This window comes from Bufo gargarizans, chromosome 4, assembly GCF_014858855.1.
Source record: "Bufo gargarizans isolate SCDJY-AF-19 chromosome 4, ASM1485885v1, whole genome shotgun sequence".
Classification (NCBI taxonomy): Eukaryota; Metazoa; Chordata; class Amphibia; order Anura; family Bufonidae; genus Bufo; species Bufo gargarizans.
In genome coordinates, this window is record NC_058083.1 from 47,730,547 (window position 1) to 47,874,725 (window position 144,179).

Sequence of the window (144,179 nt, forward strand, 5' to 3'; positions counted from 1 at the left end):
GTTAGGTCATGAGTAAAAAAAAAAACAAAAAAAAAAACCAATGACCTCCAAATGAAGGGTTTCTCTAGGACAACCTGGCCATTCACAGGGGCAGTCAATCACTTTACATGGCTATAATCCTGTTGGAGAGGAGTGCATTCTCCACCAGTCATGGTACTTCTCACTTGACTTTTTGGACAGGGCACAGGCACTAACACTTGTTAGGAAAACCACCAGAACTCCTACATACACAATGAACTGTATAACTATATAAAGCAACAGCATATAGTATGCAGCAATGGAGTAACTCTTTGTCATGACCTGTGGTGAGCTGGGCAAACATTACACACATTACTACTGGCTGCAAATGAACAAACAAGAACAGTCTTAGGCCTCATGCACACGACAGTATTTTTTCACGGTCCGCAAAACGGGGTTCCGTTGTTCCGTGATCCGTGTCCGTTTTTTCTTCCGTGTGTCTTCCTTGATTTTTGGAGGATCACCAGACCAGAAAAGTGAAAAAAAAATCTAAGTCAAGCTTGCCTTGAAAATGATAGGAAAAAAAGCCACTCACTTGTTCACCACCGTTCTAATGCTGAAGGTCCCATTGCTGCTGCTTTCAGTCCCCCGCCGTCCAGAAGTGCGACGTCCCACCTGCCGTCACGAGAGCTGCTGCAGACATTCACCGAACTCAGAATGTCGATCCTGATCTAGTGTTAAAAAGAACTCAACATTTTAAGGATGATCAGTCCTTGAAAACTAAATGAGCCTGAAAAAGCCTCAATTAGTAAAATATTTGTCAGTGACCACAACCAAGTGTGTCCTGTAACTTGCTTTCAGACCTCCACATCACTGATGAACAGAGGCGGCTCTTCCGTTAGGCCCCTTAGGCCGTCGTCTAAGGCCTCGCGCTGGTGGGAGCCTCGCTCTGGATTCCACCCTACACCGCCGCAAGTACAATCAGGGGCGTTGTTAGGTCAAAACATTCGGGGCTTGAGATTATATTCCCCACCCCCTTGTACTTGTTCCGCTAGGCTGCTGCGATGTCATGAATTCAGTCACTTCGGAGCGCAATCCCGTCCTGCGGCGCGTGATCCCGCAAGACCCGCCGTGGGGAGGTCACGGGTCTTGCGGGATTATGCGCCGCAGGACGGGGTTGCGCTCTGAAGTGACTGAACTCATGCCCACGCAGCAGCCTAGCAGATCAGCGGAACTAGTACAGGGGGGGGGGCAAATTAGCTAATGGGGCAGTGTGGGGGGCAAATTACATAATGTAGGGCAGTGTGGGGGCAAATTACTTAATGGGGCAGTGTGGGGGGCAAATTACATAATGTGGGGCAGTGTGGGGGGCAAATTACTTAATGGGGCAGTGTGGGGGGCAAATTACATAATGTGAGGCAGTGTGGAGGGCAAATTATATAATGTGAGGCAGTGTGGGGAGAAAATTACATAATGTGGGGCAGTGTGGGGGCAAATTACTTAATGGGCAGTGTGGGGGGCAAATTATGTAATGTCAGGCAGTGTGGGGAGAAAATTACATAATGTGGGGCAGTGTGGGGGCAAATTACATAATGTGGGGCAGTGTGGGGGGGGGCAAATTACATAATGTGGGGCAGTGTAAGGGGCAAATTACATAATGTGGGGCAGTGTGGGGGACAAATTACATAATGTGGGGCAGTGTAAGGGGCAAATTACTTAATGGGGCAAATTACATAATGTGAGGCAGTGTGGGGGAAAATTACGTAATGTGAAGCATTGTGGGGGGCAAATTACATAATGCGGTGTAGGTGGCAGTATTAATGAGGGCATTCTAGAAGGGAATTACTATTGGTGCGACTATGAGGAGCACTAGTACTATGGGGGCACTATTATTTCTTCAGGATAGTATTTGGGGGTATTGTGGGGCACAGCGAGCAGCAGGATAACACTGGGGGAGCTCCAGGTTGGGGGATGATGATAGAAATGTGAGGAAGCTGAGATGTCTGTGTGTCACACACTGCAGAGACGAGGCGGCTGAGAGAAGAGTCCGGACCGAATGGAGAAGATGATGACAGAGAAGATCTACATCGGAGGAGACGTCACCTGTAGGCCCTGGATGTGACAGGTACGTGCTGCTGTATAGCAAGTACAGCAAAATGTGTGTGTGGGGGGAGGGTCTATTTAGAGAACTGGGCCAGGGTTAATGCAAAGTGTTAATATGCACTGTGAATATAAGCCCTGTACTGTGTTGTCACTGTGCATATTAACCCTTTACTGTGATGTCAATGCATATTAAAGGTGTACTCCGGGATAGGAAAATAAATCCCCCATGATCTCCTGTATGGTACTCCGGATCTCCTTGTGCCCGGAGCGATGGTCAACACTCCCCCTCCATGTATCTATGAGAGAGCCGCAGATACAGCACTTGTGTATCTCTGAGTCTTCCATAGAGATACATGGAGGGGGAGTGTTGACCACTTATGCGGTGGTTGACACAGCTTATTTCTTGAGGACTAAGCCAGGGCACCGTGCGGGAGATCACGAGCATCCCAACGATCTTCGTGGGGGCCTCATGTTCGACTTTCGCCTAAGGCCTCACAAAGTCTAGAGCCGCCTCTGCTGAGGAAGAAAGTCAGTCCAGTATTCTTTGCACACTTGTGAATGGGGGTGTTCAGACTTTTCAACTGACGGCAGATGTCAGAGGAACGAAAGGTTGTACATGTTGGACTTCAACATGTCCGATGCTCTGATCCTTTTGTTCTCAAAGGAGATAAGGCTACTTTCACACCTCCGGCATGTCTGCTTGGCAAAAAATGCTATCTGCCTGGCCGATAGCCGGTATTTTTGCTGGATCACTGCTAGATCCCGTTTGTGGTGTCCTCCTTACATATTATTTCATCTTGGACCTTTACCCGATGGTAGACCCAGGTATGTAGACCTTTATAGGGTTGTTGTCACGGAATGTGTACAGGTAACAAGGCAAAGCAACATGTATAAACGACTCGCTGGATCCAAAAACTAAGGAACCAAGGGAGACCCCTGCAGAAGACCTGGCACTTTCCCTGGCTGCTCAGCCTATGCAAAGATCCTAATGGTGGAGGTTTGCATATCCACGAACCTTGACTATAAAGCCCTGAGCACCCTACTATAGTGAGGGGACACGACCACCGGCTCCCTACACAAGACACGGAGGGAGTCAGGGTCATCTGGGATCCAGCAAACAGATATAAACATATAAAAGTACACTTAGCTTTGAAGCAAACAGGAGGGCAGAACAGCGTGCACACACACTCCAGGAGGAAATATAAGCCGCCCAGAAAAGCATTCTGAGGAGGCATTTAAAGGGAAGCAATTAAGACATGACAGCTGAGAGAGGCTGACGAGAGGAGGAGCTGAATACCACAACACAGAAATTCAAGGAGGAGGTTCTAAAAGGCCTCTGTCAGAGCTTCTCAGCTGTCTGGTTGTGACAGTACCCCTCCCTCTACGAGTGGACTCCGGACACTCAGAGCCCACCTTCTCAGGATGGGACCTATGGAATGCCCTGATGAGACGAGAGGCCTTAATGTCCGTCACTGGGACCCACATCCTCTCCTCAGGACCATACCCCTCCCACTGAACAAGGTACTGAAGAGAACCGCGGACAAGACGAGAATCCACAATCCTAGAGACCTGGAATTCAAGATTCCCATCAACCATAATCGGAGGAGGAGGCAAAGGCGAGGGTACAATGGGTTGAACATAAGGTTTCAATAAGGACTTATGAAAAACATTATGGATCTTCCAAGTCTGAGGAAGATCAAGACGGTATGCAACAGGATTGATGACAGACAGGATTTTGTAAGGCCCAATAAACCTAGGACCCAACTTCCAGGAGGGAACCTTCAATTTGATATTCTTGGTAGACAACCACACCAGATCACCAACATTCAGGTCCGGACCAAGCACACGTCTCTTATCAGCCACACGCTTATATCTCTCAGTCATGCTCTTTAGATTATCTTGAATCTTTTGCCAAATAGATGACAAAGACGAGGAGAATCTGTCCTCATCAGGTAAACCAGAAGACCCCTCTCCCGAGAAAGTCCCAAACTGTGGATGAAACCCATATGCACCAAAAAATGGTGACTTATCAGAGGACTCCTGACGACGGTTATTTAAAGCAAACTCAGCAAGGGACAAAAAAGAACACCAATCCTCTTGATTCTCCGCCACAAAACAACGCAGATATGTCTCCAGATTCTGATTGACACGCTCTGTCTGGCCATTCGACTGCGGGTGGAAAGCAGAAGAGAATGACAACCGAACCCCCAAGCGAGAACAGAAAGCCTTCCAGAATCTGGAAACAAACTGCGTGCCCCTATCAGAGACTATGTCTGAAGGAATACCGTGCAACTTGACAATGTGATCAACAAATGCCTGCGCCAGCGTCTTAGCATTGGGCAAACCAGGAAAAGGGATGAAATGCACCATTTTGCTAAAACGGTCCACCACCACCAGAATCACAGTCTTCCCCGAGGAACGAGGCAGGTCCGTGATAAAGTCCATGGACAGATGTGTCCAAGGACGGGAAGGAATGGGTAAGGGAAGGAGAGGACCTGATGGCCGTGAATGAGGGACCTTGGCACGAGCGCAAGTCTCGCAGGCTGCCACAAAACCCTCAACCGACTTACGAAGCGCAGGCCACCAGAATCTCCGAGCGATGAGATCCAGTGTGGCTCTTACCCCCGGGTGCCCAGCAAGGACCGTATCGTGGTGTTCTTTAAAAATCTTGTGTCTTAAAGCGAGAGGCACAAACAACCTCCCAGGAGGACAAAGATCAGGAGCCTCTGACTGGGCTGCCTGCACCTCTGCCTCCAATTCAGGAAAAAGAGCAGAGACCACCACACCTTCAGCCAAAATGGGACCCGGGTCTTCAAAATTCCCGCCTCCCGGAAAACAACGTGACAGGGCATCTGCCTTCACATTCTTAACTCCAGGGCGGAACGTGACAACAAAATTAAACCTAGAAAAGAACAACGACCATCTGGCCTGTCTCGGGTTCAGACGCTTGGCTGACTCCAAGTAGGCCAGATTTTTATGGTCAGTAAATACGGTAATAGGGTGTCTGGCCCCCTCTAGCCAATGGCGCCATTCCTCAAAAGCCAACTTGATGGCCAACAATTCCCTATCTCCCACATCGTAATTTCTCTCTGCGGAGGAGAGTTTTCTTGAGAAAAAGGCACACGGTCGCCAATTGGCAGGAGAGGAACCCTGAGACAAGACCGCCCCCACACCCACCTCAGAAGCATCAACCTCAACTATGAAGGGTAATGAAACATCAGGTTGCACCAAGATGGGAGCGGAAGCAAAACTCTCCTTGATATCAGAAAAGGCCTTACGCGCCTCTACTGACCAAGAAGAAAAATCTACCCCCTTTCTGGTCATATCAGTGAGTGGTTTAACAATAGAAGAATAATTCAAAATGAACTTCCTGTAATAATTGGCAAAGCCCAAAAAACGCATCAGCGCCTTTTGATTCTCAGGAAGCTCCCACTCAAGCACAGCGCGGACCTTCTCGGGGTCCATGCGAAAACCAGAAGCGGAGAGAAGAAACCCCAGAAATTGAATTTCTGGAACCGCAAACACACATTTTTCCAGTTTCGCATATAGTTTATTCTCCCGCAGGATGAGCAAGACCTGACGTAAATGTTCCTTATGAGTTTTGAAATCGGGAGAAAAAATCAAAATGTCATCCAAATACACCAATACAAATTTTCCCATCAAATGATAAAAAATGCTGTTCACGAAATGCTGAAAAACGGCTGGGGCATTCATCAACCCAAAAGGCATAACCAAATTCTCAAAATGGCCCTCAGGGGTATTGAAGGCCGTCTTCCATTCGTCCCCTTCTCTGACCCTGACCAGGTTGTATGCCCCTCTTAAATCTAATTTGGAAAAGACTTTAGCCCCAACAACCTGGTTAAACAGGTCCGGGATCAGAGGAAGCGGATAAGGGTCACGAATTGTGATATTGTTCAGCTCCCTGAAATCCAGACAAGGTCTTAAAGAACCATCTTTTTTCTTAACAAAGAAAAAACCAGCGGCAACAGGTGACTTTGAGGGTCGTATGTGTCCCTTTCTCAGACTCTCAGAGATATAAGTACGCATAGCGATCCTCTCAGGTTGGGAAAGATTGTATAAACGAGATTTAGGCAGCTTGGCGTCTGGGATGAGATTAATAGGGCAATCGTACTCCCTGTGCGGGGGCAAATCCTGAACTCCACTCTCAGAGAAGACATCCGAAAATTCAGAGAGAAAAGATGGTACAGTCTTAGTAGCAACCTCAGAAACAGATGTCGTGAGGCAATTCTCTCTGCAAAAGTCACTCCAACCATTTATTTGCCTTGCTTGCCAATCAATGGTGGGGTTATGTTTAGTGAGCCAGGGTAGCCCCAACACTAGAGGAGTCGGCAAACCGCTAAGGACGAAACATGACACATCCTCAACATGAGCATCACTCACAATTAAACGGATATTGTGAACTATGCCCTTTAATGACTTCTGAGAAAGTGGAGCGGAATCGATAGAAAACACAGGAATATCCTTTCTCAAAGCGCACACCTGGAAACCATGAGTTATCGCAAAGTGATTATCAATGAGATTAACCGCTGCTCCACTATCCACAAAAATCTCACAAAAAATGTTCTTGCTCTCTAGCGCCACCCTAGCCGGCAGGACAAAACGGGAACTACAAGCAAACGGAAAATCTTCAATTTCCGCCTCAATCCTGCCAATAGTAACAGACGGAACATTTTTCAAAGATTTTTTCCTCTTTGTTTCTTTATTATACCCAGAGAACTGCCTGAATCTCCTAGAGGGACAAATATTTGCCAAATGATTAATACCTCCACAACAAAAACAAACCCTCTCATGCGGGCTGAATCTTCTATTGTCAGAAGCAATCAACCCCAGCTGCATGGGCTCCTGCTCAGAAGGGGCTGACAGCGACTGAGACCCATGCGCAGAGAATGGGACCGCTGCACAGTCCTGGGACCGAGTATGACAGGAAGGAGAGATCTCTCCTCTCTCTCTAAGACGCCTGTCAATACGAACGGCCTGAGACATAGCAGAGTCCAAAGAAATAGGCCTTTCATGAAAGGCAAATGCATCTTTCAATCCCTCTGAAAGACCATGGCAAAATTGACTTCGGAGTGCAGCATCATTCCAACCAGTATCAGCTGCCCAACTCCGAAATTCTGAGCAGTATATTTCTGCGGATTGTTTACCCTGGCATAGGAGACGTAGTCTAGACTCCGCCAGAGCAATACGATCCGGATCATCATATATCTGACCCAGGGCTAAAAAGAATTCATCCACTGAACGGAGGGGCCGTGCCCCCTCCGGCAGTGAAAAGGCCCAGGACTGAGCGTTACCCCTGAGCAGCGATATAATGATCCCCACCCTCCGTTCCTCATCACCAGAAGAATGGGGAAGAAGGCGAAAATGGAGTTTGCAAGCCTCTCTAAAACGCACAAAATTCTCACTACCCCCGGAGAACGTATCCGGGAGCGAGATCTTAGGCTCAGAACAAGCTCCATGAACGCAAGCTGAACCGGTCACTTGAAGCTGAGACAAAGTCTTACGGAGGTCAGCTACCTCCAATGAAAGACCCTGGAAGCGTTCAGCCAAAAGTGAAACCGGATCCATGCTTAAGACGGTTTCGGCGGCTTATAATGTCACGGAATGTGTACAGGTAACAAGGCAAAGCAACATGTATAAACGACTCGCTGGATCCAAAAACTAAGGAACCAAGGGAGACCCCTGCAGAAGACCTGGCACTTTCCCTGGCTGCTCAGCCTATGCAAAGATCCTAATGGTGGAGGTTTGCATATCCACGAACCTTGACTATAAAGCCCTGAGCACCCTACTATAGTGAGGGGACACGACCACCGGCTCCCTACACAAGACACGGAGGGAGTCAGGGTCATCTGGGATCCAGCAAACAGATATAAACATATAAAAGTACACTTAGCTTTGAAGCAAACAGGAGGGCAGAACAGCGTGCACACACACTCCAGGAGGAAATATAAGCCGCCCAGAAAAGCATTCTGAGGAGGCATTTAAAGGGAAGCAATTAAGACATGACAGCTGAGAGAGGCTGACGAGAGGAGGAGCTGAATACCACAACACAGAAATTCAAGGAGGAGGTTCTAAAAGGCCTCTGTCAGAGCTTCTCAGCTGTCTGGTTGTGACAGTTGTGTCACAAAACATATTCTACATTTTTCAAACCAGCACCAGGATCTGAATACTTTTATAATTGCAGGTAATGAAAAATGTAGTATAGCCACTGAGTTATTCAATAAAAATCTATCTGTATAGCGCCACCTGCAGTTTGTTCTTTTCCTTATTTTTTGTCCGTCTCACTGAGGTGGTCACACGTGCTCAGTTTAAACCTTCCACTGCCACCAGCCTTATGTTCTGTTAGAAGCTGTGGTAGTTACAGGGAGAGAGCTGAAGCAGAAAGGACATGCCCTCCGAGCTGCCAGGATGAAGATAATCTAGCGGAGCAATTGCAGCAATAAATGGGGAGATCCCTGGATCCATGTGAGGTACAGGGCTGGTTGTAGCTTTGTTAGACATTGTCATGTCCTATATGATGTCTGACTTTCATTTTTCACATCAATCATGGGATAACCCCTTTAAGTATCCCTGCTATAGATGGTGCAATCTCAGACAGGCTTTCTAGATTTATCACAGTGGCTCGGGCTGGGTGATAAATATAGTGCAGGGATACTTATCTCTGACTCTATTACAACTATTGCTGCCTGGTGGAGCAATTTAGGTGGCTATTAGGCCCCCCTTTTTCCCATGTAGCTCCATCCCCTTTAGAAATCATACATTTGGCAGTTGGTAATGTAGGCTATGGTGATCGCAGTCTGTATATATCCTACCTGATACAGGGGCACCTCTTATGTCCTGTACGACCTCTCAACAGTCCTAATGGCCCTATTAGTTTGAGCGATTTATGGGCCAGTTATCGAGATGAAGCGTTCATAGGAATACCCATTCATAATTGGCCCATATAATCCTACTGCTGATCAGCCAATAAATAAAACATGCGTGATCATCAGGAAGTATAATCATGCATGGATGTGTTGCCAATAGTCATTAGACTACCACAATCGGTCCTTCCCTATTCACTTTGCTTTCGTCTGTGTAAGGCTCCATTCAGACGTTCGAATGAATGGTCCGGATTCGTTCAGCAATTATGCGGAACGGGTGCGGACCCATTCATTTTTAATGGGGCCGGAAAATATGCAGACAGCACACAGTGTGCTGTCCGCATCCGCACTTCCGTTCCGTGGCCCCGAACTTCCGGTCTGCGGCTCTGAAAAAAAATAGAACATGTCCCATTCTTGTCTGCAATAGCGGACAAGTAAGGCATTTTCTATTATAGTGCCAGCCATGTGCACATGGCCGGTGTAAGTGTTTTTCGCAATTTGCAGATCCTCAAAACACTTACGGACGTGGGAATGGAACCTAATAGGTTGGTGCAAACGGCACGCTTATTATTGATCGCCAGTAGGGATCGACCGATATAGATTTTTTAGAGCCGATACCCGATCATTTATATCGATATTTTATATCTCATAATATATATTATATTAGTTGGTAGTCACTGAGGTGGTGGAAATTTGCATTCGGCACTAGTATAATATAAATGTAAGTTATACATTTATAAAACCCTTAGTCGGTAGTCAAGTTATAATTTACATTTATAATATACTAGTGCCAAATGCCAATTTCCACACCATCCTCACTGACTTTATTAACCCCTATCAGACCTCAGATCAGACCTTTATTAACCCCTATCAGACTTCAGATCAGATCTCTATTAACCCCTATTAGACCTTTATTAGCCCCATCAGACCTCAGATCAGACTTTTAATAACCCATATCAGACCTTTATTAACCCCTATCAGACCTCAGATCAGACTATTATTAACCCCTATCAGACCTTTATTAACCCCTATCAGACCTCATATGAGAACTTTATTAACCCCTATCAGACCTCAGATCAGACTTTTATTAACCCCAATGAGACCTTTATTAACCCTTATCAGACCTCAGATCAGACCTTTATTAACCCCTATCAGACCTCAGATCAGACCTTTATTAACCCCTATCAGACCTCAGATGAATAAAATAAAAAACTCTTCACCTCTCCAGCCCCGCGGCTCCTCTTCATCTCCGGGTCTGGCGTTTTGCTCCTGTCTTCTCCGGCCCGCGCTGCACTGTCACCTGACAGCATACAGAGTTAGGTCATAGTGCGCGCACTACGTTCTGATGCTGTACGGGGTCAGGACAATGCAGCACGGGCCCCATCAAAGAAGACCAGGGAGGGTGAGTATCGGAAGCGATTTCTGCGCTTATTCCCCGCTCCCGACACCCGATGCATACTAGTGCGCGGTTCCATAATGGAAGCGCTCACTAGTATTCGCTTTAAACGCATTATCGGTATATCAGCAAGGTTAGATGCCGATACCGATAATGTACAAAATCCTGAATATCGGCCGATAATATCGGTACTTTCGATAATCGGTCGATCCCTAATCGCCAGTCACCCTGCTTAAACATCGGGCTGTTTGATAAGGACTAGAGCTCTGGGTCCACAGATTAGGCCTGTTTCACACGATTAATATTGGGTCAGTATTTGAAAGCCAAAACCAAAAATGGAACCTACAGAGAAAAAGTATAATAGAAATATCTGTGCCTCTTCTGTTTTGGACCCATTCCTGGTTTTGGCTTACAAATACTGATGCAAAAATACTGAGCAAATACTGACCATGTGAAAGAGGCCAAAAGGCCATGTACACCTTGGGGAAGGGGGGCAATTTTTCAAATTATTGCATTGTACTCATTTTGAGCTAAAAAAGAAATTTTTCCTTAAAAATGTTGAACCACTGTCTTTGTACAGCCTTGTGTTTCTCTAGTAGCAGGATCTGAATATTTTTAATAAAGACCAATTGAAAAATATTTTTGTTAGCCCCAAATGAGTCATATAAAAAATTCCTCCCAAAGATCTACATAGCCTTTAAAAGGGTTTTCCGATGACCTGGATAGGTCATCAGTATCTGATCTGTGGAGGTCCTACACCCGGGACCCCCTCTGATCAGCTGTTCGAGAAGGCAGCGGCGCTCCTGTGAGCATTGCTGCCTTCTTGCAGCTTACCAAGCACAGGGCTGTACATTGTATAGCGGCTGCTTGAATGGGGCTGAGCTGCTCCTAGGCCATGTTACACATAAACGTGGTGTCACGGCCTAGGAAAAGCACAGAGAAGGCTGTGGTGCTCACAGGAGTGCCACTGCCTTCTCAAGCAGCTGATTGGCGGGGATCCAGGTGTCAGACCCCCACCGATCAGATACTGTTGACCTATCTAAAGGTTAGGTCATCAGTAAAAAAAAAACAAAAAAACCCAATGACCTCCAATGCGCTGAAGGGTTTCTCTAGGACAACCTGGCCATTCACAGGGGCAGTCAATCACTTTACATGGCTATAATCCTGTTGGAGAGAAGTGCATTCTCCACCAGTCATGGTACCATGGTCATACTTCTCACTTGATTTTTTTGGACAGGGCACAGGCACTAACACTTGTTAGGAAAACCACCAGAACTCCTACATACACAATGAACTGTATAACTATATAAAGCAACAGCATATAGTATGCAGCAGTGGAGTAACTCTTTGTCATGACCTGTGGTGAGCTGGGCAAACATTACACACATTACTACTGGCTGCAAATGAACAAACAAGAACAGTCTTAGGCCTCATGCACACAATAGTATTTTTTCACGGTCCGCAAAACGGGGTTCCGTTGTTCCGTGTCCGTTTTTTCTTCCGTGTGTCTTCCTTGATTTTTGGAGGATCACCAGACCAGAAAAGTGAAAAAAAAATCTAAGTCAAGTTTGCCTTAAAAATGATAGGAAAAAAAGCCACTCACTTGTTCACCACCGTTCTAATGCTGAAGGTCCCATTGCTGCTGCTTTCAGTCCCCCGCCGACCAGAAGTGCGACATCCCACCTGCCGTCACGAGAGCTGCTGCAGACATTCACCGACCTCAGAATGTCGATCCTGATCTAGTGTTAAAAAGAACTCAACATTTTAAGGATGATCAGTCCTTGAAAACTAAATGAGCCTGAAAAAGCCTTAATTAGTAAAATAGTTGTCAGTGACCACAACCAAGTGTGTCCTGTAACTTGCTTTCAGACCTCCACATCACTGATGAACAGAGGCGGCTCTTCCGTTAGGCCCCTTAGGCCATCGCCTAAGGCCTCGCGCTGGTGGGAGCCTCGCTCTGGATTCCACCCTACACCGCCGCAAGTACAATCAGGGGCGCTGTTAGGTCAAAACATTCGGGATGGAGACCCGGATGATATTCCCCACCCCCTTGTACTTGTTCCGCTAGGCTGCTGCGATGTCATGAATTCAGTCACTTCGGAGCGCAATCCCGTCCTGCGGCGCGTGATCCTGCAAGACCCGCCGTGGGGAGGTCACGGGTCTTGCGGGATTACGCGCCGCAGGATGGGGTTGCGCTCTGAAGTGACTGAATTCATGCCCACGCAGCAGCCTAGCAGATCAGCGGAACTAGTACAGGGGGGGGCAAATTAGCTAATGGGGCAGTGTGGGGGCAAATTACATAATGTAGGGCAGTGTGGGGGCAAATTACTTAATGGGGCGGTGTGGGGGGCAAATTACATAATGTGGGGCAGTGAGGGGGCAAATTACTTAATGGGGCAGTGTGGGGGGCAAATTACATAATGTCAGGCAGTGTGGGGGAAAATTACATAATGTGAAGCATTGTGGGGGGCAAATTACATAATGCGGGGCAGTGTAGGTGGCAGTATTAATGAGGGCATTCTAGAAGGGAATTACTATTGGTGCGACTATGAGGAGCACTAGTACTATGGGGGCACTATTATTTCTTCAGGATAGTATTTGGGGGTATTGTGGGGCACAGCGAGCAGCAGGATAACACTGTGGGGGCTCCAGGTTGGGGGATGATTATGGAAATGTGAGGACACTAAGATGTCCATGTGTCACACACTGCAGAGACGAGGCGGCTGAGAGAAGAGTCCGGACCGAATGGAGAAGATGATGACAGAGAAGATCTACATCAGAGAAGACGTCACCTGGAGGCCCTGGATGTGACAGGTACGTGCTGCTGTATAGCAAGTACAGCAAAATGCGGTGTGTGGGGGGAGGGTCTATTTAGAGAACTGGGCCAGGGTTAATGCAAAGTGTTAATATGCACTGTGAATATAAGCCCTGTACTGTGTTGTCACTGTATTAACCCTTTACTGTGATGTCAATGCATATTAAAGGTGTACTCCGGGATAGGAAAATAAATCTCCTATCCAAAGGATAGGAGATAAGTGTCTGATCGGGGGGTCCGGCAGATGGGATCCCCCATGATCTCCTGTATGGTACTCCGGATCTCCTTGTGCCCGGAGCGATGGTCAACACTCCCCCTCCATGTATCTATGAGAGAGCCGCAGATACAGCACTTGTGTATCTCTGAGTCTTCCATAGAGATACATGGAGGGGGAGTGTTGACCACTTATGCGGTGGTTGACACAGCTTATTTCTTGAGGACTGAGCCAGGGCACCGTGCGGGAGATCACGAGCATCCCAACGATCTTCGTGGGTGCATGTTCGAGTTTGGCCTAAGGCCTCACAAAGTCTAGAGCCGCCTCTGCTGAGGAAGAAAGTCAGTCCAGTCTTCTTTGCACACTTGTGAATGGGGGTGTTCAGACTTTTCAACTGACGGCAGATGTCAGAGGAACGAAAGGTTGTACATGTTGGACTTCAACATGTCCGATGCTCTGATCCTTTTGTTCTCAAGGGAGATAAGGCTACTTTCACACCTCCGGCATGTCTGCTTGCCAAAAAATGCTACCTGCCTGGCCAATAGCCGGTATTTATGCTGGATCACTGCTAGATCCCGTTTGTGAGATCCGTTCAGGGTTCTCACAAGTGGTCCAAAACAGATCAGTTTTGCCCTAATGCATTCTGAATGGAAAAGGATCCGCTCAGAATGCATCAGTTTGCCTCCGTTCAGTCATCATTCCGCTCTGGAGGCGGACACCAAACCGCTACCTGCAGCGGAGTCGAGCCAAACGGATACAATAGAAAACAGATCTGTCCCCCATTGACTTTCAATGGTGTTTTAATGACGGATCCGTCATGGCTATAGAAGACATAATACAACCGGATCCTTTCATGACGGATGCATGCGGTTGTATTATTGTGACGGATCTGCAAAAAACGCTAATGTAAAAGTAGCCTAAGCTGCTGCCATAGGTGTTGGGCAGGCTTACTCGCCTCTCCACCTTCAGAATGCAGCTGAGCCAAACATTAGTATGGGGGAGCTGAGAGTAACAGTTGTCGGCTACGACCCGTCTAAAATGTGCATTCTGTTTCTCCTGCCAGCATTGCTTTTGAGTTTTGGATCACTGTCCTGCTGCAGAACCCAATCATACTTCCATTCTCAGGTTCTGGGCAGATGAGCGGACTAATAATAAGAAGCTGTCCAGTCCTTCACAGCTCTTACCACTAATAATAAACATGATCCCCAATTCGGTGAACACAATATAAAACCTGTGCAAACCACAAGCAGATGTTACGCGTTAATCCAATCCATATCGACCGTTTACTGCTAACCCCCTGTTCGTTCCCTCCTGCAGCAGCTCACGGTTGCAGCTTTCATCTTTCTAGAGAAAACAAACCACTTGAAGATAATTCACAGCAGAGACTCGGAGGTGACTCACTGAGAGCGGCGGCGATCTGCCTCTCCTGCTCTTACAATAATGCAAAGTGCAATAATGGAACCCTCTTGCGGCTGAGAGCTACCAAAATAAATCATGACACACAGGGCTGCTTTTTAGAGATTTTTTTTTAAAGGGGTTATCCACGTTTTTTTTTAACTGACCCTTTCAGAGTGGGGGACCTGCGCGTGGGTGACCTTACCTGGTCACCTCCGCTGGGTTCCAGCTCCATCCCTCCACAACCATCTCTGCAGGTCCTGGATCTCTCGGAATCAACGGGTTGACAGGGGTGTATCCCCAATGGAGTCCATACTGGTCCCGCCGCTGGGTTCCAGCTCCATCTCTCCATGGCTGTCTCCGCAGGTCCCTGATCCCTTGGAATCAACAGGTTGACAAGGGGAGGGGGAGAAGTGCCCCCGGTGGGGTGCCTACTGGTTCCAGCTCCATCTCTCCATGGCTGCCTCTGCAGGTCCCTGATCTCTCGTAATCAACAGGTTGACAGGGGGGTTATGTGACCACTGCAGCTAATCACTGGTGGTAGTGGTGACCTGTCACCCATGCGGTACGTCAGGTGGACGAGTATGTGCATTTCTTTCCATTCACTTGACTTGTGCCACCTCCCCAGTTACAGCGGATGCTGTCCCCGTTCTCTAGAACAGGTTCTGGCAGCAGTGGGACCAGCAACTATCGGTTATTTTTGCCATATTCTGTATTCCCATTTAGGACCCTGATCTATTATGTTCTTTGAGTGGGGATTTCTCTTTAAAAATACAAGCTCCTGACAGAATCTCTACAAGCCGGTGGAACTGACCTAATTTATTACCGTCAATAAATCGTCCAGTTAGTTTATGAGTGGATAATGCAATTTTTGAAGTTAATTATTATCTGCTCATTCTTCTGGAAGGCTTTCTTCTGCATACTCCTAATTTACAGGAGCCTCATTAAGAGATTTTTTTAGAAAATCTAAAGTAACTGAAAGGAAATGTATTCCCGATCACTGTACAATACTGGGCAAGAATCTGGAGCAAGAATACCAAAGTGTCTATGATAGCCAACCTGGCTGATCTTTTTAAAGGAGTTGCCGGAAGCCAAAACGCAGTCCATGGCCCTTGGAAGTTGGGCAGTTTCTTTGATTGAATGTCAATATAGTTTTACAAGACTGAGGGCTGACCACCCCTACTTTTGGGTCGGCAAGCACGTGGCCACAAAACAAAGGGCTGGTACCCTGACTGTCCACTACCAAAGCCAGGACCCTCCTTGATCTTGTCTCTCTCAACCTAGGCCATAGTTACCAAAAACTAAATTGGGACTGGATAATACCTACAAACCACCTCTTTTTGTACACAAACCCGTCCTCTGCGCGTTTTCACCCGCCCCTTCGCCTGGACTCTTGGCAACTATGTGCATGCACAGGGGAACCATGAGGAGTGGGGAAAGAAAGGGATGCTGGGATTTGTAGTTTGTCAGTACACACTAAAAATTAGGAGACCTAGTCTGCCATGATATCAGGCCAGGAATAACCTAGAAACGAGTTTGAGCAGGTAAAATGATGCATAAATAATTGAAGGCCTGAATAACCTAAAGCAGGCAAGGCTAAAGGCTGAATTGGCAGTATACTAGAATTTACACCATCCACTTCAGAGGACATTATGCAAGGCTGGGAAAATGGCCTGATAGGTGCCGAGGACGGTGACGATAACGCAGCGGGTGTTACAATCCTCAGTGTAACATACACCTGAGGTGGAATACGGCACATGCTACTAAACAACGCCCAAAAATCAATGTAAACCTGTTATAGAAGCAATGATCAATGTAACGCAAGAGTTGTTTGAAGGCCATAGTCCACACAGTGACAATTGAATGGACAAGGACAGAGTCTCTATGTGTTTATCCCAGGTCTCTGTGTAAACCCTTTTCACAATCTTGTACTTTAAAACTTGCATTACAAAAGTGCTGAGTGGTTGCACATTAATCAGGTCGCTGATATTCTAGGTGAAAGGTGCCTGCAGAGCAGTAACCAGGCAGAGCTGTAAGGACACAGGTCACACCCGATGATAATTCATGGAAAGCTGCAATTCCCCTCCCTGAAGCACCAGGCAGCTGACCCTGTTAGGGCTCATGGACACTGCCGTAGCCGGTTTTGCTGTCCACAAATCGCGGAACACATATCAGCCGACAGCCATTTCAGAAATGTCCTATCCTTGTGGGCAAAACGGACAAGAGTAGGACATGTTTGATTTTTTTGTGGGGGCCACGGAATTGACTTACACTGTAAATCTTTTGCCGTCCCATTGATGAAAATGGGTCAACATCCGATCCACACAAAAGGCGGACCTGATGTGGGCTTAAACCATGGTCGTCTGCATGAGCCCTTAGGAATCGGGGAGTCAGCTCAGTGTGATCTTCTACTATGAATGGACAGCAAATGACTATAGAATTATCCAACTGTGCAGATTGAATTTTTGTGGATTTTAAAAAGTGGCAAGTCTGCCAGGTCACAGCCTGGGGAAGCAAAAAACATTGCACAGTGCAGAAAATATGTCCAGTGTGGCAATGCCTCTGAGTCCCCTCCAATGTCTGTACCCTTGATCCCAAATTATGGGATCGTAAACGTGACCTAATGGCCCCTATCAGAATATAGTTGTACATGGCAGATCCAGAGCATCACTTTCTGCAATGGAAAGCCATTCACTTGCCTCGTGGTGGGGTGTCCCTATGGAGAGCGAAGCTACTGAGACCAGTGGATGGCTGCAGTGGTGGACGTGATAATGGATGGGACACTTCTGGCTGACTGGAAGCAGCAGGAACTCCAGGCACTGCAACAGAGCGTATGTGAATAGGTAAGTGCCTTTTTTATTTTATGTTAAGCCATAATTCTCCTTTAAAGGGTTTGTCGAGTGGTTAAAACTGATGACTTCTGGATAGGTTATCAATATGTGATCGGTTGGGGTCTGATGCCCGCCCCCCTCCCACCGCAGATAAGTTGTTTTAAACAGGTTGTGGAGCTCCAGCACAGCACCGTCCACTGAACAGTGGCTGTGCTCGGTATTGAAGCTCAGGCACCTTCAACTGAAAGGGACTGAACTACGCCTAGGACACGAGACCGATGAATGTGACTTCACAAGCCTGCGAAGAAGATTCAGCGCTCACCAGAGCGTCGCAGTCTCTTCAAACTGCTGATTGGCAGGGGTTCCCGAAAGTCAGACCCACACCGATCACATACTGATGCCATATCCTGAAATAAGACATCAGTAAAAAAAAACTTGGGCAGCCCCTTTAAGGACATAATACAAATTGGCACAGATTTGAACAAAAATGGAGAGTGGATGTAAGGCGAGTCTTGGCACTGAAATCTATTCTGACATTAACCCAAGTTTGGCGTATCTTCCATCTCAGCTGGTTGTTGTCCATCGATTGTACCGAACCCCTAAACTGTGGGTTAGAATGAATTGAAAAAAGAGGCTCCAGCACCAAGCGTGGACGTAGAAAATTCCAATCTTTATTCAGCAATATTCCATATGTACAGCAATCAGTGGCACAGGCTCCCGCTTAATCCCAGGCAATCAACGCGTTTCGGACAGAAGTGTCCTTAGTCATGAAGTCTAGAAGTAACGATGACTGTCCAAAATTGTGAGCAAAAATGGGGGCTGGATTCACCTCCTTTGGAGATGTCTAAAACGCTACAGATTCTGGGTTCAGGTGTTGAATACATTAATTTTGTTTTTTAAATTGTTTTCCCAAAAAGTCCTTATTGTATTCTGGGTGTACCAGAAAGTACTTAAAGGGGTTGTCTCACTTCAGTAAGTGAAAAGACAAAGTTCTTGATCCGGCACTCAAAAACCCGGTAAAGACAGTCTTGAAAGTAGAAAGTTCTTCTTTATTTCATTAAAATGCGCATAAAGAGCAAGAATTATCCCCAATAGACCTGTTGTTAGCTCCATGGGTGAACCCGAATGATAGACCCCAGTTGGTGGACTGGCCTTTTCTGGTGCGCCACACCCTGACCCAATGGGACAACTGGGTCCCGAATTTTCAGATTTAACACAGACCAGGACTCCTGACTCCCATCATGGGTAATCCTGCCTTCTCACCTGTATATAACGCCGATAAATTTCTAATTTGGCATAAAACCTCCTGTCCCAGGGTCCGCGATGTGGTGCAACGCGCGGAAGTGAGTTCTTACAAATCCATCGTCCCAACGACCAGACGGAAAGGTTCAATGTGGTTTATGTACGCCCAACTAGGATCATTTATACGAAGTATACTTAATCGACTGTCATGTTCTCACGCGACGACTTTTGACAACCTATATATAAAATCTGACACACAACTAAGGGCACTGTCGCAAATATATAAGATCGTATTAGACCTCAGCAACCTAGATGTAGCCTCCAATTTTCATAAATGGGAAGCAGGCCTGCAGCTTACCTTTTCAGCAGAAGACATTCTTAGGATGAGTACGCTCTCTCATGGATTATCTATAGCAGCTCAGGTAAAGGAGAAGAATTTCAAGATCCTGTCTAGGTGGTATTACTGCCCGATAACCCTTCACAAAAAGTATTCTAACACCTCCAACCTTTGCTGGAGATAAGCGGAAATGAGGTAGGATCTATTCTACACATCTGGTGGTCTTGCCCTGCCATAAAAAAGATTCTGGGATCATGTGTTTCAGGTTTACAACAGATTCACAGGGAAATACATTTTTAGTTCACCTAAATTATCTCTCTTGTCGCTTATACCAGGATCCATAGCCAAACTGAAGAAGAATGCGCTAATATTCCTCCTCACATTCATGGGGTGGCTCTTTTTGACTCTCTCTTGGGTCAGGTTGTTTGTCGTAAGATTCTTCCTCACATCAGCACAGATGGTAATTTCAAGGCATTGGAAGCGCCCTCTCTCTGTGAACGGGCGGTGGAACTCCGACGGCTGCTAAGAATGGTAATCTCATGATCAGGGGGCTCGATTCTATACATGGTGGAATTCTCTTTCACTGTTTCTCTATTCCACAGAATTTTCAACACTGGCAAGCTCAGCACATGAGGCAGCAGTATATTAGGCAAGATATGTAATTGTTCTTCCCTCCCCCTTTTCCTTCTCTAGCCTTTCCCTCTTCCTACTTCTCAATTTCCCTTTAACTTCACAACCAACACTTTTGAGTACTCAATGTGCTAACTACACAATGTATTGATTAGACTTAACGTATGCACTATTACCAAATGTGTTAGATGCATTGTATATATGTCTTTATGTATGCTTTCAAAAACTTGGACTGCTTTGTAATTGCTGATATTACTCAATAAACATGAGTAAACCCTAAAATGCGCATAAAATAAAAACAAAGCGTTTCGGGGAGGCTTTGGTTCCCTTCATCAGGTTAGCATAAATGATAATACATGTAGTACAGATGGGGGTTTATATTATAAACACCATTTAGAACATACTACCCTATTGTGCACTTGTTTACTGTGCCCCAAATATCTAAGCACGTCCGTAATTCCAAAGAATCATTTCAGTAAGTGGCATTTATCACGTAGAGAAAGTTAATACAAGCGACTTACTAATGTATTGTTATTATCCATATTGCTTCTTTTGCTGGCTGGACTAATTTTTTCCATCACATTATACACTTCTCGTTTCCATGGTTACAGACCACCCTGCAATCAGTGGTGGTCGTGTTTGCACAATATAGGTAAAAGCAGCAGCCTATGTGCGCTCCCGTGGTCCCAGTGTCACAACCAGACAGCTGAGAAGCTCTGACAGAAGCCTTTCAGAACCTCCTCCTTGAGTTTTCTTTGTTGTGATGTTCAGTTCCTCATCTCGTTAGCCTCTCTCAGCTGTCATGTAGTTGGACTGATTGCATCCCTTTAAATTCCGCCCCATAATGCATTACTGGGCGGCTTATACTTCTTCCTGGAGTGTGTGTGCATGCTGATCCTGTTTCCCAGTCTGCTACAAAGTTAAGTGCTGTACATTTATCTGTTATTTTCTGTTTGCTGGATCCCAGGTGACCCTGACTCCCTCCGTGTCTGGTGTAGGGAGCCGGTGGTCGTGTCCCCTCACTATTGTAGGGTGTTCAGGGGTTATATAGTCGAGGTACGTGGATATGCAACCATCCACCTTTGGGATCTTTGCATAGGCTGAGCAGCCAGGGAAAGTGCTAGGTCTTGTGCAGGGGTCTCCCTTTTGGTTCCTTAGCTTTGGATCCAGTGAGTCATATATGCATGTTGCTTTGTCTTGTTTCCTGTACACCGTCCGTGACATTATAAGCCGCCAAAACCGTCTCAAGCATGGATCCGGTTTCACTTTTGGCTGAACGCCTTCAGGGTCTTTCATTGGAGGTAGCTGATCTCCGCAGGACTTTTTCTCAGCTTCAAGTGACCGGTTCAGCTGGCGTTCATGGAGTTTGTTCTGAGCCTAAGATCTCGCTCCCGGATACGTTTTCCGGGGGTAGTGAGAATTTTGTGCGTTTTAGAGAGGCTTGCAAACTCCATTTTCGCCTTCTTCCCCATTCCTCTGGTGATGAGGAACGGAGGGTGGGGATCATTATATCGCTGCTCAGGGGTAACGCTCAGTCCTGGGCCTTTTCGCTGCCGGAGGGGGCACGGCCCTCTCCGTTCAGTGGATGAATTCTTTTTAGCCCTGGGTCAGATATATGATGATCCGGATCGTATTGCTCTGGCTGAGTCTAGACTACGTCTATTATGCCAGGGTAAACAATCCGCAGAGATATACTGCTCAGAATTTCGGAGATGGGCAGCTGATACTGGTTGGAATGATGCTGCACTCCGAAGTCAATTTTGCCATGGTCTTTCAGAGGGATTGAAAGATGCATTTGCCTTTCATGAAAGGCCTATTTCCTTGGACTCTGCTATGTCTCAGGCCGTTCGTATTGACAGGCGTCTTAGAGAGAGAGGAGAGATCTCTCCTTCCTGTCATACTCAGTCCCAGGACAGTGCAGCGGTCCCATTCTGTGCGCAGGGGTCTCAGTCGCTGTCAGCCCCTTCTGAGCAGGAGCCCATGCAGCTGGGGTTGATTGCTTCTGACAATAGAAGATTCAGCCCGCATGGGAGGGTTTGTTTTTGTTGTGGAGGTATAAATCATTTGGCAAATGTTTGTCCCTCTAGGAGATTCAGGCAGTTCTCTGGGAGTAATAAAGAAACAAAGAGGAAAAAATCTTTTAAAAATGTTCCGTCTGTTACTATTGGCAGGGTTGAGGCGGAAATTGAAGGTTTTCCGTTTGCTTGTAGTTCCCGTTTTGTCCTGCCTGCTAGGGTGGCGCTAGAGAGCAAGAGCATTTTTTGTGAGATTTTTGTGGATAGTGGAGCAGCGGTCAATCTCATTGATAATCAATTTGCAATAACTCATGGTTTCCAGGTGCGCACTTTGGGAAAGGATATTCCTGTTTTTGCTATTGATTCCGCTCCACTTTCTCAGAAATCATTAAAGGGCATAGTTCACAATATCCGTTTAATTGTGAGTGATGCTCATGTTGAGGATGTGTCATGTTTCGTCCTTAGCGGTTTGCCTACTCCTCTAGTGTTGGGGCTACCCTGGCTCACTAAACATAATCCCACCATTGATTGGCAAGCGAGGCAAATAAATGGTTGGAGTGACTTTTGCAGAGAGAATTGCCTCACGACATCTGTTTCTGAGGTTGCTACTAAGACTGTACCATCTTTTCTCTCTGAATTTTCGGATGTCTTCTCTGAGAGTGGAGTTCAGGATTTGCCCCCGCACAGGGAGTACGATTGCCCTATTAATCTCATCCCAGGCGCCAAGCTGCCTAAATCTCGTTTATACAATCTTTCCCAACCTGAAAGGATCGCTATGCGTGCTTATATCTCTGAGAGTCTGAGAAAAGGACACATACGACCCTCGAAGTCACCTGTTGCCGCTGGTTTTTTCTTTGTTAAGAAAAAAGATGGTTCTTTAAGACCTTGTCTGGATTTCAGGGAGCTGAACAGTATCACTATTCGTGACCCTTATCCGCTTCCTCTGATCCCGGACCTGTTTAACCAGGTTGTTGGGGCTAAAGTATTTTCCAAATTAGATCTAAGAGGGGCATACAACCTGGTCAGGGTCAGAGAAGGAGACGAATGGAAGACGGCCTTCAATACCCCTGAGGGCCATTTTGAAAATTTGGTTATGCCTTTTGGTTTGATGAATGCTCCAGCCGTTTTTCAGCATTTCGTGAACAGCATTTTTTTATCATTTGATGGGAAAATTTGTATTAGTGTATTTGGATGACATTTTGATTTTTTCTCCTGATTTCAAAACTCATAAGGAACATTTACGTCAGGTCTTGCTCATTCTGCGGGAGAATAAATTATATGCGAAACTGGAAAAATGTGTGTTTGCGGTTCCAGAAATTCAATTTCTGGGGTTTCTTCTCTCCGCTTCTGGTTTTCGCATGGACCCCGAGAAGGTCCGCGCTGTGCTTGAGTGGGAGCTTCCTGAGAATCAGAAGGCGCTGATGCGTTTTTTGGGCTTTGCCAATTATTACAGGAAGTTTATTTTGAATTATTCCTCTATTGTTAAACCACTCACTGATATGACCAGAAAGGGGGTAGATTTTTCTTCTTGGTCGGTAGAGGCGCGTAAGGCTTTTTCTAATATCAAGGAGAGTTTTGCTTCCTGCTCCCATCTTGGTGCAACCTGATATTTCTTTACCCTTCATAGTTGAGGTTGATGCTTCTGAGGTGGGTGTGGGTGCGGTCTTGTCTCAGGGTTCCTCTCCTGCCAAATGGCGACCGTGTGCCTTTTTCTCGGAAAAACTCTCCTCCGCAGAGAGAAATTACGATGTGGGAGATAGGGAATTGTTGGCCATCAAGTTGGCTTTTGAGGAATGGCGCCATTGGCTGGAGGGAGCAAGACACCCTATTACCGTGTTTACTGACCATAAAAATCTGGCCTACTTGGAGTCAGCCAAGCGTCTGAACCCGAGACAGGCCAGATGGTCTTTGTTCTTTTCAAGATTTAATTTTGTTGTCACGTTCCGCCCTGGGGTTAAGAATGTGAAGGCAGATGCCCTGTCATGTTGTTTTCCGGGAGGCGGGAATTTTGAAGACCCGCGTCCCATTTTGGCCGAAGGTGTGGTGGTCTCTGCTCTTTTTTCTGAATTGGAGGCAGAGGTGCAGGCAGCCCAGTCAGAGGCTCCTGATCTTTGTCCTCCTGGGAGGTTGTTTGTGCCTCTCGCTTTAAGACACAAGATTTTTAAGGAACACCACGATACGGTCCTTGCTGGGCACCCGGGGGCAAGAGCCACACTGGATCTCACCGCTCGGAGATTCTGGTGGCCTGCGCTTCGTAAGTCGGTTGAGGGTTTTGTGGCAGCCTGCGAGACTTGCGCTCGTGCCAAAGTCCCTCATTCACGGCCAGTCAGGTCCTCTCCTTCCCTTACCCATTCCTTCCCGTCCTTGGACACATCTGTCCATGGACTTCATAACGGACCTGCCTCGTTCCTCGGGGAAGACTGTGATTCTGGTGGTGGTGGACCGTTTTAGCAAAATGGTGCATTTCATCCCTTTTCCTGGTTTGCCCAATGCTAAGACGCTGGCGCAGGCATTTATTGATCACATTGTCAAATTGCACGGTATTCCTTCAGACATAGTCTCTGATAGGGGCACGCAGTTTGTTTCCAGATTCTGGAAGGCTTTCTGTTCTCGCTTGGGGGTTCGGTTGTCATTCTCTTCTGCTTTCCACCCGCAGTCGAATGGCCAGACGGAGCGCGTCAATCAGAATCTGGAGACATATCTGCGCTGTTTTGTGGCGGAGAATCAGGAGGATTGGTGTTCTTTTTTGTCCCTTGCTGAGTTTGCTTTAAATAACCGTCGTCAGGAGTCCTCTGATAAGTCACCATTTTTTGGTGCATATAGGTTTCATCCGCAGTTTGGGACATTCTCGGGAGAGGGGTCTTCTGGTTTACCTGATGAGGACAGATTCTCCTCGTCTTTGTCATCTATTTGGCAAAAGATTCAGGATAATCTAAAGAGCATGAGTGAGAGATATAAGCGTGTGGCAGATAAGAGACGTGTGCTTGGTCAGGACCTGAATGTTGGTGATCTGGTGTGGTTGTCTACCAAGAATATCAAATTGAAGGTTCCCTCCTGGAAGTTGGGTCCTAGGTTTATTGGGCCTTACAAAATCCTGTCTGTCATCAATCCTGTTGCCTACCGTCTTGATCTTCCTCAGACTTGGAAGATCCATAATGTTTTTCATAAGTCCTTATTGAAACCTTATGTTCAACCCATTGTACCCTCGCCTTTGCCTCCTCCTCCGATTATGGTTGATGGGAATCTTGAATTTCAGGTCTCTAGGATTGTGGATTCTCGTCTTGTCCGCGGTTCTCTCCAGTACCTTGTTCATTGGGAGGGTTATGGTCCTGAGGAGAGAATGTGGGTCCCAGTGACGGACATTAAGGCCTCTCGTCTCATCAGGGCTTTCCATAGGTCCCATCCTGAGAAGGTGGGCTCTGAGTGTCCGGAGTCCACTCGTAGAGGGAGGGGTACTGTCACAACCAGACAGCTGAGAAGCTCTGACAGAAGCCTTTCAGAACCTCCTCCTTGAGTTTTCTTTGTTGTGATGTTCAGTTCCTCATCTCGTTAGCCTCTCTCAGCTGTCATGTAGTTGGACTGATTGCATCCCTTTAAATTCCGCCCCATAATGCATTACTGGGCGGCTTATACTTCTTCCTGGAGTGTGTGTGCATGCTGATCCTGTTTCCCAGTCTGCTACAAAGTTAAGTGCTGTACATTTATCTGTTATTTTCTGTTTGCTGGATCCCAGGTGACCCTGACTCCCTCCGTGTCTGGTGTAGGGAGCCGGTGGTCGTGTCCCCTCACTATTGTAGGGTGTTCAGGGGTTATATAGTCGAGGTACATGGATATGCAACCATCCACCTTTGGGATCTTTGCATAGGCTGAGCAGCCAGGGAAAGTGCTAGGTCTTGTGCAGGGGTCTCCCTTTTGGTTCCTTAGCTTTGGATCCAGTGAGTCATATATGCATGTTGCTTTGTCTTGTTTTCTGTACACCGTCCGTGACACCCAGCCACCAGAGAGGCTTTCTCTACATGATAAATGCAACTTACTGAAGTGAGACGACCCCTTTAATGTGTTCTGCGTGAATTGGATATTTGGGGCGTGTCAGAAAGTCCTTAATGTATTCTGGGCGTATCGGATATTTGGGGCGTGTCAGAAAGTCCTTAATGTATTCTGGGCGTATCGGATATTTGGGGCGTGTCAGAAAGTCCCATATTAAGGGTGTAACAGAAAGTCCTTAATGTATTCGGGGCGTATCAGAAAGAAGTTTATTTATTCGGGTTTGTATCAGATATTTTTCTTCTCATTACGATAGATAGAATTGTTAAGAGCTGAGCAGAGATGCATATGTATGTAGGAGCTGCACGGCCTGGAGTAATTTTCCGTCTTTACACTTTCACTGTGGCTTGTGTTTTTTGTACGTTTGCTATTATAATGTCAATGTTTGTGGTATAATAACCATAAAAAATGTAAATCTCTGAGGCTTCTGAGCGCTGCTTGACATACGGCACAACTGCAACACTGCAAGGGTCACCGCAGTCTGTGCTTATCGGGCCATGACAATGGTTCCTTACAGTGTCCACAGTTCTGGACCAGTGTTGTGCTGTCAGCGCTGTACATACCATAAGTCGTTCGATGGCACGTGGTCAGTCCGGGCTCGCGTCCACGTTTGCTTTGCTGCTGTTCCCATCTTCCTTGACCAGTGAACCTACAGCTGCAGCCACACTACTTATTTTTTTCCCGTATTATTGGGGGGAAAAAATGCATCCAAACATCAACATAGTGCAGCAGTTTTGTTGTGTTTTTAAAAACAGTGTGGCTTAGCCCATATGCTTTTTTTTTTGCAAGCCATGTGTTTTTACATGGAACTTCCTCTTTATAGCGGTATGAACAAAAAAGCCATTTGCAATGTAAAAATGCCATGTACACTGTCATGTGTTTTTGTAAGCAGGGCAAAAAAACCTGATGAAAGTACAAAAGAAAAGGAGGCAAAAAACATCTCACCCACAGCATACTGCGATTTAAAAGAAAACGCCATTGACTCAAAAATGCAACACAAGTGAAAAAAAAAAGACACAAAAAAATACTGCATTTAAAGTGGCATTTTTTGCATTAAAAAATAAAACTGTAAAAAAGGCAAGAAAAAAACTACAACACAAGAGTTCACAAAAAAGTTCTAAAAAGGCCAGGTATCAAACGACCCTATAGGGCAGGAATGGCCAACCTGTGGTTCTCCAGCTGTTGCAAAACTACAACTCCCAGCATTCCTAGACTGCTTACAGCTATCAGTCTACAGCAGGGCATGGTGGGAATTGTAGTTTTACAACAGCTGGAGAGCCACAGGTTGGCCAGCCCTGCTATAGGGGTATAAACCTATCCCCTATGCATTCATTTTCTATGGGACAGCACCATAGAGGATGAATGGAATGGTAGTGGACATGCTTGACCACCACTCCATCCATTCTGGGGCTGTGGACCCAAATGTGGGACCTGGAAAACTGCCTACCTTGTTGGCGGGAGCCATGGCTAGCCAGGCATTTACTTTGCAGCAGTGGTGGTGGTATTACACAGTGTCAGTGTGACACTAGGATGGCTCACGTCTGACAGAACGGGAATCACTCATACAAAGCGGCTTTCCTTTTGGTTTATGGAAGGACCTCTTAAGCATGGGACCCCCTCCTCCATAACATCCATATGCCCCAGAAGGGTTGTTCATGTTAATGGACTGAGCTGTGATATCAAGCACAGCCGCTATCAACCAGACGGAGCTAAAAGCAGTGGTCCCGGAAGTCGGACCCCTGCGAATCTCATAGTGATGACCTGATCCCAGAAAACCCTCTTTAATTGTGGCTTCTGACCTTTGCATTACTTTTAACCAAATCTCTTTTTATTAAGAGTGCAGATGGTCAAATAAAGGCAGATATCAGCAAATAGCCATATGCAAATGGCACCAAGTAAACAAGTACAAATACTCTTGCAGACCATTACAAAATAACTGAGATCGTGAGTACAAATTTGGACCGTGTGTGGGATTCCCAGTGGGCCAATTCCTCAAATCTGAACAATTGGTCTGTTTTCTCGGTCCACATCAACATTGAAGGAGGAGAGTCGTTCTTCCAAAAAGGGGTATCAACAATCGGGCTGCAGTGAGGAGCATGGTCGGGAGATTAGTCTTAGATGGTGTAAGGGAGTCATTGGGACACCAAAAGAGAACCAGTTTTGTGAGAGGAGCAAATCCGATTAATCGTGGTCTCTAATTGGGTCCAGAAAGGGCGGATTCTACTGCAGAACCACCATATATGCGACAAGGAGCCAACTTCTGTTCCACACCTCCAGCACTGCTCCGGGATTTCTGGGTTAAGTCTGTGCAGGAATTCTGGCGTTTTGTACCAAAGCATAAGCAGTTTGTACGAGTTCTCTTGAATTTTGATACATCGGTTGAAGTCATGAGAGTGAGATAAAGGCTTTTTCTGGTTCGGATAGATGGATTGAGAGCTCTTTTTCCCAGGCAGACAAAGTGCAGTGCTGGAGGAGTAGAAGAGAGCAACTCCCTGTAAAGCGTCGAGAGTTTTTTTTTTCGGGATTTTGGACAAAGCTTTTTTTCCAACTAAGTAGGCGTGTCAGAAATGGGGAGGCAAGTTAAGCACGTTGATATCTCGGTTAAATGCCAAGGTAGAGAGGAAGGAGAGGGCTTTGACTCCAGGTAGATTGTGGATCTTGTCCCATGCCAAGTCCCCAGGTGGAGATGTAATGTCTTGAAGGGTAAGGTCAGATAGCAGGTGCCAAACTCCAGCAGGCCTAAGAATATCGGGATAGATGTATTTCTGTAGTAGGTGTAGGGGGAGGTGAGGGCTCGGGAACCTTAGCTCTCAGGATTTATATAGTTTGGCCCATTCTACTAACATGCCTTTCCAGATGGGTGAAGCATACGAGTTGTTAGGGGAACATGTGCGGATTCCCCACAGGATAAGTACCTCCTTGTAGGGTACGCTGTAATTGTACGCATAGATTCGGGGGCTGACGCGAGAGAAGAGAGAAGCATCTACTTAAGAGTGAGGCTATGTAGTAAGTGTGAATGTCGGGCAAACCAAAGCCCCCAAATCTTTTTTTCTCTTGTCAATGTGGAGAAAGCTATCCTAGGGGATTTACCCGCCCAGAGGAAGAGGGAGAACATACGGCGTATCTCTACGAAGTAAGAATGGGGTAGCCAAATCTGTATTGTTTGTAGTAAATACAGGCGTTTGGGAACTATAAAGGCCTTGAGGTAATACTTCCTGCCTATCCACGAGATAAAAGGGAGTTTAAGGGACTGCAGGTGTGTTCTAATATCCTTGAGTTGGGGGGCATAGTTGAGACCAAATAAGTCATTGTGGTCGGCTGAGATGCGGATCCCCAGAAACGTTATATTGTGGGAGGCCCAAGTAAAGGAGGTGGTGCGTTTGAGGTTCTTGACTACAGAGGATTTGCAAGATACATTCAGAGCAAGAGACTTACTATAATTGATCTTGAAGTTAGAGACCCATCCAAACTCTTCAAATAGTGAATGGAGCCGTGGGAATGAAATCATAGGGTTAGTGGTCATAATGAGCAGATCATCCGCATGCTGCGGTGAGATAGGTATAAGAAGCTATTTTGATGCATTCGATATCTGGGTCTTGTCTGATCTTACATAGTAGGGTCTCCATAACGATGACAAAGAGGGACAGGTATGGCAAAGGCAGGTGAAAGAGTGGCGTTGACGTTGCCTCTGGCAGAGGGGGACGAGTACAAGGAAAAAATAGCCGACATAAACTGGTCAGGGAAGCCAAATTTTGACAGAGCAGCAGACATACAGTCATGTGAAAAAATTAGGACACCCTTTGAAAGCATGTGGTTTTTTGTAACATTTTTAATAAAAGGTTATTTCATCTCCGTTTCAACAATACAGAGAGATTAAAGTAATCCGACTAAACAAAGAAAACTGAAGAAAAGTCTTTTCAAGATCTTCTGTAAATGTCATTCTACAAAAATGCCTATTCTAACTGAGGAAAAAGATAGGACACCCTTGCCCCTAATAGCGAGTGTTACCTCCTTTGGCTGAAATAACTGCAGTGAGACGGTTCTTGTAGCCATCTACCAGTCTTCGACATCGGTCTGAGGAAATTTTACCCCACTCCTCAATGCAGAACTTTTTCAGCTGTGAGATGTTTGAGGGGTTTCTTGCACGTACAGCCCTTTTCAAGTCACCCCACAGCATCTCAATGGGATTCAAATCTGGACTTTGACTTGGCCATTCCAGGACTCTCCATTTCTTCTTTTTCAGCCAATCTTTGGTTGATTTACTAGTATGTTTTGGGTCATTGTCATGTTGCATGGTCCAGTTCCGCTTCAGCTTTAATTTTCTAACTGATGGTCTCACATGTTCTTCAAGCACCTTCTGATACACAGTAGAATTCATCGTGGATTCTATGATGGTGAGCTGACCAGGTCCTGCTGCAGCAAAGCAGCCCCAAACCATGACACTTCCACCTCCATGCTTCACAGTTGGTATGAGGTTCTTTTCTTGGAATGCTGTGTTTGGTTTACGCCAAACATGTCCTCTGCTGTTGTGTCCAAATAATTCAATTTTGGACTCATCTGTCCAAAGAACATTATTCCAGAAGTCCTGGTCTTTGTCAACTTTATCTCTGGCAAATGTCAGTCTGGCCTCGATGTTTCTCTTGGAAAGCAAAGGTTTCCTCCTTGCACACCTCCCATGCAAGTTAAACTTGTACAGTCTCTTTCTGATTGTAGAGGCATGTACTTCTACATCAACAGTAGCCAGAGCCTGCTGTAGTTCTCGAGATGACACTTTAGGGTTTTTGGAGACCTCTTTTAGCATCTTGCGGTCTGCTCTTGGGGTGAACTTGCTGGGGCGACCAGTCCTGGGCATGTTGGCAGTTGTTTTGAAAGCCCTCCACTTGTAGACTATCTTCCGGACAGTGGAATGGCTGATTTCAAAATCTTTTGAGATCTTTTTAAATCCCTTCCCAGACTCATAGGCTGCTACAATCTTTTTTCTGAAGTCCTCTGACAGCTCTTTTGCTCTCACCATGGTGCTCACTCTCACTTCAACAGTCAGGAGCACACCAAACTAAATGTCTGAGGTTTAAATAGGGCAAGCCTCATTCAACATGCAGAATAACGATCTACTAATTATGTGCACCTGGTGTGATATACCTGTGTGAGATCTGAGCCAATTTAAGAGGGAATACATGTGAGGGTGTCCTATCTTTTTCCTCAGTTAGAATAGGCATTTTTGTAGAATGACATTTACAGAAGATCTGGAAAAAACTTTTCTTCAGTTTTCTTTGTTTAGTTGGATTACTTTAATCTCTCTGTATTGTTGAAACGGAGATGAAATAACCTTTTATTAAAAATGTTACAAAAAACCACATGCTTTCAAAGGGTGTCCTAATTTTTTCACATGACTGTATAATGCAGCTGACCCTGTCGAAGGCCTTCTCCGCATCAGTGCTGAGCAAAGCTAGCAGAGTAGATGTGCTCCGTGCCCAATTCATAAGATGAAGGAGGCGGACGGTATTTTCGTTCCCCTGTCTGCCAGAGACAAACCCAACCTGCTCCCCATGAATGATGTCAGGGAGAATCCGCTGAGCTAGGATCTTAGCCCACCATTTTACATCCGTATTTAATAGGGATATTGGGCGGTAGCTGCCGCAATTTAGGTGGTCTTTGTTCTCTTTATGAATGATAGTAATATGGGCCGAGAGCGAGTTTCAGGTAGGCCTCGGATCCGAATATTCCGTCGGCGGCTACGATTTTCCTAATCTTCGAAGCGAAGAAGGTCGTCATTGAGCAGGTCGTTATGCTATTTGAGTGCTGCACATATTTTCCCTTTGTGACGAATGATCGCGTCTTGCGAATTTTCCAACGCCACCACTCGTTGACCTATGCTGCGAAGATCTACCTTTCTATCAGCCAGGTCTTGTCTCAGGGGAGCCAGAGCGGAGTCCAGGACTTCCCGAAGAGCCGTTTTTTAGAAGATTCCGCCTCGCTTGCGAGCTTTATAATTGGAGGAGTCAGATGCACTTCTCTCATCCGAATATTCCTCTGCCTCAGAATGCTGAGATGCCGTCGGCGCCATCTTGGGAGTCTCGGCCATTCGATTCTTGGGCTGCTTTCTCAGGAATTGCTCCATCTCTGGGTGTTTGGAGCGGACCGGGGTAGGTTCTGCAGGGTCCTTGGTGCCCATTTGTGCAGTGAAAGGGTGCTTTTGATGGGGTTAAACGCCAGTTAGGTGGAGGAGCTCAGTGACAGGCAGCCATTCAGCTAAGCGGCCAAGCTCCGCCCCCTTTGCATTATTTTTGTTGCATGGGGTCCAATTTTGCTCTGTACTAGCTTTTAGCCTTTTTTTAAGGTTAAAAACTTCTAAAAGGGCTATTATTGACCAGTACGCATACGGAACCCTACTTTACATCGCTTCGGACCTGAACTTCTGAAAAACTAATAAAATGCTGTATATTTTTCTCCTTGCAAAGCAATGAAGTCAATGGCATTTATGTAATAATGGGCAGTAAATGCCACCCGGTCAAGGGCTTGTGATAAAGCAGTGCAGCGTACAACAACCTGACTGCTTCCCCCCGCTGTATCAGAGTATCGCCCCTGTAAGGCCCCTTTCAGACGAGCAAGTTTTCCGCTTGGGTCAGGATTCAGTGCGGGTGCTATGCGTTCACGTCACGCATTGCACCAGCAAATGACTATAGAGTTATCCAACTGTGCAGACTGAATTTTGGGTCCTAATGGCCAATTCTCAGACCCCTATCAGAATATAGTTGTACATGGCAGATCCAGAGCATCACTTTCTGCAATGGAAAGCCATTCACTGGCCTTGGCAGTGGGGTGTCCCTATGGAGAGGGAACCTGCTGAGACCAGTGGATGGCTGCAGCGGTGGACGTGATAATGGAAGCAGCAGGAACTCCAGGCACTGCAACAGAGTATATGTGAATAGGTAAGTGCCTTTTTAATTTTATGTTAAGCCATAATTCTCCTTTAAAGGGTTTGTCGAGTGGTTAAAACTGATCCGGATAGGTCATCAATATGTGATCGGTTGGGGGTCTGATGCCCAGCCCCCCCCCGCAGATCAGCTGTTTTGAACAGGTTGTGGAGTTCCAGCACAGCGCGTCCACTGAATAGTGGCTGCGCTTGGTATTCAACTGAAAGGGACTGAACTACGCCTAGGACACAGGACCGATGAATGTGACGTCACAAGCCTGCAAAGAGGATTCAGCGCTTACCAGAGCGTCGCAGTCTCTTCAAACTGCTGATTGGCAGGGGTTCCCGAAAGTCTGACCCACACAGATCACATACTGATGTCCTCTCCTGAAATAGGACATTAGTATAAAAAACTTGGACGGCCCCTTTAAGGACATCATACAAATTGGCACAGATTTGAACAAAAATGGAGAGTGGATGTAAGGCGGTTCTTGGCACTGAAATCTATTCTGACATTAGCCCCCAGTTTGCCGTATCTTCCATCTCAGCTGGTTGTTGTCCATCGATTGTACCGAACCCCTAAGGCTACTTTCACACTCGCGTTTGGTGTGGATCCGTCATGTATCTGCACAAACGCATCCGTTCAGATAATACAACCGTTTGCATCTTTTCAGAACGAATCCGTTTGTGTTATCTTTAACATAGCCAAAACGGATCCGTCATGAACCCCAATGAAAGTCAATGGAGGACGGATCCGTTTTCTATTGTGTCAGATTGTGTCATAGAAAACGGATCCGCCCCATTGACTTACATTGTGTGCCAGGACGGATCCGTTTGGCTCAGTTTCATCAGACGGACACCAAAACGCTGCAGGCAGAATGGAGACTGAACGGAGGCAAAGTGATGCATTCTGAGTGGATCCTTATCTATTTAGAATGCATTAGGGCAAAAACTGATCCTTTTTGGACCGTTTGTGAGAGCCCTGAACGGATCTCACAAACGGAAAGCCAAAACGCCAGTGTGAACGTAAACTAAACTGTGGGTTACAATGAAGTCTAGAAGTATCGATGACTGTCCAAAATTGTGAGCGAAAATGTTGGCTGGATTCACCTCCTTTTGGAGATGTCTAAAACGCTACAGATTCTAGGATCAGGTATTGAATATATTAATTTTGTTTTATAAATTGTTTTCCCAAAAAGTCCTTAATGTATTCCGGGCGTATCGGATATTTGGGGCGTATCAGAAAGTCTTTTATTAAGGGCGTAACAGAAAGTCCTTAATGTATTCCGGGCGTATCAGATATTTGGGGCGTATCAGAAAGTCCTTTATTAAGGGTGTAACAGAAAGTCCTTAATGTATTCGGGGCGTATCAGAAAGAAGTTTATGTATTTGGGTTTGTATCAGGTATTTTTCTTCTCGTTACCATAGATAGAATTGTTAAGAGCTGAGCAGAGATGCATATGTATGTAGGTGCTGCACGGCCTGGAGTGATTTTCCTTCTTTACACCACTTTTAGCCTTTTTGTAAGGTTGTTAAAAACTTCTAAAAGGGCTATTATTGACCAGTACGCATGTGGAACCCTACTTTACATCGCTTCGGACCTGAACTTCTGAAAAAGTAATAAAATGCTAGATATTTTGCGCGAAAAACAGCACTCATGTACACAGCCCTTTTGAAATTAATGGGTCCGGATTCAGTGCGGGTGCTATGCGTTCAAGTCACGCATTTCACCCGCGCGGAAAACTCGCTCGTGTGAAAGGGGCCTAACTCGGCTTTTGATAATGCCAGATAAGGATGGTATAATGGTCGGATATGCCATCACTTTTCAATGGAAAACACACTAAACAAGCACAACCACCTCTCCACCCACCGCTCTGGGACTGCTGGATACGGCTGAGCCAGCATACGCAGCCTCTCTGTGTTCACTTTGAGGGTCCCATTCTGCAACCCGCACCTATCTGACACTGATTGCAGATCCCAGCGATCAGTGTCGGACTGGAGTACCTAGGGCCCACCAGTAAAATTTATTTTGGGGGCCCACCGTACCGTACAGTGGAATATAATAAATAATTTAACAAGTTTTTTATACGAACATAGGCTAGTTGAGGTGCTGTACATTGAATATATGTATGTAGTACAGTAAATCTAATGTGTTATGTGCCACTTGTGCAGGGGGTGGGAGACTAGGGGCCCACCTTGGTCAGGGGCCCACCGGGGGATTCCCCTGTACTCCTGTGGGCCAGTCCGAGCCTGCCAGCGATACGCCGTCAATGTACCAGATGTGCAAACCTCTATTTCCTAGGTAACAGACTACTAAACTACCTAAAGGGCTTTTCTGAGACCCTCAAACACTGGGTAGACGGCTGGAAGTGTTATAAAGTAGCAATACCCAGCCATGGAAAACCACTGATTGACATTAAAGTCCATGCGTACGTGTGCTTTTCATGGAGATTACAGACGGCTCACGTCGGAGATTCACTGACGTGTCAAAGAGGCATTAGGGCGCCTCTTGCTTTGGCAGATATGGCGGCATCCATGCATTACATGGACATCCATTTTTTTCCAGCATCTATAGACTACTGTACTGTGCACAAAGACGTTTTCTCACAAGAAAGAAATATTGTTGGGCCCCACTGCAGGATACGGCTATGTTCACACTGCGTTCAGTTTCTTCTTTGGCACGTAAGCAGGGAAAGAACCCTGGCGCACTTATATGTAAAGTGTAGTTGTCTTCCATCAAGGTCCTCCAGTGCAGTACACTGACGGCGGAGTAAACACCAGAGAAAAATACTGGCAGTACACTAAAGGCAGAGTGAATACCAGAGAAAAATACTGGCAGTACACTGACGGCGGAGTGAATACCAGAGAAAAATACTGGCAGTACTCTGACCGCAGAGTGAACACTAGAGGAGAATACTGGCTGTACACTGACGGCGGAGTGAACACTAGAGGAGAATAGTGGCAGTACACTGACGGCGGAGTGAATACCAGAGAAAAATACTGGCAGTACACAGATGGCAGAGTGAACACTAGAGGAGAATACTGGCAGTACACAGACGGCGGAGTGAACACTGGCAGTACACTGACGGCGGAGTGAACACTAGAGGAGAATACTGGCAGTACACTGACGGCAGAGTGAATACCAGAGAAAAATACTGGCTGTACACTGACGGCGGAGTGAATACCAGAGAAAAATACTGGCAGTACTCTGACCGCAGAGTGAACACTAGAGGAGAATACTGGCTGTACACTGACGGCGGAGTGAACACTAGAGGAGAATAGTGGCAGTACACTGACGGCGGAGTGAATACCAGAGAAAAATACTGGCAGTACACAGATGGCAGAGTGAACACTAGAGGAGAATACTGGCAGTACACAGACGGCGGAGTGAACACTGGCAGTACACTGACGGCGGAGTGAACACTAGAGGAGAATACTGGCAGTACACTGACGGCAGAGTGAATACCAGAGAAAAATACTGGCTGTACACTGACGGCAGAGTGAACACTAGAGAATACTGGCAGTACACTGACGGCGGAGTGAACACTAGAGAATACTGGCAGTACACTGACGGCAGAGTGAACACTAGAGAATACTGGCAGTACACTGACGGCGGAGTGAACACTAGAGAATACTGGCAGTACACTGACGGCGGAGTGAACACCAGAGTGGCGGCACACTGAATGCCTACATGCCGCATCGGTATTACTGTCGTACATGCCGCATCGGTATTATTACCGTACATGCCGCATCGGTATTACTATCGTACATGCCGCATCGGTATTATTGTCGTACCTGCCGCATCGGTATTACTGTCGTACATGGCGCATCGGTATTATTGTCGTACCTGCCGCATCGGTATTATTACCGTACCTGCCGCATCGGTATTACTGTCGTACATGGCGCATCGGTATTATTGTCGTACCTGCCGCATCGGTATTACTGTCGGACATGCCGCATCGGTATTATTGTCGTACCTGCCGCATCGGTATTATTATTATTATAGTGTTAGCACAGACCCGGCAGGCTGCTCACCCGCCGGACCCTGCTGTCGCAAGTTTGAAAGTAGCCTATTTAGACTGGTGTAACCGCCGGAGACCTAAGGCTACTTTCACATCTGCGTTTTTGCAGGATCCGTCATGGCATCTGTTCTGAACGGATCCTGTTGTATTAGCTCTAAAATAGCCAAGACGGATGCGTCCTGACACACAATGTAAGGCAATGGGCGCCAGATCCGTTTTCTATTGTGTCAGAGAAAACGGATCCGTCCCAATTGACTTACATTGTGTGTCAGGACGGATCCGTCTTACTCTGCATCCCAAGCCGGACAGAAAAACTTTGCTTGCAGCGGTTTTCTGTTTGCGATGGGAGCGCAACCAAATGGAACAGAACGCATTCCGGTGTATTCCATTCCGACTGACAATGAATGGGGATATATCATTCACCTACCATTGAGTTCAATGGGTAAGCCGCCTGGTAATTTACACGGGGTGGATTATTTTTCACTTTAAAAAACTGCGAGACAGACGTGGCGTCTTCATCCTTCACGCGGGTTCCACGTCTAAATTTCCATTGAAACGGGCGCGATCAAGAACCAAGCTGAGGATTCTGCGTCGGTTTCCTCCAGCGCACGCTCTGTGTGAACACAACCTTAGATCTGCGTTTACTCCACCGCGGAGACGCACGAGGAGTCACCCCCATTGTCGTTCCTCGCTTTTCACGCCTACGTTAACTTACAAGCCGCTTATTTCTGCTGGATTTTATTTTCACAGCGCAGGCGTAAATCTGTGCAGAAATATCACATAATCTCCAGATTTCAGGTAGATTTGGAAGGTGGGGATTGGGGGGCACATTATAGGAATTCCTGTATACACTTCCCACCCCCACTACAGGTAGCACTGGGTGGACCCGTTATGTATATAGGACTCACACTGACGGGAGGGGGCGGGGCACACGGCAGCCTTAAGTGTCAGCAGCTCTGAGCGGGGAGCAGAGGGCACAGACATGGCTGCCAAGCGCTTCGTGCTCTTCGACTTGGGCGGGGTGCTGCTCACCCCCGGCCCGCAGGCCGCCTTCCAGAAGCTGGAGAAGACCCTCAAACTACCGGGGTGAGTGACCGCAGCGCTGCAGCTGTGGGGGGAGTGCGGGACGTCACGTGACACGGCGCGCCAGTCTCCAGGATAGTGAGGGACGTCACGCGGTGGTCATGTGACACGATTAGGCGGGAAGGTTGAGGTGGTCTTGTAGTAGTGTGGGTGGATAATGACGGCGGCTAATTTATCAGTGTGGAACATGTAACAGGACGGTGTGTATGAGAAGTGACTGGACCCTGTATATGAGAGGTGACAGGACCCTGTGTATGAGATGTGACAGGACCCTGTATATGAGATGTGACAGGACCCTGTATATGAGATGTGACAGGACCCTGTATATGAGAGGTGACAGGACCCTGTATATGAGAGGTGACAGGACCCTGTGTATGGGATGTGACAGGACCCTGTGTATGGGATGTGACAGGACCCTGTATATGAGAGGTGACAGGACCCTGTGTATGGGATGTGACAGGACCCTGTGTATGGGATGTGACAGGACCCTGTATATGAGAAGTGACAGGACCCTGTGTATGAGATGTGACAGGACCCTGTGTATGAGAGGTGACAGGACCCTGTGTATGGGATGTGACAGGACCCTGTGTATGGGATGTGACAGGACCCTGTGTATGGGATGTGACAGGACCCTGTGTATGGGATGTGACAGGACCCTGTGTATGGGATGTGACAGGACCCTGTGTATGGGATGTGACAGGACCCTGTGTATGGGATGTGACAGGACCCTGTATATGAGATGTGACAGGACCCTGTATATGAGATGTGACAGGACCCTGTATATGAGAGGTGACAGGACCCTGTATATGAGAGGTGACAGGACCCTGTATATGAGAGGTGACAGGACCCTGTGTATGAGATGTGACAGGACCCTGTGTATGGGATGTGACAGGACCCTGTGTATGGGATGTGACAGGACCCTGTGTATGGGATGTGACAGGACCCTGTGTATGGGATGTGACAGGACCCTGTGTATGGGATGTGACAGGACCCTGTGTATGAGATGTGACAGGACCCTGTGTATGAGAAGTGACAGGACCCTGTGTATGAGAAGTGACAGGACCCTGTGTATGAGATGTGACAGGACCCTGTGTATGGGATGTGACAGGACCCTGTGTATGGGATGTGACAGGACCCTGTGTATGGGATGTGACAGGACCCTGTGTATGGGATGTGACAGGACCCTGTGTATGGGATGTGACAGGACCCTGTGTATGGGATGTGACAGGACCCTGTGTATGGGATGTGACAGGACCCTGTGTATGGGATGTGACAGGACCCTGTGTATGGGATGTGACAGGACCCTGTGTATGGGAGGTGACTGGACCCTGTGTATGGGAGGTGACTGGACCCTGTGTATGGGAGGTGACTGGACCCTGTGTATGGGAGGTGACTGGACCCTGTATACGAGAGGTGACGGGACCCTGTATATGAGGGGGAGAGGTGACGATGAGACCCTGTATATGAGGGAGAGATGTGATAAGGCATAGGGGACATTTGACCAGAGTAGGTTAAGCCAAACAGGTTGCCCGTTTTGGGAGAAAAGTTGGTGTCTTTTTTGTAAAGATTTTTTTTACCCTTTCTAATTCAGAAGTAAAAGTTAAGGTGGGTTCACACTAACATTAGGGATCCAGTTACGCCTTTCCGTTATAACAGAATCCATAAGACAGAAGGACGGATCCGTTCTTCTGCCCATAGACTTGTATTATGACGGAACCCTTTCCCGACCAGCGCCGTAATAGTACGGCGCAGTGGGACGTGACTTGCCGCCCAGCGCTGTACTATTACGGCCCCACTGATTAGCAGGGGACCGTCTGTTCCTGTTAGCAGGACCCCTGCTGTAAGCGCCGACATCAGTAAAAACTTAGATGCTGGCGCATTAACCCCTTCTATGCTGCGGTCAGCGCTGACCGCGACATAGAAGGGGATTTTCTGCAGGTGAGGAAGCCCACCGGGTCCCTGCGCTGCTGTGGCGGAGACCCGATGGGTGAGAAGGCAGCCCGATGCCTTGCACGGCATCGGGACCTGCCTTCTACGGGGGCCGAGGAGATCCAGCCTCAGGTCCGGTCTCCTAGGCAACCTGTTAGTGTATTATTCTGTGTCATACACTAAAAGGCAATGCATTACAATACAGATGTATTGTAAAGCATTGCAGAGGGGATCAGACCCCCAAAAGTGAACATCAGAAATAAAGTAAAAGACAGTGTTTTTAATAAAAATAAAAAAATAAAAGTTTCAAGTAAAAAAGAGAAACGCCCCTTTTCCCCTGATTTTATAATAATAAAAAAAAAAAATATACACATAAGGTATCGCCGCGTCCATAACGTCCGGCTCTCTAAATATATCATGATGTACCCCATCCGATAAACACCATGAAAAAATAAAGTAAAAACTGTCAAAAAAAGCTATTTTTGTCACTTTGCATCACAAAAAGTGCAATACCAAGCAATCAAAAAGGTGTATGTCCCACAAAATCATACCAATAAAACTGTCACCTCATCATGCAAAAAATTAGCATCTACATAAGAAATTGCTCAAAAAGTAAAACTATGGCTCTCCGAAAGAGACACAAAATATATATTTTTTTTGTTTCAAATATGCTATTATTGTGTTAAAGTGAAATAAATATAAAAAAGTATACATATTATGTATCGCCGCATCCGTAACAACCAGCTCTATAAAAATATCACATGACCTAACCCCTCAGGTGAACGCTGGAAAAATAAATAAATAAACTGTGCCAAAATTACCAATTTTTTGGTCACCTTGCCCCATAAAGTGTAATAATGAATGATCAAAAAATTCATATGTACTCAAAAATGGTACCAATAAAAACATCAACTCTTCCTGCAAAAAACGAGCCCCTACACGTCTTGTGCAGGGGCTCGTTTTTTGCAGGAGGAGTTGGAGACCCAAGAGTTGGCGTTGGGGACCCAAAAACATACTTTTCTTTAAAAAAAATGCTTTATGTAAAACTCAAACAAACAAAGAAAGTAGACATATTTGGTATTGTCGCGTCCGTAACAACCTGCTCTATACAAATAGCACATGATCTAACCTGTCAGATGAATGTTGTAAAAAATAATAATGGTGCCAAAACAGCCATTTTTTGGGGGTTACCTTGCCTCACAAAAAACATAATATAGAGCGATTAAAAATCATATGTACCCCAAAATAGTACCAATAAAACTGGCACCTTATCCCCTAGTTTCCAAAATGGGGTCACTTTTTGGGAGTTTCTACTGTAAGGTGCATCAGGGGGGCTTTAAATGGGACATGGCATCTAAAACCAGTACAGCAAAATCTGCCTTCAAAAAACCTTATGGTGCTCCTTTTCTTCTGCGCCCTACCGTGTGCCCTTACATCAGTTTACGATCACATATGGGGTGTTTCTGTAAACTACAGAATCAGGGCAATAAATATTGAGTTTTGTTTGGATGTTAACCCTCGATGCGTTAAAGAAAAAAATGGATTAAAATGGAAAATCTGCCAAAAAAAGTAAAATTTTTAAATGTCATCTCTATTTTCCTTTAATTCTTGTAGAACACCTAAAGCGTTAACAAAGACTGTAAAATCAGTTTTGAATAACTTGAAGGGTATAGTTTCTACAATGGGGTCATTTATGGGTGGTTTCTATTATGTAAGCCCCACAAAGTGACTTCAGACCTGGACTGGTCCTTAAAAAGTGGGTTTTGGAAATTTTCTTTAAAACTTTAAGGCTGAGTTCACACGGGCGTTACGGGACAAGGTGCGGGTGCGTTGCGGGAACATACCCGATTTTTTTTTTATTTTTTTTTTCCACGCAAGTGCAAAACATTGTAATGCGCTTTGCACTCGCGTGAGAAAAATCGGCATGTTTGGTACCCAAACCCGAACTTCTTCACAGAAGTTCGGGTTTGGGTTAGGTGCTGGGTAGATTGTATTATTTTCCCTTATAACCATGTTATAAGGGAAAATAATACATTCTGAATACAGAATGCATAGTACAATAGCGCTGGAGGGGTTAAAAAATAAATAAATAATCATTTAACTCACCTTAATCCACTTGTTCGCGCAGCCCGGCTTCTCTTCTGTGCTGTGTGCAGGAAAAGGACCTGTGGTGATGTCACTCCGGTCATCACATGGTCCATCACATGATCCATCACCATGGTAAAAGATCATGTGATGGACCATGTAATGACCGGAGTGACGTCACCACAGGTCCTTTTCCTGCACACAGCACAGAAGAGATGGCGGCTGCGCGAGCAAGTGGATTAAGATGAGTTTAATAAAAAAAAAAAAATATTTACCCCTTCAGCGCTATTGTACTATGCATTCTGTATTCAGAATGCTATTATTTTCCCTTATAACCATGTTATAAGGGAAAATAATACAATCTACCTAGCACCTAACCCAAACCCGAACTTCTGTGTGTGAAAAACTTCAACCGTGTGTGAAAATCGCACCGCATCCGCACTTGCTTGCGGATGTTTGCGATTTTCACGCAGCGCCATTCACTTCTATGGGGCCTGCGTTGCGTGATAAACACACAATATAGAGCATGCTGCGATTTTCACGCAACGCACAAGTGATGCATGAAAATCACAGCTAATGTGCACAGCCCCATAGAAATTAATGGGTCCGGATTCGGTGCGGGTGCAATGCGTTCACCTCCCGCATTGCACCCGCGCGGAATACTTGCCCGTGTGAACTCAGCCTAAGACCCCTTTCACATGGGCGAGATTTCCATGCGGGTGCAATGCGTGAAGTGAACGCATTGCACCCGCACTGAATCTGAACCCATTCATTTCTATGGGGCTGTGCACATGAGCGGTGATTTTCACGTATCACTCGTTGCGTGAAAATCGCAGCATGCTTTATATTGTGCGAGCAAGTGGATTAAGGTGAGTTAAATAATTTTTTCGTTTTTTAACCCCTTCAGCGCTATTGTACTATGCATTCTGTATTCAGAATGCTATTATTTTCCCTTATAACCATGTTATAAGGGAAAAAATTACAATCTACACAACACCGATCCCAAGCCTGAACTTCTGTGAAGAAGTTCGGGTTTGGGTACCAAACATGCCGATTCTTCTCACGCGCATGCAAAACGCATTACAATGTTTTGCACTCGCGCGGAAAAATCGCGCATGTTCCCGCAACACACCTGCACCTTTTCCCGTAACGCCCATCTGAAAGAGGCGTAACAATTGCTTCTAAAACTCTGAGCCTTCTAACCTCCCCAAAAAATAAAATGACATTTACAAAATGATCCAAACATAACGTAGACATATGGGGAATGTTAAGGAATACTGGTAAATATTTTATGAGGTATAACTTTCTGTTTTAAAAGCAGAGAAATTGAAATTTTGAAAACTGCGAATCTTTAAAATTTTTGGTAAATTTGGATTTTTTCATAGATAAAGGTGAAATATATTGACTCAAATTTATGACTATCATGAAGTACAATGTGTCATGAGAAAACAATCTCAGAATGGCTTGGATAAGTAAAAACGTTCTAAAGTTATTACCACATAGTGACATATGTCCGATTTGCAAAAAAATGGCCTGGGGAGGAAGGTGAAAAATGGCCCGGGGTAGAAAAGGGTTAAAAGACAGGACTTTGATTTTATTTATTTTTTCTTTCTAAAAGATATTGCACTGTTCATTTAATTTTCAGCCACCCACCCTGGGGTCCCTTAGTGACCGCCATAAAAAGGCATATTGGTGATCATTAAGGGGTTAATGACTTAGGCTAGTTTCACACTAGCGGTAGGGGACTCCAGCAGGCTGTTCTGACGGGTGAACAGCCTGTCGGATCAGTCCTGCCACTAGTTCACGTGTGCTCCCGGACTGCCGCTCCGTCCTCATGGACTATAATGGGGCGGAGTTCCGGTGGCAGATGGACTAAAAGTACTGCCTGCTGTACTTTTAGTCCGGCCGCCTCTCGGCATGTGCTACCACCGGGACTCTGCACCCACCCCCATTATAGTCAAAGGGGACGGAGCTGCAGTCCAGGGGCACACATGAACAGACTGTTCCGGTAGGTGGATGGCCGCTCTCTCCCCATTGACTATAATGGGGGTGGGTGCGGAGTATCAGCGGCAGCACACGCCGAGAGGCGTCCGGACTAAAAGTACTGCATGCAGTACTTTTAGTCCGACTGCCTCTCGGCGTGCGCTGCCGTGCTGCCACCGGAACTCCGCCCCGCCCCCATTATAGTCAATAGGGACGGAGCGGCAGTCCGGGAGCACAAGTGAACTAGTGGCATCCGACAGGCTGTTCACCCACCGGAACAACCTGCTGGAGTCCTCTGCCGCTAGTGTGAAACTAACCTGTATGACAGGAGGGCGAGTCTCACAGGCAGTCCTATAGCCATCAACTTGGTTTATCACCTGCTTGTTTGACTTTGAACGTGTGGTTACCTCCTCCTCCATGTACTACCAGATTTCACACATCAGAAAGCCAGAGATCACCTTGACGCCGGCTCATGGGCCCAAATAATTTTGTACAAAATGTATTTGCCAAAAATGTAAAATGTATAAAATAAGCGTAGCATTGGCACTAGAATATTTTCTATGACTGTGGCAATATTATACTTTTATTTGTGTTTGCAGAGTGCTGTTGCCTTGTGTGTATTTCATTTGTATTTCATAATTTTTTTTTTTCCACTCTATAGGGATGAGCGAACTCGAACTGTATAGTTCGGGTTCGTACCGAATTTTGGGGTGTCCGTGACACGGACCCGAACCCGGACATTTTCGTAAAAGTCCGGGTTCGGGTTCGGTGTTCGTCGCTTTCTTCGCGCTTTTGTGACGCTTTCTTGGCGCTTTTTGAAAGGCTGCAAAGCAGCCAATCAACAAGCGTCATACTACTTGCCCCAAGAGGCCATCACAGCCATGCCTACTATTGGCATGGCTGTGATTGGCCAGAGCACCATGTGACCCAGCCTCTATTTAAGCTGGAGTCACATAGCGCCGCCCGTCACTCTGCTCTGATTAGCGTAGGGAGAGGTTGCGGCTGCGACAGTAGGGCGAGATTAGGCAGATTAACTCCTCCAAAGGACTTGATTAACTGATCGATCTGCAGCTGTGGATCATTGAGCTGCTGATCCTCAATTGCTCACTGTTTTTAGGCTGCACAGACCGTTTGTCAGTCTCATTTTTCTGGGGTGATCGGCGGCCATTTTGTGTCTTGTGGTGCGCCAGCACAAGCTGCGACCAAGTGCATTTAACCCTCAATGGTGTGGTTGTTTTTTGGCTAAAGCCTACATCAGGGTGAAGCTGTCACACCAAGTGCATTTAACCAGCAATAGTCTGTTCATTTTTTGGCCATATACAAAATCAGGGGCAAGCTGCGCCTGTCACCAAGTGCATTTAACCCTCAATGGTGTGGTTGTTTTTTGGCTAAAGCCTACATCAGGGTGAAGCTGTCACACCAAGTGCATTTAACCAGCAATAGTCTGTTCATTTTTTGGCCATATACAAAATCAGGGGCAAGCTGCGCCTGTCACCAAGTGCATTTAACCCTCAATGGTGTGGTTGTTTTTTGGCTAAAGCCTACATCAGGGTGAAGCTGTCACACCAAGTGCATTTAACCAGCAATAGTCTGTTCATTTTTTGGCCATATCCCAGTCTAATTCTGTCACTAAATCCATACCGGTCACCCAGCGCCTAAATACTAGGCCTCAAATTTATATCCAGCTAAATCTGTCCCTAGTGCTGTAGCTGGGCGAGTTATTTAGTGTCCGTTCAAGCACATTTCTTGTTCTGGGTTGAAATACAATTCCCAATTTAGCAATTTCATAATTTAGTGGTTCCTGCTATATCAGAGCTATTTGAAATCTATCCCAAAAAGGGTATATAATATTGAAGGTGCACATTGGGTCATTCAGAATAACTTCACACACACCCGCTACTGTGTATTTCCAAGTCTAATTCTGTCACTAAACCCATACCTGTCACCCAGCGCCTAAATACTAGGCCTCAAATTTAAATCCCTCTAAATCTCTCGTTACCCACCGCTGTACTGTTGTTGCTGGGCAAGATATTTAGTGTCCGTCAAAGCACATTTTTTGTTCTGGGTTGAAGTACAATTCCCAATTTAGCAATTTCATAATTTAGTGGTTTCTGCTATATCAGAGCTATTTGAAATCTATCCCTAAAAGGGTATATAATATTGAAGGTGCACATAGGGTCATTCAGAATAACTTCACACACACGCTTCTGTGCATTTCCAAGTCTAATTCTGTCACTAAATCCATACCGGTGACCCAGCGCCTAAATACTAGGCCTCAAATTTAAATCCCTCTAAATCTCTCGTTACCCACCGCTGTACTGTTGTTGCTGGGCAAGATATTTAGTGTCCGTCAAAGCACATTTTTTGTTCTGGGTTGAAGTACAATTCCCAATTTAGCAATTTCATAATTTAGTGGTTTCTGCTATATCAGAGCTATTTGAAATCTATCCCTAAAAGGGTATATAATATTGAAGGTGCACATTGGGTCATTCAGAATAACTTCACACACACCCGCTACTGTGTATTTCCAAGTCTAATTCTGTCACTAAACCCATACCTGTCACCCAGCGCCTAAATACTAGGCCTCAAATTTAAATCCCTCTAAATCTCTCGTTACCCACCGCTGTACTGTTGTTGCTGGGCAAGATATTTAGTGTCCGTCAAAGCACATTTTTTGTTCTGGGTTGAAGTACAATTCCCAATTTAGCAATTTCATAATTTAGTGGTTTCTGCTATATCAGAGCTATTTGAAATCTATCCCTAAAAGGGTATATAATATTGAAGGTGCACATAGGGTCATTCAGAATAACTTCACACACACGCTTCTGTGCATTTCCAAGTCTAATTCTGTCACTAAATCCATACCGGTGACCCAGCGCCTAAATACTAGGCCTCAAATTTATATCCCTCTAAATCTCTCGTTACCCACCGCTGTACTGTTGTTGCTGGGCAAGATATTTAGTGTCCGTCAAAGCACATTTTTTGTTCTGGGTTGAAGTACAATTCCCAATTTAGCAATTTCATAATTTAGTGGTTTCTGCTATATCAGAGCTATTTGAAATCTATCCCTAAAAGGGTATATAATATTGAAGGTGCACATAGGGTCATTCAGAATAACTTCACACACACGCTTCTGTGCATTTCCAAGTCTAATTCTGTCACTAAATCCATACCGGTGACCCAGCGCCTAAATACTAGGCCTCAAATTTAAATCCCTCTAAATCTCTCGTTACCCACCGCTGTACTGTTGTTGCTGGGCAAGATATTTAGTGTCCGTCAAAGCACATTTTTTGTTCTGGGTTGAAGTACAATTCCCAATTTAGCAATTTCATAATTTAGTGGTTTCTGCTATATCAGAGCTATTTGAAATCTATCCCAAAAAGGGTATATAATATTGAAGGTGCACATTGGGTCATTCAGAATAACTTCACACACACCCGCTACTGTGTATTTCCAAGTCTAATTCTGTCACTAAACCCATACCTGTCACCCAGCGCCTAAATACTAGGCCTCAAATTTAAATCCCTCTAAATCTCTCGTTACCGCTGTACTGTTGTAGCTGGGAAAGTTATTTAGTGCCCGTCAAAGCACATTTTTTGTTCTGGGTTGAAGTACAATTCCCAATTTAGCAATTTCATAATTTAGTGGTTCCTGCTATATCAGAGCTATTTGAAATCTATCCCAAAAAGGGTATATAATATTCAAGGTGCACATTGGGTCATTCAGAATAACTTCACACACACGCTTCTGTGCATTTCCAAGTCTAATTCTGTCACTAAATCCATACCGGTCACCCAGCGCCTAAATACTAGGCCTCAAATTTATATCCCGCTGAATTTGAATACAATACATTGGGCCAAATAATATATTTGTTGTTGTGGTGAACGATAACAATGAGAAAAACATCTAGTAAGGGACGCGGACGTGGACATGGTCGTGGTGGTGTTAGTGGACCCTCTGGTGCTGGGAGAGGACGTGGCCGTTCTGCCACATCCACACGTCCTAGTGTACCAACTACCTCAGGTCCCAGTAGCCGCCAGAATTTACAGCGATATATGGTGGGGCCCAATGCCGTTCTAAGGATGGTAAGGCCTGAGCAGGTACAGGCATTAGTCAATTGGGTGGCCGACAGTGGATCCAGCACGTTCACATTATCTCCCACCCAGTCTTCTGCAGAAAGCGCACAGATGGCGCCTGAAAACCAACCCCATCAGTCTGTCACATCACCCCCATGCATACCAGGGAAACTGTCTCAGCCTCAAGTTATGCAGCAGTCTCTTATGCTGTTTGAAGACTCCGCTGGCAGGGTTTCCCAAGGGCATCCACCTAGCCCTTCCCCAGCGGTGAAAGACATAGAATGCACTGACGCACAACCACTTATGTTTCCTGATGATGAGGACATGGGAATACCACCTCAGCATGTCTCTGATGATGACGAAACACAGGTGCCAACTGCTGCGTCTTTCTGCAGTGTGCAGACTGAACAGGAGGTCAGGGATCAAGACTGGGTGGAAGACGATGCAGGGGACGATGAGGTCCTAGACCCCACATGGAATGAAGGTCGTGCCACTGACTTTCACAGTTCGGAGGAAGAGGCAGTGGTGAGACCGAGCCAACAGCGTAGCAAAAGAGGGAGCAGTGGGCAAAAGCAGAACACCCGCCGCCAAGAGACTCCGCCTGCTACTGACCGCCGCCATCTGGGACCGAGCACCCCAAAGGCAGCTTCAAGGAGTTCCCTGGCATGGCACTTCTTCAAACAATGTGCTGACGACAAGACCCGAGTGGTTTGCACGCTGTGCCATCAGAGCCTGAAGCGAGGCATTAACGTTCTGAACCTGAGCACAACCTGCATGACCAGGCACCTGCATGCAAAGCATGAACTGCAGTGGAGTAAACACCTTAAAACCAAGGAAGTCACTCAGGCTCCCCCTGCTACCTCTTCTGCTGCTGCCGCCTCGGCCTATTCTGCTGCTGCCGCCTCGGCCTCTTCCTCCGCCTCTGGAGGAACGTTGGCACCTGCCGCCCAGCAAACAGGGGATGTACCACCAACACCACCACCACCACCTCCGTCACCAAGCGTCTCAACCATGTCACACGCCAGCGTTCAGCTCTCCATCTCACAAACATTTGATAGAAAGCGTAAATTCCCACCTAGCCACCCTCGATCCCTGGCCCTGAATGCCAGCATTTCTAAACTACTGGCCTATGAAATGCTGTCATTTAGGCTGGTGGACACAGACAGCTTCAAACAGCTCATGTCGCTTGCTGTCCCACAGTATGTTGTTCCCAGCCGGCACTACTTCTCCAAGAGAGCCGTGCCTTCCCTGCACAACCAAGTATCCGATAAAATCAAGTGTGCACTGCGCAACGCCATCTGTAGCAAGGTCCACCTAACCACAGATACGTGGACCAGTAAGCACGGCCAGGGACGCTATATCTCCCTAACTGCACACTGGGTAAATGTAGTGGCAGCTGGGCCCCAGGCGGAGAGCTGTTTGGCGCACGTCCTGCCGCCGCCAAGGATCGCAGGGCAACATTCTTTGCCTCCTGTTGCCACCTCCTCCTTCTCGGCTTCCTCCTCCTCTTCTTCCACCTGCTCATCCAGTCAGCCACACACCTTCACCACCAACTTCAGCACAGCCCGGGGTAAACGTCAGCAGGCCATTCTGAAACTCATATGTTTGGGGGACAGGCCCCACACCGCACAGGAGTTGTGGCGGGGTATTGAACAACAGACCGACGAGTGGTTGCTGCCGGTGAGCCTCAAGCCCGGCCTGGTGGTGTGTGATAATGGGCGAAATCTCGTTGCAGCTCTGGGACTAGCCAATTTGACGCACATCCCTTGCTTGGCGCATGTGCTGAATTTGGTGGTGCAGAAGTTCATTCACAACTACCCCGACATGTCAGAGCTGCTGCATAAAGTGCGGGCCGTCTGTTCGCGCTTCCGGCGTTCACATCCTGCCGCTGCTCGCCTGTCTGCGCTACAGCGTAACTTCGGCCTTCCCGCTCACCGCCTCATATGCGACGTGCCCACCAGGTGGAACTCCACCTTGCACATGCTGGACAGACTGTGCGAGCAGCAGCAGGCCATAGTGGAGTTTCAGCTGCAGCACGCACGGGTCAGTCGCACTACAGAACAGCACCACTTCACCACCAATGACTGGGCCTCCATGCGAGACCTGTGTGCCCTGTTGCGCTGTTTCGAGTACTCCACCAACATGGCCAGTGGCGATGACGCCGTTATCAGCGTTACAATACCACTTCTATGTCTCCTTGAGAAAACACTTAGGGCGATGATGGAAGAGGAGGTGGCCCAGGAGGAGGAGGAGGAGGATGAGGAAGAGGGGTCATTTTTAGCACTTTCAGGCCAGTCTCTTCGAAGTGACTCAGAGGGAGGTTTTTTGCAACAGCAGAGGCCAGGTACAAATGTGGCCAGCCAGGGCCCACTACTGGAGGACGAGGAGGACGAGGATGAGGGGGAGGTGGAGGAGGATGAGGATGAAGCATGGTCACAGCGGGGTGGCACCCAACGCAGCTCGGGTCCATCACTGGTGCGTGGCTGGGGGGAAAGGCAGGACGATGACGATACGCCTCCCACAGAGGACAGCTTGTCCTTACCCCTGGGCAGCCTGGCACACATGAGCGACTACATGCTGCAGTGCCTGCGCAACGACAGCAGAGTTGCCCACATTTTAACCTGTGCGGACTACTGGGTTGCCACCCTGCTGGATCCACGCTACAAAGACAATGTGCCCACCTTACTTCCTGCACTGGAGCGTGATAGGAAGATGCGCGAGTACAAGCGCACGTTGGTAGACGCGCTACTGAGAGCATTCCCAAATGTCACAGGGGAACAAGTGGAAGCCCAAGGCCAAGGCAGAGGAGGAGCAAGAGGTCGCCAAGGCAGCTGTGTCACGGCCAGCTCCTCTGAGGGCAGGGTTAGCATGGCAGAGATGTGGAAAACTTTTGTCAACACGCCACAGCTAACTGCACCACCACCTGATACGCAACGTGTTAGCAGGAGGCAACATTTCACTAACATGGTGGAACAGTACGTGTGCACACCCCTCCACGTACTGACTGATGGTTCGGCCCCATTCAACTTCTGGGTCTCTAAATTGTCCACGTGGCCAGAGCTAGCCTTTTATGCCTTGGAGGTGCTGGCCTGCCCGGCAGCCAGCGTTTTGTCTGAACGTGTATTCAGCACGGCAGGGGGCGTCATTACAGACAAACGCAGCCGCCTGTCTACAGCCAATGTGGACAAGCTGACGTTCATAAAAATGAACCAGGCATGGATCCCACAGGACCTGTCCGTCCCTTGTCCAGATTAGACATTAACTACCTCCCCATAACCATATATTATTGGACTCCAGGGCACTTCCTCATTCAATCCTATTTTTATTTTCATTTTACCATTATATTGCGATGCTACCCAAAGTTGAATGAACCTCTCCTCTGCCTGTGTGCTAGGCCTAAATATATGCCAATGGACTGTTGCAGTGGTGGCTGACATGAAGCCTGATTCTCTGCTATGACATGCAGACTAATTCTCTGCTGACATGAAGCCAGATTGTCTGTTACGGGACCTCTCTCCTCTGCCTGGGTGCTGGGCCTAAATTTATGACAATGGACTGTTGCAGTGGTGGCTGACGTGAAGCCTGATTCTCTGCTATGACATGCAGACTGATTCTCTGCTGACATGAAGCCAGATCGTCTGTTACGGGACCTCTCTGCTCTGCCTGTGTGCTAGGCCTAAATATATGCCAATGGACTGTTGCAGTGGTGGGTGACGTGAAGCCTCATTCTCTGCTATGACATGCAGACTGATTCTCTGCTGACATGAAGCCAGATTGTCTGTTACGGGACCTCTCTGCTCTGCCTGTGTGCTAGGCCTAAATATATGCCAATGGACTGTTGCAGTGGTGGGTGACGTGAAGCCTCATTCTCTGCTATGACATGCAGACTGATTCTCTGCTTTCATGAAGCCAGATTGTCTGTTACGGGACCTCTCTGCTCTGCCTGTGTGCTAGGCCTAAATATATGCCAATGGACTGTTGCAGTGGTGGGTGACGTGAAGCCTCATTCTCTGCTATGACATGCAGACTGATTCTCTGCTGACATGAAGCCAGATTGTCTGTTACGGGACCTCTCTGCTCTGCCTGTGTGCTAGGCCTAAATATATGCCAATGGACTGTTGCAGTGGTGGGTGACGTGAAGCCTCATTCTCTGCTATGACATGCAGACTAATTCTCTGCTGACATGAAGACAGATTCTCTGTTACGGGACCTCTCTCCTCTGCCTGTGTGTGTGCTGGGCCTAAATATATGCCAATGGACTGTTGCAGTGGTGGCTGACGTGAAGCCTCATTCTCTGCTATGACATGCAGACTGATTCTCTGCTGACATGAAGCCAGATTCTCTGTTACGGGACCTCTCTCCTCTGCCTGTGTGTGTGCTGGGCCTAAATATATGCCAATGGACTGTTGCAGTGGTGGCTGACGTGAAGCCTCATTCTCTGCTATGACATGCAGACTGATTCTCTGCTGACATGAAGCCAGATTCTCTGTTACGGGACCTCTCTCCTCTGCCTGTGTGTGTGCTGGGCCTAAATATATGCCAATGGACTGTTGCAGTGGTGGCTGACGTGAAGCCTCATTCTCTGCTATGACATGCAGACTGATTCTCTGCTGACATGAAGCCAGATTCTCTGTTACGGGACCTCTCTCCTCTGCCTGTGTGTGTGCTGGGCCTAAATATATGCCAATGGACTGTTGCAGTGGTGGCTGACGTGAAGCCTCATTCTCTGCTATGACATGCAGACTAATTCTCTGCTGACATGAAGACAGATTCTCTGTTACGGGACCTCCCTCCTCTGCCTGGGTGCTGGGCCTAAATATATGCCAATGGACTGTTGCAGTGGTGGCTGACGTGAAGCCTCATTCTCTGCTATGACATGCAGACTGATTCTCTGCTGACATGAAGCCAGATTCTCTGTTACGGGACCTCTCTCCTCTGCCTGTGTGTGTGCTGGGCCTAAATATATGCCAATGGACTGTTGCAGTGGTGGCTGACGTGAAGCCTCATTCTCTGCTATGACATGCAGACTGATTCTCTGCTGACATGAAGCCAGATTCTCTGTTACGGGACCTCTCTCCTCTGCCTGTGTGTGTGCTGGGCCTAAATATATGCCAATGGACTGTTGCAGTGGTGGCTGACGTGAAGCCTCATTCTCTGCTATGACATGCAGACTAATTCTCTGCTGACATGAAGACAGATTCTCTGTTACGGGACCTCTCTCCTCTGCCTGTGTGTGTGCTGGGCCTAAATATATGCCAATGGACTGTTGCAGTGGTGGCTGACGTGAAGCCTCATTCTCTGCTATGACATGCAGACTGATTCTCTGCTGACATGAAGCCAGATTCTCTGTTACGGGACCTCTCTCCTCTGCCTGTGTGCTAGGCCTAAATATATGCCAATGGACTGTTGCAGTGGTGGCTGACGTGAAGCCTCATTCTCTGCTATGACATGCAGACTAATTCTCTGCTGACATGAAGACAGATTCTCTGTTACGGGACCTCTCTCCTCTGCCTGGGTGCCGGGGCCTAAATATCTGAGAATGGACTGTTCCAGTGGTGGGTGACGGGAAGCCAGATTCTCTGCTATGGAACCTCTCTCCAATTGATTTTGGTTAATTTTTATTTATTTAATTTTTATTTTAATTAATTTCCCTATCCACATTTGTTTGCAGGGGATTTACCTACATGTTGCTGCCTTTTGCAGCCCTCTAGCCCTTTCCTGGGCTGTTTTACAGCCGTTTTAGTGCCGAAAAGTTCGGGTCCCCATTGACTTCAATGGGGTTCGGGTTCGGGACGAAGTTCGGATCGGGTTCGGATCCCGAACCCGAACATTTCCGGGATGTTCGGCCGAACTTCTCGAACCCGAACATCCAGGTGTTCGCTCAACTCTACCACTCTATCCAGAGGATAGGTCATCGGTAAAACAAAATTTCGGAAACCACTTTTAACTCGCTAGAAATCTATTGCCCATGGTAAAATGTACAGTAGGGCTCCATAGAGTTATCCATCCTGTGCTCATTTCATATTTAGCATTGAGACTTTTTCTTTCCAGGGGATTCGTGTCGAATGTGTTTGTGAAGAGCGGCTCAGATGGACCGTTCGCCCAGGCGGAGAGGGGACAGATCCCGTTCTCTCAGGTAAGGTTGAAGAACCTGATGCAGAAGCTCAAGACCTTGTGGTCCATAAGCTATAATGTTCATGAGCTGTGTGTACAGGACTAAACATACAGATGTTACAGGGGGATCCACATCTCCGGATGCAGACCCCAGAAATGCACATAAAGTTATTATACCCCCCTGCCCTGTAAGGACAAATGTAAAGGACACATATAACCCTAGTGGACCAGACGAGACTGTAGATGCCCATCTTCTCCAGTAGGTGCCATGCGATATGTCATTTTACAGTCCCAGGGTCTCTAAGTAACCACCGTGGACAAACCCATACATTCTACCCCAAGTCCTACCAGATGCTGTTTACAGCGTAGATACGTTTTTTTTCATTGCAGTGTTCCCTGAGAAGAGTTAACTCGTAGTTCGTTTAAACAGCGTCCTCGTGTATTAATCTGCATAAAATATTGAGTAACTCTGCAAATATTTGCTTTATTTGGGCTGCACTGTGGTTGAGTTTTATCACCTCTTATACTCTAGTCACATCAAAAGCTTAGGCTACTTTCACACTCGCGTTTGGTGCGGATCCGTCATGGATCTGCAAAAAGGCATCCGTTCAGATAATACAACCGCATGCATCCGTTCAGAACGGATCAGTTTGTATTATCTTTAACATAACCAAGACATCTTGATCCGTCTTGATCACCATTGAAAGTCAATGGAGGACAGATCCGTTTTCTATTGTGTCAGTGAAAACGGATCTGTCCCCATTGACTTACATTGTGTGTCAGAACAGATCCGTTTGGCTCAGTTTCATCAGACAGAAGCAGCATTTTGGTGTCCGCCTCCAAAGCGGAACGGAGGCAAACTGATGAGCGGATCCTTATCCATTCAGAATGCATTAAGAGCAAAACTGATCCGTTCAGGGCTCTCACAAGCTGTCCAAAACGGATCTCACAAACAGAAACCAAAATGCCAGTGTGAAAGTAGCCTTAGATTTCTACTGGATTTTAGCTGCACAAGTCTGCATTAGCTTACGCTTCACCCTCTTTCTTCTATCTCTGTTTCTACAATTGTGTTTGTCAGATAGTAATTCCTATATTGCTAAGATATACCTTTTCTTTATGATTGGTGGGGTCTGATGTCGGGGACCTCCATGATCCTGGGGCAGGGGTAATAGCCTCTTGACTGTATGGAACACTTGAATGGAGCTGGCTGTAGTTCCCTGCACAGCTGGGGGCGCCACAGTGCAGAGGAAAACAAGTGTAGGCGATGCAGCGGTACTGCAGTGTTGCATCCCCTTTATTCTCTGGATCGGTATGGGCCCAGAGGTCAGATCATTACGGGATGGCATATACTTTATGAGGTGAGAATACCCCTTTATTCAAAGGCTTAAAGTGTAACTATCATAATTTTTTATTTTTTTTTGCTAGTTCATTTGAGCTAGGCATGTATACCCAAGTTAGTCTCTCATAATTGCCTTATAATAACAGCTTTCATTAATGTCTCCTGTGCCTTTCCACTGCTCCCTTAAAAGACTGTTGCTATGGCTTATCTGTCTCTGGCTAGGAAGACAGAGGGGCGGTCCTTCACACTGCATGCCTGCATTAGGCTTCAGAGTGAGGAGGCGTGTCTCTCAGTAATCCAATCTGATTGGCTGGCAGGAAGCTGCTGGCTGCAGCAAGTGTGTATGGGAAGTGAGGGAAAGCAGTTTTGGCCTCAGAGAACTGGCAGAGGAGCCATCTTGAGAAGGTCCTCATATTGTAGATGTTTAAACAGCCGTAACTAAGGGAAATACTCAAGGAAAACCGTGGTATGTGAAGAAACTAAAGATTGCTTTATGCATAATGCTGCTGCAGCAGTAACATATGCAAAATCATTATTATTTAAAAAAAAATGAAAACATGACGGTTACCCTTTAATAATTGTGCCGCATATCAGGCCGTCCATGCGCCAGAACTGAAATCAACCTCAGCGAGTAGCTTGGGTAGATTTTAGGTATAATTTACACTGTACCACCCAGGCCCTTCTTCACACCACCAACTTTTTTTGAAAAGTGACGAGCCTGGTGCAAAAACCCCAAAGGTACAGATTAGGGTGGGTCCACATCACGTTTTATGCCTTCGATTAACATATATGATACAAAAAATAAGGATACAAAAACGCAGCACATCACGTTCTGGTATCCTGCACAGTCTGGTAAAGAAAAAAGTATACAGTTTTTTATTGTTTTGCAATGGAACTCTATGGTGAATGGATGCCACTCTATGACACCAGTCTGAAGCATCCATTTAACGTATACGTTTTTTGCGTATGTTAAAAGGATGGGGAAAAACGTGATGTGAACCCAGTCTAAGGGTCCATTCACACGTCCGTAAGTGTTTTACGGATCCGCGGATTCACAAAACACAGACACAGCATTTTGCAGACCGCACATCGCCGGCACTTAATAGAAAATGCCTAATCTTGTCTGCAATTGCGGACAAAAATAGAACATGTTCTATTTTTTTCGAGAACGAAATTGCGGACCTGGAAGTGCGGATCCGCAATTCCAGACCCGGGCAGCACATAGTGCGGCCCCATAGAAATGAATGGTTCCGCAAAATGCGGAACAGAATTGCGGACGTGTGAATGGAGCCTAAGTGTGGCTTGTGCAAAAAATGTGCAACTTTTTGACACCAGAAAACTTCCACAAGGTATAAAATGTAATTCCTTCTCGGAGGTTTCTTTTAAAATCTATAAAAGGAGAGGTTTTTGGATCCAGTATGGTACCTTTCATGATTCCCGACACCTTATGTGATTCACTTAGGCCGGTGCTCTGATAGTTTGTTACAGAAATCAACAAGGAATGTAAGGTGTTTGCTGAAGAATCTGGGGTCACCCTTCCCGAGACCTTCTCTGTGGAATCGGCCTTCCACAGCATGTTTGAGACTGATGCAGTCAACAAGCCATTACTGAACGCCGCCACATTGCTGAGAAGCCACGGTAAGAAAGACGATTGTTATAATGTATGGGGTAGAAAATGGATAGAACTCTGTAATTATTGCTGGGGAAGTTGGTCGGCATTCCTTGTCGAATAACGGTGGTTCTCAGTGGTAAGTTATTTACAAGATCTAGTTTGATGAAACCACGGCTCTCAGAAAGTTGTCATGCAGATAATTTAATCCATTCAAACAAGGTATAAAAAGTGACTGTCCAACATTTCGGTCTAAGCTAGACCTTGTTCACGGCCTTTGTTGTAGCCTTGGAGTGCTCCAATGTTAGACCGAAATGTTGGCCAGTCACTTTTTGTACCTTGTTTGGATGGATTAAATTATCTGCATGACAACTTTCTGAGTGCCGTGGTTTCATCAAACTAGAACTCTGTAATTGGACCCAGGATTGTGACCATACGCAGCTGATGCTTGTGTCAGCCTCCCAACCCCAGGGGACATAAGTCCAGCAGAAATTGCAATCCCTTAGAAATGTCATGGGCCTTTTTAAGTTTATTGTCCATCATTCAGGTCCTGATAGGCATACGTTTCCATGTGTTGGCATTTCAGACATTAACATCATTGGTATTTCAGAATGAAAGGGATATGTAACCTGGGCATCCCCAGGAGGGAGTTGCACAGTTTTATATTAGACGATGACTATTATGTCTTGTCTCATCATTGTACCCCGTTACAGGATTTAAAACCTGCGTGCTCACCAACAACTGGGTGGATGACAGCCCGAACCGGCAGAGTACCGCTGAAATGTTCATTTTTTTGAAGCACCACTTTGACCTGGTCATTGAATCCTGCCGCATCGGAATGAGGAAACCAGAGACCCAGATATATGAGTACGCCCTGAAGGCGCTGAAAGCCGAGCCTCAAGAGGTAAGCTGTTGTCTTACGGTATTAGAATACTACACAGGAAAGTGAACAATGATGTTAGTTTCTGACTTGGCTGTTAGAACATCGTTATTTAAAGGCTGAGCCGCCTTCAGTCTCCTTCCATTTACACTCTTAATCTACATAAAAGGCTGAATCACTGTGTACACCCTGTACAGAGATATATCCTGAATTATATTTTTGACCACCATTTCCATCCTGCATGGAGCAAAACTCTCGGTCACTTGAAAACCTCAGCAGCCCGCACTCGCCACTATCTGAATCTCCTATAGCGAGATTACAGAGATTACGCTTCGGGAACTGGATCCCTTCCCAAAAGTTCCTCTTGCAACAGACGCTGGACTGTAACTGGCCAACGATATTGCGTATTTCCTAGATCGACCCTGGCCGCTAACGGTCTCCATCTCTTAGGAGCCACTATTACATTGGCAAAACAAGTGACACTATTCCCTAGCTTGATTTGAATTAGCTGCATGTGGTTAACATAGGCAGATCGGTCTGGAAAAATGAAAGCTGGATTGTGATTGCTTGCTGTGGTCAATTTTTATGGTAATCTGTTTGACTGGGGCCATTTTAGGACTTCATGACTAGGGTTGTCACAATACCAGAATTTGGACTTTGGTATTAATACCAAGTGTAATGTCTCCGTTCTCAATGAAAAACAATACTTTCACCTACAAATCAATGTGTTGATTAAAAATCTGGCTCTATAGGAGATGGCATTCTTACAGCTGGATGTGTCATTACTACTACCACCTCCATCATGATGGTAACAGTTGTTTTTTTTTACTTTCATTTAGTCAGAAGGAATTCCTTTAGTGGAACCTATGGCTCACTAATGGCTTCTTCCTCCCATACAGCAGGTCCCGGGTTCAAGACCCAGCAGAGACGATCTGAAAGAAGAGACAGAAGAAAAGTTAAAGGCTATGCACACCTTTATTATTGCATTATACAAATTTTGAGCTAAAAATCTTTTTTTCAGTTGGTCATATTAAAAATATGGAATCCTTTTTTCTGTACAGAGCTGAGATGCTGTAGTAGCAGCAGCCTCTGGATTTTCTGTCTTTTCCGTCACTGGGGAGCTGACGGGCTCCTTATCTCTGACCTCATAAACACTCATTGTAGCTCAGTCCTTATCTTACTGATAAGAATGTGGCTTAAATAAGTGTTTATGACCTCTCAGTAGTTTAGAAATAAGGGTTATTAGATGGTCTGCACAAAGTGAAATACCAGTCACATAGACAGACAAACCGTTAACCCTTTGTGATAGAACAGCTTAATATTTTTTTTATTTAGGCCAATTGCAAATCTGATTTCTAGCCAAAAAGGAGTAAAATGCAAACATAAACAAACAAAAAAAAACAGCATACATAAGTGTACATATCCTTTAGCTATACAGGGGTATCAATATCACTGAGATTTTAAGATATCTAGGAGGGGATTGTATATGTTTTTTGGTGCCAGCAGATGAATGGCTTGCAGCACGATATAGCAGCAAGTGTCGGGTTTAACCCCTTAGGGACACAGCCTTTTTACACCTTAGGACCAGGCCATTTTTTGCAAATCTGACCAGTGTCACTTTAAGTGATGATAACTTTAAAACGCTTTGACTTATCCAGGCCATTCTGAGATTGTTTTTTCGTCACATATTGTACTTCATGACACTGGTAAAATAAAGTTAAAAAAAATATTTTTTTTTGCATAAAAAAATGTCAAATTTACCAAAAATTTGGAAAAATTAGCAAATTTCAAAGTTTCAGTTTCTCTACTTCTGTAATACATAGTAATACCCCTAAAAATTGTGATGACTTTACATTCCCCATATGTCTACTTCATGTTTGAATTATTTTGGGAATGATATTTTATTTTTTGGGGATGTTACAAGGCTTAGAAGTTTAGAAGCAAATCTTGAAATTTTTCAGAAATTTACAAAAACCAAATTTTTAGGGACCACTACAGCTCTGAAGTCACTTTGCGAGGCTTACATAATAGAAACCACCCAAAAATGACCCCATTCTATAAACTACACCCCTCAAGGTATTCAAAACTGATTTTACAAACTTTGTTAACCCTTTAGGTGTTGCACAAGAGTTATTGGCAAATTGGGATGAAATTTGAGAATCTCATTTTTTTGCCTAATTTTCCATTTTAACCCATTTTTCCCACTAACAAAGCAAGGGTTAACAGCCAAACAAGACTGTATCTTTATTGCCCTGACTCTGCCGTTTACAGAAACACCCCAAATGTGGCCGTAAACTACTGTACGGCCACACAGCGGGGCGTAGAGTGAAAGGTGCGCCGTTTGGTTTTTGGAAGGCATGTTTTGCTGGACTGGTTTTTTGACACCATGTCCCATTTGAAGCCCCCCTGATGCACCCCTAGAGTAGAAACTCCATAAAAGTGACCCCATCTAAGAAACTACACCCCGCAAGGTATACAAAACTGATTTTACAAACTTTGTTAACCCTTTAGGTGTTGCACAAGATTTAATGGAAAATAGAGATACAATTTCAAAATTTCACTTTTTTGGCAGATTTTCCATTTTAATATTTTTTCTCCAGTTACAAAGCAAGGGTTAACAGCCAAACAAAACTCATTATTTATGGCCCTGATTCTGTAGTTTACAGAAACACCTCATATGTGGTCGTAAACCGCTGTACGGTCACACGGCAGGGCGCAGAAGGAAAGGAATGCCATACGGTTTTTGGAAGGCAGATTTTGCTGGACTGGTTTTTTTGACACCATGTCCCATTTGAAGCCCCCTGATGCACCCCTAGAGTAGAAACTCCCAAAAAGTGACCCCGTTTTAGAAACTACGGGATAGGGTGGCAGTTTTGTTGGTACAAGTTTAGGGTACATATGATTTTTGGTTGCTCTATATTACACTTTTTGTGCGGCAAGGTAATAAGAAATTGCTTTTTTGGCATTGTTTTTTTTTTTGTTATTTACACCATTCATCTGACAGGTTAGATCATGTGGTAATTTTATAGAGCAGGTTGTCACGGACGCGGCGATACCTAATATGTATACAATTTTTTTTATTTATGTATGTTTTACACAATAATTTTATTTTTAAAACAAAAAAATGTTTTAGTGTCTCCATAGTCTAAGAGCCATAGTTTTTTCAATTTTTGGGCGATTATCTTAAGTAGGGTCTCATTTTTTGTGGGATGAGATGACTGTTTGATTGGCACTATTTTGGGGTGCACATGACTTCTTGATTGCTTGCTATTACACTTTTTGTGACGGAAGATGACAAAAAATAGCTTTTTTACACCGTTTTTATTTTTATTTTTTTACGGTGGTCATCTGAGGGGTTAGGTCATGTGATATTTTTATAGAGTCGTTCAATACGGACGCGGCGATACCTAATATGTATACTTTTTTTTTATTTATGTAAGTTTTACACAATGATTTCATTTTTGAAACAAAAGAAATCATGTTTTAGTGTTTCCATAGTCTAAGAGCCATAACTTTTTCAGTTTTTGGGCGATTATCTTGGGTAGGGTATGATTTTTGCGGGATGAGATAACGGTTTGATTTTTACAATTTTGGCGTAGATGCGACTTTTTTGATCACTTTTATTACCTTTTTTGGGAAGTAAGGTGGGCAAAATTCCAATTTCATCATAGTTTTTATTTTTTTATTTTTATGGCGTTCACCGTTCGGGTAAAGTAACATTACCGTTTTATAGATCAGGTCGTTACGGACGCGGCGATACCAAACATGTGTAGGGAATTTTATTTTTTTCATTTTTAATCAGTGATAAATGTGTTTTTTGATTTTTACTTTATTTTCACTTTTTTCACTTTTTTTTTGACCCAGACCCACTTGGTTCTTGAAGATCCAGTGGGTCTGATGTCTGCATAATACAGTACAGTACAATATATATAGTACTGTACTGTATTTTACTTACACTTTGTCTGAACAGATCTCTGCTTTCAGCACAGATCTGTTCAGAACCATGGACAGCAGGACGCCTGAGAAGGCGTCCTGTTGCCATGGGAACCTTCCCCGTCTGCTCAGTAGTGGCCAGAACTGCGCAGACGGGGAAGGGTAAGGACGGGGCTTGGGGGGCTGCCTGGAAGCTCTCTCCCTCTCCATTCGGGGGACTGCAAAGGCACAGCAGCCCCCCGATGGGAGAGGGAGGGAGCTCCCTGAGCTGTTAACCTTTCGGACCGCTGTATGGAAACGGCTGACATCGCATCACCGATGTCAGCCGTTTATACCAGGGTGCCAGCAATGTGCTGGCACCCTGGTATACCCACTAGACGCCAACGATTACGCAATGGGAGGCGGGCGGGGGATCGCGATCCCGCCTCCCGCACCGCCCGCAACCCTCCCCCTGCACCTCCCACCGTGCTCAAATAACTCAGGGGTGCAGGGGGGAGGGATACTGGAAACCATTTTTAATCCTAAAGTTTCTGATCCCCGCGGTCAGGGACCGCGGGGATCAGAAACTGCAGAAATCGCAGCAAACCGCAGGTCTGAATTGACCTGCGGTTTGCCGCGATCGCCGACATGGGGGGGTCACGGGACCCCCCCGCGCATTTAGCCTAGGTGCCTGCTCAATGATTTGAGCAGGCACCGGGTTCCGATCACTGCCAGCCGCACGGCAGTGATCGAAAATGCACAGGGCGTACATGTACGCCCTGTGTCCTTAAGTACCAGGGCACAAGGGCGTACCTGTACGCCCTGTGTCCTTAAGGGGTTAAATATCCCCCCTTACCTCAATGCACCTATCAGGTTGGCATCTTCTATAGGCCATTGCGCATGCGCCGGTGTCTTGCATTCAGGACACCGTGGCGTGTGACGTAACGGCACCTAGCGCGCATTGCACAGGCGCCGATTACCTCAGTCATTTGAGTGCAAAAGGATTCAGCTTGCCCAGTGCGCCTGCGCATACAAACAGGCGTCCTGTTGCCATGGGAACCTTCCCCGTCTGCTCAGTAGTGGCCAGAACTGCGCAGACGGGGAAGGGTAAGGACGGGGCTTGGGGGGCTGCCTGGAAGCTCTCTCCCTCTCCATTCGGGGGACTGCAAAGGCACAGCAGCCCCCCGATGGGAGAGGGAGGGAGCTCCCTGAGCTGTTAACCTTTCGGACCGCTGTATGGAAACGGCTGACATCGCATCACCGCTGTCAGCCGTTTATACCAGGGTGCCAGCAATGTGCTGGCACCCTGGTATACCCACTAGACGCCAACGATTACGCAATGGGAGGCGGGCGGGGGATCGCGATCCCGCCTCCCGCACCGCCCGCAACCCTCCCCCTGCACCTCCCACCGTGCTCAAATAACTCAGGGGTGCAGGGGGGAGGGATACTGGAAACCATTTTTAATCCTAAAGTTTCTGATCCCCGCGGTCAGGGACCGCGGGGATCAGAAACTGCAGAAATCGCAGCAAACCGCAGGTCTGAATTGACCTGCGGTTTGCCGCGATCGCCGACATGGGGGGGGTCACGGGACCCCCCCGCGCATTTAGCCTAGGTGCCTGCTCAATGATTTGAGCAGGCACCGGGTTCCGATCACTGCCAGCCGCACGGCAGTGATCGAAAATGCACAGGGCGTACATGTACGCCCTGTGTCCTTAAGTACCAGGGCACAAGGGCGTACCTGTACGCCCTGTGTCCTTAAGGGGTTAAATATCCCCCCTTACCTCAATGCACCTATCAGGTTGGCATCTTCTATAGGCCATTGCGCATGCGCCGGTGTCTTGCATTCAGGACACCGTGGCGTGTGACGTAACGGCGCCTAGCGCGCATTGCACAGGCGCCGATTACCTCAGTCATTTGAGTGCAAAAGGATTCAGCTTGCCCAGTGCGCCTGCGCATACAAACAGCGCTCTGGTCAATGCGCCCTGAGAAAGCCAAAGGAATTCTCCTAGATGTCAGTGGATCTTAGATTAAATAGATAACAACATTACAATGCAGTCCCCTATATTTTAATGACTCCTTTTGTGTATATACAGTATATTGACCAATGATTGGTCAGATTACAAGAACACCTGAATTACAGGAGGAGGATGACTCCAAACATGTTGTGTAACATATAGCTTGATTTTATTTTTGCAATGATTAGAGAGGTAAGTATGGAAAATTCTGTATTTATACTGGGCTGAATTAGACACTTACAGGGGTATCCCCAAGCGCTGTCAGACTTCTAGGACCCCTCCCACCCAGAGCATCTCCTAGTCGGGCATTCCATAGAGCGGAGACTCCTATCGGACAGCACCGCTTAGTTTTGAAATACTGACCCGTACGGACCCATCCTGCAACCCTATTAATGACCAGAGCAAAAGTTCACTTTTTAGAACGCTGCATTGTGAAGGCGATTTGGCTTTTTTTTTTTTTTTTTTTTTTTTTCAGGACACAAGGTATTTTATTATATAACATTGGAATGGATATCAGTACATTTTGTAAGGAAAAAGGGTCCGAAGCAGGAAAAAGACATTCTGTTCCCATTTTCTCATGCTAGGTTTTCAGTTAGCTTCTTCTTCAATAAATGTAGTAATATTTAGAGGATACGGTCGGCACTGCTGTAGATGTGGGATTTAATTTGGTGCTGCACTGATCGAATGGTGGTGCTTGGCATGAAAGACAAGTAGTATTTGCAACAAAGGAGAGAAAAGAAAAAAGAATGCGGCACAACACAGCTAGGAGGCAACAGCTGTTTTGTGCTTGTTGCGCTTTTTCAAGCCATGGTGAAAAAGCGCAACAAGCGCAAAACGGCTGTTGCCTTCTAGCTGTGTTTTGCCCACATGACGCTGATCTTTTCATGTGAATAAAGCTGCAAACCATATTTCTGGTGAGTGCCGGATTCTTTTTTTCTTTTCTCTACTTTGTTGCAAATACTTCTTCTTCTTCTTCTTCAATAAATGATTTTTGACCTCAGAAAATGAATCCTGCATAATCCTGTCCTATATGCAGGGCCGTTTGAAGGAATTTGGGGGCCCCAAGCAAAATAGACATGGAGGCCCCCCCCCTCCACGCCCTTCCCACCTTACGCACGCAAAGCCTACAGGAACCACAGTATAGCCATACAGTTTAAGTTCACCCACACTTTATATAAATAAAAAAGGAGGTTTACAGTGCAAATACTGCTGTTGCATTTAATGTGCATGAAATTTGAACATTTTCAATAAATGAACATTTGCAAAAAACACCACTGTACCATACAATCCAATATACATTAAAAAAGTGCACAATAACTAAATCCAACATATATAAAACACACACATTAACATTTTTCAGTTCTTACAAACCTGTGTCCTTCTCTACCTCCTCTACCGAGCTCTCCTCCTCTACCTCCTGGCTGTCACTCAGTCCGGCCGGGAACCGCGTAGTACAGGTCAGGAGATTCAGTTTCCTGTTCCCGGCCGCGGCCGGACTAAAAGGACCTTATCAGATGATCTGCCCATATCATGTTCCACCCCTTTCTCAGCTTTTAAATTAAAAGAACTGCTATGTTTCCCTTAGGGTTAATCCAGCTTCTTGTAGCTGTCTCTTTTTGCGGAACGGAATTGCGGACCCATACATTTCTATGGGGCCGCACAGCGTGCGGCCCCGATCCGGAATTGCAGACCCGGATCCGCAATTCCAATCCTGAAAAAAATAGAACATGTCCTATTCTTGTCTGCAATAGTGGACAAGAATAGGCATATTCTTAGTGCCAGCAATGTGCGGTCCGCAAAATGCGGAACGCACATTGCTGCTGTCCGTGTTTTGTGGATCCGCAAAACACACACGGATATGTGAATGGACCCTAAAAATTCGTTTCCAATGTAGTATTAATAACTAAACAATTACATAATAAACACATTGCATTGTCTACTTACCACCAGGACAATAAGATGATCTGGTCTCTGGCTCTGGGGACTCCCTTGTCACTCTCTTCTCCCCCCCCCTTGTCACTCTGTTCTCCCCCTCTCTCCCTTGTCACTCATTATTTCCCCCCTCCCTTGTCACTCTCATTATTTCCCTCCTCCCTTGTCACTCTCATTATCCCCCCCTCCCTTGTCACTCTCATTATTCCACCCCCCCCCCCCCCCGTCACTCTCATTCTACCCCCACCTCTAGTGTAGCGTGGCCGAGCTCTGTTCGGTCCGCAGTACAGGAGCATTTGTTTCCTGTACCCGGCCGGACTGACAGGAAGTGCACACTAAGTGAGCACTTCCTGTCAGTGCTGCCGGGTACAGGAAACAAAAGCTCCTGTACCGCGGACCGAACAGAGCTCGGCCACGCTACATTAACAACAGCATAGAGCGAACACAGCAGGCAGGATTCTTTAGAGCGACAAGCGCCGGCTCTGCTTGGGGCCCCGGGCCAGCTCGGGGCCCCAAGCAATTGCTTGTTTTGCCTGTCTGTTAGCCTATATGTGCCCATTTGTGTACCGTATAACATCGCTAAAGTACCAACTTATTTTATCTTTACATGAATCTCCCTCCCTTGGCTTTAACCTCTGGACATGAATGATAGTCATCCAAGTGCAGATCATTTTTTGGTCAATGAGGAAAAATTGATGGCCGAGGTTAATCATTATGATTGACATGGCATAAATTCTGCCTAACAGAAAAGTATTAATGCCTGAGCACCTGACACACGTGAAAAACATTTGGGGCATGCAGAATGACTAAAATTGATGGGCGTAGGTTGGGAGTTGTGCACTTTTTGGAAAAGAGGGCAGGATGGGGCAAGGCTTTAAAAAAAAATTTTTTAATTTTTTATTCTTTACTGTATTTATAAAATTATTTTAATGTGGGGATATATTAAAATATTATATAAAAATAGATACAATAAACACTATGGCGGTCATTTATTAAGCACAGCCTGAGGAAGCGCATGTAGCGCGAAACGGCCGCCGCTGTTTGATGCGTGCTCTTGAATTATCCGCCCCCTGCCACATTTGATCTTGAATAAAGCTGCTGTTATTTTTATTTTTTTATGGGTGAGTGCCGCTGTCTATCTTCTCTTCCCCACTGAGGTCATTTATTAAGACCGCCATTTTAGATGCTGGTCTTAATAACCCCTATAGCCGGCGGTGGATCCAGAGTTATGTAGAGGCGCCGGCTTCTACATAACTTCACGGATCCACCGCCGCTTCTAAATGTAAGATGGCTTCCTTGCGGTCTTACATTTCACGCCCACGCCACGTCCACTGTTTTAGACCTGGTGTGAGCGGGGAAAAGTTGCAGTAAATGTGCCGCAATGTGTTTCCTGCGATAACGGTAATATAATGGTAGCCAGTGATCTGTACAGGACAGACATCTTCTCAGCGTGCTTCCAAGCCCTCTCTGCACAAGGAGTCCCTCTGATGTGATGGCTGACATCACAGGGGTCCCTGCCAACGGCCTAAATGCAGAAGCTCCGTTTTCATTGCTTCCTGTGTTAGGAAACTGATTATTTCCATTCTCTGTCACAGTGTAGGAATGGCATTGCTAGTGTGACGAGGCCCTGTTATCAGCCTGTCCATTAACATGCTGTGGTCATGGAGGGGTTAAACAATTTAAAAAAGTCATTTTCTGATTATGGATTACATTTAGGATGAAGTAATGGGGGGAGATCTATTAGCGGAAATTTCTGCAATCTGAATGGAGCTTGCAAATATTTAGATGAACGGAACAGATTTTCAGTCGCAACAAATCTGCCATGTGTAAATATCCTCGCTTTAGAGCCTTTCATCCCTTATTACAGGGAGCACTTAGAGTACGTTTTCTATTGCAGACCATTTTCCTTGATGACATTGGTGCCAACCTGAAACCCGCTCGTGATATGGGAATATCTACAGTGTTGGTCAGAGACACAGAAAAAGCTTTAAAGGAACTGCAGGACTTGTCTGGTGTGAAGGTAACTGTTACAAATACTCAGGTCTAATCACCTGGAATACAAGATTTCTGCTGTCGTTCCTGGGACCTGGTGTAGAGGGCATTTTGAGGGAAAAAGCCTAAAGAGCGTTGGGCAAAGCTGTAGGAAAATTGCTTTCCCTCTTGTGTTATTCCAGCTACTGGATGAAGACGATGTCCTGCCTCCTGCTGCAGACCCTGATGCCGTCCCCCATGGATACGTTACAATTAAGGTATGATTTGGTTGTTGAAAGGGTGTAATCCTTAAAGGGGTTGTCCAGGAATACATAATGTCTTAACAGGTGCTAGTAGCCTGCCTCCGGTACTGAAAGCATTATACCCGCTCGCCGCTGTACTCCGGCTGGCTCGCGCGCCGCCGTCTTCCATGACATAGGTGATTTGTCTACAAAGAGACATGTCACCGCTGAAGAGGATCAGGTGACCATGCGGGGAGGAAGGAAACAAATGCTGGACCGGAAGATGGAGACGCCAGTGCCAGTAGGGGAGGCAGGCTGCCAGCACCTATTAGAAATAATGTATTATCAACCAACCCCTATAAAATGGCACAACACCCAAGTCAATCTAAATACGAAGCTGTGCTTTCCTTGCTGGTCTCTTATTCCTTGTTCCTCTTGACACACAGCCAGTCACTGCCTGTGGTGGATCATCACTGCGGTCAGTGATTGTCCGAGCAGTTACAGTATTCTGACACCCCGCACTTCTGCTGATCAGCTCTTTCAGAATAGCCTGTGCCATAACTACACAGCCCCATACAACGTACTGTGTAGTTCCGAGCCGACTCCAAGCACTGGACCCCATGCTCCACTTTCTCACATACTGCTCCCCATGGTGACGCCCTCTCTGAAAGTATGTTCCCTATGGTTCTGGTGACCTCCTCCGCCTTCTTCCTGTGTCCTCCTCCTAGACCTTTTGGCCCTGTGTCCTACTTATTTCAGGTTGTACTCTCTTCCTCCATCTTCTTATGGACTGTGTCATCTCCCTCTGTGGTGTTGGTGCAGGACTTTTGTCTTATGACTGTGATGCCATGAGTGGTTCTGCACTCATTTTGGTTGTGTAGTTTCTACAATTTTAACAAAACCACCATGATTATACAGCAATTTGTGCAAAACTGCATTTTTTTTCTAATGTGGTTTTGTGCAAAATATGGTAAAATTGTGGCGGCTTTGCTGCAATTTTGCCCAAAACGGAGAGAGTCCATCAGTATCTGATCGGTGTTGGTCCAACACACAGGACCTTCTTCCAATCAGCTGTTTGAGAAGGCCCAGGCATTGACAGGAGCGCCGCGGCCTTCTCACAGGTTAGCCTAGTCTAGTGGCGTCACGTTCAGTAGTGACATGGCCTAGGTGCTACTCAGTCCCTTTCAAGTGATTGGGTCTTCGCTTCAATACCAAGCAAGTCTGCTATGCAATGTGTGATGCTGTGCTTGGTAACCTGTCAGATGGCTGCAGCACTCACCAGAGCACAGCAGCTTCCTCGAACAGCTGTTAGACCCCCACCTATCAGATACCGATGACCTATCATGAGAATAGGTTATCTGTTAAAAAAAAAAAAAAAAGTTGGAAAACCCCTTTGAACAGGTTTCTTGAGAGTTCAGTGATGATAACCTATCCTCAGGTTAGGTCTTCAGTATCTAATCGGTGGGGGTCTGATTCCCTGTACCCCTTCCAAACAGCTGTTTGAGGCTGCAGTGTTTCACTGCCTCTTTCTAGGCCTGTAACGAATTTGCAGATCATAAAAAAAAAAATGGGGCATGGGCTCCATACCAAGCGCCACCACTATACAATGTGCGGCACTGTGCCTGGGATGCTCTGAGGAGCGCTGCAGCCACCTCAGACCTCTGATTGGCTGGGGTGCTGGGGTCTGACCTCGACTACCCAGATATTGATGACCTATCCTGAGGATATGCCATCCCCAGAAAAACCCTTTAAAGTCATGTTTGAAGGCTTTTTAATGGGTTGGACATTGACTTTCAGAGTAAGTACCTTTTCCAACTGGATCTTCATAAGGAGAGCCAGTACTTACCAGTACTTTGCATACCTTACTTTTGTTGCCATCTCCAGATCATTTTTATGCCATAAAGTATACATATGTCACCTCTGTACAATAGCATGGCATCCATATCATACACATCTATCATTTCCATACTGTTGTAGACAAATTAATGGTTGCAATCAGCTCGCATCAAAGTTTGTGTTGGGAAAAAGGCAAATGCATTCTTCCATCAGCTGCAGCAAGAGCCAGACCCACGCGCTACCATCTTGATTCAATTCTGAGCATCTCCCCCCGCCCTGCTCAGTGTGTACACTTTTATTAACTAAACAAAAGGTGTAAAAGGGGCTGGCCCAAGACAAGGATACAGGAAGTGATGACATAGGAAGACAAGCATTTAGAACAACATAGCTAGCTAACACACACATGTATACAATACCACTGGAGCGAACTTTATCCAGCCTTGCTCAGTGATCAATGCCAGATAAAGTTACTATGATCCACATGCAGGTTTATTTACAGTACAGCGTCATTATCTCCAGCGGCTGATCAGGCGAACTAGAGACAACAAACGCACGTTCCTTTACAGGACATACACAGGAAGATATCCACTCCAATGGTTTACCCTGACACTGAGAGACATGATGACAATACACAATATATTAAATACACATCCTAAAGTAAAATGTCCACATAATAAAATTTCCACAACAATACCACATATAATTTTGATTCAGTGCTGTACTCGGGCATGGGATTCAGCCAGTTCTCCAGATCCGGTTGTTAAAATTACCGTCTGAGTCCCGATCCGGTGCTCTGGCGGCGGCAGGGCAGCTGGAGGTGTTCACTTCCATTGCTTCGCGCACCGTTGATAGTTTAGCTCCTTAGTTGGGTGGTGTGTGTGTGTGTGTGTATATATATATATATATATATATATATATATAGTGTATTTATGTATGTGTAATATATATATATATATATATATATATATATATATATATATATATATACACGTGTTGTGACGCCGCTTGTCCGCTGTTGAGTCGAGGACCTGTTAAAAATTAGAATCCCACCCCTGGTTGTACTGCATACAGATACTATATACATATACCAACTGCAGACCATCCGGTCCGTTTCTTCTTTGTCTATACCACCTACACATGATACAATTTTGGCCGTCTCTATGAAGGAGGAATTAGATAGACTGCCACCCTCGTGCTCTGTCATATTCAGCAGAGCAAGTTGTTTCTGCATATTCTATTAATGATGAGATATTATTAGTGCTATCAGAAGAGTGGAGCAGATTCCTGGTGGCAGCTCCTGTGTTCATCTCATCGAGAAGTGACAGGCTGCATTTCTCATCATAGACCACACGTGTGTATTATGTCACAGCTCATTTTAGAAGTTAATGAAAGTGTTACGCTGATTTCGCTTTTGATGATGATGGGAAGAAGTCATTGTGTACTTTCTAATGGGAGTCTGCCGGTAGAAATATCCCTTCAAAATTAGATCTGTATCTATAAATAAATCATGACCATCCACCAAACATCAGCAGTCTTCTAGATGTGTTAGCCCCCTCGTGAAGTTTGACTTGCTGGGAGAGTTCATTAGAAAAACATAACTACTAAAATACTGTCCCATGTACAAAATATAACTACTATAATACTGCTCCTATGTACAAGAATATAACTACTATAATACTGCCTCCTATGTACAAGAATATAACTACTATAATACTGCCTCCTATGTACAGGAATATAACTACTATAATACTGCTCCTATGTACAAGAATATAACTACTATAATACTGCTCCTATGTACAAGAATATAACTGCTATAATACTGCCTCCTATGTACAAGAATATAACTACTATAATACTGCCTCCTATGTACAAGAATATAACTACTATAATACTGCCTCCTATGTACAAGAATATAACTAATATAATACTGCCTCCTATGTACAAGAATATAACTAATATAATACTGCCTCCTATGTACAAGAATATATCTACTATAATACTGCTCCTATGTACAAGAATATAACTACTATAATACTGCTCCTATGTACAAGAATATAACTACTATAATACTGCCTCCTATGTACAAGAATATAACTACTATAATACTGCTCCTATGTACAAGAATATAACTACTATAATACTGCCTCCTATGTACAAGAATATAACTACCATAATACTGCCTCCTATGTACAAGAATATAACTACTATAATATATCATACTTCTCTAATGGACAAGAAAAAACTGATCGGATCCTACTGGGGTTGCTGTGTCTCCCCAGAAATGAACTGTATAATGAGGCATATTATTTTGCATCTCCTGTATGTTAAAGAGCATCACTCAACATGATCAACTCTATGAAACCTTTTTTATCTCTTCAATCAGTATCGGTTATTCCTGCACCGAGATCTTCATTGCATATTTATTAGTATAGTATGCCTATAGTATTGTCTCAGGCGCATGCTTGAGATTTCAGGGTCAAGCTTTAAAGAAGTGAGGATGCCTGGCCCTGTTAATCTTGATTGGAGAGACAGTGGGGAGATAAGGTGGTAAAGCGGTGCTCCCAGGGGGTAGGCCTGCCCCTCGGTGCTACAAGCACCAAATTTGCATACAACTAAAAACAGTAAAACCAATTGCAGATGGAAAGGTATAGTTTTAGTCACCATGATTAATCTGGTTGATTGTGGTTATACATACTCTTCAAAGAAGCACTCCAGTAGTTTTTTATCCTAGCTCAATTGCATCCATGAATTTTGAGCTCTTTCATTGTCGATAACTGTGTCATGTGATCCCCAATCTGACCACCAGTTCAGACCTTGCTCCTGTGTAGACAAGAGATCAGTCCCTCCTGTGTGACTGACTTCCTGTAAAATACAGGATTGCATTATTATTTATCAGATCCCTCAGGTAAATCTCAGACACTCCCCCATATCCACCCTCCTTTTTTTTTTTTTTTTTGGGCTCCTTTCCCTCTATTTACAGAGTGCAACTGAAGACATAAATTCTGTCCATTTAAGGGACTAAGAAAACAGTGATATAAAAATTAGGCAATACATGCCTTTGCTGCAGTCCCCTCCCTACCTGTCAGTTCTGTGTGCGGAATCTCCTGTGTATCCTATGAGATGCAGCTTCACACCTGCCTTTACAAGCAGGAGGCAGGGGAGACGGGGTGAAGCTGCATCCCACAGGATCTGTGACCGCTGCCCTTAGTGTGATGAAACCCCATCCCCTCTGGCTCTAAAACCCCAGAGGCATGATGGGAAATGAAGGCTTATTTGGGGAACTGTATGTAAGGGGGGGGGGGGAGGAAATCAAGATGGCAGACAACCTATAAACGGCACATGAACTGAAACGGGTATACACAATTGTACACAAGATCCTAATCTATCTTTCAGTAATTAGAAAAAAATGTTGCTGGGGTGCTTCTTTAAATACAAGATTTGATCCATTTTCTTGTAACGTTCTATAAGATTTTTACCGCTCCCCTCTTCTATATCAATATGCGCCATGTAGTTACTAGTTTGGGTTTTCTGCTGTCGTGTAATTTGTACAGAGCTGATAAGAAGGCGCTCCTCTCTAGAACATCCTGTACCGCGGGGAGCTGCTGTCTGATAAGTGCCTGTCACCAGTCGTGATGCTGGCATTTGCCTTGTGTGGGGGAATCTGGTTCGGAGTTTGCATTCACTCAGAGATTGATAAGGTTTCCAGTTATGTGGCAAAACTGCTATAAGCCATTGATTGGCTCTAGGACAGGGCTGGAATAGACCTTGGTCAGGAATTTACACAGTGATTTTATGTATGCTCTAACGCACTTCAGTCCTATACACATGAATAGACACACAAATCTTACTCCAGAGTTGGCTGCAGTTGTGGGTAGACATGGGTCAGAGCTCCAGTGCAAAGAAACATGAAATGTACTGTTTTCTGCTATTAGACTGAGCCTTATGTCCTCACATCACGCATTTCTAGCTAAAGGATTTTTTTTGCACTTAGGCCTCATGCACACGTTTCACTGTCAGTGATTTGGCTTCAGTGGTCTGTGTCCGATTTTTGCTTCAGTTGTGTTTCTTTGCGTCTTCCTTTTTTTTTTTTGCCTGACGGGAAAAAAAAGGAAGGTTAATGAAAAGTGTAATTTTATTGCACCAAGGTTTTGTAGAAAAAAAAAACGGACACGGATGACATACCAGTTGTGCATCCGTTTTTTTTTTTTTTACGGACTTGAATGTGTTTTCCACTGACATGAATAGGACAGGTTATATTTTTTTGACGGACTGGAATCGCGGATCACGGACGCGGAGAAAAAAACGTCTCAGTGGTTAGCACTGGTGGTTATTAGTAGGGGCAGCACAGTGGCACATTAGTTAGTACTGGTGCCTGTTAGTAGGAGCAGCGCAGTGGTTAGTACTGGTGCCTGTTAGGGGCAGTGCAGTGGCTCAGTGGTTAGTACTGGTGCCTGTTAGTGGCAGCGCAGTGGCTCAGTGGTTAGCACTGGTGCCTTTTTAATAGGGGCAGCTCAGTGGTTAGTACTGGTGCCTTGCAGCGCTGGGGTCCTGAGTTCAGATCCGATCAGGGACGACACTTGCATGGAGTTTGTATGTTCTCCCTGTGTTTCTGTGGGTTTCCTCCCATAGGCACATTGGCTTCCTATGATATGGCCCGAGTGTGTTGGGGTTGACCTCTATGAAATGTCAGTCTGTGTCCTGTGCAAACCAATCAAATCAGCTTTATTGGCAGGACTAAATACATTTTAGCATTGCCAAAGCAAGTGGGAAATAATTTGGTAGGGTTGGGGGATGGGGACATATACAGGGTGGGGGTATAGGAGTCCATGGTATATCAGGCTCCTCTCAGTCTATGGCAGGCAGTAATATATTGTGCTGCTGTGGCCGCTGTGTTCTCCTCCCCCCCCCCCCCCCCCCCCAGCAGTATGGAGAGTCTCTCCTCCTCCATGGAGGTGAAGTCTGGGCAGAGATCAGACAGTCTCCTGAAGTGAGTCTCCCTCACTGCTGAGTATTTGGGGCACCGCATCAGGAAATGAGCCTCATCCTCCACGGCCTTCTGGTCGCACTGCTGGCACAGTCTGCTCTCCCTGGGCATCTACCTCTATCAGTGACGCCCGGATTCAATGAGCAGGCTGTGGGCGCTCAGTCTGTACCGGCTCAGGATCTGTCAGTCTCCTGGAGTTTCTCCAGATATGGGGCCAGTTTGTACTCCCTCTGCAGGCTCTGGTATACTGTCAGCTTCTGGGATGTTCTTATGTTGTTCCTCCAGACGCTAATATACTCCTCTTTGTTCTTGTGTATCGTCCTCTGGATTTTGCCCTTTGTCAGGCTGTACTGGTTGGTGGCTCGAGCAGGCTGGGTTTGGGTGACTTGTTGCTTTGTTTTTCTAAGGCTTCTTGGTGTAGCTAGGCTTTGTGATGGTGGAGCTGGGACTGCTGCTATGAAGATGGGTGCTGAATGATAGCGCCCTCTTCTGGGCAGCAAAGTAGAGTGGGAATCTGCCCAGTTCTGTGGACCTGGAGAAAGTGTTTGCAGACTTCTAGGTGGAATAGTTCTGTTGGCCCAGAGTCCCACTTTGCCCGGTCTGGGTATGTGTCTGGGCCCCAGACTTCGCTGCCATACAGGAGGATTGGGGCGATGATGGTGTCAAGGATTTTAAGCCAGATGGTCACTGGTGCTTTAAGGTGATACATACGCCTTCTGATGGCATAGAAGAAGGTTTTGTTCGCCTTGTCTTTCAGTGTTTCCATGGCTTACTTAAAACTCCCTGATTAGCTGATTTCTAGGCCCAGGTCGGTGTAGCTGTCGGTTTCTGAAAGTGGACAGTTGTTTAGCAGGAAGGGAGGACGCCCGGCTGCTTTCTGGTTCCTTTTCTGGAACACCATGATGTTGGTTTTCTTTGGATTGATGGGCAGTGCCCACGTGTTACAGAACTTCTCCAGGATTTTCAGGTTATCTTGGAGACCTTTCTCAGTTGGCGATAGTAGCAGAAGATCATCTGCATAAAGGAGACATTTCACCCCAGTGTTATGGAGGGTGAGACCAGGTGCTGTGGAGGACTCCAGAGCCGCCGCCAGCTCATCGATGTAGATGTTACAGGGTTGGACGGAGGCTGCAGCCCTGTCTGACTATCATTCTTAGACTTTTTGTAAAGTGAGGACACTCTCTGACATTTGTGAATTTGGATGGTGTTTGACCTTTGACACTGAGTGATGTATAGGGGGTCAGTAATATACAGCCTCTTCCATTCACTGACTACTGCAGGGGAAGATAAATAGCAGACTATTATTCTGTGTTCACTGGGCAGTGCATTGATCAGGAGCACGTGAAAGGAGCGGGTAGTTCTGTGCTGCCGAGGTCAGGGGTGCAGGCCATTCTCAGTAATGCTATGAGCAACTGTCCCTCATAAATCCCATTTATGTGACTCTCTGGAGCTGTGCGGAGAACAACACATATTATTTCTTCTTTTATGTATCACAGATTGAATGTTCCAGAGCCAAATATAAGAAAGCATATCAGATCTACAAATCGATCTATCATCCGGTCTATCTTTATCTGTCTTATCTATCTGTGTAAGGGAGAGTTCACATCACTGCTATATTTCCGTTTTTCTGCATGCAGGACTTGATGGGGGAATTTTTTTTATCTTAGACGGAAATGGCTCAAATGGATGCAAAATTTGCATAACTGATGCAGTGGATCCGTTTTTAACCGACAGATCAGAAGAACAGAAATATAACGGTGATGTGAACTCTGCCAAACTCATATCATATTGCGGTCTGGCAGTGGCCTCTGCATGCAGAATACCCCATAAGAAAAAAAAATTTTTTATTAGATATTCGATCAGACCTCAGATGAGCCCCCTATGTCTCATTTATTCAGCCCCCAGCCTCAGATAAAATAAAAAATCCACTTACCTCTCCTGCCCCGGACGTTGTCGCTTCTCACCTCCAGTGCTCTTCCTGCCCTCGGCTTTGGTGTGATCCGACGCGCATAGCATGAGGGTAACAGAGCGCCCTCACGTTATGCGCAGCCACAGTACAGCCGAGGACCAGGAAGTGGTGAGTACAGAGCCTTCCTCCGGAGTAACAGTGTGAGGTGTGGAACAAAGATCAATAGATTTTTTTATTTTTTTTATCATTTAGAATTTTATGAAAGGCCTTGGTGATTCTAGAACAAAATTTCAAATGTTGTTATAGTATCATTGTATTTTCCTTCCTTACAGCCCGGCATCAAGCTGCATTATGTTGAGATGGGAAACGGGCCGGCTATCTGCCTTTGTCATGGCTTTCCAGAGAGCTGGTATTCGTGGAGGTACCAGGTAAGCACCATATGGCTCTACTGATCAATGTATGGCCTGTCTTTTGTCTTCCTATAGACTTGTAAGATTAGAGCAAAACTTATACATGTGTATACTTGGTTTGTAGTTACCGGCCTTGGCTGCTGCTGGTTACAGAGTTATAGCACTGGACATGAAAGGTTATGGGGAATCATCCTCTCCACCTGGTAAGTGTGAAATTCAAGTGTATAGACCAAAAGTGCCATTTTTTACTTATTTTCTGGCTATGATTACGTACTTGCACTGAAGGAGATGTGTGTCCGATCCAGAGATTGCATCACTCTCCTGTATCGGATTATTTCAGTTACAGTACCCCTAACCCAGCAACAGGAAGTTGCCAAGAAATGATTCAGTAAACGGCAATAGAACTTCACAATTGTGGTTTATTTATGGGTGACTCAATGAATATAGTGATATAGCCCTAAAATAAATCATGTGTTTATATTTTATTCCAGAGATAGAAGAATATTCCCAGCAACAACTCTGCCAGGTACGACAAGATCTCTGTAGTCCAAAGAAGCCAGATAGAGAAGTCATTAATCCAATGCAACCTACAGTAATCTGACAATACAGACAGCAGAGCAGTGTAACATGAGAAGTCTTCTTGATTTATATAGCACCAATATATTTTGAAGTCGCGCTTTGCAGAATTAACACACGGATATATGGGCCCTGTGCCCTTATACTGCCCCCTATGTACAAAAATATAATTACAATTATACTGCTCCTATATTCTTGTACACTGCCTGATGTGTACAAGAATATAAATACTATAATACTGCTCCTATGTACAAGAATATAACTACTATAATACTGCTCCTATGTACAGAAATATAACTACTATAATACTGCCTCCTATGTACAAGAATATAACTACTATAATACTGCTCCTATGTACAAGAATATAACTACTATAATACTGCTCCTATGTACAGAAATATAACTACTATAATACTGCTCCTGTGTACAAGAATATAACTACTATAATACTGCTCCTATGTACATGGATATAACTACTATAATACTGCTCCTATGTACAGAAATATAACTACTATAATACACTTGTGTTTTCTCTTGGTCTTACATACTGTTATATATTTTTCAGGACATGGTTTCTTTCTTGGATGAGCTGGTGAGTTATGTAGGATTGATGGTATCCATTATTTCTTCAATATAAGTTTTCTTTATTTTGTATTGTGTGACTTGATCTCTGCCATTTAAATCTCAGCTGTGTATTTTTTGCACATTTGATATTTTTCACTTTATTGCTGTTCTGTCCATGTTTTATTACTGCACTGCCTCTTAACAGTATTGCAGAGAAGCGGGGGCACCGATCCGACCTCATCTCATAGTGCTGCCTTTTATTGTATGCCGTTACGGAGCTCTTGTTTAGACCTTCTGTCCTTTTTGTGTGTAAAGCAGCTATAAAGTTCTGGTCACTGATGTTCCCTGCCAGGGATGGCATGGGACGCACTGAGATAGAGGTGGCGATCAGTGCAGGGAGAATAGGAAAACATAATGTTTGCATGCAGTTTTGCCCTGTAAGTATTTTAAACATTGGCAGGGATTACAGGGCACAAGCTCCTCACAATCAGTTATTTGTACTGAGGTTTAAGCTCTATATTTTTCTTGTAAAATTAAAAAAACACAAAATATAGATCCTTGAGATTTATATTTTATTAAAGCTCTTTGTCTGAGCTGTAGAGGTGGCCAAATTTGTGGTCAGAGGGTGTCACTGACTGGCAGATGTACTTAGTGATGTTATACACCTACAAATGGCTGCACATGTCTATGCAAAATTGTACTTCTCTATAGGATACGACAGTAACCTACAGCATTTGAATGATTAAATTTCGCATATGACCCCGTTAAACATCCAAAATACACAAAGCACCTTAGACCCACCTAAAAAAGATATAGTCCACACACCAGAACCCCCCCCCCCCCCCCGACCATTTACAGCCCCAAAATCAGACCTCTCCTGTTTACAGACTGGCTAAAAGTTCCAGTCCCTAGACCATACTCCCCTCTGCTTAGAGACCCCCTAAGAAAACAGACCCCAGACCAGACTCCTGTTTTACAGATCTAATTGAAAAGGCAGACCTTGTACCAGCCTCCCCTTGTTTACTGATTCATGATCAGAATCCCCCTGTTTAAAGAGCCCCTAAAATTACAGACCCCAGGCCCTCCTGTTTACAGACTGGCTATAAAAATATAGACCCTAGACCAGACACTCATTTGCAGAGCCCCTAAAAGTACAGACCCCACCCTAAACTAGAACCCTCCTGTTTACAGACCTCAAACCACCTAAAACATACACATCCCTATTGTGCAAACATCCTTAAGATTGCCCTTGTGGGACCTTCTTTTTAACAGCATCTTAGCCGCCATAACAAGTATGTAACAGTTGGGGGGGGGGGGGGGCAATAACAAAAATCTAGTCATAGGGAACATTTTTTTTTAAAGGCCATGGACGCCTTTGGGAGCATTTTGAGGGGGGGGGGTTCATTATAGGGGTTGGATAACCTCTTTAATGGATGATTAAGGGACTTTACTCTTAATATCGCTTTTAAAAGGTTAGGTCATCAGTAAAAAAAATTCTCGGAAAACCCTTTAACACTCCCAGGTAAATTTTTACCCTAGCCTGTGTATTTGTATACTGATCATCTATGTGCTGGTTTAATTATATTGAACAAGTCCCACAAATTTACATTTCTCCATTTTGGAAACTGAATAAATGTAAACGAAAAATTGAAGCTTGACGCTGATGTTCTCATTAACGCTCACAGGCAGATTACTGCCCTACCCTGTGTTTTGTAGTAATCATTTGGTTTAACTAAATTTAATGATTCCCCCAAAAAAATAAATTCCAACAGTGTGGAAATGGAATACATGGAAATGGACGATTGAGGCCTGACGCTTAATTTCTCGTTATCACTCACAGGTAGATTGCTGCCTTACCCTGTGTCTTCTTGTAATATATATATATATATATATATATATATATACTGGTTTAATTAAAAAGTACCAATAGAATATATATATTATAATATTCCTTCCCAACTATGTGGAAAATGAATATACGGAAAGGAACAATTGAGGCCTGACCCTTAAAGAAGAACTTCTGCCAAAAATCTTATTTTCTGACCCGCTAGGAAGGTACATGAAATAATCTGTAGTGAATGTAATTTTCTTACCAGTGACTGTATTTGTGAGTTATACCTTATGCTTCTCACCTCTGTCATGTCACCAGCAATCGGACTCCAACTGACACAGCATCTTATGTGTGGACAGGAAGTCTGTTTCTTTATGTATTCCTATAGGAGCCTCAATGCCAGTCTCATAGGAATGAATAGAGTAACTGACTTCCTGTGTCAGTTGGAGATCAGAGAGTTGGGCACATGATATCATTTTCTAGCAGGTCATAGAATAAACATTTTGCTGGGAGTTCTACTTTAATTTTGCCTTAACAATCCCAGTTAAATTGTTACCCTAGTCTGTGTATTAATGTACAGATTACCTATTTTAATTAAATTGAACAAGTCCCCCAAAAAATTCATAAAAAACCCATAAAAGGCTTGATGCTCAGTTTCACGTTAACACTCACAGGTAGATTGCTGCCCTAACTTGTGTATTACTGCAGTATCACGTATATGTGACTGTTAATTAAATTGAACCTCTCGAGAAAAAAAAAAAAGGATTTCTATAAAAATGGCGGCAAAAATTAAAGTATTTCCTTGCAGGTAGCTGCTTTTGACAGCAGCCACAGCTTCTTTCTTCTGGTTCCCTGTCTCTCAGCTGCTCTACTTGTTCCTGTTGTACACAACACACACAATTCTTCTTTGGAAACCTAGCCTTTCCCTTTACTCTCTCTGGCAATAAGCTGGATTGATTTCTGACTCTTCCTAACTCCTTAAAGGGATTCTGTCACCAGGATTAACGATATAGCGATATTTATATGTGCCCATTAGTCTCCATGCAGTGTTTAAAATGATCCTACTGTTTATGCTCTGTGTGTGTGTTAGATTCTTACAAAAATCTTATTCATATGTAAATTACCTCTGTCAGGAGCCCAAGGGGTGTCCCACGATATGTTGGAGCCCAGCACCGCCTACCACTTAATTTATTCACTCCACTATCCCTGACGTCAGTTCTTCTCAGTGCCGTAATCTCGCGCAGGCGCAGTCACCGGCTTCGACGAGGGAGCTGGCGCATGTGCAGTTGACTCGTCAAAGCCGGTGCCAGTAGTCCGCATGGGCGCAGACTACAGTGTCGCCTGCGTGAGATTACGGCACTGAGAACAACTGACGTCAGGGATAGTGGAGTGAATAAATTAAGTGGTAGGCGGTGCTGCGTTCCGGATCGATGGGCGTGGCTGGGCTCCAACATATCGTGGGACAACCCCTTGGGCTCCTGACAGAGGTAATTTACATATCAATAAGAACACACACAGAGCATAAACAGTAGGATCATTTTAAACACTGCATGGAGACTAATGGGCACATATAGCGATATTTATATCGTTAATCTTGGTGACAGAATCCCTTTAAGATCATCTTGGCAGACACTGTCACACCCAACCACAGCCCAGCACAGAATGACATTCTGCTTGTTCTGCTAGGGTACCTCCCTGCCTGCTGCAGCACTGATTGGCTCATCCAGGCTGTCTGTCAGCCTAGGAACCAATTGGAGAAAGCCCTCCCCTCATTTAGTCATAGGGTCATGTGAGAACCCTTCTTCTTCTTTCTCCCTAGCGCATTTCTCCCACCAACATGTGCACTAAAATGGCGTGTAGTGGAGTCGTCCGAAATGAGCCCAGAAAGATTATGGTTCGTCTGCCGTCCGAAAAATAGCAAAGTTCGGACCAAATTGGTTTGTTCATCCTTAGATGGAATATTTTAGAAAATTGCACCCTTCTTGAGTCAATTGAGATGTAGCAGAGCTGAATTTATCACTTAATTCCCTTTAATAACTAAGATTTCTCTGGTTGATTCTTCTCTGTTGGTTTTTCCAGGGTATTTCACAGGCAACATTGATCGGACATGACTGGGGTGGGGCTTTCGTTTGGAACATGGCGCTCTTCTATCCAGAAAGAGTCAAGTAAGTAGATACACCTAGGTGCATGTCTGAAAAAGCATTGTCACGATGTTAGGAGAACAGTGGAGACAGCGGGAGGTCAAAGATCAAAAGTTATATAGTTGGAAGTGCGGAAGCACTAGCAGCACAGAGTATTTCAGGGGAAGGGGTTGTCTTAACTGAAATGAAAACTGCATGAGAAGGACGCCCACTGGTAACAAACATACTCCCTACAACCAACTACCTATAAACCTCCTAAGGGGGCTCATAACACAATTACAGACGTGGACAAAATTGTTGGTACCCTTTGGTCAATGAAAGAAAAAGTCACAATGGTCACAGAAATAACTTTAATCTGACAAAAGTAATAATAAATTAAAATTCTATAAATGTTAACCAATGAAAGTCAGACATTGTTTTTCAACCATGCTTCAACAGAATTATGTAAAAAAATAAACTCATGAAACAGGCATGGACAAAAATGATGGTACCCCTAGAAAACACAGAACATAATGTGACCAAAGGGACATGTTAATTCAAGGTGTGTCCACTAATTAGCATCACAGGTGTCTACAACCTTGTAATCAGCCATTGGGCCTATATATATGGCTCCAGGTAATCACTGTGTTGTTTGGTGATATGGTGTGTACCACACTCGACATGGACCAGAGGAAGCAAAGGAAAGAGCTGTCTCAAGAGATCAGAAAGAAAATTATAGACAAGCATGTTAAAGGTAAAGGCTATAAGACCATCTCCAAGCAACTAGATGTTCCTGTGAGTACAGTTGCACATATTATTCATAAGTTTAAGATCCATGGGACTGTAGCCAACCTCCCTGGACGTGGCCGCAGGAGGAAAATTGATGACAAATCTAAGAGACGGATAATCCGAATGGTAACAAAAGAGCCTAGAAAGACTTCTAAAGAGATTCAAGGTGAACTTCATGCTCAAGGAACATCAGTGTCAGATCGCACCATCCGTCGTTGTTTGAGCCAAAGTGGACTACATGGGAGACGACCAAGGAGGACACCATTGTTGAAAACGAATCATAAAAAAGCAAGACTGGAATATGCCAAACTACATGTTGACAAGCCACAAAGCTTCTGGGAGAATGTCCTGTGGACAGATGAGACAAAAATCGAAGTTTTTGCCAAGGCACATCAGCTGTATGTTCACAGACGAAAAAATGAAGCATATCAAGAAAAGAACACTGTCCCTACTGTGAAACATGGAGGAGGCTCTGTTATGTTCTGGGGCTGCTTTGCTGCGTCTGGCACAGGGTGTCTTGAATCTGTGCAGGGTACAATGAAATCTCAAGACTATCAAGGAATTCTAGAGAGAAATGTACTAGCCAGTGTCAGAAAGCTTGGTCTCAGTCGCAGGTCATGGGTCTTGCAACAGGACAATGACCCAAAACACACCGCTAAAAACACCCAAGAATGGCTAAGAGGAAAAAATTGGACTATTCTAAAGTGGCCTTCTATGAGCCCTGACCTCAATCCTATTGAGCATCTTTGGAAGGAGCTGAAACATGCAGTCTGGAAAAGGCACCCTTCAAACCGGACACAACTGGAGCAGTTTGCTCATGAGGAGTGGGCCAAAATACCTGCTGAGAGGTGCAGATGTCTCATTGACAGTTACAGGAAGCGTTTGATTGCAGTGATTGCCTCAAAAGGTTGCGCAACAAAATATTAAGTTAGGGGTACCATCATTTTTGTCCATGCCTGTTTCATGAGTTTATTTTTTTACATAATTCTGTTGAAGCATGGTTGAAAAACAATGTCTGACTTTCATTGGTTAACATTTATAGAATTTTAATTTATTATTACTTTTGTCAGATTAAAGTTATTTCTGTGACCATTGTGACTTTTTCTTTCATTGACCAAAGGGTACCAACAATTTTGTCCACGTCTGTATATGAGAACATAAATTCCTATACAGTATTAACCACTTCCTGCTAAACAACGTAACTGTACATCGAGATTGCAAGTGATTTAGCACAATCTGATGTAAGTTATGACAAGTGGATGGCGCAGGCACAGCTCCTCCATACACCTTGCTGCAACTGATTGGAGCTAGTGATGCTCCCCTGCAGTTTAACCCTTTAGATGCCAGTCAATAGGGACTGTGACATCTGAAGTGGTGGACAGAGGTAGGGGTACTAATAGTTGCTATGGCGACCGGAGACCAAACAATGTCCTCTTGATCTGCCAGTTACAGAAGCTAATTAGCGACAGGGGCTGATAGTCTTGCTGTCAGTGTAAAACAAACGGGTACAATACACTGCAGCAGGTCACTATTGCAGTGTACTGTCGCAGCAATCTGCACCAAGTTCATAGTCCCCAAGTGGGACTTAATAAAAAAAAAAAAAAAAAGTAAAACAAAAATTATTTACAAAAAAAAGTTTCAAGTGAAAAAATTTCCTTTTACTACTTTCCACTCTTTTACTATTGGAGAAAAAACAATATACTAACATAGTTAGAATTGCTGCGCCCACTGCATTCGTTACTAATCCTACATGGTAAAATTTTTTATAAAAAACAATGGCAGAATTGCTGTTTTTGGTCAGCTCATTATAAGTCTTATTTTTCCCCAAATGGTACAAGTAAAAACAACAGCTTATCCTGCAAAGAAACCAGCCCTCACACAGCTGCCTTGGCAGAAAAGATGGAAATGTAGAATATAAATGTTTTAATTAAAATTATACAAAAGTAGTAAAATATTAAAATATATACCATGTACTCCCAGACGCACCAATAAAAACTGCAGCTTGCATTGCAATGAATGAGCTGTCACACGGCTCACTCAAATTTTTTTAAATAAAATGACAGGGCATCTGTCAGCACATCTGTACTTATGAAACTAGCTGACCTGTTGTATCTGTGTTGGTCCCATGTTCATATGTGCCTGCATTGCTGAGAAAAATTGTTTTAATATATTGCAGAGAGAGCTGAGCCTCTAGGTGTAATGGTAACGCCCCCATTGCTCCTTGTGATGCATTTGCATATACAGTGATCCTTCAAGATACAATGGCCTAAGGATACAATATTTTCAACATACAATTGTCTTTTCTGACCCATCGTAAGTTGAAACTAGACTTAACATACAATGTCTCAGACTCAGATGCCTTCAGCTGCCAAGTGCACATGTAACTGGTCAGCCAGCGTCATAGGTACAAAACTGCTGACAGATGCCCTTTAATAATTTATTTCCGCAAAATCCATGTTCCAAAATCTGAATGGTGCTCCTTCCCTTTTGAGCCTTGCCATGTCCCCAAACAGCTGTTTACGACAAAAAATTGGGGATTGTTGTAATTGGGAGAAGTAGCTTAACACATTGTGGGGTAGTTATTTTCGGATTAACCCTTGTCAAAATGAAATTCAGGATCTTGATATTGGTATCCCCAGGATAGATCATCAGCATCTGATCGGCGGGGGTCCGACAACCGGGACCCCTGCCAATCAGCTGTTTGAGAAAGCAGCGGCGCTGGCAGTAGCGCCGCGGCCTTCTCGCTGTTTACCGCAGGCCCAGTGACGTCACGACTAGAATCAAGTGAACAGAGCTCAGCCCCGCCCAGGCCATTGATGCTAGTCGTGACGTCACTCGGCCTGCAGTAAACAGCGAGAAGGCCACGGCGCTACTGCCAGCGCCGCTGCTTTCTCAAACAGCTGATCGGCAGGGGTCCCGGGTGTCGGACCCCCGCTGATCAGATGCTGATGATGTATCCTGGGGGTAGATCATCAGTTTAAAAAAACTGCAGAACCCCTTTAAGTTCAGATCCATAAATGACAAATGTGCGTTAGGACGGTCACTGTCGGTGATTTTTTTGTAACGCTTTGCCGTGCATACAGTATCTTTGTTGCACACATGTATATTGTTCTTGTAAAATTCAGCTGAACGGCACGTTATAAGTGTGTCACTGTATACTGCTCTATCATTGTATTCATTGTGGTCCTATTGAGTATACGTTGTAGTTAAATACCGTATAGTAAGAGATACACGTGACAGTTACAGTAATATTGTAATCTGCATGGTTCCTCTTTTTTTTATTTTTTTATTGTAAAGTCTTTTGTGATATGACTTTTACATTGCTGTGGAGTCATTAGTAAAGGACTTTTATACATAATTGTTTTATGAGTCTTTTCTAGGAGGTTTATAGCTTTTTGGTCTTCAGCAGTCCAAAGTATTTCATAACCGCGGCGTGCTGAACCTGGGGGAGGTCAGAGGCTAAGTGTTACATAGGGGGCGAAAGGAGGTCCCCAGCAGCACAGAGTATTTCAGAAGATGAATGTGACTGAGCAGGCCATGTCTAAAATGTAAAACCTTTTTGTTTTCCAGAGCAGTTGCATCACTTAATACCCCATTCTTTGCTGCTAGACCAGAAATGAAAGCAAGTGAGGGAATAAAACAGAACCCGATCTTTGATTACCAGATTTATTTCCAGGAGCCGGTGAGTTTATTTATTTGCACACGCTGGGATCTTCTGTGTAGATGATTGTAGAACTACAAGTTTCAGCATGGTCCACTGCTCTCATCTCTATGGAGGAGTTTTCAGCATTATCTGTAATGGAGTGGACTCGGCCGGGACCTCTGCATGCACTGACCGGCCTGTGACTCTTTTCTGCTCCTGTGTTGTAATGCCCGAAGCAGACAGCAGACTTACTTTAATTAATAGCGGAGAACATCTGTTTAATTCTATATCCGACCGCACCGCTAATTATGTTTCCATTTCCTAGGGTGTCGCTGAAGCAGAACTAGAGAAAAATGTGGAAAGAACATTAAAAATATTTTTCCGTGGTCCAGGTGAAAAGGTAAATTCTCCTCCATAGTAACATCTGTCCACCTCTGAACAATGTGTGCAATTATCTTATACTGATCCTGATTTACATCCATGATCCAGAGCTGCACTCTGGTGGATGACCTACTGTGTACATACATTACATTTCATATTTCTGTACTAATCCTCATTTACATCCTGTAGATCTTTTATTTATATGAATTATGAAACATTACAAAATTAACTGAATAACAATGTTAAAAGAACCAACATAACACATTATCTAATGAAAAGTTAGATGCTTAATGCATGAAATAAACAGCGGGTTCTATATACAGTATACAATATATAAAATCAACTGGTCCAGCCCCTTCCTTTCCCCTCCCTACATTTGCTCATTTACATCCTGTATTATACTCCAGAGCTGCACTCACTATTCTGCTGGTGGAGTCACTGTGTACATACATTACTTATCCTGTACTGTTCCTGAGTTACATCTTGTATTATACTCCAGAGCTGCACTCACTATTCTGCTGGTGCAGTCACCGTGTACATACATTACATTACTTATCCTGTACTGATCCTGAATTAATGCCTGTATTATACTGCAGAGCTGCACTTACTATTCTGCTGGTGGAGTCACTGTGTACATACATTACATTACTTATCCTGTACTGATCCTGAGTTACATCCTGCATTATACTCCAGAGCTGCACTCACTATTCTGCTGATGGAGTCACTGTGTACATACATTACATTACTTATCCTGTACTGATCCTGAGTTACATCCTGTATTTATACTCCAGAGCTGCACTCACTATTCTGCTGGTGCAGTCACTGTGTACATACATTACATTACTTATCCTGTACTGATCCTGAGTTACATCCTGTATTATACTCCAGAGCTGCACTCACTATTCTGCTGGTGGAGTCACTGTGTACATACATTACATTACTTATCCTGTACTGATCCTGAGTTACATCCTGTATTATACTGCAGAGCTGCACTCACTATTCTGCTGGTGCAGTCACTGTGTACATACATTACATTACTTATCCTGTACTGATCCTGAGTTACATCCTGTATTTATACTCCAGAGCTGCACTCACTATTCTGCTGGTGCAGTCACTGTGTACATACATTACATTACTTATCCTGTACTAATCCTGAGTTACATCCTGTATTATACTCCAGAGCTGCACTCACTATTCTGCTGGTGGAGTCACTTTGTATATAAGCTGTTTCAAAACAATGCCACTAAACATAATTAGTCGGTTCCAATAAACACCTGGTGATGACACACGGGGATCATCCTCTCCTCAGCCTTGTTTTACATGATGAAAAAGTGAAATAACCCTGGACTTATGTGTGAAATGTTCAGTGTGAAAATCTCCGATCTCTCCAATTCCCGACTTCCACCCTGGAAAATAGCGACACCAGATCCGGCCTCATCAATAGTTCATCTGTGTTACAGAATACGCTGGAAATGATACCGTCTCATTGTAGACACTGCTTATATATACCCTATACCGGGGTGGTCATACACTCAGAGGGGTCTTCTTATGTAATGTATGTGGCGGTCAGTACAATCCGGGGGCTGCTAAGTATTGTCAGTTCATAGGCTGATGCCATGATTGACAGCTGACAGACTTAATCTGGTGAGAGGAGCGGAGCAGCGGTGCGACATAAGCCCCCCCCCCCCCCCCCCCCCCCCCGCCCCCCCGTCACCTCATGTTTCCAGCGCCAAGCTCTGATATCTGAGGTGTTTCTGACACGGTCGGGTCAGACGGCAATTATGAGCAGGAGTTACATAGATTAGTATTAACCAGAGCGGGACTAAACTCTTTCCTTTCCCTCTGTAAATAATTGATGGATTTCTAAATTGGTTAGAGGTCAGGTTTACAGCAGGTCTGTGGTGTCTTCTTTTGTCAGATTATCTGTTTCCGGGAAAGCTGGGTGATCACTAAAGTAATGTTCATTACAGCTCTGGCATTTACCCAGACTCCAGAATGCAAAAAAAAACTCCTATTTGGACCTCAAAGCCAGAGTGTTACAGAGTGTTTTGGTTTTAGTCTTGGGTTAACTCTCTGTAAAGAGTTTAGGCCCCAGGCACGCGACCGTAATCGTTTTCTGGATCAGCAGAATACAAGTGCTGTCCGCATTTTATTTGAAGACGCGTCGTTTTCTCTTGGTCCGTGGTCTGCATTCTGTATTTTTGCAGAACGGACATACGCATGTGGGAAGCGCACAGATCATCAGCGTTTTTCAAAAGGATAGAACATATTCTATACTTGGGCACACAACGTCGACCACGGACTCTTTGAAGTCAATGGGTCAGTAAATAAATGCGGATGCAGCATGGACTGTATCTGTATTTTGCGGACCGCATGGTGTGCATTACGCCTATTCAGGATCTTGATATTGGTGAGCTGTCCTTAGGATGGATCTTAAGTATCAGATCAGTGAATGGGAGCTGGACTGCAGTAACCTGGCTCGGCCACTACTCGGTGTGTGGCGCTGTCGGATTTTGGCTTTCTACACTGTCTTACTTCTGGTGGCTGTGCCTCCTGCTAGCGGCTGATTGTTGGTGGAGTCATCCCCCACCGATCTAATATTAGGATAGCTCATCAATATGAAACCCTTGTGCAGGATTTTTTTAATGCCCCTTCCCCCTTCCCCAGCAGGACCTGTGAGGAGAGCCATACTTACCTGCTGTGTGGCAGTAAACTTCCTGCTCAGACAGGGTCACATGTACTGCTGCAGCCAACGACTGGCTTCACCAGGGACGTATTCTCAAGAGGCACATGGCCCAGCAATCACGTGTCACCCGAGGACTTGTCACCACTGAGGCCAGCATATGGTGCAGTTCACACTTAATTTTTTCATCCCAGCATTCTTGTACATTTTCCATCCAAGACTTCTAGATTGGAAAGAAAAGAATGCGTGCAGACGTCATATGGAAGTCCAGATACAGCCGTGTGTCACTGACATAAATCATGAGGTTTTAGAGGAGTCTGGCTGCAGCTTGTTCCAAACTCCCCATTGGAAACACATGAGGGATGTATTGGTTACCTTCCGTCTTGCCCCTCATCTGACCCCTTCCCCACTGATAAATTCCCCCACCCAGTGTTCGGTCTCCCTTTAACACCAGGTTGGAATGAATCGGCCACAGCAGCCGTTTTATTAACATAAAAACATCTAAACTATGAACACTTTTAAATAATAATTTCCTCCGAGGGGAGGTCCTTGAAGCCCCAAACAACTGAAATCACCCCACCAGGGAGACCCATCTTGCCTCCAGCCGTTGCTCACCAGCACGGAAGCACCACTGAATGGCCCCTTTTAATTCCGCCAGCCCTAACCATGGAGCCCTCCCATCATCCTCCCCTGTGAATATAACCAACTTCAAGGACCTCCCCCCCGCCCCAGCCGCCGTGACAAATGACACCTCCCTTATCCTCCCCCCATACTCTACCAACCCGCAACCCCCTTTTTAACCAGACCTCTTATAACCTACCAACAACTTAATCCTGCCAAAACAAAAAATGAGGGAAAGTGGGTGGGAGCTCTTTTCAAAGATACCTAAAATGGCCCCTTTCTCCTGGCCTTAACTATTTAACCCCTTACCCACTCCCCCTAAATTCAAAACGACCAATCCCTGCTTCCCAGAGTTTCCTTAAACCCACCCCTCTAACCACCTAGCCTATCCCTGAACCAAACCCCCCCCCCCCCTTCCCGTCATGGTGGCTTCCCCTAAAATCTCTGCCCCCCCAGTCCGGCCATAACTTGTGGGCTGCACTGTGCATGTATGGGGTGAGGGTGTGATCCATGAAGGATGAATGCTGCTGCAGGGTGACATTACACAATGATGGTTACATAAGTTGTGTCTAATACACAGACCGCTGTGACATACAGGGCCGGTGCAAGGATTTTTGCCAACACAAGAGAAGCTATATTTTGGCCCCCCCCATGTCAGCCATAATGCCCCCCCCCCCCCCATTTCAGCCAGTCAGCCATCATCCCCCCCCCATGTCGGCCATCATGCCCCCCCCCCATGTCGGCCATCATGCCCCCCCCCCATGTCGGCCATCATGCCCCCCCCATGTCGGCCCTCATGCCCCCCCCCCATGTCGGCCCTCATGCCCCCCCCCCATGTCGGCCATCATGCCCCCCCCCCATGTCGGCCATCATGCCCCCCCCCCCATGTCAGCCCTCATGCCCCCCCCCCCATGTCAGCCCTCATGCCCCCCCCCCCATGTCAGCCCTCATGCCCCCCCCCCCATGTCAGCCCTCATGCCCCCCCCCATGTCAGCCCTCATGCCCCCCCCCATGTCAGCCCTCATGCCCCCCCCCCCATGTCAGCCATCAGCGCAAATAAAATTACTTTGCTCCCCTGCTCCTGGACGCCGCCGCTCCTTACCACCAGCGCTCTCTCTCTTCTTCCTGGTTCTTGGCTATCAGCTGTCACATGGTGCGCAGCCCTTTACAGCAGACAGCCGAGTGGAGGACCAGGAAGCGGTGAGTACAGATCCTTCACCACTTCCCGGTCCTCCTGTACTATTGAAGCGCTTCATTAGTATTCACCCCATAAGACCCAGGGGCGAAAAATACAGGGTATTTAAAAATAAAATAAAAGTTTCATTTTTTCCGTCTCTGCGCCCTAAGGCAGCCGCTTGGTCTTCCTTATTATAGCAACGGCCCTGGTGACATATCCATTTGCCCAGCGTCACTCTAAGTGAGATCGTATAATATTCTCCATCATCCCTGTCCCTGCTGACCGCACCTGCTTTACACACCGTCAGTCCTTTATTTGGGCTTGAGTTTCTGCCTAGCCTATAAGATTTATGGACTCTGCTTCTTTCTTCTTCCAAAACATTGAACAGGGATAACCTTAATATATATATTTTTTTTTTTTGTCTTTTTATTTTTTATTATAGGACAAACTTCCATCTTTCGTTAGTACTGGCGGAGTATGTAAGAGAGGTAATTATCTCTTCTTCCATTATCTGAACCTATCTCCCAGAGTTTGTTCTCACGTACTGGATACTACAAATTGGAAAGCTTTTATACAATGGATGGAATTTTTTAGCCTGGACTACGACTTTAGACTCAGTCTAGTGGCGGTGGGTCAGGACTCACTTAGTAGACTAGATGGACTAATCAGTCTTTCCGTACTATTCTATATTTTAGCAGTGAAGATGTTATTTCCATGCTAAAATACGCTGATATTGGGTCTATTTCGGATGCAGATAGCAGCGCAACGATCTGCGACTTCACCCCTCTCACGCCAGGTCTAAAATTGTGGGTTGGACAGAGAAAGGGATAGGCCGGCAGGCCCGTCTCATTTACTATTTTCTACGCCTGTTTCAGCTGTAGAAAAAGATCTAAGGGCTCATGCACACAGCCTTTGTTCTGCTATGCCCGTATTGCGTTCTGCAAACAGTGGGTCCGCAGTATGCGGGCACCGGCCGCGTGCACACCACATCAACTTGAATGGGTCTGCAATTCGGAAAGGTCGGTGCGGAATGGTGGCATGAAACACTATGGAGTGCTTTTGTGGGGTTTCTGTCCGTGCCTCCGCACCGCTAAAAAATAGAACATGTTCTATTTTTTTGCGCTGCGGATGGATCACGGACCCATTCAAGTTGAATGTGTCTGGATCCTTTTGCGGAATCCGCACGGATAGTGCCCGTGCCTTTGGGAACGTGATTTGAACAATGGCCGTGTGAATGAGCCCTAAATGTAGGATGCGCCAAAGTTATGGACAGACCTTTGCCTCTTCATAACTTCGGCGGATCCTCTGCCAGCTTAGGGCTTTATTAAGACCGGTGTTTTAGACCATCAAATAGCGGCACAAGTGGATCATTAAGTGAGTGGCGTTGCATATAGAATGGAGGCAGCTGAGCGCGTAGTGGGATCCTTTCATCATGAGGGGCTGTTATTTAGAAGGCATTGCACACGTTAGGACTTATGGGCACTTTTGTCTATAACTAGAGATGAGCGAATTTCATATAAATTAGTTCACGCTTCGTTTGGTGGTGAAAGCAGAATTGCGTTATGGATTCAGTTACCTCGGACCATGACGCAATTCTATGACTGAATGCCTTTAGAGGCGATCCGTTATTCATTCCGTCATAATAGAAGTCTATGGGCTGCAGATCCGTCCCATTTCCGTTATGCAGGAGAGGACTTCCCTGCATAACGGAGACGGCACGGATCCGTTATGCAGCCCATAGACTTCTATTATGACGGAATGAATAATGGATCGCCTCTAAAGGCATTCAGTCATAGAATTGCGTCATGGTCTGTGGTAACTGAATCCATAACGCAATTCTGCCTTTACCAACAAACGAAGCGTGAACGAATTTATATGAAATTCGCTCACCTCTATCACATTAAGGCTATAATACTCCACCATGCTCGCTGAATTTTATTTCAGACTTTTTTTTTTTTTTTTTTTTTTTTTTTTTTTGCCCATCGCATGTCAAGCCTAATCAGAATTAGCTTCGATATCTAGAGACCTTCCTGTATCTGAATCCCAACATGTGAGCCAAGAAGTGTGGATACCAAGTGGAGAATATGTGCAATGACGTGAAATGTTTTAGCGACATATGCTGTGCTGGAGCTTGGATGCCAGTTTACCAACCCACCAATTATTTTGGTGCTTTACGCTCCCTTTTGCATCTCGTAAATGAGAAATCCCCATTGATGACCTCAGTTCTCATGACCTCCTCAAGATTTACAGATTTTGAGTGTTTTTTTTTAGTCTGTTTTGATCCAGTTTTGCCTAAAAGTACAATTAAGGGGGCATTCTCACCTGGGACATTGGATATGCCATCAAGATTAGGTGCGGGGCCTATGTCTGGGGCCTGCTCCTGTTTCCACAACAGGACCCTCAAAGTGAAGAAGGAGAGTGCACAGTGCATGTGTGGCCGCCCTCCGTTCATAGCTGTGGGAATGCCAAAAATAGCCAAGCATCAGTCCCATAGTAGTGAATGGAGAGGAGGCCGTGCTTGTGCTGTGTGCGTTCCATTCACCGCTGTGAGATTTCCGAAAATAGCTGAGAGTGCTTACTCTTTCCATCTGTCCTATAATGGTGAATGGAGAGGTGGCCACACAAGCATGGTGCACTCCTCTTCACGGTGCTCTCGCTTACCTGGCTAGCTTGGAACTCCTATGGCAATTGTGCGCTGTCCTTCACTTTGGGGGCCCCCATTCTCTAAATTCCGGAGATAGGACCCTCACCTTTCTGACATCCAAGTGATATACCATCAATGTCGCAGATGGGCCAACGCCTTTCAAACTGAGAAATATGTAAATAAATCTTCTCTGTGACACAGCCATGTTCGCCCTCCTCTTCCTCACTGTCCTGGGTCTGGCTGTAAAGCAGCTGACTGCAGCAGGAACCTCTCCCTTCTGCTTTGTCTGGACGTGTCTCTTCTCCCCCTCTGCCAATGCCCATTTGATAATGGAATGGATGAGCATGGCGTTTCTGGCAGAAAATGCTACAGACCAAGAAACAGTGAGGGCGAGATTACCCCCTATTAGCTTTTTGCTTATATAATTTATTTCTAAGTGTGTGTTCACACGAGTCTCATTTCTTTGGTGGTTTTTACACATGTGGCAGGTTTATTTGGGGAATGATCACAGGCGGCCTCCTGTTCACTCCATTCACTGGCCAACCGGTTGTACTGTTAGCCGCTCGTCAGTCCCAGTGCCCTGACATCGCTGTGTTTTACAGGTGGTCTGTTTGTCGGCCTGCCGGAAGAAATCCCTCAAAGCAAAATAATTAGTAAAGCTGAGCTGGAGTTTTACGTCTCGCAGTTTAAGAAGACTGGTTTCCGGTAGGTCTGCATCTTAGCATGTATGGTAAGGCTGCTTTTACCTGGGAACATAATTAGCCATGATGAGCGGCAATCAGGCATATGGCAAGTTGATTGGCACTCATTGAAAGGAGCTTTTAGACAGGTGATTGACAGCGGTGATTCACCAGCGTAAATGATTGTGCACAGCTTCCGTTCTGTTATTGTCGACAGCACGTCCTCTGTGTACATAAGATGTGCTGCTGACAAACTATCGTTTTTACTTTTGTTTAAAAGATATGATGGGTTAATAAGTCGGCGTTTGCTAATTTGTCGGCTTATCAAAGGCTCTTGTACACGGGGCAATGATCGAGAGCAAACTTTCCATAGAAGCGGCCCGTATCAAAGGCCCTTTAAGGGGTTGTCCGGGATTTAAATATTGCTGACCTATACTCAGGATAGGTCACCAATATCTTAGCGGTGGATGTGTGATCCCCATCATAACTGCTGATCAGCTGAGTGAAGATGCAGCCTCTTCATAAAACAGCGCCGTATATTGTATACTGGCTGTGCTTGGTACTACAGCTCAGATCCAAACACTTGAATGGGACTGAGCTGCAGGAAGGCAATGTGAATGAAGGATGGGACATCACAGGTCCATGAAGAGGCCGTGGCACTCACCTGTCATGGCCTCATCAAACTTCTGCTCGGTTGGGGTGTCCAGAGTCGAACTTCTATTGATTGGATGTTAATGATAGGTGATCAGTATTTAAATCTCACCAGCCATACAGTTTAGTTTGCCCGCATCTATGGTAACTGTCCTGACCCTCCCTATACACATAAATGCTCAGCCAAGGGGAAGGGGGATTAAGCCACTGCCAGACTAGGGTTATCTCGCCCTGGGGAACTAATAGAATGGGCCTGTTGTAATCCAACTGCCTGATTCTTACCTCCCTGACATTTGCCATTGGAGGGGGAGAGTCAGGGGCCCCAATCACATTGTATGGTTGTCTGTTTTGGCTGTCATACATGTGATGTATATGGCCAGGATCCTGTTACCTGAAAGCTGATGGAGGAGGAGGCATCTGCAGTGATGCAGACAGGTGTAGCTTGCTGGATGATGAAGCGGAGGTCAGCTACAGGATATCGGGTCAGAAATCGCAGCACAGAAGCAAGGTCATCAGTCCTGCTCGTAGAATAGAAAGAGGGGAAATGGGTAGTATCAGAGCCAGGACACCGGACAGGAGCTTAGAATTTGCAGCAGTTCTAACCCCCAACCTTTACAAAGATTTTGCATACCAACTTTCTGAAATTACGGAATTACCTGACATATTTGTGATGAAAATCCACCTTCTTTGCCCTGCAGGGGTCCATTAAACTGGTACAGAAACATGGACCGGAGCTGGGAGTGGGCAGTCAAGGCTCACAACTGGAAGGTAAGGTCACTCGTTGGTAATGCGATTTACCATACATACAAGAAGGCGATGAATAAATGTGCACCTTGGTTCTGCTCCGGTCAGAAGGCAGTATATACAGTATATATTGTATTGTGTCCCTTTTTAAAGGGCACTGCTCATCATTGTGCACTTCATGACCTGGAATAGGACATAGCAAATATTAAGGAGCTGAGATGTGCGAGGAGTTGGATCTGGCCAGATTCTGGACGCCGTACACTCACAGATGTTACACACACCAGGAGGATTGGTTTGGCAACACGACTCCTTATATGATTATTAATTCAAGCCTTGTATATAATTATGTGGGATGTTGTCCAGATCTCGGAGCTCCCCAGGTGAGGTTCGCACGTCCCAGATACCTCGTAATGCAGATATATTAATCTTCACAGACGTGTGTGGACAGTAGTGATGTACTGCAGACACCTGCTGCTTCCCCATCTCTCATAACAGGATAATGTGCCAGTTTTATGAGGGGAATTTATTTTTTTACCATGCATAGCAAATCCTGACACCCCCTTCCTCCCCTTTTCCTAACAGTGTAAATCTGCTGAATTATATGCTGGATATTGTAAAAGGCTAAATTCCCCGGAGTGCAAAAAAAATCTATGCAGATGTTTCTAGGAAAGTGATGACCAACATGACTGCTACTACTAGAAGTCTCTATTATTTTTTGCCTCTGAAAATTAGCTTTGCTGACATATTGGCTACATTTACAAAGACCTGCGTTTCTTACAGTAATTTGCTTTGTGTTAAAAGATGCACGCAATTTTGCACTTCAGACTCTGAGTATACTTTAAGTCAGAAAATTAGTTTTACCAAGATTTCTGACATTTTAATTTTCCCTTAAAGGGATTGTCCATGTTTCAGTAGGCAAATTGCAGAGACCCTGTTAAAATAAAAAGAGGCAGTGGTGCTCTGGTCAGAGCTGTGGACTCCTCACTGCTTACCAAGCACAGGACCATGCTTTGTATAGTGGTTGTGCTTGGTATTGCAACCCAGGCCTACTCACTCGAGTGGGTCTAAGCTGCACGTACGCCATGACACCAATATTGGTGACCTCACTCGCCTTGGAAGAGGCTGGAGTGCTGCAGCCTCTTCAAACAGCTGATGGGCGGGGCTGGTTAGAGTTGCACCACCGCTAATCTGAAATTGATGATCTAGCCTATCAAAATCTCAGACAACACCTTTAATCCCACCTTCTGGAGCCTCTGTCAGTCCAGCACCACTCTCCTGGTTGCAGCCATGATATCATGTTTGGCTGCATTGATGACATCCCATATACTACTGAAGCCAGTCACTGGCCTCAGCGGTATTCATCACTTGACTATAAGCTGCATATTGAATGCGAGCCATTGTCTATAACAGGGCAGGATGAGAAGCATACATAGAAGACAATGGAGGCTGAAATGGTAAGAACACCCATATTTAAAGCGACCCTCCAAACTCCGCCTTTCTAGGCCTCACTCATCTCTGTACACGTGTGAAGATTACCTGATAATCTTCTTTTCATCACGGGTGGTTCAGTAATCTGCACTTTATAACCATCTCGCACTAACTTCCTTCTGAATCAGTGATAGACTTGTGGTTATACACAGCAGCCAATCAGAGGAAGCGGAGCTGCAGGGGGAGGGACAGAGCAGCACCAATGATGAGACGGGAGAAGTGTCTCCGACTACCTCAGACCACCTGTAGGCACTGTAGCTGAAGTGTAGTCACAGCTCACAGTATAGTCGGGCAGAGCCATGGAGCTAACTTCACATAGGTGCGGGAAAAGAATGGAGAGTTGACGGCACATACACCTGGTTCTCTCCATCGACTTGTATGAGAGTCAAAGAAATAACTGGAAAATCAGTTTACTGTCTGTACAGCCCTCAATAACGCTTGTGCCGATCGGCTTTCACAAAGCAAATTTTTTTTTTCTTTCCTTTTTAGATATTAGTTCCAGCTTTGATGGTGACGGCAGAGAAGGATGTAGTGTTGCTTCCAGTGATGACCACCGGCATGGAGCAGAGGGTGAGTGCACCGCAGATGTTGTCGACTCGTCTAAGGTTATCATAAGATAACTTAAGAAATACATTTTGGTCAATCTGTATATATATATTCTATATGATCTCGATACTTGCCACAGATCCCGTGTGTTCTGATCCAGATCACTGATGCATAATGTACAGAGCCTCAAGAAACATTGCTATGAATATTTCCATAATATGGTAGATGGTGGAACATGACAAAATTATTTTCTCTGTTTCATTTGACTGTACTATAGGGTCCCATACACCCCACAGGTGCTGACTGTACAATATAGAGCTTGTAAAGCTCTTATAGAGTAACTGTACTTTAACACAACTTTATATACATCAATAGTACAAGTGACCACAAGAAACTTTGTAATATGTTTTACCAGTGAGATATCTAGTTCTCATGTTATCTGCTGTTTCTCTCTTTAACTCTCCCTTTCCCTTCTTATTGCTTTTCACTTTGAATTATGCCTTGCAACTCACCATCTCCACAGGAGGTTCATATTACACATATCAATGCAAGTCTACGGAGAGGGGAGTGGGGGAGCAGTGAGCATCAGCCAAACTAAGATGGGACTCAAAATAAAACACTAAAGAGACTGCATAGCTACTTAGGAGATTTATATCTCAGTACAAGTGCTAAATGAACAACCAATAAAGGTCAACACCTCTGTTATGATCCTGAGGATGCTTCTGAGTGAGTAAGAGAAGATTAGGAAGCAGATTCTCCTCTTCTTTCTGTGTGTGCAGTGGATGGCAGCTAGTCTCCACCCACCATGTCTGAGAGATCTGCAAACTAGATCTTCAGCAAGTACAGAGGAAAACCGCTGAAAAATGCAAGTCATACACTGGCCAGAAATAGTGTTATTCCTCATGTGTGCACACTTTACTATTGATTAATACAAAGTCTGTAGAAAGGTTAGGTATGCTTTAAGTATAACGAGTCTAGTACTACTCATCATGTAGTATGCATGTGACAAAACTAACCTCTGCATCTAACAATGTGTATTATAGATTCCAAATCTGACAAGAGGACATATTGAAAACTGTGGACACTGGACTCAGATGGAGAAGTACGTGACATATTCCTAAGGGGAACTGACCCCGTAAAACATAAAGGCATTGATTACAGTTAATACAATGAATGGGATAGTAAAACTACATGCAAATACTATAGTAGTTATATTCTTGTACATAGGAGGCAGTATTATAGTAGTTATATTCTTGTACATAGGAGCAGTATTATAGTAGTTATATTCTTGTACAAAGAAGCAGTATTATAGTAGTTATATTCTTGGACATAGGAGGCAGTATTATAGTAGTTATATTCTTGTACATAGGAGCAGTATTATAGTAGTAATATTCTTGTACATAGGAGGCAGTATTATAGTAGTTATATTCTTGTACATAGGAGGCAGTATTATAGTAGTTATATTCTTGTACATAGGAGGCAGTATTATAGTAGTTATATTCTTGTACATAGGAGCAGTATTATAGTAGTTATATTCCTGTACATAGGAGCAGTATTATAGTAGTTATATTCTTGTACATAGGAGCAGTATTATAGTAGTTATAGTCTTGCACATAGGAGCAGTATTATAGTAACTTCTTTAGCAGTGTATTCAGAGACATACTGTCACCCAGCACTGGTGACATTTCCACAGGATTAGTTTAGGTCTATAGAAGATGGGATCTTGACAAGTTTGGCTGATAAGAAACATTTTCATTATTCCTCATCCCAGGTGCTGTCACCCATCTTTGAGCCCTTGTAACATTGCAGTGTGACATTCACTTAACCTACTGTCTCAGGTTACATACGGGTTTGTCATGTTACCTGCTGACAGATTGCTTCTTTTTCTGAGAATGATGGCAGTGTTTAGATTTTCGGGCAAGACTTCCATAGTGCGATCCAATCCAAGATGAAGCACATGTGCAAAAGAGAAACATTCTAGAACCAGTAACATATACTGTGTCTTCATAAAGATTTAGTTCTATGGAGTGATATTGGGATAAAATAAGGAAGCAAGAATTGACTCTTGTTAAAGGGGGTCTGTCAGGGGACCCCCTACATTTATTTATTTAATTTTTTTTTTATTTAGGGCATCCTATGCTGTGTTTCAGGGTTCAGCAACGTCCGGCGCTCCAGCTGTTGGGAATCTGCAAGTTCCAGCATGCTCCACTTATTCCTGTGGGAGTTCCCAGTACAGCTGAGCGAGTATACATGCTGGGAATCATAGTTTCAGCACAGCTGGAGTGACTGAGGTTGCTGATTTCTATATATAATGGTTCCTATGGATTTTGTCCTCCTGTGCTGTTTCCTTACACATTTCTACTTAACGAGGTTGTGGCATGGAAAATATTCTACATATTACAAACCAGCACCTGGCTCTGAATACTTTTCTACTCGCATGCAATTAAAGATTTATTATAGCCACTGAGCTATTCATTGACATGTAGCTGTATAGCGCCACCTGCTGTTTGCTCTTCTACTTATTTCTTTATCCACCTCACCTCAATTTAAATATTCAAATGCCACTAGGAATATCTTATGTTACAAGTTGTGGCAGTAAAACTGGGTCTAAATTGCGCAAAACGACAAAAAAGGGTACAGCTACACGGTAGCATTTGTTGCGCGACATTTCATGTAATGTATTTCAATGGGGTCGCAATGCTGCATGCGTTCTGCTGCTGCTCTGCCGCAACAGTGCAGTATATGACGCGTCACATTGTGTCACCATTCAGGCACATTACATGAAATGCTGTCATGTAGCCCTAGCCTTACAGAGAGAAAACTGCAGCTGAAAGGACCCCCCCCCCAGCTGCAGAAAAAATGGTGCCCACCCTGCTTTGCCAACCTGAAAAAAATCTAACCGAGCAATGAATGTGGAGATCTCTGGATCCATGTGAGGTACAGGGCCGGTTCTAGCTTTATTAGAAATATATTTTCATGTACCACATGATGCCTGATTTTTCACTTCCATGAAAAAGGCCTCCAGAACACGATGTGTTCTGTAAATATAATGGGTATTGGAGCAAATGCAAATTATTTTCACTGTATGTGGTTTCTGCAGCGCCCATATAAGCCGCTGTGTGTTCAGATCTGAAATAAGCTGCTTTTTGCTCTCAAAGCAGGAAATCCCAGCGCATGCTGAAGCACTCATCAGTAGCAAATTACTGTACGTCCAGCCGGCCGCCTGTGAATCAAAGCTTGGCTCTTCTTGCCTCTGACCCTGGGAAATAAATATCTTCCTTCACAGTAGATAAGCTTTGGTAGCCTGCAAAAATGAGCTTTATAGTGGTGCATTTCCCAGAGAATTCCATAGAGATATGTCATGGCGGTAGAATGAGAGCGGAAGCCGCCCCTCAGCAGGAGCCCGGTGGGTGGACGGGGGCGTGACTGTTATCTGAGCTCCCACTGTAACAGCCAAGATCTGAGAAACCTTTATCTCCCTAAGGGCTCCTGCACACAAATGTATTTTTTTTTCCACATTTTCTGCAGGTTGGATGTGGACCTCCAGTGTGCTGTTTGCATGTGTACGTTCGTTCAATGACACCCGCAAAAAAAATAAACATGTCCTATTCTTGTCTGTATTATGGTCGAGGATAGGACTGTTCTATAGAGGGCCAGATATTCAGTTCCGCAAAAAGTGGACCGCAAAAATGGCTGTGTGTATGGGCCCTAAGTTGTATGACTTAGGGAGGGGCTGCTTGTATCAGTCCATCAGTACCCTGATCACAAGGAGTTGATGGGTGGTCATGGCAGCCAGGGACTAACAAAAAGGTGCTTAGGCGTGCTATAGCTATATGCCTTTTTACGATGCTTTGCTAAATTGAATGTACCAAGGCATGATGGAAACATTCAAACAATCACATTGGAAAGTCACCTTGTGGAAATAAAAAAAGTTAAAACAAGTTAACAGTACAAAAAGGAAAACAAGCACTGTACAACTTTTTGTCTGGCTGTAAACCGCCATTTATGCCATAACGGCTTGTAGTCAACGGGGATCCGGTGGTCCAGCATATGCCGGATATGGTGAACGATGTCAATCTGCTCCTCTGCTGGAACAGACGGCCAGAAATCACGATGGAGATGTGAATGTAGACTTTATACGTTGTCTCCACAATCATAACAATCAGTATAATAAAGTTAATACATTATTTAAACCACCTTGAAAAATTCTATATATATAGATGGTAAAATTGTGTTTTTTACCCCCCCCCCCAAGAAAAGTAAAGGTTAATCAATAACTGAAATAATCCATTTAAGAATATAATTTGTACCACAAAAACAAGCCTTCATACAGCTACATTGATAGGTCATTAATATCAGATTGGTGAGGGTCTGACACAGGAACCCCCACCGATCTGATATTTGAAGAGGCCGCAGTGTACACTGTATAGTGGCCGTGCTTGGTATTGCAGCCCAGGACCATTCACTCTATTAGGACTAAGCTTCACATAAGTCATGTGACCGATGAACATGATGTCACTGACTGAGGAAGATGTCACAGTGCTCACCAGACCGCCGCGCTCTCTTCTAGCAGCTGATCTGTGATGGTGCCAGGACTCAGACCCCCATCAATCTGATACTGATCACCTATTCTGAGGATTTCAAAGCTCTAATCCGTGCTTGACATTAATGACATATTGATAGAATAGGCCATACATTTCTGCAGGTCCCACCTGTGAGATCCACTCCTGTCCCAGGAAAGAGGCCCTTACTTGAATGAATAAACTCCAGTGTGGCTTTCTCCATTGCTGTGGACTTCTGAAAATAGCTGAGCGCTGGTTGTGCCAACAGTGAATGAAAAGGATGCCGAGCATGCGCAACATGGTCTCCATTCATGGAGGGGCTATGATCTTGAGATAGGAGCAGGTTGATATACCATAAATGACCGTATGGAACATATATGTCCCAAAAAATGCTGCTTTCAGAATGCAGTGAGACAAAAGCAAAAACATTCCAAACTCCAAAGCAGTCTTGGCCCATAGGAGGTTACTGCAGGATTTTATCTTGTTTACAAGCCTCCTAATATATGCATGGCGAGCTGAGAAATAGACGTACAACAGCACATCAAACCCATTACTACCAATCCTGTATACGTATAAAACCGGGATTCTGAGCAATAGAATAAGAGATTACTGTTTATTGGGGAGATGAAAGTTCATAATAACTCCATCTATAATTATGGTCTCGCAGCCGGCGCCGCCTCGTAACCATGTAGAAATAATGAGGCCATTACACCTGATATAACCGCCGCTTTTTTGGTGACATAAAACATCTTCATTTATATCATTTTATATGAAGGAGCCGTAATGTTTCTGCACAGAAGCTCCGACTCGTATTCCTCTGTTGTAAGAATACTTAATCCGCACCTCGCTCAGCAGGAGAACCAGCAGTCTCGTGTTTTTACTCCCCCCGACTGTATCTAATATATTGTAAAGCTGCAAGCGCTTTAAAGTTAATGTAGAACACTGATGCGATGATGTTAGGTTTTCATGGGGCTGCAGAACACCAGAGCAGGTAAGAAATGGTGTCGATGTGCAGACAGAAGGGCAAAATTGCCATTGTCACACATGTAGGACAGGTGTTGTTGATCAGTCAGGCAGTTTTCACCATGCTTAACTACTGACAGCACTGGAGGGATCAGGACAAACATATGTTTTGTGGATTTGCATTATAAGGAGTAGTGTGAACATGAAGTTTTATTCTGCTCCTCCAAGTGCTCTCTTCATTGAGCTGCTTTAAACCCCTTGCCATCTGTAACAACCGAAGAAAAGAAAAACCTTTCACTGACATATATTATATCAGTTCAAAATCAATCATCATTATTAATCCTAAGAATTACATGTCAAATCCTCATGAAAACCCATAGTCATACAAACCGTAGCGCTTCCACATCTATGTCAATAAATGGAGCTATAAATATGGAGCATAATGCGATGGGTTGTATATGGTAATCTCACATTCCTAGTTTATAACCATCAAATTGATTATATCTTAGTAATAATAACCAGTTTGGACACATACACATACATTTACAAACCAGTGTAGTGGCAAAATGGATGCATGATGTAGGTTTCATCATCGCGTCCTCTGGGGGGGGTCTAACCGCAATACACATCATCCACACTTTTAAACCCGTGCTGACCAATGAGACAGCGATCACTCAGAGGAGAAGGGAGGACTTGTAAGGCAACTCAATGCAGAGGGCCCTTGAGTGAAGCTTCGCCTCCTGGGCACTTGCAGGAGTAGAATCTGGCGACGTGTTGTCGGGCGACCTTTCTTATAGTGATGGTCAATGGTATCCACTGCGACATGCAACATACTGCATCACGACAGTCACAAAAAAATTCATCTGAGTTGGAATTTTGTACGACTGGCGTGTCGCAGTCTGTGCTCAAGACCATTGACTATTGTTACAAAAAAATTGCGTGATATTGGTGCTACATGAATGTCGCGCGACACGTCAAAGTGTAGTTATACTTTTTTGTCGCTGTGTAGACCCAGCCTAAAACTTCATATTCACACCACTCCTAATGACAAACTGCTCGATGACTAAAGCTCCATGTTTTTGTCCTGCCCTCCCCAGCCCCTGCCTAGTGCTGTGAGCAGTTTAGTATGGTCAAAGCTGCTGACCGACCCCCTTTAATATGGGGATCAGATAGAGCTGTCTGTTCGAAAATGTGCATGCTTCTAGGCCAGCCTTTCTGGAGATATCTGAGGGATCGGGTCAGTCTGAAGCTGCACACAGACATGAGATTAGTTCAGCCCTCTGCTATCATCCGGAGATCCTCGGGAACCTATGCCTTTGTGGCTGTCCATATTTCCAGGCAGAGAGAGATGTATGCATATGGTAGACACCTTTTGGCACCTTGTATCGAGGGGAGATCCACTAATCCTGTGTATCTTACCACTGCCTCCCTCTATGCAAGATGTCAAGGGACACTTGGATTGTCATGATGGATATGAGCACGGGTGGACATAGTGCCAGGGCAGCAGGTGAGGAATAGTTTCTCTCTGCCTTAGTAAATAAGGGAAGTCTTGCTGGATTATTTTTAGCTATGTATGATGACGGGTGGGCACACTGTGGAATGGGCAGGGTTTCCGGACTACAGTTGGGGTCTTTGTTGTACCCTCTAGGGATTTTACTAGGAATCGGCAATTAATAACTGGTAAGGGGGATCGATTGATGTGTAGTGCAGGTGGTCAGTGCGTGGTATGTATCCTATGTTTGGGTGGTGTGAGTGGCACTTGTGCATCACGTGTTCTGTGTGTGATTGGTGCGGCATGCGTGACGTACTTCACAAAGTATGAAGAAATGACCAAGGTGAGGCCTTTGCAAGTGCCCTGTTGGGGCTTCACGGTGTTCAGAATGGATATGTGAACTGCTAACTGCACATCCCTTTTACATTTCCCTTTTTGCAGTATTAATATGATTTAATTGGAAATGCCTTCAAATAATAGTCACTATACAGATCCCCCTGAAATCTCAGGCCCTGGACCCCGCTGACACAGAGCTCTTATGTTCATAGTCCATGTTCTCTCTCTATTAAAGTAAATGATTCTGATCGTTCAGGACACCTTGAATTAATTATGTCAAGTGGATGTGACCGAAGGCCCCTTTACATAAGTCGATAATTGTTTAAAAAATAAAACTTTCAATCATTTGCTATCGGACGGTTTAACTGCACCAGTAAAGTCTCTCTGTAGCTCATGACTATGTCAGAGTTTTATCAGACCGCCATCCTGTATATGTGATGTGTGTACAGCGTGCTACCGGCATACGTAACCGCACAGTGTCCCTGCTGGTGGCGGTGAGCAGTGATACCGTCGCCTGCCTGTCACTTGTGCTGACATTGAGTCCTGGAGCTTTTTCTTGACCTATTGTTGAACTCTTTGTGATTTATACATGATCCGGTCCTCGGAGCACACCTGATCCCCGGCTGTGGAGAGGACGCCGCCAAACTGGTTGACCTTCGCATTGAATCGTCAACGTAGGATCAATTACTTTCTGTTTAGTGACAATTGGGGGCACGGATTAAGGAACGTGTCTGGGTATTGTGACAGTCACAGGAGTAAAGTCACCACAATACGGTTATTATCGCCATGAAATGATCGGTGCACTCCTGTCATAGCCATGGAGCCTGTTACCCCCTGCTGCTCCAGTGTCATACAGAGCATCAGTGCAATGTGAAGGGGGGGGGGGGGGGATTATTGGAGACGCTTTTCCCGTAATATGTGTTACTCCATTTTTATGCCGCTCTCTACTTTAGTAATCTTACGCTTTTTTGGTGCCTTTTATAAAAAGTTGCACTTGGTAAATCTAATTAACATTGCTAATCACTCCCACTTTTCCAAAGTGCCGAATGTGTCGTGAAATCACAATAATGCCAACATTTTCTGCATAATTCTGATGCAAGGGGAATGCTAAATTTCCCTTAGTGGGTCATTTTTACACAGCCCAATGCCTAGACCTAATTGGGGAGATTTTGCGATGTCTTAAACCCCACATTTGTGACTTTTAAAGGGCTCTTCCTACACTGCCCTTGCCACCAGCTAAAATGCAGGAGAGGTGCCATCACCCCCTCACATCTATATAATTTACACCAGTTTTCTGGGGTTAATGATGACTAAAATTTATGCCAGCTCATTCTCATTTAGGTGCACCGATTGCTAGAGGATGCACTTAATTTGTGATGAGGCATGCACATCCAGTGGTGCAGTGCAGTGGCTATCAAGACCAGTGTAGAAAATGCTAGTCTTGATAATTCTCCCCTATTGCGCTCCGGTTGATGATATAACTGGTTGAACGGCGCTCGATACAGACAGCAAGCGAACATGTGGTGGATTCCTATGTAGGTGATATTTCCGTATTCCTGCAGCAGACACATATAAAGTTCAGCTGTGTGTACACAGCTCTCACACTTGCAGCAGGAGAGTAAAAGGTGTATACGGTGATAGACTGGCATCCGGAGCTGATGTCAGGCTTACTGCTTGAAATGACTGATACAAGATCCAGTACAAATAGAATATGTTCCGCATTAAAAACCCATCGCTTTCTTTGTCTCCGTGTCCAGCGCCACCTGATGGTCTTATCCGTTCCATCCGGCTCATGAACAGCATATTGCAGAGACAGATAGCCGAGGTCTGGCTCATGCAATATTGGTAATCTGAATTATGCCAGAGCCAGATGCTAGTTTTACCTCTCCCTCCTGATCAGCCGAGACTGTACCAGTTATTAGAAGCAGATATTTAGATATTTAAAATAGACTTTTTATTTTTATTTTATTGAAGTATGAAAATTATGAATATATATTTATAGGGATCTGTTTTTCCAAATCCTTTTGCACAGCTATCGAGTTACATGATAAAACCCTGATTGCCTTCAGCCACCATTAGGGGGAGCTCACTGAGGAAGGATTTTGCATGGATTTAGATATATTATAGATACCCTCAAACCCCCGCCAACCAGCTCCTATCAGACCGTTGCAGGGTATCCTGTGACTATGCCATAAATGTTGAGATGAGAATGAGCCTGTAAATCAAATCTGACATTCTTCTCACACTGCAGTCTGCTCCCATACAAAGTGAGTTTTTTTTTATTTATTTTTTAACAATTTTGGTTGATTGAAGCATAAATAAAATGCAGTGCAAGATATACAGACAGCTATAAATGTGTATGAAACGTGGAAATAGCACTCTTAGAATCTGCAGCACAATTTCTCCTAATAAACCATGAGACTGTAAACACATATTAGAAGGAAAAAGAATCAGAAGCACAAATTACAGGTTGCTGTTTTCCAAGTAACATCTGTGTCTATATGCTGACGTTGTTTATTCTATATTGATCGTTATTTCTCACCTGATGTGTGTATGTCATTACGCTGTCGATTCTCAGCAGAAATTAGAACGTGGATGTGGGCACATATACAGCAAATACAAAAAAAACATAGTTATATAAATACTGTAATACTGCCCATGTACACAAATATAACTACTATAATATTGCCCCTATATATGAGAACATTACTAGAATACTGCCTCCTATGTGCAAGAATATAACTACTATAATACTGCTCCTATGTACAAGAATATAACTACTATAGGGGCGGAGCCTAGCCACGCTGCTGAATGGCCGCATGAGCTTGAGCTCCTCCAGCATTCCGGCTCATTCGCCCTATTTAAGCTGATATTTTGCTATATTATGGGGAAACCTGGTAAAGACAAGACCGGAGGAAGCACAGAGTCGACCCCACGACACTTAAAACAACCGGAGATGGAGAAATTCCTCAGAAAAACTCCGAGAGCTGCCGTGCAGAAAGGCGCCAATATGGCGGCGTCTATGGCTAATGACTCCGACGCGGGAGAAATTTCGGATGCGGGCAGTGGCTCCGATGTATCGGATAGGAGGCCCAGAGACCCCCCTCTCTCAGAGCGGACCCTTCGTCGAGTGCTTGAATCGGCCCTCACGCCTCTTAGGCAAGACCTGGCCGACATCAAGGACGATATAAAACATCTAGGCCAGAGGGTGATTACGCTAGAAAGTGCGCAGGAGGACATTATGACCTATGAAAGCACAGCATCAGACGTACTAGCGTCTCACAGATCCTTACTAAATGACGCCTTCTTAAAGCTGGAAGATCAGGAGAATCGAAGTCGCCGGCGCAACATCCGCATCCGCGGCCTTCCTGAATCCATTGCGGCAGAGGCCTTGCCGACAGTGGCGCGTGAGTTATTCTCCAAAATGCTTACACCAGAGAGAGCGGAGGGAATAGTAGTGGAGCGCATACACAGGGCATTGCGCCCCAGGCCTAAACCTCAAGAGCCGCCGCGGGATGTGATTTGCGGCCTACTGAGTTATGTAGACACCGCGGCACTTCTGAAGAAGCAGCGAGAAATGGAGGTGTTAGAATATGATAACACACCGATCCAGATGTTCCAGGATCTGGCGCCATCCACCCTGGCCAAGCGGCGCTTATTTAAACCTTTACTGGAGGCCCTCAGGAAATCATCGACCCCGTTTAGATGGCTATATCCCTTTTGGGCTGGCGGTCTCCAGGAACGGAAAGCTGCTTACAGTGCGCTCACCGGCTGACCTCGAGGCCGTCTGGAGGTCTTTGGATGTCCCTCCTGTGGAGATCCCCTCGTGGCTTCCAGCTGACCAAGATGGACCCCTGCCTATCCCGCCTCGTGTGTCTTCTTGGCAGACGGCATCCGCAAGCAAGCCAGATCGCTTGGGACGCAACAAGATGGACAGGGCCCTCACTTGAGCCCGAACCAGGGTGACGTTGGTTGTTTTTGCCTGATTGCAGGGGCTGATAATAATATGCCTTACCCTCTTTTTCTTCATTAGAGATAACTGTCTCTCGGCTGAATAGCCTATTGTTTACATGGAGGGTAATGGCCTTTATCTGATCGCCTGGCTTTTTGCACTGTTTAACGTTTTTTGGCCTAGTGTTCTTTACAAGAAGTCAAGTATTACCGGGACATTTTTCTGTTGTTCTGGGACTCTGCCTCCCAGTAGGCAATTTCTTTTTCGCTCCCCAATTGCAGGGGAATGACCGGATCGTTTCCGGTGCTGGAAGTTTTTTCTGTTTTTGGTCTCCTTTTTTGTAGTAGACCTAGAGGTGCTTTACCTGCCCCCTCGCCAATCCAACCCTGTCTTGGATGGTGATAGGTGAAGCACTCATTCCTTTTGTGCTGGTTTTCTACCAGCTTAACATGTTGGTTGTTATATCTCTTATTTTATGTTTATTTTTACCTTTCCCCCTTTTTCCTCATATTCCTCACTCTGCTCATACATACTATGTGCTCTTTACTGCTTTCCTGGGTATCTGGTGCTATTTCACTCATGAACGTATATTGATATGTCTTCAATTGTAGTCGCCTCCCTAAATGTTCATGGGCTGAACGAGCCATGCAAAAGGTCTCAAATCATCTCTCTCCTCCTGAGGGATAAAGTCTCAGTGGCTTTTCTGCAGGAGACACATTTTAGAACTGGTAGAATCCCCAACCTCCCTCCCAAGAAATTTGCCCAGTGGTTTCACAGTTCTCACGACTCGGCCAGTAGAGGAGTTAGCGTGGCTATTCACAAGAATCTACCGTTCAAGCACACCGCTACTTCTGCGGACCCGGAGGGACGGTACATTTTTGTGAAAGGTGTTCTAAGTGACTCGCCAGTTACATTTGCCAATTTGTATGCCCCTAACAGAGGCCAAGTACCATGGCTCGTTCAGACCCTTTGATTTATTGGCATCTTTCTCTGAAGGATTGTTAGTTTTAGGGGGCGACTTCAATGTTGCCCTGGAACCGGCAGTAGACACCTCGGTGGGCAGACCGTCTGTGTCCTATAGGCTCTTGAAGAGGCTTAAGGCTTCCCTGAGAAAGCTGAAGGTCAGGGATGTGTGGCGTACTCTGAATCCCAGTGGCAGAGATTATACATTTTATTCGCACGCCAAGTCGTCCTTCCATAGATTAGATTATTTGTTCTTGTCCGACTCGCATATACGTAATGTCTCTGGGGCCCAGATTGGCAGTATCACACTGTCTGACCACGCTCCTGTTATTATTACCTTCTCCCTGTCTGAACCACAAAGGAAAGACCGCTTATGGCGTCTCAATGATACCTTGATTCTGGATCCTAACCACGCTTGCAGACTCAAGAAGTCGCTTTCTGAATTTTTTGAGTTTAATGACACACCAGACTCCCCTCCCTCTCCATCCATACTTTGGGAATCCCATAAGGTAGTAATAAGGGGGGAACTTATCGCACTGGGGGCTCATGTGAAGAAACAGAGGACGCAGGCACTAGATGCTTTACTAGCGGAAATTGCTCACCTGGAATCCTCTCACAAGGAGTCGCAGGCCAGGCGTTGTATGGCAGATCTTACTGAGGCTAGGGTACGTTTGAGAAACCTATTAAATGTTACTTCTGCTAAGCTGGTCCTCCGCTCCAGATTTAAAGCCTATGCGCATGGGGATAGAGGAAACAGACTGATGTCGGCGATTGCCAAGAAGCAGTTCTCTGACTCCTTTGTATCCTCTATTAAGGACCCCAAAGGCAAAGTGCACAAATCCACGCCAGATATTGCCAAGGCATTTTGCGCCTTTTATGAAGCTTTATATAATTTACCTTCCCCTGAAGGTGCCACTACTGGTGATCTTTCAGAGGCTACAGATCAGTTTTTGCAATCTTTGGATCTTCCCTCTGTTTCTTCAACCAAAGCGTCCCAGCTGACTAGACCCGTTACTGACTCTGAGATTCATAAGGTGCTCATGTCCATCCCTTCGGGCAAAAGTCCGGGCCCGGACGGCTTTTCCGTCACTTATTATAAGACCTTTAGAGAGGTCTTAATTCCTCGTTTCAGGAATTTGTGCAATCACCTTCTTACTGGAGGCTCCCTAGCTCCTCACTCCTTATTGGCGCACATTACTGTTCTTCATAAGGAGAATAAGGACCCGACTTGCTGCAGTAATTATAGGCCGATCTCCTTGCTTAATAATGATGTGAAGTGGTGGGCGAAGATCTTGGCCACCAGGCTACAGGAGGTTCTGCCTGACATTGTTCATGAGGAACAAGTTGGCTTTGTCCATGGCAGACAGGGGTCGGAAAATACAGTACGGCTTCTCCATCTTGTGAATTGGGCCAAAAGATCCTCTAAGCCCTTGGTGCTGGTCAGTACCGACGCGGAAAAGGCCTTCGACAGGGTCAGTTGGCAGTTTATGTCGCGGGCCCTGTCGAAGTTTGGTCTTCCAGACCAGTTCATTGCAGCCATCTATACTCTATATTCGTCCCCCTCTGCTAGGGTCAAAGTAAACGGCTCATTGTCGCCACCATTTCGCATCACGAACGGGACGAGGCAGGGGTGCCCCCTTTCTCCTGCACTATTCGTTTAAGTGATGGAGACCCTTTTGTGTAAAATAAGAGGAGACCCTGATATTAAAGGCCTCCAGATCGGTTCCTACACACATGTTACTGCAGCTTTCGCGGATGACCTTTTGGTCATGACCTCCAACCCTAAAGAGGCCTTGCCCAAATTACTGAATATCTTTGAGGGCTTTGGATTTATATCCAATTTTAAAATTAACTATGGGAAATCCATGGCACTTAACATCTCTTGCTCGCAGGCGGCGATTAAGGCTCTTAAACGTGTGACTCCATTTACTTGGGCCGCCAGAGATATTACGTATTTAGGGACCCATATATCGTCCAATGTCCAAGATTTGGCTTCCCTTAACTATACGCCGCTTCTGAAATTTGTGCGAACGCATTTACAAAATTTGAAACTACCATTTGTATCCTGGATAGGGAGAAAGAACTACATTAAGACCTTTTATTCTTCCCAAATTTCTGTACTTGCTGCAAGCACTCCCTATTTGGCTGCCAAATTCATATTTTACTGAAATACGGAGAGTATTCACTCGCTTCCTGTGGAACGGGAAATCTCCGCGTATAGCTTATTCTGTTCTCACAAGAGATAGGCGGTTTGGAGGTTTTGGGATGCCAGATGTGAAGTTATATTATACTGCCGTACAGCTCTGTAGATGTGTAGCCATTATGTCTCGCCAATCTACTTCCCTCTGCTCCCGTCTTGAGAATGCACTGTCAACGAACCAAGAGCTACTTACTCTATGGGGGATTAGACCTGTTTCAGCCAATCACTACTACTCCTCTCCGGTTTGGAAAGGTATGCTGGTTGAATGGTCTAAAATGGTTCAGTCTCACATATTTAATTTCCCTAATCCTGGTATGCCACTTAACTTACTACAAAGCCATATTCATCCTGCTGTGTTAAACCCCTCCGGGATTTGGTCTAAACTCGCTGGCATTCCTCTGCGAGATGTCCTTCTCCCGGATGGCAGTTTGAACTGGGATTCATTGGTGGATCTTCCCGAGGTCAGAGCTGCACCCTTTTTCCACTTAGCTAATTTTAAGAGGGACGCCAGAAAGTGTATGGGTTCTTTTACAGGCAATAGCTCCCCCTCCTGGCTTGAAAAGAAGGTATTAGCTATCAAGCCTCCCCCTAGGCCTTTATCGCAAATGTATAAGGAAATACTTTCCTCATTACCCCCGGAGCTAAACTATATGATCTCCTGGGAACGGGAGCTCTCTCTGTCACTTACGGAGCCGGAAAGGGCATTCATCCTGGCTCATTCACACGGCTTTAGTCGATGTGTTAGGATCCAGGAAAATTCCTTCAAACTTCTTAGTAGGTGGTACAAGACCCCTGAGTTTTTGCATAAACTAAACCCGCAGGTCCCTGAAATATGCTGGAGGTGTGGTACAGGTACTAGGTCTTTGTCGCATATTTGGTGGCTTTGTCACAAGATTCAACCATTTTGGAAATCAATTGAGGCATTGGTTAATCAAATATGTAACCCTAAGATATTAATAGATGCTAAGCTTGTGCTATTATGGTGCCCTAACAGCTCTTTTACTCCTTCCAAACATGATCTACCTACGATGCTGCTTACAGCGGCTAAGTTACTTGTCCCCCTTCTATCGCTTTGAGGAGCTTGCACATTGGGAGACCAACTCACGGGCTCGCTTCTTAAAACTGTGGTCCCCATGGAAAGCCCATAGGAATTTTCTATGATAGAGCAGAAGTTATCTCACTTCCTCGTTTCCCCCCCCCTCCCTCCTCCCTTCCCTTCCTCCCTTCCTTACTGTTCCTCCCTCCTTTTTTCCTTTTTTATCTTTTCTTTATTATGTCTTATTGATTAAAGCAGGATTGCTTGTATTGTCTATACATGATATGTATGCTTGATGTCCACATGGCTACTTGTTGTCATCATTGTAATGTCATATGTGGGACTTGACTAGGGCTGCAGCTAACGATTATTTGAATAATCGATTAGTTGCCGATTAATTTCTACGATTAATCGATTAATCGGGAAAAACGACAAAATTACAAAACAGAGGTTTATATGATCTTACTTGAAAAATTATGTTCAAAGGCCATATTAAAACAAATTGTGGACGACACTATTATGGGGGATCTGTGGACGACACTATTATGGGGGATCTGTGGACGACACTATTATGGGGGATCTGTGGACGACACTATTATGGGGGATCTGTGGACGACACTATTATGGGCGATCTGTGGACGACACTATTATGGGCGATCTGTGGACGACACTATTATGGGCGATCTGTGGACGACACTATTATGGGCGATCTGTGGACGACACTATTATGGGCGATCTGTGGACGACACTATTATGGGCGATCTGTGGACGACACTATTATGGGCGATCTGTGGACGACACTATTATGGGCGATCTGTGGACGACACTATTATGGGCGATCTGTGGACGACACTATTATGGGCGATCTGTGGACGACACTATTATGGGCGATCTGTGGACGACACTATTATGGGCGATCTGTGGACGACACTATTATGGGCGATCTGTGGACGACACTATTATGGGCGATCTGTGGACGACACTATTATGGGCGATCTGTGGACGACACTATTATGGGCGATCTGTGGACGACACTATTATGGGCGATCTGTGGACGACACTATTATGGGGGATCTGTGGACGACACTTATGGGGGATCTGTGGACGACACTTATGGGGGATCTGTGGACGACACTTATGTGGCATCTGTGGACGACACTTATGGGGGATCTGTGGACGACACTATTATGGGGGATCTGTGGACGACACTATTATGGGGGATCTGTGGACGGCGTAGTTATGGAGAGGGGGATCTGTGGACGGCGTAGTTATGGAGAGGGGGATATGTGCACTGTTATGGGCATAACAGTGCACAGATCCCTTTCCTCATAACCGTGCACAGATCCCCCTTCCCATAGCAGTGCCATACACAGACCCCCCCCCCCTCCTCCCCATAGCAGTGCTATACACAGACCCCCCTCCCCATAGCAGTGCCATAGACAGATCCTCCCCCCTCCCCATAGCAGTGCTATACACAGACCCCCCTTCCCATAGCAGTGCCATAGACAGATCCCCCCTCCGCCTAACAGCCCCGGCCCCGATGCTTGCATCTTTATTTTACCTTTTTACAATGACGCTCCCGCTCCTGTAACAGCCAGGCAGAGCGGACGGCGGCGTAACGTCACTCAATCACGTGACGCGCCTGCTCCGCCCACTTCATGAATGAAGGAGGCGGAGCAGGCGTGTCACGTGAGTGAGTGACGTTACGCCGCCGTCCGCTCTGCCTGGCTGTTACAGGAGCGGGAGCGTCATTGTAAAAAGGTAAAATAAAGATGCAGCGACCGCCCGCCCGCCCGAATAGCAACGAATCGGCGATTATTCGATAACTGGATTCGTCGACAACGAATCCAGTTATCGAATATAATCGATTACATCGATTAATCGTTGCAGCCCTAGACTTGACCCAGATTTTTTGCTTTCTTTCAATAAAAAGAAATATGGTTAAGAATATAACTACTATAATACTGCTTCTATGTACAAGAATATAACTACTATAATACTGCTCCTATGTACAAGACATAACTACTATAATACTACCTCCTATGTACAAGAATATAACTACTATAATACTGCTCCTATGTACAAGAATATAACTACTATAACACTGCTCCTATGTACAAGAATATAGCTACTATAATACTGCTCCTATGTACAAGAATATAACTACTATAATACTGCCTCCTGTGTACAAGAATATAACTACTATAATACTGCTCCTATGTACAAGACATAACTACTATAATACTACCTCCTATGTACAAGAATATAACTACTATAATACTGCTCCTATGTACAAGAATATAACTACTATAACACTGCTCCTATGTACAAGAATATAGCTACTATAATACTGCTCCTATGTACAAGAATATAACTACTATAATACTGCCTCCTGTGTACAAGAATATAACTACTATAATACTGCTCCTATGTACAAGAATATAACTACTATAATACTGCCTCCTGTGTACAAGAATATAACTACTATAATACTGCTCCTATGTACAAGAATATAACTGTTATAATACTGCCTCAGAGATTGCAGTGATGAAGATGTATACTGTATACTCTTTATGTGAATTATTAATAACTTGTCTCTCTTGTAGACCGGCTGCCTTGAATGAAATCCTCATTAAATGGCTGGGAGAAGTTCACACACCGTCTTTCCCTTCTAAGCTCTGAGTGTCCCACATCACATGAGCCAAATTCTTGGTCTCGATCTTCCGCAGAAAATGTTCCTAATTCCTTCCTGACACAATCCAGCGCACTCTAATTGTCTGCTGGTCATGCATCTAATGCACAAAGCCATTGTGATTAACAGGCGAGGCTGGCACAGATATTGAATGTTCGTACCAGTCCCATTTCATGATTAACCCTGAACCTTTTGATGGAAACGGCAAATTGTGAATAATAATAATAATCTATACAATTAAATAGAAATTGCAAAGAAAAAGTGCCCTTAATGGAGTGTAATGGCACGCGTAACACTGCAGAGTAGAGGGCCGCTGGATTACGGACTCGTGTCTAAGCTCCATGTATTTATACGGTCACATATTAATGGTGAAATCTAATGGCTGCTGTACTTTGTACCATACATAGTAAACATAACGATGGGAATGTAGTTAGACTGTGATTTCTCACACCAGCCTTAACCACAAACTCCACTGACGTAGGACGTGCCATAACTATTGAGAGGTAATAGTTGTGGCACATCCTTGGGCGTTTTATACGCCAGAAAGTTAAATCTAAGCACTAGGGGTACATTTATTGACACTGTTCTTAATAACCCCCCTGTGCTGGCGGTGTATCCGACGGAGTTGTGAAGAGGAGCAGGACTCTTCATAACTTCGGCAGATCCTCCGCCAGTTCTAAATGTCTTGCATTTAGACCATTTTATACGCCTGAAACAGGTGTAGAAAATGGTACATAAGACGAGCCTATCGGCCTTTCCCCACCCACGGGAAGAAGTCGCACCTGTAATACGCCTAACATAGGTGTACTTCAGCCTAATCAATGACCCCCCTAAATTTTAAAAAAATACTCCATTATGGTCGTTAATGACCTTATGGGTGTGGCACAGTATATACAATTATTAAAGTAGCCCACACAGAAAAAAAAGTTATTACTTTTGATACAAAAAACTACGAAAATGTGTCCGGTCTTTGGATAAAATTTGTCATGTGGTTCCTACCCTGAAATCTCGAAGATGATGCTCCTTGGTAGATGGTGGAGTCCTCTGCCTAGATTCTTTGGTATACGGTGTAGAGCACTTTTAGGATGTACATTCAATGTCAGACTCTACCTTGTTTAGTATTTTCCAGTTTATTACCTTCAGTGTTTGTTGCTTTTTAGTATTGCTCCATTAGAAGTCAGCATTAGCGACTTCAGCTTAGGTTCACTGCCTGTTGGAGGCACGGTCTGCTGGTAGACAGGGAGGAGGGGGATGCTGCTGCAATTTCTCTCCCTCTCTCTGAGACTTATGCTTTGAGAGTGGAGAGTAACAGAAGCCCTGGTGCTCAAAGCACATCACACCAGGAAGAGCACATGGAGGAACAATATCGGCATGTCGACTATCGAGATGAAGACACACTTAAATACTCCATAGATATCTTTCTACATTTGATTTATGGCTACTGAAGACACTAGATAATTAGAATTATTGTTTTTGGAGTTCATAAAAAAAAATACATTTTTAGGGCAATGGACAAGAAAAATTACTTTCTTTTTCTGGTTTGGGAAGATTTTGGTTCTCCTTGAGGAGACCCAATGAGGGTATACAAACTTATTATCAGGCACTCCATGGGTATCCAAATTGTCTCATTGTCAGCTAAAGCAAAGACTCCTCCAAAAAATAGTATCCCATGTGTAGATAACTGTTTGAGGGTTGCTGCCCCCCTGGTTCCCTGCTCTGTACCGATGAAGTGCAAGAATCCCTGAATCGCTTTCCGTAGATGGGTCACTCTTCATTTTGAAATATCTAGTTTGTTTGTTTGTTTGTTCTCTTGATCCCTAATTCTTCTCAGTGTGAGTCAGAAGATGAAATATGTTCCGTGTACAAAACTTTAAAAAGTACAAAATTCTAAGCAAAGCAACCAACAGGTTGAAATGATGCTCTGTTCTGGTAATGGAAAAGTTCACTCTGCTTCATTCAAGTGTTATCTAAACTTGGAGGTTTAGTTAAATCTAGAGACTTTTTATGCTGTCAGTTTATCTGCGAGAGAATAAGTGTGATCAATACCAGGATATTAATTCCAGCCGGAGGCTCTTTAGTTGGCAATGATAGTCACGTCAGACTCACAGAGCATGACTACAGGAGAACAGACCCTTTGAAGTGGAAAAAAAAGAAAAACCCTGTGGTCTTCCCGACTGCTGCCCAGTGTTGTTTCTAGAGAAATGTTTTGGAACTGATGCAATGAATGCAGAATAGAGAGGCCGGCTTCATGTCTCATCCTCCTATCGTATTCTGTATTGCTGATGGCTCAAGGGGTTGGGAATGCGTGAGATCAGCTGTCTATCACATCAGCTCTCCCAGATGTCATGCTACTGTATCTCTGCTCAGTCTTGAAGTGATAGACCTCAAAACACAATCTGTACCACTGAGTACTCAGGCAGGTTGTGTGTAAAAAAAAAATAAAAAAAAAATAAAAAAAAATTACTTCTCCTACGTTGTTCTATATACACAGACCTGTCCCTCGAGTTAACATTAGCACACAAACTAAAAAAAATAATGACTTTCAAAGAAAATTGGGGACTGTTATAGCCACAAAGTGGGCCAACTCCATGTAATCGACCATCAAACCGATCGAGTGTACATAGAGTTCATAAATTTGGCTTTAACTACATTACCAAGCAAGGAGAGCATTTAGTGGGGTCCAATAGCACCCTTAAGCTTATGTTTCTTACTGGAGATGTGGATTCTCTAAGACACAATCAGTTTGGCACTGGATTGGTGGGCATTGTCAAAGGAAGGGTTTCACCCATCACTCCTGCAAGGAATCCCCTGAAAACTCACCAGTTCGTATTGATAACACCTGATGGAGCAGCATATTCAGGAACAGAACCTGCCATGATGGCAGTCAGAATGCATCATTTCAGAGTATTGACCAGAAGAAGAACAACAGGCACCAGACATATCCAGGAATAAGGTCAGGATCAGTTAGAAGTCAGGGTCAATTGCACAAGAACAAGAGCCAGGACTTGGTATAAACCTCAATTAGACAAGGCATGAAAGGCTTATTTCCTTTTAAATAGGCCCCCAGGCCAGTTTTAATACCACTGCATTGAAGAGTAGAGCTGCAGGAAGATACACTAAGGCTACGGTTATGACCAGAGAAGGAGGTGTTTGATGTCTAGCAACTGTAGTGATCTGTAGGTGTGGAACCGCTGTGTCAACCAACCGGTTTGAGTTTGGGCTAAACCTAAGAGCATTATTCTGGCAGTCCCCTGGTATTCATCCTTTAACCCCTGTGCAGGGATCTGGACTTTGCAACAGTGGAGCTACCAGGCCAAGTTGTCAAAGACACCAGTGCAGGGTACCGAGGCAAACTCGAAGACAGTAACAGGACAAAGTCAGGGCAGACAGAGTTTGTGAAAATATGTGAAATAGGTTTGAAGTCAGGGCAAGCAGCAGAGGGTCAAAATGGTAACCAGGCACAGGTCAGTCAGAAATCGAGCAGAGGGCCGCAGACAAAAGGAAAAGAAGATCTATAGCAGGAACTAGAAGACCGTTGCTGAGGCATGTTTCCCTAGGAGAATGTGCCTTAAGTACCCCAGTATCACCAGCCATTGCCTGGAGAAGATAAAGGCTGGCCCGTTAAAAGCAGGGACTGCATGCCCTATGTGAGCACACCAGAGGTCTCTTAGACTATGGACTGCAAGAAGCGACACATGAGTCAACAGACCCACTGCTGGAGGATAGGAGCCTGTGTCCGCCTAGAGCAGACGGACCGTGGTAGGCACAGGACGCCAACATAACATCACCCAGATGGAGCCATGTGCTGGGACTCATCACTGGAGACAGGCGAGCTGATAAACCTCTAATTTTAGCTTTTTAAGATTTTCATGAGGTCTGTAGTGTACGTAGGATACCCTTTTGTATAAACGCAAAACATACAGTAATATCCCCAACTGTAGAATATAATTTCACAGAATCCACCCTAACACCCACATCAAAATTCCTCCAGCATGAATTCCAGTTCTGTTTCATAGAATCGCATATGGCTTATCACTAAACACATACCGTATGTGTCCATTTTTGTGAGCTAGTAATCTGTGTGCATTAATAGGTTTTCCTGGGCATCTCATGTATCACCTCACAATAGGTTACATTTATAATCTGCCAGGTATATTGACGACCTCTTCTCATCGTGTATTACTGTCACATTCTCCTGTTCTCCAATTAGAGTTCATTTTGTTGGGTATGAAACCTGTCATTCCTTAATTCAGATAAACCAGGCTAACAATGTGCTGGAGTCAATCAATACCCAGCGACCATAAAATATAGACGCTTCATTGGGCATATATTACAAAGAAAGTACTCATTAACCATGCCCACCAGTCAATATCCAGAATGGATTGTAGCCATGTGTAACTGCTGTTGGGTTGATGATATTAAATTAAAATTCCGCTATCATTGACAGTACATCCTTCTAACTAATCTCCTCCAAAACCATGTCTGACCAGCTCATTTTCCTGGTTCCTGTGAGTTTGGGCAGTGCTATGAGAGTAATTCAGACAGCAGAAATCTGTTCCTCGTTCAGTGGTTCAAAATAGTGAATATTCTGTGGGACTTTCTAGACTGGTCACCTTGACATTGTTTGTTAACATAGTAACATGGTACATAAGGCCGAAAAAAGACATTTCTCCATCCAGTTCGGCCTGTTATCCTGCAAGTTGATCCAGAGGAAGGCAAAAAAAACAAACTGTGAGGTAGAAGTCAATTCCTTCCCGACTCCAATCAGGCAATCAGAATAACTCCCTGGATCAGCGACCCCTCTCTAGTAGCTATATCCTGTAATATTATTACACTCCAGAAATACATCCAGGCCCCTCCTGAATTCCTTTATTGTACTCACCATCACCACTCCCTCAGGCAGAGAGCTCCATAGTCTCACTGCTCTTACCGTAAAGAATCCTCTTCTATGTTTGTGTACAAACCTTCTTTCCTCTGGACGCAGAGGATGCCCCCTCGTCACAGTCCTGGGGAGCTGATGGGAGAGATCTCTGTACTGACCCCTGATATATTTATACATAGTAATTACATCTCCCCTCAGTCGTCTTTTTTCTAAAGTGAATAACCCTAATGTTAATAATCTTTCAGGGTACTGTAGTTGCCCCATTCAAGTTATTACTTTAGTTGCCCTCCTCTGGACCCTCTCCAGCTCTGCTATGTCTGCCTTGTTTACAGGAGCCCAGAACTGTACACAGCGATTTGTAAAGTGGTAGGACTGTTCTTATCACGGGCATCTATGCCCCTTTTGAAGCAACCCATTATCTTAATGGCCTTGGCAGCAGCTGCCTGACACTGGTTTTTGCAGCTTAGTTTGCTGTTTATTAAAATTCCTAGGTCCTTTTCCATGTCAGTGTTACCAAGTGTTTTACCATTTAGTATGTACAGGTGACTTGCATTATTCCTTCCCATGTGCATAACCTTACATTTGTCAGTGTTAAACCTCATCTGCCACTTATCTGCACAAGCCTCCAATCTATCCAGATCTCTCTGTAGTAGTATACTGTCCTCATCAGTGTTAATTACTTTACACAGTTTAGTGTCATCTGCGAAAATTGATACTTTACTATGCAAGCCTTCTACAAGATCATTAATAAATATATTGAAGAGAATAGGGCCCAATACTGACCCCTGAGGTACCCCACTAGTGACAGTGACCCAATCTGAGTGTGTACCGTTAATAACCACCCTCTGTTTTCTATCATTGAGCCAGTTACTTACCCACATACAGACGTTTTCTCCCAGTCCGAGCATTCTCATTTTATATACTAACCTTTTATGTGGTACAGTATCAAATGCTTTGGAAAAGTCCAGATATACGACATCCATTGATTCGCCGCTGTCAAGTCTAGAACTTACCTCCTCATAGAAACTGATTAAGGGCTCTTTCACACTTGCGTTGTTCTGTTCCGGCATAGAGTTCTGTCGTCGGGGCTCTATGCCGGAAGAATTCTGATCAGGATTATCCCCATGCATTCTGAATGGAGTGAAATCCATTCAGGATGCATCAGGATGTCTTCAGTTCAGGACCGGAACGTTTTTTGGCCGGAGAAAATACTGCAGCATGCTGCGCTTTTTGCTTCGGCCAAAAATCCTGAACACTTGCCACAAGGCCGGATCCGGAATGAATGCCCATTGAAAGGCATTAATCCGGATCCGGCCTTAAGCTAAACGTCGTTTCGGCGCATTACCGGATCCGACGTTTAGCTTTTTCTGAATTTCTCTGACGTCATTCTGGAGCGCCCCGGGAGCCGCACGGACGGTAAGTATACCGCTCCCCACTACTACTATGGCAACCAGGACTTTAATAGCCTCTTGGCTGCCATAGTAACACTGAACGCATTTTGAAGACGGATCAGTCTTCAAATGCTTTCAGTTCACTTACGGTGTTACGGATCCGGCGGGCACTTCCGGCAAATGGAGTACACGACTGATCCGGACAACGCAAGTGTGAAAGAGCCCTAAATTATTTTTGCATGACCGATCCCTCATGAAGCCATGCTGATATGGTGGTATTTGCTTATTTCCATTGAGATGCTCTAAGATAGCTTCTCTTAGAAAACCTTCGAACAGTTTACCCACAATAGATGTTAAACTTACTGGCCTATAGTTTCCAGGCTCTGTTTTTGGACCCTTTTTGAATATTGGCACCACATTTGCCATGCGCCAATCGGTGGTTGAAACAATTCGATTACATGATGTCATAGGTAGTGTAGCGGACAATGGGTGTGTACACACTCTGCCAACTAACTAGTCTGACTTTGGGCTAAACCTAAGGGTGTTGTGATGGTTCCCTGATATTCACCCTTTAACCCCTGTTTAGGGATCTGGATTTCACTGCAGGGAGCCAACCAGGCTGCCACCTCTTGGAGTAGTCCTGGTGTAGCTGACAGACGGGGGTCAGAAACACTGGTTTGAAGCTCCAAGGACTCAGACTAAATGTGTAGTCTGAACACAGTCGAAGGTCAGGACAGGTTGAGTAGATGTGTATTCTAGATAGCAATTCTAAGGTCGGGGCAGGCTCAGTCTGTCCATAGTCCAGGTAGCAATTCCAAGGTCGGAGGCACTGGGATGACCAGATCCTTATACTTTTAACTTATTGGCTATCTATGGACTGAAGAAAGCATGGGATGTACCCGTGGGCCCGTTATGCTATATGGCAATTCTTGCAGAATATATCTGCAGTGAACCTCAGGTAGGCCTCGGGACCGGCGTGATTGCTGATATGTGCTGATCCTTTGAGCATACTGTCAGGTTTCTTGTCTAACAGCTGATATGTTCCTCCTGTAAATTTTTGGAGTCTTAGTATTAGATCATTTGATGTCGTGTATATAGCTGTGGATGCCATACTATCTATTTATGTATCCTGACATTAGTTATTGAGTTACGGATGCCATACCACCTATGTTGGTATCAATCACCCATATCCTATCACCACCTGATGAACCCGTGAACGGGGGAAACGCTTCGGGGTTGTATATATCATTTTGCGGTCCGCAGCACGGGCCCGACCAGCACACGGTTGTATGCATGAGCCCTAAGTGGTATGTACTACAGTATATATTCCCTGTTTATGGCAAGAGCTACTTTTATAGATGATACCTTCTACTCCTGCCGTAGAAGCCTTGATATACAGATTTTGGGAGGGGGCGGAAGCTGCGGCATGTTGAAGATATATACAGACCAAGGGGGTTATTCATTAACCTATAATACGCCTATATTAGGCGTATTTCAGAAGCAATCAGACAGGCTGAGTACATGTATATTCTAGATAGAAATTCCAAGGTCGGAGCAGGCGCCAAGGAGCAGAATTGGTAGGCAAGGTACAGTACGGTACACGCATAGTCAGACAAGAGCATCATGCATGAGTGGCTTAGATAGATTCATCGTCTCAGCATAGAGTATGGGGGTATGGAGAGTAATTTATGATCTGACCAGATACAATGTATATAGAACGTATCTGATTTCATCCCATGAGATACTGCTGCATACATGGGGCACCATAGTCCACCCATCCCTACTGGATTCTACAGTTGTATCTGTCATCCGTATCTCCCAGGACCTGCCCCAGTCCCCGCCGATGTAGTGGATTGAAAACCGTGCGCACACTTTCCCCTTCAAAGATTCTCCTGTTACACGTTGCAGCCAAATTATGACTGACAACACAGCCGGGCTTCTCTCCAAAAACAGCCATGAATTTTTTAAGACTGAGCAAATGTAGTTGTCTTCTAACAGCGACGTAAAGAGCGGCACAGCTTCCAGGCAGCTGCGGTTCACCGGTGAGGACAACGTGGCTGCTTCAATAAGTGACCCGTAACCAACACAAGAAAAGCCTGCAGTGATGGGAAAGCTGAAATCCCCCAGTGGGCAGCCTTCTAAAACCATCACATTTGGTGTGTGCGCACCATGTTATCAGAAAACGCATCGGAACGGGAGATGAGAGCTGAGGAATAAGGAGCGGCTGAGATCCCTGCATGGAGAGGAATTCACAGCAGTCAAATTCTAGAACGGCGCTCAGAATACAGCGCGTTCCCTGTGCTAGCTGGTAGGGGCAGTAGTAGGGCGGTATCACACATAGTGCTTTTTAAACAACGCCACCGTTTTTGAGGCAAAAGTTGAAGAAGAACAAATCGCCTTAAAAAAATTATATCAAACATCCTGCACGATATGATAATGAATGTTGCGGATGTACATGGCTACATTTATACAATCACAGAAAATAATGCACAATAATAATAGATGCAAGCATAACATATGGACTAAGCCCTCACTCTATTGGTAAAATCTGAGACACTTGGTCAATACATTTTGATCAAAACACATCTAAGCCCACCTACCAAGCGACAAGGTGGTCTCTGTTCAGGCGGGTCCTACGCTAAACCTGCCTATGCCGTTATGCATTTATGTTCAGGAGCGCAGACCCCGCACATATAGTGTGTTGCTCCTAAATTACTTCCATGTGCAACAGTAACCGGTGGGAGGAGGAGCACACACACCTATATGTACCACCTTAATCAAGGTCGCCTATTAGATAGGTGGGGCAAAAGTGCAGATGAATACTACTCCCAAAATAGGAGCGTATTCACAAATGAAGGTGCCACTCCTTCAAGACAAGTCACGCAAAAAAAAAAAACACACTATATGTGCGGGGTCTGCGCTCTGAACATAAATGCATAACGGCATAGGCAGGTTTAGCGTAGGACCCGTCTGAACTGAGATCACCTTGTCGCTTGGTAGGTGGGCTTAGATGTGTTTTTGATCAAAATGTATTGACCAAGTGTCTCAGATTTTATCAATATAGTGAGGGCTTAGTCCATATGTTATGTTTGCATCTATTATTATGGTGCATTTTTTTCTGCAAAAGTTGAAGAAGATTAAAAATGGGAAGTGAAAAGTAAGAACATATACTACTCCTTCGTGCTGGATCCACTTCTAACTTCTGGCTAACCCGCAGTAACATTTTTCCAAAGAAGCTGTGTATGTGATGCTGTGCATATTCTTGTACATAGGGGGCAGTATTATAGTATAGTCTTGTACATAGGAGCAGTATTATAGTAGTTATATTCTTGTACATAGGAGCAGTATTATAGTAGTTATATTCTTGTACATAGAGGGCAGTGTTATACTAGTTATATTCTTGTACATAGGAGCAGTATTATAGTAGTTATATTCTTGTACATAGAAGGCAGTATTATAGTAGTTATATTCTTGTACATAGGAGGCAGTATTATAGTAGTTATATTCTTGTACATAGGAGCAGTATTATAGTAGTTATATACCTGTACATAGGAACAGTATTATAGTAGTTATATTCTTGTATATAGGAGCAGTATTATAGTAGTTATATTCTTGTACATAGGAGCAGTATTATAGTAGTTATATTCTTGTACATAGGAGGCAGTATTATAGTAGTTATACTCTTGTACATAGGAAGTAGTATTATAGTAGTTATATTCTTGTACATAGGAGGCAGTATTATAGTAGTTATACTCTTGTACATAGGAGGTAGTATTATAGTAGTTATATTCTTGTACATAGGAGGCAGTATTATAGTAGTTATATTCTTGTACATAGGAGCAGTATTATAGTAGTTATATTCTTGTACATAGAAGGCAGTATTATAGTAGTTATATTATTGTACATAGGAGCAGTATTATAGTAGTTATATTCTTGTACATAGGAGCAGTATTATAGTAGTTATATTCTTGCACACAGGAGGCAGTATTATAGTAGTTATATTCTTGTACATAGGAGCAGTATTATAGTAGTTATATTCTTGCACATAGGAGGCAGTATCATAGTAGTTATATTCTTGTACATAGGGGGCAGTATTATAGTAGTTATATTCTTGTACGTAGGGGGCAGTATTATAGCAGTTATATTCTTGTACGTAGGGGGCAGTATTATAGCAGTTATATTCTTGTACATAGGAGCAGTATTATAGTAGTTATATTCTTGTACATAGGGGGCAGTATTATAGTAGTTATATTCTTGTACATAGAAGGCAGTATTATAGTAGTTATATTCTTGTACATAGGAGCAGTATTATAGTAGTTATATTCTTGTACATAGAAGGCAGTATTATAGTAGTTATATTATTGTACATAGGAGCAGTATTATAGTAGTTATATTCTTGTACATAGGAGCAGTATTATAGTAGTTATATTCTTGTACATAGGAGGCAGTATTATAGTAGTTATATTCTTGTACATAGGAGCAGTATTATAGTAGTTATATTCTTGCACATAGGAGGCAGTATCATAGTAGTTATATTCTTGTACATAGGGGGCAGTATTATAGTAGTTATATTCTTGTACGTAGGGGGCAGTATTATAGCAGTTATATTCTTGTACATAGGAGCAGTATTATAGTAGTTATATTCTTGTACATAGGGGGCAGTATTATAGTAGTTATATTCTTGTACGTAGGGGGCAGTATTATAGCAGTTATATTCTTGTACATAGGAGCAGTATTATAGTAGTTATATTCTTGTACATAGGAGCAGTATTATAGTAGTTATATTCTTGTACATAGGAGCAGTATTATAGTAGTTCTATTCTTGTACATAAGGGCAGTATTATAGTAGTTATATTCTTGTACATCTGTTTGTTTTTTACTGAGTATGCCTTATTATACTTATTTTAAGATTTAACTTTTATTCTTATCATTTAATTTTTTTTTAAATGATAAGAATAAAAGTTAAATCTTAAAATAAGTATAAGAAGGCATACTCACTAAAAAACAAACAGATATTTGAGACCACTGAGAATACTTTATAGTGGGTCTATTTTATAGACACCTACTATAAACATATGACATATTCTTGTACATAGGAGCAGTATTATAGTAGTTATAGTCTTGTACATAGGAGGCAGTATTATAGTAGTTATATTCTTGTACATAGGAGCAGTATAATAGTAGTTACTTTCTTGTACATAGGAGGCAGTATTATAGTAGATGGATTTAATCCCAGATATTTATTTAAAGAGCAATTGCGGTTACATATAATTATCTATCTTGTCCAGATCCTTGTTTAGTAGTTATATATTTTTCAGATGAATCCTAAAATGAAGGGTTCTGTAGAATGCTCCCATGGTGGTCAGCTGTTCTTGTTTTAGCAGTTTCATTACACTGGGCTGTTTGTATAGCGTGCAGTTTGCGGAGTCTTTTTGTTTTAGCTAATAGGGGGTTCTAATTGGGAGATCCCCTCTGTTACCTGAATATGACCTTATAATGCTTATGAGAGTGTTTTTTCTTGGAAGACAAGCCTATTAAGAGATTCCATCAAACCTAACAGGTTTCAAATCTGTTTTAGAAGATCTCTGAATCCCCCCTGATGAATTGAGTCTCTCTGACATGTATTGATTTTCAGTTTGTACTTGACAGATGAAATAATCTATTTATCACAGTGACGGGTGACACTGAGCCGTCATGGCTGATATTTTTGCGATGTGAGGGATCCTTCACGTGCTAATTAGCAGCTGAAGTTCACTACTTCACTAGAAGGTCTGATGGATTGTTTTTCTACAGTATGAGAATGTGATATTTAGGGGCAGAATGTCTAAAAATGTCAACTGTTTCTGGGTATTGTTAGTTATTCTCTGAATGTTGACACATTAACCTCTTTGCTGTTAGAGGTTTTCATGTGTACACAAATCCATTTTTTTTGTATAGTATAATTAAAAAAATAATCTTATACTTCCTTTTCCATATGATGTCTGAAAGTACCTGGCACATTATGAAAAAGTTACTCAACACTTTTCACTAAATGCCCAAAGGCATTAGAAAATTATTAAATAGAGTAGGCTCCTGCCTGGACTGAGGTCACCTTGCCGTGGTAGGTGGGTACAGATGTGTTGATCAAAATATATCAAAATGAGGTATTAGTCTATATATAATCTTTATATTTAGTGCTATGTGAGTATTATTATGTTATATTTTTTTTATTTTTGTACACTGGTTTAGCCATCAAACTGGAAATTTTGTGCATTTTTCCATTTGTTTGCAAAGGCGCATGAAGTCTTGGCAGTGACTCTTCCTTCAGGGAAATCTCTCTCCTGAAGCTGCAGCACTTCTTTGTTTGTTCAAGAGACCTCTCCAAAGGATGGGGGTAGCAGCCCCTGAACCTCCATGATAAGGGTCAAAATGTCCGTACCCTGGAATCCCACTAGAGCTATTAGATTCAATGGCTTTGAACAAAATCCTGTTAAGAATATCTCCGGCCATTGCCACCCCGTGTGTCTGTTAAACCTCGAGGTCCGTTTCTCTCGGGGGCATCAGTCTGAAGATAAGTTGGCTTTTCCATTTTAATTACATGTCATTTTCATTGCACTGCATTCTTATAATGGGATTTTTTTTTTACGTGATTGTGTCATCGTTCTGCTGGAGTTTCGGTAATTTAATATTCTGTTTTGTGCTGCCTGAAGTTTTTCAAACACTAATCTATTTACAGAGAAATTTACTGTACATTACGCCGCTGCTATGTTCCTCTGTCAGCTGCAATTAAAGAGTAGAGGCTATGAATTTTGTATGGAATTGGACACTCACTTGTGAAACTGTCTTTAGGTCGGTAGGAAAAGAATACCAAAGAATATGTGTAAACAGTTTTGTTCTATTTAATTCCTAGAAATTACTTTTAGTTATTTGTGCCTCCCCTGGAGAAAATTCTGGAGAAGTGACACCTAGTAATATCAACAGGCTAAATTACCACCATGTATTTTAAAATTATAAATTCATTTTTTATGTCCTTTTTTGTGCTTCACCAACTTGCAAAGTTGTCCATTGGCATGAACCAGCAACCAAACATGGGAGCTAAGGTGACAACATCTTGTCCATGGTGACAAAACAATCTGAAAAGACGTGGGAAGAGTTGGCAGTATATAATGATTGCTGTCAGAAGACCCAGCAAATGTCTCAAATGTCAAACGAGCAGTGTGGCACATGGCACAGGATGCTCACAAACTACATTTAGCAGTGCCCACTATCCTGTCCACCAGGAAAGTTTCCGGTGCATACGCCAAACATACTCCTAGGCTCCCATTCACCCAACGAAGGATCTTTTAATCATCCAATGGGACGGTATACATCAGGGGTGCAATTTATTTATTTTTACTATATGGAATAGCATAGTAAAAAATGTATAACACATGATATGTTTTTCTACACTGCAAGCCGATGGGTGGCGGATGCCATTGTAGGCATATATATTAGCACCTATTGGAGGAATACATTGCATTGTCCATCTGAGATCTACATCATCTGGATATTTCAAAGTGTTAAAAGAACCTTGCCTCAACTCTCCTGCAATGATGGGGGACAAGATATAATCTCTTAGGCCTGTGATGGCTAACCTCTGGCAGTCCAGGTATGGTAAAACCACAACTCCCAAGATGCATACTTGTTTGGCTGTTCTCAGAACTACATGGAAATGAATGGAGCATGCTGGGAGTCGTAATTTCACCACAGCTGGAGTGCCAGAGGTTAGTCATCAGAGTCTTAGATGATAGACGAGCTGGGAACTGTCTGCTTGAAGGAGGAACAAAACACATTCCCAAACAGTAATCAAACCAAGGAACAACTAAAAAAGGATGACTAATAGGAGCTTCTAGTCTTATTTCTGAGTGCAGCGTCCCACATATGTGTGTAAAAGGGACACTTTAAACATATGCCTATTTAGTTAATGTATTTTCAATGTATGGTATTTCCTATTTATCAGGCTGGCGTTGTCGTTACACCTATTCACCGCTAGGTGGTGCTGTCATTACTTGGACAGAACAGAATGGAAATAGTGTGTGAGAGACAGAGAGAGAAGAAGAAAGTTAATGGAGGAGAGAAACAGGCTTTATCCATGATGTAGCTGCAATATCTTTCCTCTGGGACCTGATCAATCCTGGAGAGAACAAACTAAGAGTAGTTACAGAAGCTTCGCACAGGACAGTAGCGAAGCCTAGTGAAACTTAGAGCCGAGTCTGGCCTATGGACTTCACAAGCACAAGTGACCAAGAGTAACTTTCCAAGTTCCTGGACACGACTGGATGATTAAAGGCCATAATTATCTTATTTCACTAGAAGCCTTTCCGGGATATAGTGAACCTGAATACTTCAGGAGAGCATCCTGTAACTAATGTCACAGAGAGTTTGCCTGCCGCGAGGGAGAAACGCCCTTATTGGATAACTCAAGAAAAGTAGAAAACAGTATATTTAGTACCTGAGTGCTATAGAAAGTGGACTTAAAGTAAATCTGATTATTCTTCGCCTGTAAAGCTAAAGTACTAGAGAACTTCCTAACTGACAATTACCATACCTGTATTAAGGAATACCAGTCCAACTAATACCTGGATTATTACCTTTGATGTGTAAACAAATTGTACCAACTGTCCTGAGACCATTGAATCAGTAAACGTTCAATAGTTTTATTACAACTGACTCCTCATCCTTTCTACTACTCTCAACATTTGCACCTTATGGTGCTTGTGTCACGAACACAGAGGCCCAGCCACAAAAGCACCTTACACCCATTACCATCAAAGACACCACAACTTCCATCTGGCTGGTGTTCCCTGCAATCGAGAGTGCCCTGGAGGATTTAGTGCTGTCTTCCCCTTCACTGCACGCCAGCAAAGGGAGGCTCTGCTAACTGTGAGTACAACTACTACCCCCATTCGGCACGCCACCGTAACACTCACTATCCCATGTGGCCCGGTCGCTGCATGAGCTTCAAGGACAAGCAGAACTCAACAGCCCTTATGGTCCTGGTTCACATACAAAGTGAAAAGGTGCTAGCTAGCTAGGCTGTGGAGAGAAACAAGAATAATGTGATCTGTTGGCTGAAGATAGCCATATGCCCCATCGTGTAAACCTACTTACTCATGCATCATCATATGAAGACACCCTGGTCATATGAAGACACCACTAAACTGCCTACAGTATGGCTGCCACCTCCCATTAAAGATAACAAACCACTTTCAGCTTAACAGATATTTCCATATTGCTTTCAAATGGAACTGATTTAACAGTAATGTACCAATTTGGGACAATTTAGAAAATAATAAATTTGGCCATCAATAGAAGGATGCCAGTCTCCCTTGATGAGACAGACAGTAATTGTGATGGGTAACCAGAGACAACTTCAGCAAAACTGAACGACTAATGTCATTTTGAGGATCTTGATGGCTCTGGAGATAGGGATGTAAGATTATTTCTCTACATTTAAAATCTAATATGGACATTCAGAAGCTTTGATTGTGCTGTAGATCTTTCTACCATCATCATTATTAGATAAAGTGCTCCAGGGTTGGACTTGGGCTCACAATCCAATAAATGTGTTGTAAGGTCTAGGGAATTATCCTGGACCAAAATGGAGAAGAAATGATGTTAACATGATGGAAAATGCAATGATAAAGCAGAAGATGCTAAGCCCGACCTTTATATGGAAGGAAGACATCTGCCATATATGCGGAGGTTTGGTGTTGGAAATAAGATGTCTTCAAAGCTCTTTTCACAATATAGATATATTAATAATCTTCTCTGATGTGTCATTTAGATGCTTCAATTTTGGAAATTGGGACAATGTCAGGGACTGCCGAGGAATAGGACCCACAAACCAAATAAGACGTCTTAAAAGATCTTTTCCAAATATAAGTATATTGCCAATCTCCTTTGATCTCCACCAACTAGCCACACATGAAAAATGGTAAAGGGGGTATTTACACCATTAACCTGTATAAAAATAAGAATGGGGTGCAATCCTTATTATTAAACCAACGGGCCACCACACTACTATGGCCTGGTGATAACATTCTCTGGAGCAGGGACCATGGCTATTTTATACAGCTGGAACCCCTCTTGAACTGCCAGGATTGGAGTTTACTCTGATCTTGCCAGTTCATCCCCTTAGATGCCACGGTCAGTACACTTAAAGGTGTTGTACCAAGTTTTTAAATCATAGGGATAGCGCATGACTAGCTGATTACTCTGTGTCTGACCAGTGGGACCCCTACCAATGACGAAAACATTCCCCCATTCTTATGGAACCGCAGCTCGTGCGACTCCATTCATTCTCTATGGCAGCACCGTAGATAGCTGAGCACTGTATCTAGCTACTGTATCTCCGGAGCTCCCATAGAGATTGAATAGAGCAGTAGTGCACATGCATGGCCTGTTGCTCCATCAGAACTGGGGAACAAGACCCCCGTTCTCGTGATCGGTGGGGGTCCCAGTGGTCAGACCCAAAGATAACTTAAAAACTTGGCACAACTCCTTTAATTAGTTGCAAAGTAGTAGAGGCTGCCTCTCTCACACCATAAGCTAAACTGGGTACTGATGGGTTGCCATGGTAGGCAGGGGCCTAAGAGTGGCTTCCAGGAATGCCATATATATAAGCCTTTGGCAAGGCCTAATAAGCATTTTGTTTGTTTTATTGTAAAGTGTTGCAGAGAAAATAGAAACACAAAAATCACCTTTTTTCTTTTCAAAAACTTTTATTAATATAAAAAATGTTAAACAATTTAACAAACTGTACATAATTGGTATCACCGCATCCGTACTGACCTTTCCAATAACATGGTCATGTTAGTTATCCTGTATGGAGAACATCATTAAAAAAGTGCCCCAATTGCTGTTTTTGTTCTAACAGCCTCACAAGAAACATAATAAAAGTGATAAAAAAGTGATATGAAAACAATGAAGACAACAACTTGTCCTGCAAAAAATCATTTTTTGCAAAATTATGTGTCTCTGTACCGAGACATTTATAGAAAAACTAGATAAATTTGGTACTGACATAACCGTACTGACCTGCAGACTGAAGGCATCATAACATTTATATCTGGTGCACACTCTAAAAATAAATCCCCCAAAAAAGCAATGATGCATTTTATGCACCCTGAGGTCATAGAAATAAAAAACTAATGAGGCAAAAAAAAAAAAAAAAACAAGATCTCATATGGCTTTATAGATGGAAAAATAGATGTAGCACAGTTACAGTGGGAAAAAAAAATAAAAAAAATACAATGTTTCACTGGGGTCTTAGTACCACTCCACTGGTCCACACTTGTCAATCCTACATTGTTTTGGCCACTCATATGTACCATCTAGAAGCCCGCTTTACTCTTGTAAGGTCTACAAGATTGGTCTACAAATATCCAGTTGTGTACCAGCCACTATTTGTCAGAAATGTTGCTACAAACACAATAACTGGAACCTATGGCACCAAATTAAACTGGGGAAATCCAAGAGCAAAATGGCACTTACTAATTGAGACCTTCTTTCTAAGATGCCCCGATCCCCTGTTCTTAACCACTGACACCACAGGAAGTTGTGTAGTTTCATCCTATGCTGTGATGTATCAACCACAGCGCCACAACAGAACGGGGATCTGTAAGTAAAGTGGATAGTAAGTATATTCAACTGTACATGGCATGATGCATAATCATGTTGTTGTTTCTTTTGTGCCACCAGATAGCCCCGTTAACCTAAGTGCAAGGGGTCCAACAGATAAAATATTTTTTCTCGCCCATTCCATTGGGGGACACAGACCATGCGGACACAGACCATGACCATGGGTATAGCTTAGGCCATTACTAGGAGGAGACACTATGCAAATAATAAAAAACAGCTCCTCCTCCACTGGCTATACCACCATGCTCCAACAGGAGGACCTCAGTTTTAGCTTAGTGTCGGATAAGGAGGTGACACTCCTGCTCCTGCAGGGTTGTCCCTGTAGTTTTTTCTTCTCCTGTTTGTTTTTTTCTAAACAGAGGACGCAGGGTCGCATGGTGCGTCCCTGGTCTCTCAGCGGAGCGAGCGCCGGGGTCGAATGGCCGTCCCCGGCTAACTCCTTTTCCCCCCAGAAGATAAGTGGAACCGGGCTCGACCTGCAGCTCCGGTGGCCTACCAGATCCGGGGTCACCTAGTCCTGCCCTCTATCCAGTGCACTGCCACTCCTTGTGCCAGATGACTGAAGAGGTGACCCCATGCTGGTCCGGAACAGAGGGTGAAGACTGCAGGACTCAGATAGGTACATCGGCTCTCCCGCAGTTTCCCCGCCCCCCTTGCTCACACTGTGACACGGTTGTTTAGGGCTTACCTGTGAGAGGGCCGGCTGGTTGAGAGGGAGGAGGGATTCCTTCTTGTCCCCTGTATCCTGGCGGTGGGTGCCATTTTCGGAGCCGGAGTCTGCCTTTTTTCATATTCCCGCGATTGCGCCATTTTTTTCGCACAATAATTTTTTTCCCACAATAATTTTTTTCCCTGTGATTTTTCTCGTAATTTTTCCCCACGATTTCTGTGACGCGACTGGGGGGCGGAGCCTATGGCGTCAGCTCCGACACTTCCCCTTTGCATCAGCGCCTCTCCACGCTTGACTGCTACTCCAGCTCCTCACAGGTCACGGTAGAACTGATAGTGTTCTGCAAAACTTTAGGAGACCCTGACTCCGGGATTGACGCCATCATGCCAAGACCTGGGGCCTCCCAAAAATCGAAAGCGACACTTCAGGTCCCACTGGGATCCTGTAAGGTCTGCTGCTTGCCACTATCGGTTACAGGCTCCTGTGACTCTTACCTTGCCTCGGGACAGGATCATCCACCGCCCCCTCTCCCTCCACCAAACCAGCCCAGTCCCTCCTCCGCCCCTTCGGAGCCCGCAGAGACCTCCGGGGCCTCTGCCATAGCTAGGGCGGCCGCGGACTTGGCCCAAGTCTCGCGCGCGGCCATGGCCTTTATGGAACGCATGGCGGCCACTGATCCTCCGCCTGCGGTGCCTGTGGTTAGCACCGCTCCACCTCCCGATGCCCCCCACAGAGGACGCTCGACCGCTAAGAGGCAGCGTACGCAGCAGCATCCCTCCTCGGATGACTCTGCTTCCCCCCCTCGCCTGGAGGCGTGTTCAGCCTCTCCCTCTCGCAGGGATTACAGGTCTGAAGGGGAAAGGTCCGGCTCGGACAAGGACACGGAGCCGGAACTCTCACCTAAGCTCTTCACCATGGTGGCAGACTTGGTCACGGCGGTACGTGACACCTTTGACATCCAGGGGGAACCTCCTTCTACTAGTAGCCAGGAATTCGCCTCTTCCACTCCAGAAAAACGGAGGCTGTCACATTCCCCATTCATGGCGAGTTCGCCAAGGTTATTTCTAAGGCTTGGGAATACCCTAATCACCGTTTTTCTGCTACAAGACGCATGGATACTCTTAATCCTTTCCCGGCAGATAACGTGCAACAGTGGTCTTCTCCTCCTAAGGTCGACCCGCCGGTGGCCAGATTGGCTAAGAATACGGCAATACCAGTCCTGGACGGGTCCTCCCTACAGGACTCCGTTGACAGGCGTTTGGACTCTCTTTCCAAAGCCATCTTCTCTCTGACTACCCAAGCCGAGGGGCGACCCACGTTCGCCTCGGCTTGGGTAGCCAGGGCGCTTTCGGTGTGGTTGCAGCGCCATCATCAGGACCTCGCGGAGCAGGATGCCTCTGCGGACACCCTAAACTTCATCCTCCAGATGTCCCAGGCAACAACATTCCTCTTTAAGGCCTCATTGGACGTCAGCACTCTCTATTCGCGGATTTCGGCCCTCTCGGTCACGCAGCGCAGGGAGGTCTGGTTGAAGGTCTGGGACGCCGACGCTTCCTCCAAGCGCTCCTTCACTAACTTCCCCTTTGCGGGCTCCAGGCTCTTCGGTGCTAAGCTGGATGAGATTATCTCTGACGTTACGGGGGGCAAGAGTACACACCTGCCCCAATCTAGATCCAAGCGCGCCTTCAGAGCTCGCCCCTCTGGCTCTAGAAACCAGTCCTTTCGGCGCTACTCCTCCTCCTGGTCTGCGACAGCCCCCTCCTCCGGCGGCTCTTAAGACTCCCGCAAGAAGCCTTCCTTTAAGCCTCAACCTTCCTGGTGCCCGCTGGCACAATTCCAGGGGAGTTCTGCCCGCCCCGCGGCTCCCAAGCAGTCCTCCGCCTGAAGGGGAGCCCCCATCGCTTGCGGTGGGGGGCCATCTGCTCTCCTTTCAGCATGTCTGGAGAGCTTACGTTCAAGACACCTGGGCCCTGGAAATTGTAACTTCCGGTTACAAGATAGAATTTGTTTCCAGACCTCCGGAACGTTTCTTTCAGTCTCGTGTTCCGGGGGATCCGGCCCGAGCCTCGGCCCTTTTACAAGCGGTTTCTTCCCTTCTGGTCAGGGGAGTAGTTGTCCCAGTTCCGCTGGAGGAACAGGGGGCAGGTTTCTACTCAAATCTCTTTGTAGTGCCAAAGAAGGAGGGATCAGTGCGTCCGGTCGTAGACCTGAAGTCCCTGCGGGTGCGGAGGTTCCGGATGGAATCCCTCCGCTCCGTTATTGCTTCTCTTCTTCCAGGGGAGTTCCTCGCGTCGGTGGACATCCGGGACGCCTATCTGCATGTCCCTATCGCAGAATCTCACCACATGTTCCTGCGCTTCGCCATTGGCGACCGTCATTATCAGTTCGTTGCCCTTCCCTTTGGGCTGGCGACAGCCCCGCGGGTATTCACAAAGATCTTGGTGCCGGTCATGGCGATTCTCCATACCAGGGGCATATCTCTGCTGCCCTACCTGGACGACATTCTGATAAAGGCTCCCTCTCATCCCCAGGCCGAAGACAGCGTCAGGATCACTGTTGAGACTCTGCAACAGTTCGGCTGGCTTATCAACTTCCCGAAGTCCTCTCTCCAACCTTCCTAGAGGGTGACCTTCCTGGGGATGATTATAGACACTACTGCAGCCCAGGTATTCTTCCCGGATTGCAAGTTCTCACGGATATGGGAGTCGGTGTCTCGCCTTCTACATTCCCCGTGTCTCTCCATCCGGGAGTGCACACAGGTTCTGGGGCTTATGGTGGCCTCCTTCGAGGCAGTCCCCTTTGCCCAGTTTCACACTGTCCTTCTGGGACAGGACATCGAGGGGTCTGGACTCTCGGATCCGCCTTCCTCCTCAGGTTCGCATGGAACTCCCGTGGTGGCTGTCCCCTCAGAATCTGACTTCGGGGAAATCCTTCCTCACAATCTCGTGGACAGTAGTCACCACCGATGCCAGTCTCCTGGGTTGGGGCGACGTTCTCCAGGCTCGGATGGTTCAGGGTGTGTGGTCAAAAGTGGAAGCCTGCCTTCCGATCAACATATTGGAGCTCAGAGCGATTTTTCTCTTTCTGTCTCATTGGACCCCCCTCCTAACGGGTCTCCCGGTAAGGATCCAGTCGGACAATGCCACAGCCGTGGCCTACATCAATCATCAGGGCGGAACCCGCACCCAGCCGGTGATGCAGGAGGTGAAGAGGATCCTCCGGTGGGCGGAGGCTCACGTTCCAATATTGTCTGCAGTATACATCCCAGTGGTCGAAAACTGGACGGCGGATTTTCTCAGCCGCAACAGGGTGGATCTGGGAGAGTGGTCTCTGCATCCGGACGTATTCGAGGACCTCTGTCGCCGTTGGGGCCGCCCGGACGTGAACTTGATGGCGTCCAGGCTCAACAACAAGGTTCCCATGTTCCTGGCCCGAGCTCGGGATCCGGAGGCGTCCGGGGTGGACGCTCTGGTGTCTCTGTAGCAAGACTTCGCACTCCTCTATGACTTCCCACCATTGCCTCTACTCCCAAAGGTTTTTCGCAGGGTCGCGGCAGAAGGAATCCCGACCATCCTCATCGCCCCCGATTGGCCTCGCCGCGCCTGGTTCTCGGAGGTCACTCGGATGCTGGCGGACGTTCCGTGGCCTCTTCCTCTCAGGAAGGACCTACTGTCTCAAGGACCTCTCTTCCACCAGAATTTACAACCACTTTGTTTAACGGCGTGGCTGTTGAGACCACCATCTTGAAGAAGAGGGGCTTCTCGGACTCTGTCGTGAATACCATGATCAAAGCCATGAAACCAGCTTCCTCCCAGGTATACTATCGTACCTGGAAGGCCTTTCTTGCCTTTTGTGAGAAGATGGGCTTTTTTCCCCTTCATTTCTCCGTTCCGGTGGTCCTCTCCTTTCTTTAGTCGGGTCTTGAGATGGGAATGTCCCTGAGCTCTCTGAAGGGTCAGGTCTCCGCTCTGGCCATTTTCTTTCAGCGCTCTCTGGCTCTGCTAGGTCTGGTGAGGACCTTCCTGCAGGGGGTGGCGCATTCGGTCCCTCCGTATGTCCCTCCTCTGCCCCCCTGGGATTTGAACCTGGTTCTGTCTTCTCTCCAGGTGGCTCCTTTTGAGCCCCTGAGGGACATTTCCCTGAGTTTTCTCACCTGGAAGGTGGTCTTTTTGGGTGGCCATCACCTCTATCAGGAGGGTATCGGAGCTGGCCGCCCTTTCCTCTAAGGAGCCTTTTTTGGTCTTCCAGAAGGACAAGGTGGTTCTGCGCCCTGTCCCTTCCTTTTTGCCCAAGGTGGTCTCCGCCTTCCACCTTAATGAGTACATAGTCCTGCCATCCTTTTGCCCCGCTCCAGCGAACCCCAAGGAGCGCGCTCTCCATTCCCTGGATGTTGTCCGTGCTTTACGGGTGTACCTATTGGTTACTGCCCCATTTTGCTGCTCGGACTCCTTTTTTGTGGTTCCTGAGGGGCCTCGTAAGGGTATGGCGGCCTCCAAGGTCACTGTGGCTCGGTGGATTCGGTCGACTATTGCTATGGCCTATCGATCCCGGGGTAGGGTTCCCCCAGCGGGGGTTACCGCGCACTCCACCAGGGCGGTGGGGGCCTCCTGGGCCAGGCGCAATCGAGCTTCTACATCACAACTTTGTAAGGCGGCCATCTGGTCGTCCTTACATACCTTTTACAAAGTTCTACCAGCTGCACTCTTTGGCGTTGGCTGATGCTGCCCTTGGGCGCAAGGTATTGCAGGCTGTGGTTCCTGTTTAACCGTTGGACGTTTTCCGTCTGGAGGTGCTGATCTTCCCACCCCATGGACTGCTCTAGGACGTCCCATGGTCTGTGTCCCCCAATGGAATGGGCGAGAAAAGGAGATTTTTTGTGAAACTCACCTGTAAAATCTTTTTCTCGTCTTTTCCATTGGGGGACAAAGCTCCCACCCATTCTTGTCTGTCTGGAGCGGTTGGTTCTATTCTAGTGGGACCTTATGGTTAACGGCCCGATGGCGGTGTTCCTTGGTTCTGCTTTTCTTTAATATTTGACCTTTGATTTCCTTCTCCTACTGCTTTTGCACGCACTGAGGTCCTCCTGTTGGAGCATGGGGGTATAGCCAGTGGAGGAGGAGCTGTTTTTTATTATTTGCATAGTGTCTTCTCCTAGTAATGGCCTAAGCTATACCCATTGTCATGGTCTGTGTCCCCCAATGGAAAAGACGAGAAAAAGATGGTACAGGTGAGTTTCACAAAAAATCTCCATTTTTTGGCAAAGGAGTCGGAGTAAGTTACAAAAATAAAATAAGCAATGCTCCCCTCACCAATCTTTTCCCGTCACTCTTGTTCTGATGCTTATTTTTCCTACTGGTCTCTGTTTCCTGTTCCTATCTCAACACACAAAAAAAACCTGCTCAGCTAATCGCTGGCCCACCGCAGTGACATGCCTTAGCCGGTGATTAGTTGAGTGGGCATGTCCTGTGTGTAAAGATGGGACCAGGAAGTAGAGACCAGTGGAACCCAGGAAGCATCAGTCCAGCAGTCATGGGGGAATGGTTAGGTTTGGCTCAATTCTTAAAATTTTTAATCCATTCTGAGCCCTTTGCCCAAAAAAAATCCCTGCTGGAAAAACCCATTTAAAGGGGTTGTCTGGGTTTAGGGTTGAACACAGATCCCACCTCTTCTGTATTCATTTACTATGTATGAGAGGAGCATCGGAGCAAGGAAATGCTCTGATGCTCCTCTCATACATAGTAAATGAATACAGAAGAGGTGGGATCCGCCTCACTGCATCTTTCAGCGCAAGCCGAAGTTTTTTGTGTGCTGGTGACGTATCGGGCTTCACAACACAATGCTTTGCTAGGTGGAGACTTCCTCCGAACAGTCACCGGCATAAATGAGCGGTATGTAGCACGGTGTATAGCAAAGTAGCATATTACCCACATCCAAAACAGCCTAGGGCAGCGCTATAGGTCGCCTATTTGTACCGGCGATGTCACCGGGCTCACTGCTAGGCGGAAGTCTCCGCCTAGCATAGTGTTGTCAAGCCTGCTATGCCATCAGCTCACAACGAACAGAGGAAATGCCCCTCTCATACACAGTAAGTGAATACAGAAGAGGTTATATCCGGGTTCTACCCTGAATCCTGCCAACCCATTGAAGTCTGGGTACTGCTCCTTTTTTGTATTTGTATGATATTGAATCTTTTAGCAGTAGGGATCTGAATCCACACACAACTCTGGATGCCTTTTGGGGAAGAACTTTAGAATAATGATCCCTTCCTAAGATGCCTTGGGCAAGTAGACAAAGGAAGACTAGTAAGTATCCTCTACTTATATTTCTTTAGCGTTCCTGACATTTTACCCTACATCTATAGAGCTTCATCAATAACTCTCCCCTCCCCATAAGTCCCCAACAAAACTTTCCTTATAGCCCTGCAAAGTGAATCCAAAGTCTTTTTGATATACTATTGATATAATATGGTCATGTTTTACCTAAAAATCAGTATGTTTTCTTGCAGTACCCTACCTTACCACATGGAGTGCTACTGAAAAGAAAAACATTTTATATTGCCACCTAGTGGTTGCAATATTTGACCGTAGTTTAGTAAAAGAGAATTGAGCTAATTTTTTTAATTCAAAACAAGACAAAAAGATGACTGCAGAATTTACCAGCCTAATAGTAAAGTAGTAGTGATAGATTCTAGTAGACGGGTGGGTATTTTAGAATGGTGCATAAAGCAGAAGGATAATGCTGAGAAGTGTGTCTCATTAACTGCGCTTTGTCTCTGAGCTTTTCCAGCTGCTCTATAGGGAAGCCAAGTTTCCATCGAGGTTTATTATTCCATTTGCCGTGGGCTGATTATTTCATTCACTGTACGGAACGTATATTTTTTGCGCATTTTGATCCCTTAGAAAGATTATCAATATTATTAGAGCTCCTCAGTAGATGCAGCTTGCAGGCTTCTGACGTGCGGCATGCGATCTGAAAATAAGTCATTGTTCAGTGCCCAGAGCTGAAATCACATATTCTCTCTACGAGGGAAGCTCACGTTTGTTTAAGACAATACAGTATTAGCGATGGAAATAAAGGAGGCCGTGAATAATGTATCAGAGGATTGGAAGAAGTGCATGTGGAATACTGAGAACCAGAAGAATGAATTACCAAAACCACAGAGAACAGCTGTGACAATGACAGGAACTGTGAGGACAAGGCACGAAAATAAAGAGGAGCAACAAAAACAGCAGGGACATAAATACTGTGATAACATTGTAATAACTCTATCTATTATATCTAGTGTGGCGGGCACCAGAAACAATATAACCCAAACCATGTGCAGTAAAGTCTACAGAAAAATATGAGCGTTACATTTAGTGTTGATAGCGAATATTCTAATTGCAAATTTTTATTTAAGAATTTGCGAAGATCTAGAATATAGTGCTATATCTTCGTAATCGTGAATATTCTAGATTTTTTTTCAGCAGTAACCTCCCTTCTTGCTTGTGGGCCAATGAGAAGGCTGCAATATCTCTGTCACAGCTTAGCAACATCCCTAGCAACCAATAGGAAAGTTGCATACCCCTTACTATATAGGAAACTCCCCAGCAGCCATTTTCTGCAGTTTTTTGCAGTTCTGAGAGAGAGAGCAGTGTCATTGCTGTGCTCTGTGCTTTGCTGAGTCATCTGGATCCTTATCCAATTACATTAGATAGTTAGTTAGCTCATATATATAATACAGATAGTTAGTGGGAGACAGTCAGTGCAGGTTAGATCCTGATATAGTGTAGCTGATAGGTTCCAGTGCAGGGTGTTAGGTAGTGTGATAGAAATTACTGTGCTGTGATAGGGATTAGTGTCTTTCGTCTTTGTGTGTGTGTGTGTGTGTGTGGTATATAGTGTGTGGTATATAGTGTGTGGCAGGAAAATGGATGTGCAATGTGCATATGAGAAATATTTATCTGCTGTCCATACAGGCTACAGACATAGTGCTGTGATGTCATAATAATACATAGTGCACCAATCAGTAATATCTACTCAGACCCAATAAAATGTGAAGTTGCATGTATTGCGCCAAAAAATATGCGCATCATTAGTGCCCATTTGCGCAATTGCGAATATATTGGAACACTCTATCTGCATATAAAGCTATTGTTCTGCAATGCATGCGAAATGTAATCAAAAACAGTGCTGTAATGTAAAATTACTTACAGTGATCAGGAGTTCTTCCTCACAGTCACAAAAGTTGCTGCCAACCATTTTCTCCAGTCTCAGGAAACTACTAGCAGCTTGAAAAATGTAGCAAAAGTGACCCAAGCCTGTATTGCGCGCGCAATACGCACATATTACATTGCCGATTTTCGCAGTCAAGAAAATAATGACTGGAGATCACAAATTCTAGAATATGCAGATTTATGGCGAATATTAGGCCCAAAATTTGCAAAATATCGCGAAAACGATTATTGCTTATGCTGCTCATCACTAGTTACATTTCCTATCTTTGTCCAAGCATGTCCTCTAAATGGTCCTCAACCTTATGTAATAATTCAATGCTTCTTTTCCTTAGAGTTTGTATCTTGGCAAAGTTGATTTTCTGTCAGCTTTAAAGGGGTTGTCTCATCATAGACAATGGGGGCATATCGTTAGGATATGCCCCCATTGTCTTATAGGTGCGGGTACCACCGCTGGGACTCGCACCTATATAGACAATGGAGCCCCGCAAGGTGGTGGCTGGAGGACTCCGGTCCGGCTACTACCAAGCCAGCTCCCCATAGAAGTGAGTGGGAGCATACCGCGCATGCGTGGCCCGCACTCCCATTCATTTCTATGGGGCTGACGGAAATAGCCGAACCAGTGCTCGGCTATTTTCACCGGCCCCATAGAAAATTAATGGAGGGCGGCTGCTCATGCGCAGTGCGCCCTCCTTCACTTGCGGGGCTCCATTCTCGATATAGGTGCGGGTCCCAGCAGTTGGACCCGCACCTATAAGACAATGAGGGCATATCCTAGCATTATAGCATTAACTCTTTAGCAGTGTACCAGTGGGTCACTGCGTATTAACATCACAATACATCAGCCCCATCGTTTGAGTTCACTTGTATCTGTTTCCTTCAGCTATCCTTGAGTCATACTGTACATACCTTTCATAGGCCTA

The 144,179-nt window shown here is 45.0% G+C and overlaps 1 protein-coding gene across 1 annotated transcript; it reads left to right on the top strand.

Moving 5' to 3' along the window:
* Positions 1-37,724: 37,724 nt before the first annotated feature.
* Positions 37,725-117,952, top strand: EPHX2 (epoxide hydrolase 2). Its single transcript, XM_044289494.1, has 19 exons — positions 37,725-37,882; positions 54,004-54,088; positions 56,884-57,043; positions 57,728-57,918; positions 67,651-67,773; positions 67,928-68,002; positions 77,028-77,123; positions 77,230-77,308; positions 77,597-77,631; positions 78,247-78,273; positions 82,156-82,241; positions 86,556-86,667; positions 86,954-87,028; positions 91,933-91,978; positions 94,737-94,839; positions 96,164-96,233; positions 98,187-98,267; positions 99,287-99,345; positions 116,354-117,952. The coding sequence occupies exons 1-19, from the start codon at positions 37,779-37,781 to the stop codon at positions 116,427-116,429; spliced, it is 1,683 nt and encodes a 560-aa protein (XP_044145429.1). The 5' UTR covers positions 37,725-37,778; the 3' UTR covers positions 116,430-117,952.
* The last annotated feature ends 26,227 nt before the right edge of the window (positions 117,953-144,179 follow it).

Excerpts from the sequence above, each read along its gene's own strand:
- EPHX2 (XM_044289494.1), top strand. The coding sequence starts at position 37,779 with ATGGCTGCCAAGCGCTTCGTGCTCTTCGACTTGGGCGGGGTGCTGCTC. Across the intron at positions 68,003-77,027 it reads ATGGATACGTTACAATTAAG|CCCGGCATCAAGCTGCATTA; the intron begins GTATGATTTGGT and ends CCTTCCTTACAG. Across the intron at positions 98,268-99,286 it reads CCACCGGCATGGAGCAGAGG|ATTCCAAATCTGACAAGAGG; the intron begins GTGAGTGCACCG and ends TGTGTATTATAG.